Source organism: Camarhynchus parvulus, chromosome 2, assembly GCF_901933205.1.
Source record: "Camarhynchus parvulus chromosome 2, STF_HiC, whole genome shotgun sequence".
NCBI lineage: Eukaryota > Metazoa > Chordata > Aves > Passeriformes > Thraupidae > Camarhynchus > Camarhynchus parvulus.
In genome coordinates this window covers 10758406-10865178 of record NC_044572.1, presented here as the reverse complement: position 1 = coordinate 10865178, position 106773 = coordinate 10758406, and the positions used below count along the sequence as shown (strand labels likewise).

Below are 106773 nucleotides of genomic sequence, written 5' to 3'. Positions count from 1 at the left end.
AGAAAAGGGGATAAAAGAGGCTGGTAGAACACCATGGTCAGTACAAATATCTGATCATACCCTGCTCATCCTATCACTACAGCCTGCCCTTTTACTAAACTCCATTCCTGACCATTTTCCACATTGAGGGGGCTCTGTGTTCTGTTCCTATGAGTGAGAAGCCAAGCACCTGCCACAGGAAAAGAGCTCCATGGTGGCCATGTTTCTGGGGTGCCAGGAACTGGAGGGACCATGGTGCATGCACACTGTGTTTCAGTGTATGCGTACATGCATACTGTGAAAAATGTGTATTTTATGATTGACTTTTCACAAATATTAAAATGAATATTATATGTGTTGTGTTAGAAAGTTATGCTGTGTTAATTTCCTTAAGTAGTGTGTTAAATATGGTTCTAGGTTATAATATAACGTTAAAATAGAAACTATGCTATGTAGGATACTTTTTTTAAAGAAAGGACTTGCACCAAGATAGCAGCCACAGGACACCTAAATATTTCAGAGAAAAAGAATTTATTGCTCTCTTTTTGAATTCTTCCCACCTCGATCAGTAAAAGGAAGAAGTTGATACTGACCAGACAAAACCCTTTGTTTAAATGGAATTTATGCATCATGTATGAGGTGTATGAATATGCAACAGGTTATTGTTTTTAAGGGTTAATCCTCTGTTAACATGGGTCCTTTTTCGGGTTTACTTTGCCCAGAAAAAGGTACCTGGACCATCCATAACTCTTTGTTCTTATTGTCTCTTATTGTTCTAACTCCTAATTGTCCAAATTATTATTACTCTAATTGTATTACTGTTTTTATAACCATTTTATTACTATTAAACTTTTAAAATTTTAAAAATAAGTGATTAGCATTTTTCCCACATACACAGATGCTCAACAGGCTGAAAACTTGGGGCTGTTCAGAGAAGGTTGTGTGGAAATCTCACAGGAAATTTCCAGAGTCTAAAGGGGGCCTGCAGCGACGCCAGAGAGGGACTCCTTGTCAGTGAGCGATAGGACAAGAAGTAATGGGTACAAACTGAAAAAAGGGGACATTTTTAATATTAGGAAGAAATTCCTCACAGTGAGGCTGATAAGACCCAGAACAGGTTGTCTGGAGAAGCTGTGGCTATCCCATCCCTGGCAGTGTTCCAGGCTGGGTTGGATGGGGCTCTGAGCAACCTGGTCTATTGGAAGGTGTCTCTGCCCATGGCAGGGGGTTGGAAAGAGGTGATCTTTGAGGTCCCGTGTGTGTCTCAGTCTTTCAGCTGGGTCTGCAGTCATGGGGCTGCAGCAGCCTCCTCTCCATCAGGTTGATGAACTCACTCATCAGGTTGATGGACAAACACACTCTTACTTCCCTCTTTATTGTTTTTCCTTAATTTCTTTTTTTTTCATAGTAACTTTCAGTGTCTTGTCTCACACTTAATTGTAAATCCTTTCAGATAAAGACAAAGCATGAGTGAATTCTGGAGCAGTTTATGAACCTGACTGTACCTTGTGTTCTAGGGGTTTTTTGTGTATCTTCAGCAAACAAGAAATCCAGATATCTGAGATACCTGAATGTAGGCACATCCTGCAGTTTGCATGTCTATCCGTGTTTTCCCCTTGACAGTAAGCTGGCATGCACATCAGTTTTAAATAAATTACAAATTACTTGATACTCTTTGGGAGGCAAACTAGATTAAAAATTAGTATTTCCCTTGGCTTCCACTCTGGTTTGGGTTTTTTTCTCTCCACACAAAATGTGACATTTTTCACTTGAGAGAATTTAGTTATGTGTTAATCTATGGCTGCACATTTTTCTACAGTACTAGAAATTTAAATGCATAACTCCTTTTACATGAAGTATTTCCTTTATTTATGCATTTCCTTTATTTAACTGTGCTCCTGGTTTTGCTGAAATGCTCCAAACAGCTGTCCAGTGCAGTGGAAATTTGTAAGGTATTTGAAAAGTAAGAATTCATTTTATCAGCCAGATCGTAGTTAATCCTTTCCAGCAATTAACTTCAGTAATGACTGCATGAGCACTACTGGATCACAAACATGCTGTTAGTGCCATTCCTGTCTCAGGTCTCACAGTGGGGCTGCACCTGCCCCTTCTGAAGGGACATGCAGCTTCCTAAACACTTTGATATGACTACTTCAGTCTGCCTTCTTGAAGCGTTCTTGGCAGTGAGATTTGACTTCACACTTTATTTCTATTGCATTTTGCCTGCAAATACGTCATTTTATGGAATAGAAAGAGCTTTTCTCTAAGTATATCCCCAATTTTCCCCAGTTTCTGGAAAGATCCTACCATGAGGTAGAAGGGACACTCAGACTGGTCTGGGACACTCAGCCTGCCCAGCAGCTGGGACAGCAGACCCAGCCTTCCCCAGTCCATGGCACCTTAAGGTGTGAGCCCCCAAGGCCCAGGTGCCCATTGCAGGTACTCCAGACTCACATGCAGACATGCCCTGTGCACCCCCCATGAAACTGATCCTCAGCATTCAGATTATCCAGGAGCAGGCCCTGGCAGCCCTGCTCTCACACTGCCTCTACATTACTACTTCCTTGGGCAGTTTTCAAGAGAACAAGTTCCAAGACAAAATTTGGGTACTGTGTATACTAGGTATTGTGTCCTCTTGTTTCAGAAGTCAGACATAAGACCATGTCCAATAATGGTTTTCTGGACCAGAATATTCCTTATCCCAGCTGGTTTTCTACACTCACACATTCTCATTCATATTTATGATAAATTTCAGGCACATAACACTTATTCTCCATTTCATGTTTAAAACACCATTCTAGTAGACTGTAATTCATATAAATTTGAAATTGAATGGCACAAAATTATTCTTGTACGTTGTGCAAGGGTAACTAATGGCACCAGCAAGGCTCAGACCATGTGCTGTGCCAGTCAGTCAGAGAGGAGCTTGCAAAAACAGGCACAAGAATAGACAAGGCCCAGGGAGCCACGCAAGCATTCGTCTGTAAGAAATGCTTCTGCTGAATACATGCAGGAATTTTTATTATGACTAGATGTGGCATTACAGAATCACAGAATAAATTTTGTTGGAGAAGACCTCTGAGACCACTGAATCCAGCCTATGACCCAACATCACTGTGGGGGGATAGAATGTGAGAAAATAAAGATAGTGCAGAAGGTAATCTCACCCCTGAGGAGTTGTAGCTGTACTAATTACCAGAGATTAGGAACAAGCCTGCCCTTAATAGGCCACAGCTGTGTCCAATAAGGATGAGTGCTATAAAAGAGCGGCTTAGCTGGGTGAGGAGAGGGTTGTTGGAGTTTGTTGGCTGTGCTGTAAGGAGGAAGGAGTCAGTGCTGCACAGAGCTGCCCACAAGAAAGTATGAGAGGTTTGCATTAAGATGACATGTTGCCATGTCAACCACACCATGGCACTATGTGCCATGTCCAATCTTCCCTTAAACACCTCCAGGGACAGTGACTCCACCACCTCCCTGTGCAGCTCATTCCAATGTCTAATCACCCTTTCTGTGGAGAAATCCTCCTAATATCCAACCTAAAACTCAACTAGTACAGCTCGTGGCCATGGCCTCTCCTCCTGTTGCTGGCTGTCTGAGAAGAGACTGACCTGGCTGCAGCCTCCTTTCAGGCAGTTGTAGAGAGCAGTAAGGTCCCCCCTGAGCCTCTTTTTGTTCAGGCTAAACACCCTCAGTTCCCTCAGCTGTTCCTCATATGACTTGTGCTCCAGACCCTTCCCCAGCTTCCTTGCTCTCCTCCTGTCTCCATAACAGAAAAAATCTTTTCAGAGGGGTTGTTTGATAACCTGGTCTGGCAGCAATGTGCAGTCCACCTCAACTTTTGATTTCAGCAGCTTAAAAGCCAACTAACAGGCTAGTCAGAAAATGGTATTTCTGGAAGCAATTTTGCTTCAGTTTAATTTCTTGGTTTTGAAAATCTTCGTGTCAGTAGCCAAGTTGAAGAAAAATATTCAGTCCCACTCTGGTCCTCAAAATGAAAAGGCATGGCCCCAAACAGACCTGGCAGCTTCCCTAACTTTTTGCTCTATAAATTGGATGCAGGAGGTCAGAGCCAAGGGGCAGTGGTAGGTGCCAGGTACAAAAAATTACTGCTTCTTCTCTGGTACCTCCTCCAGGCTTCATCAGAGAGCATTGAGCTCTGAACTACCAACACAGATGTACCACATTAAATACAGAAAATAAAGCTATAAACAGGCAATGGTGCTTACACTTATCTGCAGTATCTGAAATATCAAGAGCGCAATTTTATTTTGAAATGGTGCCATTTCATATCAGCACACAAAAGACACATCACACGCAAAGGGCAAGTTCCAAAATTGAATTATTAAGTATCAGACTCTCTTACTAAATTATCATTACAAAGGGCATGGTGATGGATGAAAGAGCTTTGGAGAGTGACAATACTGCCCCGGAAGCGTAATGCCATCTAATGCATCTCAGGAGCGTGGCTGAGGCACACTCAGGAATACAGTATTAATAGCTGTAGTTACTGTGTAATCAGGAAAACTTTGAAGTTGTTTAAGTTGTTTAAGGAAGTCTATGATAAAGACACACCATGTTTTGTCTTCCCCAGCTGCTCCTCTTTGTGGTTATTGGGGGAGGAGACAGCTTTACCAGAATGGAGATGGGGGAGTATGTCCTTTTGTCCCATGATCTGCCATGGCAGTAGTACAGAGAATAGCAATGGTGAGTGGAGAATTTGCTCTGTGTCTGGCAGCTCCTGCTGGAGGCTACCAGGGGGGGCCTTGTGGAGGGAGCCCCTCATCCCCAGCATCAGGATAAGCGGGGGCTGTGGAGGGAGCCCCTCATCCCCAGCATCAGGATAAGCAGGGGGGGCTTGTGGAGGGAGCCCCTCATTCCCAGTGTCAGGATAAGCAGGGGGGGGCCCCCATCCCCAGCATTAGGATAAGCACAGGGGGCCTTGTGGAGGGAGCTCCTCATCCTCAGCATCAGGATAAGCAGGGGCACATGGAGCTGCTGGGGTAGGGCAGAGTCATGGGCAGGAAAGGGCTCAGGGAGAGCTGCCTTCTCCTGTGTCCTCTGCAGGCATTCAGCCAAGAACACAGGCTGGGAGAGCCTCTAAAAGCCTTAAAGAGCCCCAGGTGGAGCTTCTGAAGTGTCTTGTCTCACCCTACCTTTTCCGAGGAGTCGACAGCCAAACTGAAAGAGTGGAGACCCTCAGCAGATCATGCTGAAAGTTGCTACACTATACATTCCTAATGCTAAAAAAATCCCCTGGAACCATCTGAAGTTTGGTGATTCTTATGGTCAGGAAAGAGTTGCTTTGCTGATCTTTCTGAATATGGACACAGTCTTTGAGCTGGCAGGGTTTTGTCATGCTTTAAGGAATAGGTAATTCTTCTGCAAAAATAGTGCCTCATGTCAGCCTTGTCAGTGCTCTGGCCCCGACACAGTGGCACCAGTGGGTTACATTTTCAAAACCAGCCAGGTCCAGGCTTCCTTTACTGGAAGAAAGTGCTCACAGTGTGCAGTGCAACAGTGTGCCCTGGGCAGCTCTCCAAGACACCTGAGGGGAATGGTGGGCTATTGCCCATCTCTCAGGTGCAAGAGAGTTGAGTTATTTTTGTGTTCCACTAGCTCACTTTCTATTTTTTATTGCCACCCTCATTTTAAATTACTTTACATCCTAGGCTGCTGACCCAGTCATGACTGATGGTAGCTCCATGGAAAAAGGAGTGTTGGCAGAGACCTCACTGAGACTTCTTGTGAGCAGAGGCTCTTGACATAGAGGCCCAAGGTGTGGGATTCACTGGCACTAAGGGTTAAACTGCACTCACAAAAGGCTAACCACTTCTGTGAACCTTCCCTGAATAGTGACAGCAGGAATCAGCCAGGCAGCATTTACCATGAGAGAGACGAAAGGAATAAAAAAGAAGAAAAAAGAACAAACAATGACAGCAGTGTTGGAAAATAACACAGAGCAGGACTATATTAAGAATTTATTTTATTATTATTTATCTTGTTTAAGGCTTAAAAGATTTTAAGATCTAGAAATGTAAAAATCAGAAGGAGTCAAGATTACTGAGTGGATATTTCTCCAAGGGCAGAAGCAGGATGTGCTTTGTACTCACAATAGATATTCATGTCCTACATTTTTCAAACTTCACATGCTTGGAAATTATTTCAAGTGTTCTTAGATGTTTGCATCTACAACATCTTGACAACATTTGCAGGTGTCATTTTTGCTGGCACATATAATTGCAGGCACATTTTATTGTACTTAGATGCCTATTTTGTTTTGTCTGGCAAGTGAGCAAGTTTGACATCTAAATGTGCCTGCAATCAGCCATGACATAAACTCTATCTACAGATGTATTTTTGACATAAAATTGGAAATGAAGCTGATGTCCTTTCCAAAAGTAATGCCTTCATCCTCACTTTGCTACACTGAAGATAGCAGGTTTCAGGTTTTATAATAATACTAAATCTTTGTCAGCGTGTAGTTAAAATGTATTAGCAATGACATTTTAAAAATATCACCCTGATATTGCTAAAGCCATTGGAAAAGCCAAGGAGCTGTGAGTAGATAAAACAATATTTGATGGAGGTGGCAGCTGGGAAAACTCTGTACAGTGTGGGCTCAGCAGGTGGGGCTTTGGAGTCACAGCGTGGTCACACTGCCAAAATCAGCACTGCAGTCCTCTGGGCAGTTTCAGGGTAGTTTCAGAGAAGATTTATGGCATTCTGCTGGATCTATTGTTTCAGTGTAAGGCACAGTAACAATACTTTTGCCAAGTGCTGTATTTTGCCAAGAGCTACTGATATTGTTACAATTTCCCCTAGCGACACATTCTTCATGGACCTGACTTCAGTGGGTGGTCCAGGACCTCATGTGCTGTCACCTCATGTTTCTGGGTTGCAATTGCTGGTTACCCAAGTTCTGGAACACAAGTCAGTTGTGTTCCCTGGTGCAGATCCCACCAAAGGATTGCCAGTCTGCCACCATCCAGTGATGGTTTTGGCTCTGCAAGTCACTCTACCACGTCAGACCAGCAGTATCTGAAGATTCAGCTGCCCTAAGCTAGAGCATGTAAGGCTGGTTGCAGGCTGGTTTTAGCCAGCCAGCAATAGTTCTGCAGTCCCCTATTCTTGCAGCCACAGAGGTGAGAGAAAAGACAGAACATTTCTCATTACTCAAAACAGAGACTCCCTTGGATGGCAGGAGCTTCCCTCCTCTGAGCAAAGGGCCACCAAACAAGACTACATTCCACTATTTTAATTTTGTGTTTTCATTACCATCTAGTCACTGACCTCCCTGTCCCACAGCTCTTCAGCTGCCAGTCTCCGCACCCATCACAAACCCTTTCTTTTCACATCTTTCAGTCCTGCCATGCAGATCCATACGTCATTCACCCCAGCATTGTCCTTGTCAATCACATGAATGCTGCCTGGCATTCTTTCTGAAGAAAAACTAAAAATACCTGCTAATTACATGGCTGTAGAACTGCTCATTATTTTCAGAATGAATTTCTTTTTTGGTTTTTTTTAAACCTTCCATTGATTCTTGCTCAATGAGAATGTCCTTGCAGTATTTTTTCTTAGCCATTAAATCAGCAAAACTCCCTGAGATATAAATGTGACTTGGTACTGAGCATTTTGGGCTTTCCTGAGCATTTTGGGCTTTCCTTTGCTGTCACTTCTCCTGTATTTGCATATGGCACACAACCACATTGCACTGTGAAAAGATCCATTTGTATCACAGTGTGACAGAGGAAATGAAAACCCTTTCCTCACCAGTTTCTGACTGGATCTTTATAAGGTCACCTTGTCACTGTGATGATAGAGACCCTTTCAGCAGCACCTGTATGTCTTCACAGTGCTTGAAATAATACTGAGCTAAATCCAGGAGAGCCTTTGATAGCAAACTATGATGGTAACTGATTTAATGTGCCTAATTTACTGTATAATCTTGTAATTGCTATGAATCATTGATACTAAGGCAGTATCAGAAACACAGACATTGTGAACTTAAAGGGACCTGCGTGTTATTTCTCAGGGGTATATTATCACAGCATCATCTGTGAATAATTACCATTTATCATATAATAATTTATCATATTTCCCCTATGCATGCATACATATGTACACACACACATGTATACCTGTTTGTAATATACACATATGTGATAATGTATATATCTTATATGTTATATAACAAATGGCATATTAAAATATACATAGTTTTATAATGACAAAGCATTCCTAGGCTTTAGAATTTATTTCTCACATGTTTTGAGAATTATCATGTGATACATGGTCTACTGAACTAGTACTGGTAATTGACACTTGTGTGGTACAAAGATAGGAAGTTAAAGCTGCAAAGAAATACCTGGGAAAAACCTGATGCTGTGAACCATTGTTCTGTAATACTTAGGAATAATTACACAGCCCTTTTTATTTTCCCACCTTTAAAAAAACCTAATTAATTAACCTTTGCGACATAGTAAGTGCTCAAATAATTCTCAAATAATAGCACATATCTAGGCAGCCCAACAGAAGATACAACAGAGGGCTCCAGAGACAAGGGGATTGTGGATGGAGCTGTAGGGGATGTAGTGCTCCTGTTTGCCTGTGGTCTGACCCGGAGCATGAGCTCCCACAGACAGCAGTGTGCAGACAGAACAGTGGCTGGTGTTCAGTCACTCCTGTTTTCACTGTATTAACACCAAGGATCACAAAGGATCCTGTGCATGTGATGCAGAGAGCTGATGCTGACACATCCAGTCACTGGCATTTTGTTGGAAGTGAGACAAACGGTGCGCAAGTTACTGATAGAGAGGAGCTCTTCCATGTAGTCTGGAGGTGAGTCCCACATCTACTATGCCACTGTCTGCATGCTTCACACCCAGAGCTACACTGCAAAAAGCCACATCTGGCTGGCTAGGAAGCAGCTGTGCCCGTGGTCCACATCTGCAAGGACCGTGTTTGTACCCACACTTCTTCTTTGGGAAGATTTGCCAGCAGCAATATGAAGAAATACCAGACACTTAAAATACAGAGAGCTTTTTACAGCTGAGCAGTGCTGTTTTGCATTAAAGGTATTGGAAGCTGTATGCAGACATGGAAATTCAGACACCAGTCCTTGGCTGCAGCCAGAAATGCCAGCTTTTGTGACAAACTGCACATAGCACTTGGGAGACCTTGTTGGTGCCTCACACAGTCTGCAACCTTTTGCAGTTAGGGCTGCATGCCAGCCCTTCACTAGTGACAGACATCTGCCCTTTCAGACTCTTCACTCACTATGGCAGCTGGAGAGACAGAGAGGGGGGTGAGGAAAGAGGACCAGGCAGGTCCTATCCTCCTCCTCTTCCCCACATCCTTGGAAGCAGACTTGGAAATATTGGCTAAGAGCACAAGTCCAGCTCATGGGGCAGAAGCCCTGGGGTTGGGAGAGGACTGTCTGGCATGTCTAAAGCCCTGCTTTGGGCCATCCATCAGAAATTATGTAGGTGCAACCCCTGGGTACATTCCCTGGCACTGCTCAGTGTACCAGCTCAGATGTGCCCCACATGTGTCACTCACAGGCCTCAGGAGCTCAGGGCCACAGCCACACCTGGTCCAGCACATGGTCTGGGCACTGCAGGGATTCCTCCTGTCAATATGGGCACAGCTATGGGATTCCTCCTGGCAGCCCAGGCCTGGGGTAAGTGCACAGGTGGAAATCAGGACACTGATTTGAACCCACAAAACCCTAATGGCTTTGGATGTGGTTGCCTGTGACACACCTTCCTTTGTGTGAGTGGAACTACTGTGTAAGGAAGGCACTGCTGATGGGCTGTGCTGTCCTAGGGGCTGGGACACAATGGCACACTGTACCCATCCCCTCGGAGTTACCAGAGTCCAACTGTGCCGTTCCAGATGCTTCAGTGTTTCTTCCTTTACCCCTTCAAGCTAGAAAGTGGCTTCTTTGTGGCAGCCAGCACAGAAAATGCTGAGAAAACGATGCTGTCTTGCTAGCACCAGAGTCCATTTATTTGTCTGCACTCTTCCCTCCTGGGAAGCCGCTGGGTAGGAGGTGTTTCTGTGCCAGCTGCTCCCGAGCTCAGCTTGGCCTGGCCTTTACCAGCAGGTAAACACAGCTGGGAGAAGAGCTCCTGGCTGTACCCAGGGTTAGGTACCAGCTGCAGTGTCTGGGGACATAAATATAACAACTCTACCTTAGGAAATTGCCATCTACCCCCTTGAGTTCATGATGGATCAGAGTGCGTTCCCAAGGCCTGCAGGGATCCATCCATCACAGCAGCAGCAGCAGCCGCCCCCAGGGCAGCCTCTCATGGCCCTGTCCCCCAGGGATGATGGGTTGTTGCGTGACATGTAAGATGGGCTTTGGAGAAATGCTCTAGCAAACTGTGTGCAGTTTTATTTTCTGCTCAATGAAGGCCCTTCAGAATTGTGGAAGTGCAGAGGAAACATCTGATGTTAATTCTTTCTTTGTATCATCAAAATTGAGAAAGGAAATTAAGCTTTGCTTGCAAATAACTGAAATACAGTCAAGATTATTGTATGTCAAATTACGACTTGCAGCAATCCTTCATCTCCACATTATGAATTCATAAAAGGAACTGCAGCATGGTTTTAATTATTAACTACCACATAATGGAGTGGGCAATACAATATGCTAGAGGTTTTCTTTTTTTTTTTTCCATATGGGAGATCTCAATTTAAATTCTGGATATGACTACAAGTTAAAGCAAATTCTCAAATTTCAGTGTCACTTTTCACTATTCTCACAACAAAAGCCCAATTAAAATGAGTTCCTCCAGGAACAATCATGACAGTACTGATATTATCCATTTTCAAATGCAGATCAACATATCCCTATGAAAGGATCTTGCACAATGGGTGCATATTAATGTCACGAATACCACATCCTTCATCCAGAAAAAAAGAAAAGGAATTCTGATGACATCATTCATCTTCATCATTCATCTTCCCTGCAATGACATCATGAATGATGACATCATTCATCTTCTCTACAATGTCTAAATAAATGGATATTTCATAATATGTATTTGTAATTAGAAACAGCTGGAGGATGAGTATAATATTTTCCAGTCAACAAGACTAGATTCTAGATGCTTTTTACTTTAAATTCTGTATATGTTGAATACATCCCCTGCTCAATTACCTCTAAGTGAGATGGATGTTGGATGAGTGGGAGTATCAGTTAAGCTAAAGTGCTTTTTGTGACTTCATTTTTCTGAAGGAATCTGGAAGTGAATGGAAATGATGCTCTGCTCCAAGGAGAAGTTCCTGGGCTATAGACGTGTACAGATAGGATGAGATCAGCTGTATGGACCATGACATCTTGGGTGGAATTCTCTGAACACATACAGCCTGTTCCAGAAGATTGTCTTCAACAGAAATGAAACAGTGACAAAACAACCATGCTGATGACTACATGAATGTTCAGAAATATCATATCAGTGCTCCCACAGCAGCCTGACAGACCCTAGAGGTTAATTAGCACCATTTGCTTTGTTTTTGCACACCAGAAATAGGTTTTAGTAGGACATTGCCTGGAGCTTCTCTACACCATGGCCCTGACAAAACCAGCATGGTTAGGTGCTAAATTCTTAAGATTTAGGTAAAACATACACCAAGAGGAACTCAGAAAGCAGTACAAGTTAAAGAGAAATCCTGGTTTTACTCTGATTTCTCTTTGCTATTTCTGAGGAAGGTGTCTGCATACACTAAACTCTGTATTGGGTTTTCAGAGAACTGACATATCTCAAGGGCACAGGTTTGAATCCCTCCAGTCGTTTTCACTGTAATTTACCAAGAAAGAATTTTCCTTAACGAATTTTTGCTTGTAAACTTGTTCTGCTCTGATATAGTTAGGCAATTATTATCCCTCTTAATGCTAATTCCTGAGGTTAAGTTTTAAGTAATTAGAGATTATGCCCAGGATCAATTTTTTGAAAGGTGCTTTGGTATTACAGTGTACATTTTCTTGTACATACTATGTTTTGGATGATTTCTGAAGCACTGGGACATGTTGTACAGTTTTAAACCCGCCCAAAGGTGTGCTCTAGTGCATAGGCAAGCCATTGGGGCTTTTTATACAGAAAATGTATTTGTTACCTAAATAGCTGAGATCTTACCCTGTGCTTTAGAATTTGGCTAGATGGGAAGAGAAATCTCTCTATACTCAAACCCGAGCTCCTCAGATCTTCCAATACCATGATAATACCAATAATATGGTATTATCATGCTGCAAAGAGGGACCTAAGGCTGTGTACAATGGAAGATGTGGGATTACAGACTTCTTTCCCCTCCATGTGTGGTGAAATCCACCCAGCACACTGTTAGTTCAAACCAGAAACACATCCCAGTCCTTTCAGTACGATGAATGTCTTGTATTCCCCTCGAAGGGAGCAGTAGGGTCTGCAGCTCCCATCACCAGGGCAGAGGTTAAAGGAGGAATGAGCTTCCTTTAAAATACAGTGCTGTCAAAACTCAGAACTGAATGGTAGAACCTAACACTGGGATAAGAGAAAAAGTGGCATTGTGGCACTCCTGTGCTCACTCAGAACCATCTGCTGGGAAGGGCAAAGGGAAAGGGAAGCTCTTCAGTGGCACTTTTGCTTGGCAGGAAAGCAGGAACCAGTGTCTGCATCTCCCTTTGTCCTTTTTCTATGTCACGTGCTGCTTCCTTTGATGCCACAGAAGAAGAGCAGAAACATTTCAGTACACCTCCACTTCTGTCAGAGAAAAGCCCATCCAGCCGGGCAGCTGGGAGCAATTTCTGTAGGAAATACAAATTGGTGCTTTCCTGATCGAAAACATTCAAAGAAAGGAAGATATGCAGAGTGCAGGGCTTATCAGCGAAGGCTGCTGTGCTTCACAGCACCAGCCACTGCTGCCAAGCTCAGAGAGGAGCAGAATTAATCATAAAGAGTCTTCAGAGAGGTGAGATCCTTGGTAAAAAGAGAGCTTCTCCTCTTCAACCCGAATGAATCAGCTGGGAGGTGCTTCTCACTGGGAGGAGACAGGAGATTCCCCCTGGCAGCGCTGACACCTCTCCTGCCTCGGGGGAAGCTGGGCTCGCCAGGACGACAGCTCCCTGCACAGGGAAAGGACTGGGAAAGAACTTCCTTTGTGGGCTTTCACTTTTCCACTTCACTGGGAAGTGAGAGAGGCATTCCATGTTCCCTGAGGTGGTGAAAACTAGAGATCAGAACAATCGGAGTTCCTTTTCTTTTAAATTAAGCATTGTTTTAACGTTAGAGGGAGCGAGAGGCTGTGCCGCATTGCTGCAGGGAGGGGAGGATCTCTGAGCACACGGAGCAGTGGAGCTCGGTTTGATCTTGCCGGGTGCCTGGACTTTTTGTTAACTGCTTTGATCTTCCTGTGATGGAAGAGGGTGTTTCTCCTGACGCTGCTTTACAACCTCTCGTCTCTACTTTTGTTTGTTCCACATCCCCCTCGCTGCAACCCCTTCAGGAAGGACATGCTGAGAGCTTGCCCAGCCAGATGAGTGCAACAAGGAGTAGCTGCTACAAGGGGTTTACACAGAGAGAAGCCGTGGTAACTTCACCAGCTGAACAGTGCAATGGTGCTTACATGGACTGCTGCTGGCAGCCTGTGCCATACACCACAGACCCTGGCACAAAACCTAAATATCTTCACTCTGAGCCCAGTCTGACGAAGTTGATAAAACTTTCCACTTTAGTACAAAATTCAACTTACTTTGCCTTGGCTCCTGGTTTGTCTTGTAGGATGATACAAAGAGTAGACAGAGTAGCTGTACTTCACCAGAGGAGCACCATGGCTGAGCTCAGCTGTGCAAGAGTGTGCACAGCCTCAGTGATGTGATGTTACACAAGCCACATCAGCAGCTGCATCCCTGTGTGCCTCCAAGGAATGTCACCTCCCTCATGCCTCAGCAGTGGGCTTCTCCCTGCCCTCTGCGGGCACTGCCATCAGAAGGGAGCTGTTAAAACTCACGAGGTTGGTCAGCAGGAAGACTCAAAAAGCAAGGCCAGGAGCTTTCCTCTGCCAGGCAATGTGAAGTGAAACTTCTGCCCATCAACAGTTTGGGCAGCTGGATTCCCACAGTGGCTCTGAGTGTTGGAATCTGCAAAGCACTGCAGATGGGCAAGTCTGTCTCAGTTTACACCCTCATTTCTTTCAGTCAGTGCCTAGACACAACTGTGACAAAAAAGGAAAAGATCTTCAGCATGAACCAAAAGTTAGGAGTGAGGAGTAATTACCCCATGGCAGACAGGAGCATCCCTCTCTAAGGCTGATCTGCCTCCATTGACACTGTTAAATAAATCACTGCCTCAATTTCTCTCAGCTGTCCTTACCCTGTGGCACTTGGGGTTATGGCCAGAACTTCACCAAGATGAAATGCCCCCCTAGTTTGAGGGGTTTTGTATTTAAAAGCTGTTTTTTCCGTCTCAGTTTGGCACCCAGCAGTGATAAATTCAGAAACGCTTCTGGGAAGGCAGCCAGTGCTGTCGAAACCCAAGAAAAATCAATCTTCAACAAAGAAATAAATTAAACTCTATCACTATCTATCAATATTTGCCTCTGACTCCACACAACAATTATATGAAAAAGGACCATTTGCTTTAAATATGGAGAAAAAGGGAAGTACACACAGATATGTTTTGGAGAAAAAGATCTTTTACAGCACAGAGCTATTCCCAACATACTATATGATCTCCTCATAATGGGCACTGCAGGAACAAACACAAAGTCAGTCTTAAAGAAATATAGTACTGTCACCTTCAGTCTTTCCACCTGTAGAAATAATCTTCTCTTTTCTATCTGTGCTGCATTTTATACAAATTTCACACTGACTTTATAGCCTAGATAAAGGGAAAATATAGCACATGCCACTTATCTAGGACAGCATCACCAGTAGGGCCCTTCTTAGTGAGCTGGCGCAGCTGCACACCCATGAACAGTGTGGATTCAATTCATGTTTTAGGAGAACAGACTCAGCCAAATGTCCATGAGCAACTGCTTGACATAAAGACACTGCCTCTGGCTCAGGAAGTCTCTGAGCTGCACATTGCTGGGGCTGGGCCACAGCACATTCAATTCAGGAAGGCAAAGCTGGACATTATGTTGTTCTCACAAGCTCTGCTGGAAATCTGCTATGAAACAATAAAAGAGGCAGCATACAAGGCTGGACAGAGCTTTAGTCCAACCCAGGCTGCCCACACTCAAGTTCCTCACAGAGATATTGCACCTGATGGGGTGTTTGCTCCTGTGCCATCCATGGGGTACTGTGCTTTACAGAGGCACCCAGCTTCTGAGGGCAACCCACTGGCTGTTCATATTTGCATGTTTAAATTACATTTACCCCATTAAAATATATATCCAAAGTATTTAAAACCTTCTTTCTTTTATTCATTTTTGTTTCATCCCTCATCTGTTCACCAAACTGAGAAAAATACAGGAGATGTCACCACATCTATACATTTTTTTTTTTTTTTTTTTTTTGCTTCAGCTGGACATTTTACTCATTCTTGACGGAAGAGGGGAGTCTTGTCTGGGGTTTTTGTTGCAGTTGTGTAGTTGTTTGGTTTTTTTTCTTGTTGAAAACTCTGATGTCCTCTGGCTTCTCTTGTGTCACCGTGCTCCTCAGCTGTGTCTGTCCAAGGAAATGATGAAGTGCTGGAGGTCAAAGGTGCCCATGAATGGATGTTTATTTGTTTACTGGGGCTTAACAGAAGAGGGTTTGTTGGACTATACCCTTTTCTGACTCAGAGATGGGGCTCATATGTGAGCTGTACATAAGATCTGCCTCTGTAGCCCTTATACTGGTGCTACAGATGAACATACAGAGGAAATTGGGAGCACAGATCCTCTGGTTCAACTATAAACCAAATAATTATCCTATTCCTGGAACAAATATAAATGTACCTCTGGTCTTTTATATTATTTCTCCCTAGGAAGCAGATATTCTCTTGATACCATTCAACACTTCAGCTGTCAGGAAAGAGAGGGATGAAGAGGGAACTGGTAGAAGTCTCATATCTCACACCTGTAAAAGGTTCTGGCTTCTGTGAATTTCTTCCATACAGAATATCTGGCAATACACAGCCTGAGGTAATCCTCATCCCCTTTCTGCATTTTGTGGCACAGCATTTTCAGTATGATGGATTTCTGTAACGCTAGTCAGCATTACATCCAGGGCTGCTCCCTGTTGAGTTGTACAGTCAGGGTGAGAGTGCAGGTATATTACTCCTGTTCCTCCCAGCCTCCTGTTTACTGTATTATCATGGTTAAGTGGGAAGTCTGTATATAAAAATAAATAATTCCTCACTGTCCAAAAATAGGTCAAGAAAACCTCTGGGCGTGCATAAGAGGGAGGCAGCTTTAAAGCACTGACTAAAAGTGATGAGGCTCCAAACTCATGTGGTTGTAATTCTTGATGCTAGTAATGGTGACAGCAATTATAACCACAGTCCTTCAAAGGCAGCCAGGTCTCCAGGCTAGCCTGCCAGCGTGCTCAGTCACTGGGCCTGTTTCCATGCAGAATATTTATTCAAATTTCACCATGAAAGTGCACAGTGTCCTCTGACCTGCCCACACCCCCTCCTGCGGCGAGCCTCCCGGGGAGGACGCTGGTTCCTCTATGCTGAGAGGGGAATTGTTCCGTTCCAAAAATGAGCACTGGGTAGGCTTAGGGAACACAAACTGACTCAATTCCTAATCCAGCTGCTTTCCTTTATTATTGAACTGTAGTGTTACCCCCTGCACCAGCAAGCTTTTCAGCTGTGTTACTCCAGCTCTCCTTTTGGAGCTGGATGTGCAGGGCCGAGTCCCAGCAGCGCACACCAGGAATGGCCCCTTAAAAAGCAGCAGCACCACACAGCCCCAGCACGCAGAGCCCACCGCATCCTCCTGCTGAAATAAATACGGCAGGAGATCTTTCTCCTTTTTAATGCTTTTATTAAAAATTAGCTTGGGTGGGAAGAACTGACAGGTTGTGTTCACACCACCGCTGCTTCCAGAAGTAGCACAAAGGAGGAGGAAAAGTGCAGCTTTATCTAGTGGTCTGCAGGCAGAGTTAGGACTTCCATCCTCACGAGAGCATCAAAAGATTCCCAGTTTTCCACTTGGACATTCGATGTCCTCTGTCCAGCCGACATCTTAGGTTAGGGTGAGGGGTAAAAAGGGTTTTAGCAGACACTGGATTCTGTTCCTCACGTCTAGACATCACTTCAACCCCTCAATTCCGTGTTGGCTCGTTGTTTTCAGGGCTTTTTGCTAGGTTTGGTGAGGGGCTTCTTCATTTGCGTGCCAACTCCGATGTCCCCTCCTCTTCACCGTCTCAGGTGCCATCCTCCAGGAAGCAGCAGGGTGCCACTCGGCAAAAGGGTGAATTCTTAACCATCAACAACAGGTAGTTAACGAAAACGACAGGTGATCACAACAACAAACAGTTAGAACTCCCCCCTGGCAGCAACTAGCTCAACCTGTGAACTCTGCAACCTTTTTAAAAAATGGGCAACTTTTCTACTCATAACCCTGCGGTGCTCAGGGACACTGCCGCCACCACCACCAGCACCAGAACCCTGCCGAGGACAGGGGCAGAGCGGGGGCCGTGGGTGGCCGGACACAGCAGGGCCTGAGGGGGATTGCTCCGCGGTTCCGGCCCCGCTGCAGATCGCACAAAAAGAGCCCCCAAAGAGCCCCCAAAGAGCCCGGCCGCTGGTCCGGGAGGAGCCGAGCGCGCACCCCTGTACCCACAGCCTGCCTGGGGAGCTCGGCCGGATCAGCCACCAGGCGGAGCCAGCGTAATTTGTTTCCGGGCTAATTAAGGCACGAGCTTTCAGGTCACATAATTAGCGTGAAGGGGGTGGAGCAGGGGGAGACGCTATCATCTGATTTCTGCTTCCTTTTCTCCGCGAGTAGCTTGCAGACAGGTTTTGGTTTAGAACCTGTGTTCTCTGAGGGCAGCGCTTCCCAAAGCAGGGATGTCTCAGTGCTTGGGGACAGACCTTGCTCGGGGGTGTTTGTCACACGCCGTGATGACCATGCACAGCCAGTTCAGAGCATGGGGATGAATCAAAGCCACCTAAATGAGGGTGTCTAATGAGCCTTTTCCTTTTTGTAGTCAAAGAAAAATCGCCTGCCTAAATCCAGGGCTTGGCTTAACCTCTTTTCCTTCATACACTCCCAAGTAAAATTAATATGAAATTGTAGTATATAAGAACAGGATACTGTTATTTTTCACAGCTTGAACATTTTGGTGATGATTTTGTCATTTTCGGGGCTACCAGAAACCACCTGAGCAGCAGAATGTGAACAACAGGGGTTTACCTATTTGTAGATCAGTCAACAGAGTATTTGGGGTCTGTCATTGCTCTGTGTCTCCTTTAAACTGTTGGTTGAAGAACGAAAGAATCCGTAAATTTCCCTGCCCCCTGCTCGTTGCCAGCTCGAGTCAGTTTTCTTGGCTGCAGGAGCATTGTTACATCAGGGATGGCTCTGGGCCCCCAGCTGCACTCCTGGCGTTTGCTCTGAGCCCTGTGCTGATCCCTCTGTGAGCACACCTGGGACTTCCACCACAGATCTCACCTTTGGAGAATAATCAGGTTTTTAGCAGTTTAATTGTTTTCAGGTTTTGAGCTCATGTGGGAAAACAACTGTGAGTAAGAGCTTGATGCAGGCAGAGTTGCACACAAGCTGGTGGGGTGCCCACAGCTCTGGCCGTGTGTGGCCTCAGGCACCAAGGAGTGGCCAGGACTTCCTCATCCTCATCCAGAGCCTTCAGCACTTTCTGAAACAACACAACTTAGATAGGTGCTTTACAGAGTGAGAGATTCTGTTTATTTTTAGGTATTTCGCTCTAGGAAATTTTTGGATATTTTTCATTCTCAAAATGTGTTTTATGACACTGTGGAGTCAGCTGCAGTGATTCAAATGCTGAGAAACAAGAGAATGTATGACTCCATGGGATTATTTTTAGATGCTGTGTTGCATTAATTTTTTTAAGACAAATATGCCACTTGTGGTTTAAGGAGGCCTACACTTCTGACAGCTTAAAGCTGGGATACTGTGTGGAAATGATGCTGTTGGGAAGCTCTTTCATATGTCTGTTACTGGAAAGCTCTCTTCTGTATCTCTGCTATTGGCCACTCTTAGGAAGGATTCCAAAGAGCCACTAGTGATTATTTGCATGCATTTGTGTATCAAGAAAATAATCCTATAAGGAACCTCCTGAATGACTGGACAGGCTGGTCCCCTAAAGCCTATTTTTATTGCGCTCTAATTCTCTCTAATGAGAGTTCTGCATTGGGAAATCACCCAGAACCTAAATTCAAAACAGAAGTGACTAGTGACTGATCTCAAATGAGGCAGCTTCCAGTAGCTGGGAAGCTTCACCTGGAATGGTCATGGCCATGCTCACCATAGGGGGTGGAGGGCTTGCAGAGCAGGGAAGCCTCTGACCAGAAATCTGCCTAAATCCAGCACTGAATCTTATGCTGTTTTCCTGGGTCTTGATTTGTGAGGAGGTGGAAAAAGAAGTTCTCTGATTGAATGCAAGCAGAAGACAGATTTTGCAGGAATTGCACATTCAGCTCTTGGCTGTGTGTGGTGCCTCAGGTCTCTGGGAGGAAGCAGGAGTGGGAGGGGAACAGCCCCAGCCCTGGGCACTGGACACCTCCTTGGGGATGGGCTCAGACTGAGGCCAGAGCAGGACATCAGCCCTAACACCTGCAGGCCCTCACTGCTGCTCCTGTGGCATCCCCCATCTTTTCATAGCTGCCAGGATTTTATTAATGAAGTTGGTACACCACCTCTATTTCACAGTGGCAACTAACATTAAAATATATACATGTATATAATTATTTAAATTATAATTATATAAATGCAATTAGATACCTTCTAAATCACAGCAGAGGTGATCTGAGTTATCAATATCATATCCTTTAAAAACACTACTCTGAGGACATGTAGGTAAACAGCTGGGGTCATTCTGTGCCGTGCAAGGCTTATCCCCAAAGCATCACCTTGCAGAGTGCCCAAGAGCAGGGAAACCAGGTGCTCCATCCTGGCCCAGCCAAGGAGAACCACCACTGCTGTCTTTGAAGGAAAGAATGAGATTCCCTCAACTCTCAGCTGAGAGAAACCCCTGCCCTGCCCTAACCATGCTGTCTTAATCATATTGCCCTCTTCACCTTCTCCAGTGCTGCAGAGGTTTTAATGAACTAAAGTGGTGTCAAGTGAATAGTAAATTAAATGTTTAGCTTGCTCAGGTTTAAAATATGTTAGTGCTTATTATTTGAAAGCTTTGTGCAGGAGTAATCATTAAATGAAACATAGTGTGGTTTTGGTCTATTGTGCTGTGTTGCAAAAGTAGGTTTGTCCCTCTGCAAACAGCGTGTCACTCACTCAGGGCACTTCCCTGTATTAAAGACACCCTTATGGTGCACCTGTAGGATAAGAGAAATCCTCCTGGCTTTGCAGTGAATGGGAAGAGGATTCTATTAGACTGAGTCATCTTTACAAGCCCTGCTGATGGCCCTGATAGGAATCTCTGCAGAGAAGCAGGACAAAGAGGTACAAAGTGACACCATTTGCTCCAGCCCAGGAGTACTCCTGTGTGGCTGTGGCTACACTGCTGAGACTCACAATTTGAAAGTCCTGTTGCAGGCCAGTTCTGACACATTTCCCCTGGGAATGCAGGGTGCTCCAGCCCAGCTGGCAGCTGGATGCCAGTTTTGGATATTCCTGGCAAACATTCTGGGCCTGGTGGTGGCCCCTGGCCCAAAGCAGCTGCCAGGATCAGTGCTGGGCTCCACACACTGCCCCAGCAGAGATTTCCATCATCTGCTGGTTCCTGTGTGAATGCCATCATGTCCAGTCCTTGGCTGGGCTTGCTCATGCAGGTGTGCAGTGCTTGGCTGAGTTGTGCTTTGCTAAGAACCATTCTCTGTTTGCTCTTAGACCACAACTTTAAAACAAAGGCCCTTGTTTGGACAATACTTGTGACCCAAGAGGTTTTGGTGATGGAGTATTATTGTAAAAGCAAGGCAACCTCGACGAAGGGAGGAATGATGCATCTGACTCCATTGATATCAGAAGGCTAATTAATTACTTTATTATACTTTATTATTCTATACTATATTGCTCTGCATCTAAACTGAATCTGCACAAGCACTCAACTGCACTGAATCTCATGACTGTCAGCCCAGTCCTGACACACACACACCTGGATTCAATTGGTCAATGAATCAAAACTCTCACACCAGAATCCCATTACCAATTCAGGTAGACAATCTTCCACAATGCATTCCACTTGTGCACAAGAGGAGCTGAAAATGAGATAAGAATTGTTTTTCCTTTCTTTGAGGTTCCTTGCTGCAATTCCCAGAAAATATCCTTGGGAAGTTGTGCCTTGCTTTTCTCTGTGAAGAGAAGTGTGGCCACAGAGTGTGACCATCAGGGTCTTCCTGATCCCAGCACAGAGGGGACACGGTATGGGACTGCTGTGTCTTTGACACAAACACCTTCTTCTGTGCTCGTCCATCACTCAGGTTCCCTCAGACTTCTCATATTTATGGATATTTTCACCATTCATCTACCAGCTAATAGAGAAGCCTGGTCTCAACACCCACTGCCTTTAAGAAAGTGATACACAGCTCTGCTGCAGATGTTCTGACATTCCTAAAAATGGAATAAAGATGATATAATAATTAAAATACAGTAATTTTAAATGGTCCTTTTCAACAAATTAACATTCTTTTGTCAATGGAAGATAGTTATCTTAAGTAATTACCCTGTTATCCTCGTGACAGATTGTTGGTGACCTTTATACTGCAAGTGAATTATGCAAATTGCTATTTTCATTAAACATTAAATAACTCCCTTGGGAGGAAAAAAATGTTAGTTACTGTGTATTGGCTATTAAAGTCTAATGATATGATTTACCACAACTTTGTTTTCTACCTCCAAGGGCTCCAGAGGAGAAGGGATTAAGTCGTGATTAAATTTTGAAATTTGAGTCTTAGACATGTGTGGACAGGACAAATGAAGTAAAAACACAAAAGCAAAACAAATGCCAGTTACTTCATCCTGTGCTCCAAGTTTATGTTCTCTCTAGCAGAGCATCAGTATGACAGCAAAGTAAATGCCTCCAATCCCACACTTTGCAGCTCCCTGTGCACCTTGGAACCACCAGGCAGCCTTCCCATTATCACAGCCTCCTTCTCATCAACCTGTGCTCCAAACCAACTCATCAGCATCCCTCAAACTCAAACCTTGCCTTGTTGTACTTTCACATGGACCAGACATGCTCCCAAATCCATCCTTGAGCCACTTGGGCTGCATCAGGCCCAGGGACAACAAAATGTGGGTGAGTAAAGCCTACAGGAAAATCAAATTCACCTGATGCACAGGGGTGGTGGGAATGCTGGAGAGCACAGTTCCTGCACAGTGGAAGTGGCAAAAGTTTATTGCATTGCCAAAGTCATTGGGAATGAGGCCAGCAAGACAAGCTTTATGAATAAGAATTACTCTGTTTATTTTCAGTAATACAAAATGGCCCTTGGTAACAGCACAAGTTGTGTAGAAAGTGAAGCACTTTGTTAGTGGCACAGTAGAAAGGTTTAGTCCTTAAGCATTGCTACTCCCACAGATTTCTACAGCTTAGATGTCTTTTTGGAAACTTCCACCATTTCATTAAAAGTGATCTCAGTAGGAGTGCACTTTATTAAAGACAACTCAACATCCATTCTAAGAAAAGCAAGAATGTGCAGGCTTCTGGGGTGCACCATGAACTACACACAGCAAGGGAGGTACATCCTGCAAGAGCTGGCCTACTCCTCTCAGCACCAATCTTGGAATGAGTGGGACTGTACTGCAGTGCTTCATGTGAAAAATCAAAATATTAGCTCCTTATTGTTTGGTGTTTTGTGCTGAAGATAAACCAGTGAATACATTTCTCTGAAATGTCTCTGTTTATACAGTCATGCCCTCATCCAAAATGAGCAAACTGGGGAGCCCATGTATGTGTGCAATGTGCATTAACACTAGGGAGCTAATTTAATTTGCTTTTCAAAATATTAAAGTATTAACAGTCTGAACAACAGATGCCAGTGCAACAGCTTTAGAAAGCACGTTCAACAGTTATGTACTTTTATTTTGAAACAGCAAAGTTTTCTGGTCCATAAACTACCATTAATATGTCCTTTATAAATAAATAAACAAACACACCACACATTATTTTAACGACTTAACACCTCTCTAGTGGGCTGTAGGAAAATGTAACTTTTAAAAATTCTGTGACAGTTACAACAACCCACCAATAACAAAGTTTATTTTAAATGTACCAGGCTGCCAGTCCAGAGGTGCTGTTATGTGCAGCCCCTCTGGAAGACTGAGCAAAGCTGAATTCAAGGGAGAAATACTGAAGCCTTGGTCACAAGAAAAGTGTTTATATCACAGCAGGATCCAGTCTCCTCAATTTAGGGAAACTCTTGTCGACCCTACATCTCTGGATAATCATTAGCCATTTAACTTAATCTACATTATCACTTGTTTTCCTTTTAGAGCAAATGGAAAGGGATAATTGCTCAACAGTGATTAGGGAATTGTGTTAGGAGAGAGGAAAATTTAATGTCCTGGTCTTTTCCCCCAGGGCAGGTTTCCTCAGGTCTCCCTCAGTCTCACAGAGTGGTCCAGGGACAAGGCTATTGCAGAAGAGCTCACCATCACCTTGACATTCAAGTGCCTGTTTGAAGACAAAACCAGTGGAGAAGATACCATTTTCATTGGGTGATCTGTTGTGATCTCATCTGCACGTGTTGTTAAAATAGTGTTCATTGCTAATAAAAATGTCAGTCTTAATTTTTGTCTGTGTTGTTGTCGTCTCTGTTAGATTAAACAGCTCTTAGTTTACAGTGTTTTGTTCCTCTGATAATGCTTATATGGTATAATCAAACTGACTCTCAAATCAAGGATAAACTAAACAGACCCCTGTAAATCTCAGTCTATTGTAGTTTGTAAGACAGGATTGAATGATTCATCAGAAACTCATGTATGTGTCATTAAAAAAAAAGACAAAATGTAAAACTGAGTTTTTCCACATTTTTTCAGAATTAAGTTTGGTTTAATTACTACCTCTAGTACTGTTGTTGTTTTTCTTGTTAAACATACACAATCAGTTTCTTGATTGAGTCTATCGCTGAAAGCTGCAAAAGCTCTTTCTAGAATAAATATATTCTAGAAAATATTATTCAGTCTGGAAATGCTAAAAAGTAGTTGTGAAATACAAAAAAAAAGCATTTTCCAGATAAATGTTAATTCATTATATCTTCATATAATGAAATAATATTTCAAAGAAATAAGACTGCTTTTTCCTAAATAATCTCATTTAAATTCTGCTTTCAAGCAAAGCTATATTAATCCTGTGTTGTTATTATGTGTCCAAAATTCTTACTAGAGACAGAAGGTTCCCATCAGTGCTTGGCACTTTGTCACAACACAGAGTTGGTGTAAATTTAAATATGCAGAGAGGACCTTGGCAGTGGCTGCAGTGTTCTGATAGCACAGCCAAGTTTCAGGTGGTTTGATTTCCAGGGAAACAGGCTGGCTCTACTACAGTATTCCCTCCATCTCCAGTGTGTGAAGCACATCTCTATCCTTCCACATCATGTTGTGGGAAGCTCTCTTTGGAACTTTTATTCCAAGATCAGTGCAATCAATTGCTCAGATTCAAAACAGAGAATTAATTTTAAATTTAAGTAATATTGACTTAAATTTCTACAGTTCAAGCATTTTTCTGGAAACTTCTGACATTGCATTCATTAAAAGGAATGTCAATAGGAATGTATTTTATTTAAGATACTCCACTGTCTGTACTGAGAAAAGCAAGGGTATTCAGGCTTCTGGGAAATACCACAAGGAAGCTGCAGCAATTGCACTTGAGTAACAATTGATTTAAGTAATTTTAACTTTAGAGACCACCTTACTTTCCCAGGGCTCATCCTTCTCTGCTTGGCCTTGTGACAGATGCTTCTCAGCACTGAGGGTCCCTCTGGTGTCTGTGCAAAACATCAGTGGAAGTGAGATCCAGGCTGTGTCACCCCCTGTCCTGCCACCGTGGGAACTGCTAAAGGGTGGCTGTTCCCCAAAAAGCCAGCAGGACCAGTGCCTGCACCCAGCTCCACTTTGAGTGACAGCAGAAAGAACGAGGCAGAACCCAAACAATGTGTAAATGAGCCACCATGCACATGAGCCTGACCTGTGGCCCTGGTTAGGCAACTGCAGTTGTTGAACAAATGTAATCTGACAGCAGGGCTTTATCCCAGATCATCATTTGTGCTCTGCAGGGCTTGGATATTTGTTTGACCTGGTGCTGGGATTCTGCAAGATAAAGCTACCAACCACAGCCTTGCAAAGAATGATGATTTAAGGTGAACAGGCCACTGAGGATATCCTGACACCACCTGTGCTGCAGATGAAAAAGCAAAATTGCTTCTGTTCACCCCAGGAGACATCCAGGGCTTGATTCAGTTTCCTAAAGACAAGCGTGTCCTGTCATTGGAGATATCTCTGGACACATGAGATACTCATAGAATCACAGAATGATAAGGGTTTGAAATGGACCTTAAAGACCATCCAGTCCCAAGCCCCCCTGCCATGGGCAGGACACCCTCCACTAGACCTGATTGCTCAAAGCTTTGTCCAACCCTGCCTTGAACACTGGGGTTGGGACATCCACAACCTCCCTGGGCAAACCATTCATTCCATTGTCTAACCACATTTAATATCTAACCTAAATTTCTCCTCTTTCAATTTGTACCCATTTCTCCTTGTCCTATGGCTGCAGTTCCTGATCAAGAGTCCCTCTCCAGCTTCCCACTATATCCCCTTTAGATACTGGAAGGTTGCTCTGAGGTGTTCACACAACCTTCTCCTCTCCAGGCTGAACAGCCCCACCTTTGTCGGCCTGCCTTCACAGGGGAGGTGCTCCAGTTCTCTTATCAACTCCATGGCCCTCCTCTGGATTTATTCCAACAGTTCCACATCCTTCTGTTGTTGGGGACATCAGAACTGCTCACAATACTCCAGGTGGGATCTCACAAGAGCAGAGCAGAAGGGGCAGAATCACCCCCTCCAAAACAGCACAGAATCATAATAGACACAGGTCCTTCTGAAGTGACATCTGAAGGGCAGGTCAGATGTGCCAGGCTATCCCAAAGGGTGTGGATTATATCCACCTGCTTGGCTGGTGAAGTGTCAAACAGCCAGTTCAGCTGCACCCCTCCCATTGAATTCTGCTGCTGAGGGGCCACGATGCAGCTGCCATTACATAAATGTGTGAAGCCATCTGAGCTACCTTGAGTTACTGATTCAGGTAAGTGTAGGCCTTCTATGGACTCCAGAAGTGTTGATTAGAAGGGATCACAAGAGGTCACACAGTCCAGTGTGAGGATCCCAAGCCACAGCTCAAGGCCACAGTCTCCTGTTCCATGAGCTGATGCCAGTGAAGCTGAGAGGAAGAGCAATGAATCTTCTCCAACACCTCTTTTCCCTGGAGCAATGGCAGGACAGCACAACCTCCAGCAGACAGACTGTGGAGTGCTACCTCCCTCTTTTATAACAGAGAACATTATATGTTGTCTAAACTTTTTTTTTGATGTGGTAAAAGACAGTTAGCTGAGGCATAACACACACAACTATTTAAGCTATGCTTAAAAACTGCACCTACAGTAACCATAAACCTCACAAAATGCTGCCCTCCCTTCAACTTTGCCAGAAACATTAAGGATTTATTCTTTGATATTTTACTTCTGTACCTATCACAACCCCCTGGAGACCAATGACATGAACTCCCCATGCTGCTGGAAATCACCTAGACTGTCACAAAGAGTCAGTGCTGCACAGGCCTAAGAACATAAAACTGGCCACAGAGACCAGGTCAAGATCCATCTGGTGCAGTATTTCACCTCTGATATGTGGCCAAAAGTGGATGCCTAGGGAAAAATTTGCTGAATGCAGAATAATAAATAGCAGTACTTTCTCAGAATAAACACTCAGTCTGCCATCACTCGTGACCCAGGAACTCCCTGAGCCAGAGGAGATAATTTTGGATTTAACACCAGCACGTTTTTCTCTCTGGACAGTGTACACTTAAATCCATGCACGTGTAAACACCTTTGATGCAGGCTGGTCTGAGCTGAAAAGTGTGATCTTGCAAGTCCCTGCCAAACCACTCTGAGTAATCTCTCAATCATTCCAGATGAACACTGAACCAGGAAGCACACACAGATGTTACAGTTCAAAGCTCTAGGAAAAATGCAACCAGTAGCATGTTCTTTGAACCCTGCTCATATCTTCTCAATGTACATCTGTAGATATCAAGGCCAGAATGAATCTGTAGATCTAACTTGCACTGTAACAGATAGCTGTATCCAGTTGTTGCCCCAATTATTTGGAGTGTGGAGTCAGCTTGCAGATTAGAACCCTCTAACACGGGTTTTTTACCTGAGCTCAGTACCTAAATGTGTGCCCTAGTCATTTCCAGTGTCACCAGTGCACGCTGCCAGGAGTGTGGCAGCTCTTCTGGCTCACTTTGATGCAGAGACCGACCTCTGCATGGATGACACTGCCACTGCCACTGCCACTGCCACTGCCACTGCCACTGCCACTGCCAGGAACAGGAACCTGGAAAACCAGCCCAGCTTTTGGGGTCTTGACTGTGGGGTGAGCTCTGTGTGGCTGATACAATCAGCTCCCAGAATGACATCTGAAACTGCCTCAAGTTCACACTTCACTGCCAGTGTTTTTATGACTGCGTATTACGTCAGCCTGAAGTTTCAAACTCCACGGTTATTAACTTTTGAAAGACTGCTTTCCAAAGGGTTAATGAGTCATATCACTAGCTGATAGAAATGCCAATTAACAGGGATCAGCTGTAGAATAATTAGATGCAGAATGTGAGCATTAGGTATGCACAGAAGTTACAAAACCCAAGAGGATAGTGCAAAATCGCAGTTTCTAGGGAGCTGAATCTCTAGAAACCCTTAGTCAAATTTCCCAAATTTGGATCCCTTTCCTCCACTTACACAACAAATGACAGTTTTCAATATAATTCAGATCACATTATATATTTAAAAATGTTTAGGTCCTTATATATTTAAAAATGTTTAGGTCCTTAACAAGGCGTTCAATTTCATTGTACCACAGAATCACTCAACAGAAAATGATTTAATGAATACATCTGGAAAATGCATGTATTTTAGTGGCTGATAACATCTACAGTCACCTAGCAACATATTTGTGACAGTGACCTGGCAAATTGTTGAATGACATTTTAACTGCTTAGCCACTGTGCTGAATAGGTTTTTCTAATTTCTGTCAGATTTGGTATTAGATTGCACGTATGAGAAAAAAAAGAATTGTGTATATAAATGTATTGAGAGTGAATATTAGAAAAGGCATTGATTTTGGAAAAGTATTCTTGTCCTTTCAACGGAGCAATGCTGAGAAGTTTTTCACACTTTGCCTTGGTGGCTTAAACTGTGTCAGGTATGTAGATTATCTAACTTTAAGTCTATCAGGGACACAAGAAATCTATTAAAGCGTAGACTGGTTTTGAATGTATTTCCTGTGCTTTAGAGAACAGTATTTATTGCTTGTATTTTTGCTAAATAATGTTAGCATCAAGCATATTTGCATGTAACATGATCTATTAATAGATAACTATTAATATATCTGGATAGAGAGTGTGGCTTTTTGCATGCCTTGATGCTGCATCTCTTTAACCTCTTCATATCACATATAAGTGATGCACTAATCCTGGAACTAGGCATATGAAAAATTCACAAGTTACCATTCCTTCCAAGAATTAGCTATAGCAGGTCTGTGACTTTCATCTCAAATACAAGCAAGTGACCTTTCATTTACACACAATACAATTTTCAGCTTTTTATGGCCTGTGAGTTTGTTTTTTCATAGCCTCTCTACAGTGACCTCAGCATCAGCAGAGATAAAACTTCCATAAGCACATTGTTCCTCTTTCCTGCTGACAGCACACAACATCTAATGCACAGTTTCAGTTCAGCTCACAGGCAGCTGCATCACTGAATGTGTATGTCCACCAGTATTGTATTTGCAGGGACACCCCTGGCAGAGAGGAATGATGAGGAGGTCTCCATCTTATCAGAAGGCTAAGTAATTACTTTATTATACTATATTATTCTATACTATGTTACATTATATTACATTACATCTAAACTGAATCTGCCAAGCACTCAACTGCACAGAATCTTGTGACTGTCAGCCAGCAGTCCTGACACACACACACACACACACACACACACACACACACACACACACACAGACTTGGCCCTGGCAGGCCAAGGAAACAAAACACCATCACTCTGGGTAAACAATCTCCATATTGCATTCTACTTTTGCACAAACACAGGCACAGCAAATGAGATAAGAACTGTTTTTTCTTTCTCTGAGGTTCAGAGAATGTGAAACCCAGAAATATTCTTGGGAAGATTTGTGCCTTGCTTTTCTCTGAGAAATGGGGCTACACAGCAGCTCACTGGGGAGGGGGGATTCAGCTCCCCCAGAGCAGACACCAGCACTGGTCAGCCTGCACGTGCTTTAGGTCTGCTGCCAGTAGTGATTGAACTTCCATTGACTAGAGTGAGCTTAGATACTCACGCAGTCTTCAGGGGAAAGAATAATGAGTGCTGAATAATGCATGAATAATGAATTCACATCCCTCCCTCGGTCTCTTTTAAGTTTTACACAACACACAAGAAGGCAAATGTCCCTTCCTGGTTAATGTCTTAAGGGATTATTAAACCACAAGTTCCAGGTTGGCTCAACGCACGTTTCAACCTACTGCCATTTGTGCATGAACATTCCTTCCTTATTGGAAAAAACCTCACCCTTGGAAAATTATGTATGAACATGAAGAGACTGCAAAGGGAAAAACTGCTCACAGGACCTACTTGCTGTTTAGTGGCAGTGATTGCAAAGCAGAGGTGAGTAGTTGGATGTTCTAAAACCATTGTGGGAAATTCGGATGGACTCCTGCCAGATGGATTTGGATTTTAAAAAAGTTGCTTGTGAATAGCAGGTAATTCCAATGGTTAGAATCCTCCTCTAGCATTATAATTGATTCTGTGCCTGTATTTTCTGGACTTAGAAAGACCAAGTTTTGGTTCACATTTGTACTGCATGTAGTAAAGGTATAAATGGGGATAATTATAGTGAATGTGTGCACAGGAATCAGGGCCTTACTAAGGCACTAGGTGGGCATTAGATGGGAGATTGCAGCACTCCATAAACAGGCAGCACACATTTCAGGTATATCCCAATTAACTGCTGTTACTCTACACTTTATTTCATAAATCTGCATTCATGAGTGGAAAAAGCCTGTCCTGAAAGTAGTCACTGCTTAATACCTCTATCATTTCTCTTTACAACCATGCAGCTGCTGTAATGCCCGTAAAATGACCTGACAATGGTTAGGCAGCTGGTGTCATCTGATTGATCCTCATTAGACAAATTATAAGTGTCTCACTAGTGCCTTCTACTTCTCTGTCGTCAGCTGGGCCAGAGTCTTCTTTTGTCTCTGGAACTTCTTCAGGGCAGGAACTAACTTCTGGGAAAAATATCCTGCCTTGCACAACAGGACCTTGACCTTTGACTTAAATCTCTGGATATTGCAGCTTATTGTCTGAGAACACAAACGGCCTGGGTATGCCTGGACAAAAGCTTCTGGTAAGAGAAAAGAACACAGAAGAGTGGTCCTTCCTATGTGTCTGAAACCAGCCATGGTAAAAACAAACTGTAAAGGATCTGTGAACATGCAAGACTGTGCTGCTGCTGTTAACTGACATTTTTTGGCTGAATTTATCAGAAAGACAGGAAATCTTTACCCAATAAAGTTAAAATGCACCTAGAAGATAGACTTATTGTCCTTATACAAAATGAAGAAATTGATGAGGAGGGTATTCCAGACAACTCTCAAATTTTGGTATTTTCCACAGACATATCTTGACCTCTCTAGCAACACCCTTGCCCATTTCCCCTCCATGCCACCCTCTCCCCCTCCAGCACTGCTCATACACTTTCAGGTGTGCATTGGCCATGGCAGCTTTCACCCCTGCATGTATGGAAATCCCAGAAGGATTCCTTGGCATCCTCTTGCAACAACTCAATGGCTTCCAGCATTCCATCCCCCATGGGAGGCTGGGTACAGCTCCTCAGGAATATTCCAGAATGATCCTGAAAAGGATGCTGTGGTGTGCTGCCATGAGCCAGGCAGTGTGGAGAGCAGGCAGCTGCACACCCTGCCTGCGCATCGAGGCTTAGCAGCAGTGACAGGTGACGTCCTGCAGGGCTGTGACTGGAAGAACACGGCCCCAAACAACACCACAGCTAATAGGCACTAATGGTACCGGCAGCACCAGTGGAATTTCCTGTAATTCCAGTCCCAGCCAGCACGCTGAGTGTGGCTGTGCTCTGAGCCAGGGAGGACAGGGTTCCTCCCTCCCGCGCCCCGCTTGGGGAGCACCCCCTGCCCTTCCCTCCAACCCTTCCTGCTTCCTTACCAGCAGCATCCCTCCCTTTCTTTATCACACAGGAGCAATCAGAGGAGCCCAAAATGGTCCTGGTCAGGATGACTGATGGGTTTGGGTCCCCACATGAGGAAGTGGAGGGGGGACAGATGGTGACAGGTTCCTCCTGTCCCCATGGCATCCTGTAGTGTGGCTTCCCATGGTGAAGCCTCTAAGAAATAAACTGTGTGTCCCAGCAAGATGAGATTAGCTGATGGGTGTAGGGTTTGGTGAGGAGAGAGCTTTCCATCTCTGCCCTCAGCCCCAAAAGCTTACCAGCCTTCACTGTGATTAGTACCCCTGTAGTTACAGAGGCATGAATGTACACCTGCAGTGCTAGCAGCACCTGTGTGGTGCTGCCACATTCAACAAAAAGCAGGATGAGCACAGGCACAGTGACAATGGAACAATGTCCTGGCTCTTCAGAGCTGGTGCATGACAACACAAAATTCATGTGCCCCAAATCTGCTCTTGGTTCTATTCTGCAGAGGATTTTACACACCTGTCTAGGTCTGGAGCACAACCTGAGACAGAAAAACCCAAAGAACTAAACATTACCAAACTCTGAGAGATCCAGATGAATTTGCCCAGCCCAGAAAAACCCAGATCCAATCTTTTGTGAATTTTGGGTCTGGAGATCAAGTTAGAGCTGTATTTCATGGCTTGGTCCCACCTTTAATATAGAGAAAAATATTTCAGCCCTTTAAGCAATTCTTTTTTTTTGTCTTGCATGACTGCCTTTCTGATTTCAGGATTTCAGTGATGACTAAAGACATGGTTGTTACTGACTTGACCTCTCCCAGCGGAGGCATCTTCTTACCTATGTGTTTCTTTGGGAGGCAATTATTTTCTTCCTGCTTCTGAGGTTTGCAATTTTGGAGTTAGTGCTTTCTTTCAAGCTCCCACAACCCTCTCAGGAACCTCTCCAGGTAAAAGCAAATGTTATCTCAAAGGGGTACTGAGGCTTTTATTACATCCTGACTTCACTTCTGTAATTCGTTATTTGCTGATCTACCTGCAATTTCCCTGAGGCATTTGCAGCTCACGTTGAACTTCACTGTTGAAACCTGGATTTCTGAGCATTTTGTTTATTTCCTGAGAGAACTTCTCTGATTTCATCCTGATAAAGTGGCAGTTTCATGGTGAAATTAATTTTCTACTTGCCAGCTTTCAGAGGTGTTTTCCTCTTCTCATAATGTTATTTTCCTATTACTTCCTTTGCAGCTTTGTCCCTCTGAGTTGCTTTTCATCTCCTTCTGTTAGAGTCAGTTTCACTGGCAAACCTCCAGAAAACTGCCAAAGCCCCACACTCTGTGCAGGCCTCAGAGTGAGAGGTGCCCTCACCTGCCAGTTCAAGTCACCCAAAATGGGACTTTGTAAAGGGGGACTGACCAGGACTGGCTCCAGTTTCCCCTTCAATTCTTCTGACAGGTTCTCCTTGCCTTTTTCCTCTTTTCCCTTTTTGTCTGTGATGGAGACCTGTAGAAAAGACAAGCACAGGGTTTACTTGCCACGTGGCTAGCAAGATAGACAAATTCACCCTCAGTTGTTTCCAAAGACAAAGATACACATAATATACCACGAAAGATATAAATGCTAGGTCCACCTAGCATTTATGTCTAGCTGGAGAACCTAAGAAGGCTCACTAGAGAAGACAGTATTTGCCTAAGGACAGCTCTGTGGTCACACACTGAGGTTTGCTACAAGCTAATGAGCAGAGTTTAAAAATCCCTTCAGCACTGGAGGTTTCTGTGTAAGCTATATGCATAATAAGGTCAAACCCTGCTTTCAATTCCACCACCTCTGTACAGGTCCTCTCAAACTGCAAAGGGAAAACAACATTTATTTTGGCTTCTCTAGAGGAAGAGTCAGGTGCCACAAAAGTTGTGTTGCCTGTCTCAGCCCTCAGCCATGCTGGGAAGGTGGATGCTTTTGGTGGTGACCCTTGGCTGGGACATCCTCTCAGTCAGTGACCAAGGCTGCTCTGAAATATCTACTCTGCTACTGTCAGTGAATGGTGATGCAAAGTCAGCTGTGCCCTACTTTTGGTGCTGGCTGAGTTCACTTCAGCAGTGCTCAGGGATGATTTATCTTCTGGAAGGCATTCAAACAGTCCAGCCATGTCTGCTCTCACACGTCTCCACCTGAGGAGCAGAGCAGCTCCTCTGGCTTGGAGCCACACCCACCCTGCCCCTGCTGAACAGCCTGGGCCATGCGGGATTGCCAGTGCAGCTCAGGGGGGCAGTGCCCACACTGTGGCACCAGCACTGTGTTCCAGAGTGCTGAGCATGCCACAAAACCTAGACAGGGACAGTGGAAGGGAGCAGGAAATCTCTGGATGCCATTCCTAAAGCAGCCATACCCACACCATCCTTCCAAGAGGCTGGAAGGGTTTGCAGCCACTGCCCAGGAATGGGGCCTGGGGTAGCCAGACCTGCCATCTGCTCCAACCTGCTAAAATGCTACATATGAGCATTTGGAAACCACAAGAGTTTGCTTCTGACTCCACAGGATCTGCTTCCCTGGCACAGATCAAACGCAGCAGGCACTGCCTGTGCCTCCCCAGTGCAGACCCATCCATGACCTGGCTCACCTGGCTCTGCTGTCACACCCATGAACTCAGTCCCTCAAGACTGCTCCAGCATTCACCTCTGCCACCATCTCCTGATAAACCTTGCCTGCCATCTCCTGATAAACCTTGCCCACCTCCCCCTTGAAGAACCCCAGACATCTGATTTTGCTCCTCCTGTCTAGTCCCTGTTGCCAGCGCTGCTGAGTTCTGCCTTTTCCCATTCTTGCTACACAAATAAAAGGGCAGCCTGTCCATGGAGACCGCACTGAGCACAGACCTAAAGAACAGTGAGGACCATGGCACACCACAAACACGTACCCTGGCATGCCCTGACACACAAGGGAGAAGCTATGCAAGATAATCCTGCTGCACCAGCAGGATTCCTTAGCTGCTTTTCCAGATTTTGGAACATTTGGTTAGTTTAGGGTAGACAGTGAAAGCCTGATTTCAAAAGCTGGCTGGATTTCACAGGAAAGCCCTTTCAAAATCAGGTCTTTTGAACTGTGCTTTCACATTTCAACGGCTGCTGTATCGGTAGCAGCTGGAGGTAGCACCTAACTCTTGACTTGGTTTGAATAACCAAATGCTTACTGATGAGTCTGCTTCCAGGCTTGACATGGAAGCAAAATACAACAATGAATGGCAAAAGGTACATACAAAACCTTTGGGGGCTTTGCCTGGATGACAGCAAAGAGAGATTCCATTTTTATTAATATTTTCCATTTCTAGCACTTAGGCATAACCTTTTAAAAATGTATAGGTCAGATCTGTGTCTCAGTTAGTCAGAACACCTTTTCTACTGCTTTTGATGGAATTCAAGTTCAATGCATTAACACTGGTGTATCAATATCTTACAATTTGTATCAGCATTAGCATTGCTAATAATTTTACAGTGAATGTCATGATCTATAAGAGGATTTTGCATTCAACTTCCTAGCAGAATATAACACTTTTAAATGATACATGACACTTTCTAGCTGATAAGATCTGAAAAGTGTGAACCCTCAGTATTTTAATGCAGAATACAAATAACAGCTCAAGAGTAATATTTTTGCATTTAACTCCTTAACCCAATTTTGGCTTATTTTGTAGTTAAAAGGTACTATTTTTTGAAGTTTGTATTTGGCAAGACAGCTGATCTTCGTTGTCATCAACTGTAATAATTATTCCAGCACCAGGAAGTCATCATAGATGACTTAGTCTAATTAGCTCAGACTTCTTTAGCTGATTTTTACTTTTATTTCACAGATCCCTCATATAAATAGCATTGATGCCATACCAGTAGTATCCTGAATTTTAGGCAGGTCTGCCATTCTCCCTAGAGAAGAAGTGGTTCAAGAAGTCCAGCAATCTTGTTCTCAGCTCCTCTTTTCCTTTTGCTGCTAGAGACCACTTGCACAGCAGATATCTGCATTGGTTCCTACAGCACCAAGTCATCCTTGTGTGCTCTGAGTTGGGCAAGACGCTGGAGGGGTCTGGTCCAGGCTTGGCTATCACAGAGCAGATTAATAATCTCTACTTCCAACGCTGAAAGAAGAAAGCAAACAAGAAACGCAGCCTGGCACCGAAGCCCCTTGTGATGCTGCAGTTTTTACACCTATTTATGTACCATCTGTTGGTCAGGGCTGTGTCTGCAAGCACAGAATACATTGAATTGAATGGGCCTGGAAAAGCAGTGTGAAGGGACAGTACAGCAGTGGTGGAGAGCACAGGCATCGTGTTTTGTAGCGTGATGCACCAGAAACTTGATATCTTGTTGCATTTCTTCATTCATTCATTGCAAGGGGGATGTCTCAGATGCCTTTTCCTCCCTGCCTGCAGCGTGAAGCACAGCACTGCTCCACAGCCATCTACTGAGAGTGAGGCAGATCTCACCATGGAGACCCATTTAAATAGAGAAGTCACAGGACAGTTGCTATTTGTGTGCCTGAATGGAACTCCATTGTGCTATTTTTTTTGCTCCAGTGAAGCAGAACAAACCCTTCTTTTTCTTTGTTTATATGAGGTGAAAAAACATACTGGTACTGACTTTCAGATAAAAACCCTCTTAGTTGTAGTCAGTTCCTTCTCTCTTTAAGAACATCTGGGGATACAGAGACAGTCCATCTGTCCTGCTCCAACACTGGGACAAAATACCTGTGATCTTAAATCCCCTTCTCATTTCCTGCCTGATTTCGCCTCATGCTGTAGTCCTTTGTGGTCAAGGACTGTTTCTTTTTTCCATATGCCCATATCTAGAAACACCAACAACTTTCAAATACAAGTTTTGGATATCATGCATGGAATTTTTTTTTTTTGTTGAGGTATTGAGTCAAACCTCAGAAGACCTGAGACTCGTCTCAGAGGGCCATTGTCATCCTTGGTGTAATAACCTCTCTCTCTGCACTCTGGTTTTCTGTCTCTATTTTTAATTTGTTTTGCCACAGCGTCCTTGTCAGACACTAGGGGCTCCTTGTGCTTCTCTTGTACAAACATGTAAGCAAACACTAGTTATTGCTGCAGTAAATTCACATACTCAGAAGGAAATTATTCCTAAGGAAAAAAAAATAAGGCAAAGGAAAGGAAAAAAAAAAGATGTGTAATGCATTTTCAGTAACATCTGAGATGTGCTCTCTGCACAGCCTTGTCCATAAGCCAGAGAAGGATGCCAGGCCAGTGGCTGTCCCTGTGAGCTCCCTCTGCCCAGCCCTTCAGAGCCACCACTCCTGCTCAGAGCAGGGCTGAAGTCACATTCTCACATGCAACTCCAGCTCCACTTTGAGACCCCTCATTTTTAAAAAGAGGTTGAAGAACTTTCACAATGTCAGCATCAAGCAATTTTTAATGTATTATATTAAAGGACACTATACAAAGTCTTGTCTTGGGGCACATCTTAAAGGATAATGATATTCCCCTTGCAGGTTAGGGGACCTAGGAGGTGTCCACATGTGGATTGGATGTCCAGGCTTCTGTGGAGTCCAGAGACCTGCCCACTTTACCCCACAGCAGACATCCTGGCACAACAACTAGCTGGCTGAACTCAGATGTCTAGTGCCAGCTTTCCTCTGGTATCCAAGATATTTACACAGAATTGCCAAATATTAACATGACCTTTCTCCCTCCCAAGTGGCAGCTGGAAGTTGGGGCCTATTACAGGATATCTCAAATGGCTCTAAATAAATAAATAAATGTGGACAAGTGAAGCAGTCAGCAGGACAGCTCTTCAGGTTTCCTGCTATGATGGGAGTTTGGATCTCTCATACAGAGATGTTCCATCCTTCCTGAATGTCATGAAAGAAGAAAACTGTCAATTTTTCCTTCCCAAAGGATGGAAAGCTTGGCTCCAAGTTCCAAATCAGCTCTTCCCCAGAGCACCTTTTCTCCCAGAGGACATCATGGGGCTCACCCAGCTCTTCATGACTTTCCATACCTCCAAGCAGTATCCAGCCTGCCTTTAGCCAATGCACTGGCATGGTTTTGTGCACTGTTTGAATAAATTCCACTATAATGTAAGCTGCTGAAAAACAATGGTGGTTATCCAGGACTCAGCACCTCTCAGACTTTCTCATTACTTACATAGTGTTTATATTGCTCAGTGGTGCCAATCAGGGTAAGGATTTATTGCTGCAGGCTGTTTACCGCTCCATATCTGAATATAGCTGCTGCCCTGAAGAACTCAAAATTTAATTATAAAACAAAATGCCAGGAGTTTAAAACAAGAGAGAAAACTGATGAACAGAAGAGGTAAGAGGGACAAAGTCAAGAGAAGTAAAATATTTTTTATTCTACTCTGTTTCTTTTTTACAATTATGTGGTTTTCAATTAACGCATTTTTTTTTCAATCAAAAAACCACCCAAACAACAAACCAAACCACACATGCTTCATTTCTTTTTTCCCCCTTCCCGTTTCTCACTGCAATTTGTATTTCTCAGTAGAAAGACTGGACTTTAAAATTTGATGTTTCCATTTAATCCTATTTAAGATTCTCTTTCATGCTTATAACTTCCATCTGCTTATATACCTTTGGTTCAGGTGTCTCTCCCAAGCTCAGTGCTGGATTATCAGCAGAGACATACAAGGCCTTTTTTTCCCTAGTGGTCTGTGGAGCAAGGCAGGTCACAGTCATCCATTTTGCCTCCATTCCTCTTGGCTGGTTTGCCTCCAGGCTGGACCATATGCCAGCAGGTTTCTCAGCAGGATCTACCTCCTCTGGATTTCCTGGGACCATTAGTCCTGCTCTGATTCTTAGGACATCATCCACCATAATTCTATTCCAATGAATTCCAGCTCACCTCTGTCTGCCATCCAACTCACTTCACAGAATCCATGGACACACTTTCTCAAGAAAAATACTAGATCACTTCTAGCATTCATTTTAAAAGATAATTTGTGTTATCTCTGCAGGATACCCCCACTTATAACTCAATTTGATAAAAATCAGAAACATATGACTGCGAGTAAAACTCATATTATAGCAGACACCAAAAGGTGCTGCTGCTGTGCCACATGCAGGAGAAGAGGCACTGGAAGTGCAAAAGGCATCACAGGCAGCATGAAGCTTTTTTAAAAAAATCATTGTGTATTGAAAATCAGAGTTTTGTATTGAAAATCAGTACACACATTTGCACTGTTATCTCCTATTCAGATTCCCCAGTTGTACTCTCAGAGCTCTCCTCTCTCCAAACACAGAAGAGACGCAGGAGGCTGGAGGAAAACACTCATCTTTTGTACCAGAAAGTGGTTGTTAAGAAAACATCTCCTGGATGCATAGGCCACACTGCATTTGTCTCATCTGAGCTCATCTTTGTGTCACCAGGCACTGGCCTGTCCCAGGCAGTCTGGCTGTGGTGCAGAGAACTTCCTGATGTATTTATCCAGTGAACACTGAGCCACCTGCCCATGTGACAGAAGCCACCAGACATGCTCCCAGTCCCAGCTCAGAACTGACCTCACCAGACTGAGGACAGAAAAACAGTATGAACATGTTTCAGTATTTTTCAGTACAGGGTAGTTCTCATGGTGATTTTATCCTTCTGTAGTAATACCAGAAGGATGAGTATGAAGTTTGTGTCCACAGCCTGTGTTAGCTGACCATGCCAGTAACAACAACCATGGCTGCCTGCCACCAGGAGAGAAAGCTCTGCTGTTTCCCTGACACTGAACTTTCCATGTTGCACTTAGCTTAGTGAATCAGTCAGCTGGAGCTTGCTATTCAGACTTCCTATAGTACAAACTGCTTCTTTCTTTCCCCATTAAAACAGATTTCTATTTTCTCTCTTACACCCAAGGGGAAGTCAGAACTGAGATTGCACAAAAAACTCTGCATAAATGATACAATTTTTATGTGTACCTCGAAGTGCACAGGGATTTCCCCATAAGTATGCTCAGTTTAGGTGTCTAATATATGTGTCAGTAGGTCACAATGAGACATCTCCAGCCACCATTCATGTGGGTTCCCTCCACTCCCTTTACAGGCCATTCCACTCCCAAAATCTGGCCCACATTATCCACTCACAGCTCTCAGTCTGGTACACTCAGCTGTGCTTTCATCTCATCCTTGTTTCATGGGCAGCAACCACTGCTGGGGCAGCCTGGGTGCTCTGGAGCTTCAGCTCGACTTAATCCATCACCACCAAGTGCCTGACCTTGCCCAACCTGTGGATGGCTTAAAAACCTGCATTTCTCCTTCTGGGTGATTCTATTAATTGGGCAGGAGCTACACGTACCAATCAAACAGCAAACATCTGTTTGGAGCCATGTGTACAGACAGCAGGGAGAAGTAAGGCATGGACTAAAGATAAGACCCATCAATATGATGGAAAAAACACACCACATCCTAAGAAGGGGAAAACTTCACTGGAAGAAAGATAGCAAGTTTTCAAGCAAACCAGCTGCCTGAAATTAAGTGTTACCATCATAATTTGGAAGAGGAGAGAGTTGGTGTGGATGTCAGCATCACAGGTGAGTCAAGGAAGCACTGGGAAGAGAGCAGGAATAAATTCTGAACCCCTGCCTCCTCAGAGATAGTTGCTTCAGCAGGAGCTCTCTTTGTGTCTTGAAGCAAGCAGCAGCCTTCACAGAGGCTCTGTGGTAGATGAGGAAACAGATCAATCAGAAATTTTCATGAGAGCAACAGTAGTTTATATAGGAAAATGCTTCCCCTGAAAAACATCCGGAGGATCAAGGCCCTCTGGTATGGAATATGTTTGAGATGCCAAGAGCACTACTTGAAGCATGAAATGAGAAGAAAGCATTGTGTCTCCTCAAAGAGGATCTAACTGCATTATCCTTCTGAGCATTAGAAAATAACAGGTGTGAAGACTGTCCCTCTCACTGGAATCCTTCTGCTGGCTGCAAACCAGAAATGAATCCTCATGCCATGGAAAAGGGCTCTGCCAGAGGGAAGAGGATTCATGGGGCTGTATTGAATAGATCATCTTGACAATTTCCAGGATACAGCAACATGGAGTAATTTTTTTTACAGGCCTCCAAAGACTAGTTGTCTTCTTTGACTGAGGGGAAGAGGTGCAAAGAACAATCAGATGAGATTTTACAGAATATCAGCACCTGATGGTCTTTTCTCTTTGAAATCTTGCTTTGTTCCCTGAGGGCCTGCCAGCTCTTGCAGAGCACAAGAGAGAGATCAAAAAACCCGATGAGGGTGGGTATGTGCTACACTGTATCTGTAAATTACGGGCATAAAATAACTGGAGACAGGACAGGAGAGTTTCTTTAGCACAGATAAACCCCCAGCAGCTGTGATGTACAGCCATTCCCGAGTATTTACAAGCCCAGCTTGCCAAGTGCAAGACTCAAGGCCACTCTGTCCCTCTGCCACAGGTGACAAGGGTAGGGCTCTTCTTAAAGCAGCTCAACCAGCTCTTCTCTGTCCCCTTTTTGCTCCTTTCCTTAGAATTACAGGGAACTTGGTGTCAGTTTATCAGAGAGCAGACAGAGGCTAGTGGGCATCTCTGAAATGCACCCAAAAAATCTATCTTGAAATTTATGTGCAAGTATAGGTAAAAATCATCATAAAATTATTTAATTATTTTAAAGTATTCAAGAATTATCTGAGATTCTCAGGACTGGGTGTTATCAATTCTCAGTGATTATAGACCCTATTTTCATGTGATTCTTATTTGTACACAAGCTGTTAGTTTTTTCATTTATATAGCAGAGTAGAGGAGATCTGCAAGAGAATTATCCCATAAACACTGCAGCATGGGAAGAATAACACCTTTTTTTTTCTTATCTAATAATCACCTTCAGCCCTGCAGCTTCAGAAGCAGAAAGCCCATAATTCAAAAGGACATGTGAAAAGAAACAAACCAAGAAGTCCTTCAGTCCTTACTGATGAATACAAGAGCCAGAGCTTTCCTGCCACCTTCTCTGCTATCCTCCCTGATCACACCTTCTAGCAAAAGTACTTTTTGCATCACTGAGAAAGATGTAACCTCCTAATCCAGCCACAAGGTGTAAAACTCTCAAAAGATCCCTTTTGTTGGGTTTGTTTCATTATAAGCAGTAGGTTAGCCCAGTTCTCAAAGCTGTGTTAAAAAAAAAACCAATCAAGGCCAGGAACAATCATCTTGGGGGCCAGGGAAATGAAGTGTCAGGGACTGTACAGCCAGTACTTGGTAGGAGGACACATGGTCTCCTTGCCTGCACTGAGCACTTTCAGTGCATCTCAAGAAGTGCTGCTGCTACCAGAGACAATTTGCAGCTGCTCTGTCCTTGGCATGGCCTGGGAAGTCCTTTCCCAGCTACACCAGCTGCTGGTGGTCCCAAAGGACTAGAGAGCACCAGGGAATCATTGCAAGGGTTTTTGGATAGACTTCTTTCTATCCTGAGCCACAGTGATCCTAAAAACCAGCAAGTGTTGCAACTCTGCCCTTAGGAAGTCCTGGCAAAAAGGACCATCCAGCATTTGGACAGAAAGGCATCTCTCAGACCCTACAACTAGACCACAGTAGTTCAAACTATTTTTTAAAATAAATAATAGTCACTGGTTTATGGCATTAAATTTCATCTATTTACCAGTCTCCATCAAATTCTTTATTATAAACTTGAAACTTTAGGCCCTTCCCTCTACCTGTCTTGTATCCAATACACAGATGAAATAGCAGCCTGAAGAGTTTTTTTTTGTGGTGTCAGGATAAATTTCAGCCCTTGGCATGCCACTGTTGTACATATTTTACAGTGAAACAGGAAGGAGAACCTGAGGCTTCCCAGTTGAAGCAACATCACTTGGACCATACAGGCTACATAAGAAGTTTGGAGAGTATTTCTGTATCACAGTGAGATATCTGATGCAGAGTTGAAGTGGAAAACCGCATTTCTGCAAGTAAATAAAAAATTTAGGAGAGTTCTGTGATTTATATTGTGTTCTATGTTAATGCTATTATATTTAGTGATATGACTGATAATAGATTTAGGGAAAAGTGTTGCTTTAGAAACAATTCTTTGTAATTAATATTTCACTTGGCTCAAATATTAATTTCAAAAAAGAGACACTTCTTGAATTCTATTTGGTCTCTTGTACATAATATTCTGCTATGATGGGAGGGTCATATTAAACAGTCTATCTGACGCCAAATTAACTAATGGCCAAACAAAATGTTAATTTCAAGCAAGGAGCGCGTTTTTCCTGAAAACTGGAAACAAAGATGCCACAAATATCTTTCTATAGAGGGTACATGCTTATTTTTCAAATCTTAAGTATTTAAGTTACTACCTTATCCCAGCTCACTATGATGCCTTATCCAATATATTCCTTCTATAACTAGAAACATTTGATATTCATAGCTTTGCAATTCATTCATTAGGGGCATGACAATTTCATGTAATTTTCCTCACAGAGAAACATAATTGAGAATAAGAGAATTAAAATTGCATCCAAACACACACACAGTCAGGATATAGAAACAGAAAATCTTAAAATCTTTGAAAACACGAGCAGGAAGATGCTCAGGTTTGAAATTGGAAGTTTGGGGAATAAAAATTTATGTATATATGATCCCACAGAATCTTAGTATAGTGCTTAAGAGGACAGAGATACAAAATTATGATAATTTTTCAGAGCATATACAACTTTGTGTGGGACCTGTTACAACACAGAGCTCAAAAACCTTCATGCCTTAGTTTGCCAGCTGTTGATAGGGGATAAATACACTCATACTTCACACAGGAACTATAATGATATTTAAAGACTGTTGTAAAGTGCTCAGAAACAGTAGTGATAGAATGATGAAAATAGGTACAAAGGCAAAAAATTGCTAACATCCTTAGTGCTAAGAAAATATGAGATTCCAGACCCCTTAAAAATTTTTACTCAGCCAGAAAATGAATAAATTATACAATTTTTCATTAAGGTTTAATTAGCTTTTAAAAATGGGCCCAAGCTAAAGAAATAAATATGTCACAGATTAACATAACCAAATAAAAGTCAGAATATTGCTCAAACCCAGAATATGCAAGATCTGGTTTCAAGTCCTGTCTCTGCTGCAGACCTGCTATCTACAGACAGGGTAAGGCCTGTGCCTGCTTTATGGTAGTGCAAGGTCCATGAAAAAGAGTGGCAACTTTCAGATTTGTGATTATGCTCAATTATCAGTAATTATCACTGTTAAACCACCTCCTGAAAGTTTGCAATCAGCTGCTGTAAACAAGTTTTAGTATTTATGGAACCATCTACAGCTTAGACATTTTTTACAGGGTGTTCACAAAACCCCAGGTTTAACAACAGCTTGCACCCACCCTACAGCCTGATTTTAAAGTGCTCTCTGTGTCTTAAAATCAGACTCACCTGCTGCAGGGATAAGGCCAGAGGGAAAATCTGCTGAGAGTGGGGCTGTTTGAACTGGTTCTACAGCAGCACTTTAGAAGGCTTGATATCAAACAGCAGCTGATCCAAGAAAGACACAAAGTGCACGTGTTCATGTTGTCAACCATGTGTGGGCACTCAGCACTGCTGCCTGAGCACCAGGATTCCACTGCAGCCCAGCTGCATTTTGGCACTGCCTGTAGTTAAGGAATTGTCTCTTGATAGCCTCTCAACAGTGTTATAAATGACTGTTAACTAGAACAGAACCAGATCTCCATTATCACCTGCTTTTATCAAGACTGAATACTCTGTGCTACACATCTGCACTTAGGTGAGAAAGTGAAGAGTATGACATTAAACATCAAACAAGAAAAGTTACACTGGAACATATCCCTGTCCACCTCATCTGAACCTGGATCATCCCTTCAGTTAGAGATGCATGGGGTAACAGGGATCATAAATCTATCTGATCAATAATGGCCTTTCACCAGTTTACCTGATAATTTATTTTCACTTAGCAACAAAGGAAGCCTGAACATTTCATTAAACTACAGGATACCCCTTGGAGCTGAAACTTAGATGTGCCTATCTTCTATAATCTTTCATCAGGTCACTTAATTACTCTTAGTTTCCCCTCCCTTTGGAAGGATTATTTAGCTTCTCATCTCCTCCACGTTGGCTGTTGAGATGGTTCTACTTGGAACAAGGACTGTCTTTGGCACAATCATATATTTACTTGTGGCTTATGAAAGATACTGACACAGAAATAATATATACTTAAAATGTCACTCATCAAATCCATGCAATAGAGACTGGTTACAGGACTCTATTAAAGTTTTATGACAGGAATAGCCCATTGTGTACCATCATTTAGTATCTTAGGTTTCAAAATACCTCTCTTCCTGCAAAGCTGGGTAATAGCTTCAGGAATTGTAAAATACTACTTGACTCACAAGATGTCATAAAATTGCAGAGTATTAAGTGGTCTGTGACTTTTGGCAAATGTTCTAGGTCAGCAATTTCTAAATACTAGTGGTTCATGAAGCCTTATCCCATAGATCTGAAGGGTAAAATATTTTATGAGAGTGTGTTTCAACAAAAACACAAACAAACAACTAAAAAAAAAAAAAAGAGGTAGTCCAAACCAGGAACTTTCTTACAAAGCAGAAATCTAGTTCTGTGTTAGTGGAAGTTTTTATCATACCAGCCAAGTGCCTCACAAACTCCAATGAATTAATCCTCTGTGCTCTTGTGATGAAGGAATTGTCCTTTTTAATATATTGAGAGGAAATCATAAAGACTGTAAAGCCCAGGTGTTTCAGTACATCCAGTGACTTTTGAGGGCTTGATTTTCTGACTGCTAATTGCTCAGTTCTAGGTTTAGCTTCCAGGAACACTGCATTATTTGCAGTTCCTCCTTGTACAGTGTTATCCTCTTAAGCATACCAAAGACCTTTTTTTCCCCTCTGAACTATGAATCCTCATTTAAAAACTTACAGAATCACAGAATGAAAGAGGTTGGAAGAGATCTTCAAGATCATCTAGACCAGCCATCAACTCAGCACTTCCACAACCATCCCTAAACCATATCCCCAAGTGCCACATCCAAGCACCTCTTGAACACTTCCAATGACTCCACTGCCTCTCTAAGCAGCTCATTCCAGCGCCTGACCACTCTTCCAGTGAACTTTTTTTTAATATCTAAGCTGAACTTCCCCTGGCACAACTAAAGGCCATTCCTTCTCATCCTTTCATTTGAGTTTTGACAGAAGAGACTGCCTCTGACCTGGCTACAAGCTCCTGTCAGGGGGTTTTAGACAGCAATGAGGCTCCCCCTGAGACTCCTCCAGACCAAAATGTAATTTTAAGAACGTATCACTGATATACAGAGAAATAACTGACATGGTCCTTTTTATATCTGATTGACCACAGATCAAGGAAAAAAAAATTAGTTAGTCTAATCTTGCTTGATTTTTGTGGACTAAGGGTCCAATTACTCATGGACATTGCTCCTTCAGAGGTGCACTCTCTCTCCTGACTGCTGAGTATGAGAGGTAGAAGAAATAGGAGTAGTTTCTACTACCACACATAGCACCCATGAAATCTGTAATATTTCACTCCCATCTGGGTACACACTCCTCAACTACCAGGGTACCAAGGAAAACATCAAACCTCTTTGATCTCAGCAGTTTGCCAATAAAAAATGGAAGCATTTTTCAAGATTAAGTTCTACATCCCCCACAGTGAGAATCAGAAGGGGCCCAGGCAGGTAGAAAACTCCTGTAACTTTCCAGAAAAAGTGTTTCACCAAGTGTTGCATGGGAATACAGCTTGGGAAGATGTGAAGACTGCATGCCTAAAGGGGTAAGGAATTTTGAGGCCCCTCGAGAACAAGGATATAATGGGGCTTATCATGTTTGAGAGTTTAAAATGAGACCTTTCTTTTTTTTTTCTTTTCTTGACAAGTACTGCAGTCTGCTAAAAATGGTCTGGCATTAAAGAGAAAAATCATATTCAACTCCTTTATAAAATAATTTTTTAATAAATATTAGGTAGACTTTTAAGCAATCAATTGTTTATACAGTGGCTATGTGGTGATCACCTTGTGACACTCCCAGCACTGCTTGAGGTACTGCCTGTCCTTCTGAACACCCATTCTCAAAGCTGGTTTATTCCTTTTCCTGATCAAGCTCTATCCTATCCGTCTTTCTCTGCTCAGGGCTTTTTCTCATGACAATTCTGCAAAAGTTAAACAACTTTCTATGGAAAACATCCCCTTGTTTGCCCAAGAGTGAGCACTGAGATGCACTTCCCTCAATGTACAGCAAAGCTCTGTGTCCAGTGGGCTCTGAGTTCATTCCTTGCACTGGGATGTTCCTTATTGCCCCTACTAGCAAGGGATTTTTAAGAATACAGTAACATCAAGAACATTAAAAGTATCACAAAAATAATTCCAAAAGGCTGCTTGGGTGTCCTTAAAATAGGTCTTCTAATTGCTGTATTGTCTCTATGGGAATTTCTGGCAGATAACTGAAAGGCAGGTATATCAATCTTATCAGTAAGGATTAAAAACTGGATTATCCTATCTGGATTAATTTCTGAGATGCAGATAGGCAGCAACACATGGTACAACTATTGACAATGGTTGTAAGGTGATGTAGTTTTGCCACACATGAAGTAGAAGACAAGCTGAGGACTGGGAGCAGCCCTGGAAGATGATCCTTTCTAGACTTTTTTTCCCCCCCAAAGTCCCAAGAGGAAACTACAGGTTTTCCTTTTGCCCAATTAACTGTAGTTAAAAATAGATGATGATCTCTACTAAGTAACTAGAACGACTTGACAAAACTTGTTTGTTCCTTGGTCAAACAAAAGAACTCTTGAATCTTGTGGGGCTCACTGCAGTTTTATAATACTGAAGCTTTACTCTATTCCCCAGCTTAGGCAGAGCGAGAGAGCTTGAGGCTGAGAAGTTGGGAGAGTCCTACAGAGAGTCTGGCAAAAGTCCTCATGTTGCAACCAGAATGTCCTGTGCCTGCCTCTGTCTGCATTCCTTTTTCTTCCCATGCAGGATGCTCAATCCAGCCTGGCATTCTCCAGCCTAGGAGGAAGCAAGCACCTAAAACCAAAATGCATTTGTACTTCCCAGCAGTTTCTCTGCTTGTCAAGCCCTGGCAGTGGCAGAGAGGAGCCATTCTGTGGGGACTGGAACTCGCTGTTGGAGGGAAGCACTGTGTGGATCCTGCTTCACAAAACAACCCTGCCTTCCTGCTGCAGCCCTTGTCTTCCCAGGATTGTTCCTCAGCCCTTGGCCTCCTCTGCCTCCTCTTCCTCCGTGCAGTGAATAGTGTGAGGCTGGTGAGACACTGTGTGAAAAATGTGTATTTTATGATTGGCTTTTTGCAAATATTAAAATTAATATTATAGGTTGTGTTAGAAAGTAATGCTGTATTAACTCCCTTAAGTAGTGTGTTAAATACAGTTCTGGGTTATAAAAAAAATGTTAAAATAGAAATGATGCTATGTAGGATACTTTTTTTAAAGAAAGGACTCACAGTGAGATAGCAGCCACAGGACACCTAAATCTTTCAGAGAAAGAGGATTTATTGCTCCTTTGTCAGAAGAAATTAACTTCTTCCTGCCTCGAAGGTGCTGTCAGGATTCAGAGGAAGAAGTTGACGATGACCAGACAGAATCCTGTGTTTGAATGGAGTTTATGCATCATGTATGAGGTGTATGAATATGCAACAGGTAATTGTTTTTAAGGGTTAATCCTTTGTTAAAAAAGGGTGTCCTCTTTCGGGCTTATGCTGCCCAGCAAAAAGTACCCAGACATCCATAACTCTTTGTCTCTATTGTCTCATATTGTCCTAATTCAAATTGGCCAAATTATTATTACTCTAATTGTATTACTATTTTTATAGCCATTTTATTACTATTAAACTTTAAAAACAAGTGATTGGCGTTTTTCACACACTGGAACACATTTCCCAGAGAAGCTGAGGATGGTCCATCTCTGGCAGCGTTACAGGCCAGGCTGACGGGGCTCGGAGCAGCCCGGACCAGGGGAAGGTGGCCCTGCCCATGGCAGGGGGCTGGAACTCTTGAATGATCTTTGAGGTGCCTTCCAAGCCAAACCATTCTGTGATTCTACGAGCCAAGCCTCTCCAGGCTTTCACTATCCACATGAAACGCAAGGCTCCGTCATTAAATACTCTTCTCCTAAAATTCTATTTATCACTTCCCTTTGAGCCACAGCTGCTCACTCACACAGGAGCTGCTATAGCAGGAGCTGGGACACTGCGGTAACTCCGGACAGGCTCGGGCCCCTCCGGCTGCTGCCATGGAAGGGTTCCAGAAGGCGACAACGTGCCCGGTGTCAGCACAGCACGGACCTGGGCGTGCGCCACACCCGCAGCCCTCGCTGAGGCGCCGCGGCCTCGGGCGCTGCCCCGGCCCGCTCCGTCCCTCGGGCCTGAGACACCGCCCGGGGCCGGCTGGACACTGCCGGAGACACAGGCGGAGACAGCGGGACAGGAGGCGCCGCTCCCGCGACATCACCCGTAACCCGCCCTTCCCTTCCCTTCCCTTCCCTTCCCTTCCCTTCCCTTCCCTTCCCTTCCCTTCCCTTCCCTTCCCTTCCCTTCCCTTCCCTTCCCTTCCCTTCCCTTCCCTTCCCTTCCCTTCCCTTCCCCGCGCCCTCCCCGTTCCTTCCTCTTCCCTTCCCCGTTCCCTCTTCCCTTCCCTTTCCCGGCTCTTTTCCCGCCACTTCCCGGCGGGGCTACGGCGCCTGCGAAGGGACAAAACGCCTCCGGCGGAGTGAGCGGGAGGGCGGGCGGCGCCGGCCCCGCCCCCGCGCGCCGCTCCGCGGCGGGTGACGTCAGGCGCCTCACGCGCCGCTCCGCGCGTCACACGCCGCGCGCGCGCCGGGGGCCCCTCCCCTTGCCCGCTCCGCCAATCCGCGCGCGGCGGCGCCCGGCCGAGCGGCGCCGGCCAATCCCCTTCCGCCGGCGGGGGCGGGACTTCCGCCGGGAGCCGGAAGCGGGTCTCTCATGCGAGCGGGTGGTTGAGTCTCGGCTCGGAGACGTTTCGGGCCCGGAGCCGCCGCCGCCCCCCGCGCCCCCCCCGCCCCGCCCGCCCCCGGCGCTGCCGCCGCCTGCGCCCCCTCGGCCCCGCCTCGCGCTCCGCTCTCCTCCTCACGGCATCCGGCGGCGAGGCCCCGGCGGCGGCGGCGGCGCGGCGAGAGGCCCCGGCGCCCGCGGGAACCCGACAGGAGCGAAAGGCCCCGCGCCGGCGGGAGCCCCCGTCCCCGTGCCCGCCCGCGTCCCCGTGCCGAGCCCCGGCCCGAGGGCGGCGGCGGCTGTTGGTGACAGGTGAGTGCGAGGGGCCGCCCGGCCCGCGCCCTCCGGGCGGCGGCGCCCGCCGGGGCCGTTCCGCAGCCGCGTCTCCCGGTGCGGGGGAATGGCGGGGCCGAAGGGGAGCGACACCCCCCGCTCCGTCGCCCCCTCGCACCGGGGAGGCGGCCGGAGCCGCCATCTTCCCACCCGAGGCGGTTCCCGGGGGAGAGACGGGAGGGAGGAGGAGGATCCCGGCTCGGGGCCGCGGTGCCGGCGGGGGTAGGGCGGGCGAGCCGCCGGGGCCGCTCCCGCACTGCGGCCTCGCCGCCCCGGGCACAGCGGGTGAGCTTTGCCCCCGCGCCGACGGGGCCTTGCGGGAGAGCCGCGTGTGCCGCGGGCCGAGCGGGAACGGGGCGAGCGCCGGGGGGACCCGCCTGGACCCCGCCCGGCCGGGCCGCATGGGCGGCCGGGACCCTCCGGAGCAGCGGGCGGTGCCGGGCCCTGGCCCGTGGCTCCGGGCACGGCGCTGACTCTCCACGGCGGCCGTGTCCCGAGCAGGTGAATTGCCGGCGGGCCGGGACCTGCGGGAGCGCTCGGGCCCTGCGCTGCTCCCCGGGATTTCGTTGTTGTTGGGCCTTCGGAGTTGTTTTCACTCTCGGTTTCAGTTTGTCCAGGTGCTCAAAATTACTACGTAGCTTTGGCCGCAGTTTAAACAGATGTGCACTTGCCAAACAGTGTTTGTTGTGTGAGATTCCTGTGTGGCAGATAAGTATAATTATTTTTATTCTGCAGGTAAGCGAATTGAGGCAAAGTGGTTAAGACTTGCCTGTGGCCACAGAGAGAGAGAGCTGGTTTCAAAACCACTGTTTAAACTTGAGTCACTCTTGGGGTAAAACCATGGGAATTCTGGCTTCCGATTCTGCCTCTTGTCTCTGGCCTAGTTTTGTTGGCCTCTGAATCCTTAAGAAAATTTGGAGAAGGAATCTTTCTTAAGTACTGCCTCAAGGATTGCTATTGTAAGGTCTGTCTTGTGGTTGAAGTTTCGTGTCAGACTTATCTGTTTTTTACAGATTGGATAAATTCTCAAAGGTCAAAGCGTGTTGTATTTTTTTTTTCAACTTGCTGGTATTTCACAACTCTTGGGTTTTGATTCTGGTCTGGTAACTTTTTATCAGTTGAACTTTTGCTTCTCCCTGCTGATTTGTAAGCATTTCTTCAAGTCAGTTCTCAAGATATAAAGCTAATCAGCTTACTCACTCTGGCTATTAGAACAACATTGATGTTTCTATATTTTTAATTTTTTTTGTAGGAAGTGAAAGGGAGGTGAAAACTATGCTGAGGCCTGATAATGCACATACAAAAAGCAGTGTATATTTTATGTATACTGTCTACAGGAAATTTTATTCTTCTAGATGTGTTGTCATTCATGTGGGTATGCTCTGTATATGGAAGCCACAATTACTTCCATGTTTAATTGGTCTTACATTTTGGGGGGAAAATAATCTTTATTCAAATGGAGGTAAGAGTTTTGCTAAATGAATTACAAACATTGAATTTACAAGCAGAAAATCGAAAGCGTTTGATCTCTTGGCCGTTCCTTAATAAACAATTGTATGTAATCGGGTCCTTAAGCGCACACGATGTTCTGGGTTAGGTTGAACTGTTTACCTTGTCATTTTTTCTAGGTTTTTTTTACCCATTTATACACAAACACTGTGAAGGACTAAAGGTGTAAGCACACACAAGCATGTGCTGCCTCGGTTGCTTTTTATGGCTGGCTGTAGTGCCAATATACACACAGAAAGTACAAATGGCTGATACGTATTTATTATATATACTGCTTAGATATGGGCTGTATCTTAAACGTTTCATTACAGAGCAAAACAGAAGGACTGGAGCTGGAGGCAGTTATGGGAGCTTGGGGATTTTGTTTGGGGGATTTTGTTTCTTTGAGACGTACAGATACTATGTAGGCAGTTTCTGATGGTGGTGCTTTATTTCGATTAGAATGAAGTTCAGTCCTTGGTTTATTTGCTGAAATGCAAAGTCAATAGAGGCAGGTTTGTCTAATCTACATGTTCTGTACCGATCTGTTGCTGCGTCCCTTATTAAGTCTCATCTCTCGCATCGGCTTTGGCTTTAAATCAGTTGAGAGCTTAATTGGCATGGTAATATAAACTCTTTGTTAAATATTTATTACATTACCTCACAGAATGCACATGCTAGACACGGAAAAGGCATGTTTGTGACCATAGTGCATGACAAATCTAAAGTGACAGCTTAAAGGTAGCGAAAAAGGAGTTACAAAAAACAAAGTAATTAGGTGTAGATGTATTCCATCAGTTTGATTTTTTTTAAAACTAGGTGGCTTTTAGGACCTTCAGCACTATTAATGTTTAATTCCATGGTGTCTATATATATTCATCAGGCATTCACATCTCGTAAATTAACAGGTAAGGCACACAAATAAGGATGTAAAGCACTTGACTTGACTTTTCTTGTGCCTGTGCTGGAAGGAGCAGGTTTTGCAAAGGCCGCAGCCTTATCGATCTTGACGAAGAGCACTCTTGCCTTGGAGGTGCGAAGGTGGCTGTGGAGGTAGCTCACAAATGCAGTGTCAAGAGGGCTGTTGCTGGCAGAAAGAGATGAAGCAAGCAAAGAGATGTATTCTGGAGTCTGGAGAATATTAAGCTTTGGGAGTGTGATTTGTGTGTGTGTGTGTGCATGTATGCACACATGTGCGAAACTGTTACATGCCATAAGGCCTAATAAGTGGTTTGCAAAGTTCTCTGTTCCTCTAAGCATTTACTAGGAAAATGACATTTTTGGACGACAGGTTTGTCTAAGTCTTAGACAAAACTGTACAAAATAATCTCAGGCTAGACTGCATTTTTTTTCCTGCATATGATCAGTGATACTCAGCCACCAGGTGTATTGGAAGTCTTGTGCATTTGCATTTAGAATGGGCACACAGGTATGAGCAGGAAGGACAGGATGTTACAAAACAGGACGTTGTAAGGAAGAAAATTAACCCTCTCCCTGCAGTTTTGAAATAGGCAATGATGTGTGGAGAGCTGTGTAGAAGATGAGAATGAAAGCTATTCCTGTAGTAAAGGCCCTGGAAGGGTGTTTGAGCAATGTTGTTCTGAAAGCAAGGCATGCACGTGCTGAAATTAATACTCTGAATTTAGTCCATATACAAGATCTAGACAGGTGGATTTCACCACTGAAGCCACTAATTGAATTAGGATGGGGAAAGTGATGTAAAACTTAAAACTAGCACTATTTCAAAGTTTGTAATCCCTCAAAAAAGAGAAGACACACACGCACAGCCTCTTCCCCTGAACTGATAATGTGCTTTGTCAAAGGCACCAGTTATGACTGTATTTGCATTTTCAAGCTGATGCTTTGGGGAAGCTCTGTTTTCTTTTCCTATGCATTAACTCCTCTGTGCAAAACTCAAGGCAAGCTAGTGTATCAATAATAGTTAAACACAAAAATAGCATTCTAAAGCAACTTCACTGAATATAAAACTGAGTGATATTTCACCTGGTCAAAAAACCTTTTTGTACTGTAAATACCAGATAATTGACGAAAACCCATTGCTATTCCAACAACCCGTTTCTTTTCTCTTTAAGCATATAATGACTTTGACTGTCTAATGATAAAAATGTGTCTACAACCAACAAGTTTGAGGCACTTGTTAGAAACCAGCAGTCAATTTCTGTTCCACCTATTCATCTACTTAAGTTCCATAAAAGTATTATAAGATAGAAACAATTTCTGTTAGTTGGTTCCCAGCTGGTGGTACTTAAATTTTAGCGATATGATGGAGCTAAGGATTTATGAGATCATGGGTCTTTCACAATCTGTGTGTGTAGCTGTTCCATACTTTTTCTAAAGGAGAGTGCCCCCCATTCAGAAGCAGGCGCTACAGAGCAATACTCACAGACAACAAAGGCACTTTGGAGTGCTCAAATTAGATGTGACTGTAATACAGCATAAATGTGTGATTAGGATAGCCATGGCAGTGTTCATTCTGTGATGTGTGCTGCTGCAGGTATTTTGTGTCTGGGTATGTGTTTCAGGAACAACAATTAGCTCCAAAATTGGAAGTCTGTCAGAGGTTACTAATATGTGGCTAGCTGCTTGGCCTAGAACATTGCTGGGAATTGGGGAAGTGCTGTTTTGACACCCTGATGAATCACCAATTTCTTTGAGTCTTAATCTTTTCGAATGCTCTCGTTTACCACGGAGGGCTGGGCTATGCATATTCTGGATCCTGTCAGTCCAGCTCCTTAATGGGTAGTTGAATGATGTAATACAAAAGGAATCAGTTGTTCATAAGCTGAATGGATTGCCACCTCTGCACTTCCAGCAGCTCTGTTGTTATTCTCATAAGGCTGTTGGCATGTAAGAAGCTGGTGTTCCAGAGAGCATATCCTACAGTAAAGGTTTATTCTGGATTGCCTCTATGGCCATGTAGAGTTCACAGATATATCAAGTTCAGAGTACATGTCTCTAAGGTAGTGGCAGGTATACCCAGCTTTGAGTTCTGGACTACTGCACGTATAGATAGATATATAGGTGCCTATAGAAGTGTACAGACATCTGTCTGCCATGGTAGCCTGTGATGAATTGGACACAATTGCTTTATCTGTTAGGGATTCTTTTCTAAAATGCCAGTATCACTTTCATTATTGAAAACAGGAAACGCTGGCAACACAGACTTCGGAAATTACACCTTCAGATGCTATCAGAATTTCACATGGGATATGTTCAGGAATGCACTGAGTTTTCAGTGTGAAGAACATAGAGTTATTTTGTCTAAAGCTGGTGCTGGGGTTTTTGGAAGGCTAAATACTGTATCACCTTATTTGGCTTTTAGATTTCTTGTGGTTTTTTGCACAAGTATCAGTATTTTCCCTTTGGATGGGTTAATTCTCTCTTATTGGTCCTTCCCTCCTGACTTCTGGAAGTGAGCAACAATGGTGAATACTTTATTGGTACTATTCATAAGGCAGACTTCCATCTATCTGTTAGTGGAATTGCAAACTTGCTTAAAACACTGTAGATTTCTGTTTCTCTGTTAAAAGTGTTTATCAGTGTTTCTCGGCCCATCTAATGTTCTACAGTCTGTTTTAAATAAAGTATTTTATAATTACAGGATGCCAGTGATCCAACAGGGAAACCCAAGAAACAAAATATTAGTTAAATAGTAACTATGTTGAGAAAAAAATAATTTCATAAATCTCATTTGGCAGAAACTTAATGAAAGGTTTGAAAGCTTTACAGTGATGTCTCTTGGCAGTTTTATGGTTTTGTTTTCGGTCACTGTTGGTATCCATATGCGTATTTTCACAGGTTGTGATGCTGTCACAGGTTGCCCCACAACAGAGTCTGACTCTGACTGTTGTTCAAACAAGGAACTGATGAATCAACAGGCCAATGTCCAAAGTAGCTTGCTTTTCCATACCCCATTGCTGAGGGTTTGTGCTCAAATGTTTGGATGTATCCTCCTGGCTTCTGATTTTTGTTCTAGGAATTAAAAAGTAGAGCATAAGTGAAGAATGCACTGGGGCATGGTTACTTTAAGTGCTGAGCTACCTGTATGTGCAGAATTTGCAGTCTTATCTCAGAGTTTCATTCCCATTCAATGTTGTTGCTGCCTGACAGATAGGGACAGAAAATGGTCACCATGTTGCTGTTTAAAGCAGCAAGGCAAACAATTTGATCAGAATATCATTGTCTACATTGGCATCTCTCCAGGATCTTGGGTTTGTGTCCCTGCTCAAATTTAAAGCTTCTTGTCCAATTCTTCATAATAAATGTCAAAAAAGTTTATGCTATCAAGAAGGGAAGGGACTCTTTTTAATGAACATATGTTACAACTTAGTTTACAGTCTATATTTTATGATTATAATTTTCTTAGTTAACAGTGTGTATTCTAACTGGATTCAAGGAATAAGTGAAATTTTTAGGAGGGTCTGTGCCCAGTTATTTTGACTTGCAAGAAAAAATTATTGTCATTAAATCCAAGGTAAAATATTGGCAGTCCATCCTTTAACTGTGAGTCAAAACCTGAATTACCAGTAGTTTTGATTACAGTGATACTCTAGGAAGGTGGGGTACTCTAACTGTGAACAAATGTGCACCCAATAGTCTTTCATACAGTGATTTAAAACTAAGCAAGAGCTGCTTCTGGTTTCGGTGAAGCTTGTAATGGAGGATAGTAGCCTTTATTAAAAGAGGAAGTAATGCTAAAATGACTGGATTATTGGAGTTAAATTCTATTTTTGGCGAAGAGGTTAATGAAATAATCATTGGCAAAAAACATTAGTTTCCTTTTCTCTGACAATATTTTAAAGTTAAATCATGCTTCTTCTGTAAGTAGTTAAATTTCAATTTAGATTTGGTCCTTAAGATGTTTCAAAACTTAAACTAACATTTAGGTCAATGACTGCTTTTCAAGTCATCAGAAAAAAAACCAAAACGAAACTCCAGAGATTGAGGGGAGTTCATCCTAGGCTGTTTGTTTTTCAGAATGACTGTTTATTGAAATAGTCTTTGCATTGTCAAGGATTGCTGTATACATTTGCGTTGGGACAAAAACTGACACTGTACCTTTTTGCTTATCACTGGTATTATAAACGTCATACATGGCTATATATGCCTCTCACTTGGACTTTATGTCAGTATAGATCCTCTTTTCCCCTATTTTCTCAGGCCTGTTGTGAGGGAAGATATATTCCAGCAGGACTCTAATGGTTGTCCCTTTGGCTTGCATCAAATCTTTTCCAGAATTCTAGTTCTGTGTGCATTTGAGATCCGTGGTGTTAGATTTCTGCTTCCCTGAGTTAGGGGTTTATTGTATGGTCTCAGAATGCCATGATAAAGAACTTGGCAAATTGGCTTTGAAGCTGTATATGTGTCTTAAATAATAATTCAAAGTACTAAAAATATGAAGGATCCTGGAAATTCCATATGCAGCTTTTGACCTCCTCTTGCTTAAGTGCAGCGCTGATTGCAGACTTGAAACGTGGAATCCAAGTAATAGCAATATTCTAAGATAAGACTATTAAGATCTGTTAAAGAAGGTCAGCCTTCTAACTTCACCCTTGGAACTGCACTAAACATTAACACTATAACTTCAAGTGGTGTTTTTAGTCTTGTCTTTCATCACAAAATGCTGCATCTGCTTCTGCCAACTTTGGAATTTTTCTGAGGAAGATGTTTTTCATAAAATCCTGCCCAGTAAAGCTGGATTACTTGTTTCCTTCACCTTTGCCAAGTGTCCTGCCTGGAGTCACAGGCAGGCTGTGAGTGCTTCAGCCACTCTCTGGCTCGCAGTGTAGTGAAGAATGCGGAAAACTTCGAGCTGGTATTGGTAAATCGTGAGGAGGAACATTCAGTAATTGAAACAAGGAAGTTCGTTGTTCCCAGCATTGCCAAACTCACCCTCTTCATGCACAACATTTAACTTGTTCCCTCTAAGCAAGTGCTGAACCTCCTGGAACCTCATCATGTGTTACAGCATTTGAAGATTTAGTGTTTCTTTGAAGAACTGGGAAAAGACCATCAGTTGCTGCCTCTTAGCTCTAAAAACTTCAAGCAACTAGTAAAATACTGTAAACTGGCAGTTGTTTTGTTAAACAAACAGAATTTATGAAATGACAGGTCCACTTACAGTGAGCCTGGTGTGCTGAGGTGCTGCAAGTATGTTATCCAGCAAAGTTCAGAATCTTTCTAGTTTTTACTCCAAGTCAGGAATCTTAGACTGAAACTGTCTCTCACAGTGAAAGTGAAACAGTCTCCTTAAACTTCACTGCTCTGTGTGAATTCTTAGCTTGCTTAGTTGTTGCTTCTTTCAGCACAGGAATAGGAAAAATAATTCTTATACTTCCCCTTCAATAGCCACTTTAGAGAAAAGCAAACACCAAAACCCCCCCCACCTCATTGGTTAAGGGAGAGCAGGCCAGTTATGTGGGGAAGGAAGGGAAACAAAATACATTATTATGCAAGATATTATCTTTGCATAATAATTTGTCATATGTGCATGAATTCAGAGAAGGTATGGTAGGATGGGACAGACTTGGTGTCCAGAGTGCCAGAGTAAACTTACCTGCTGGAGATAAGATATCTGTCAAAATAGAGAGTAGTTTGAATGAAATGATTATAGATCTATTTTCTGATACCTTGTTAATCTCCTCATGAAGTCTTGGTTGGCTATGGGAAAGAGCAATATAGGCCTATTTTAAGAGTTCAAGAGTTTAAGCTACCATGTAGTGTTCTGTAAATGACTATTTAAAAATAGTACAGGAATGAGCAAGTTTTTGGGAAACTCAGTCATTACCAGCTAACAGGTATTTGCTCCTGCTCTGTCTACTCCAGGGCAGGTTTGAATTTTCTCACCAATTCAATTTGCTGTTTCTAATCAATTGCTCTTCTGCTTTCTGTGTGTATAGAAGTGTTGTGCAGTTTTTGACTTGTCATATTAGTGAAAACAGGCAACATGGATGATGATTGATTTAGGTGAGATTTTGTATTTGATGGTGCTAAAATTTAGAGACATACTTTTGTGATGCTTTCCATCACTTTTTTTCCCCATCATTTAACATTTGCATGAAATGGCAATTTCTGGATCAGTGAGCAGTATTTGATATTAAATATTGGTATTACATTAAAAGCCTGGAACAGTCTCCCAGCTAATTTGTTAGCATAAAGACCTCTGAAGTTATTGAAAAGCTTTGGCTTTCAGAGAAAATCCAATTAGCCTATCAAAGACCACCCTAAAAGATCTAGAATTAATATTTGTGTAGAAAGTAAATGTTTTGAGCTGGTAAATTTATACATATTAGTAAAAATACCAAGACTTTTCTTTGTATTGCCTCAGCTGTGAGTTGTGTTTGCAGATGGGAATCCTACTGCACTGGACACTGCAAGCACAGGCTGTTGCCTTGCAGGTGGATGAGAATGTTACAAGAAATCAATGTGAATAGTGCATTAGTATAATATATGATGCCTATGCTCTGATGAGATTATTAAAATATATTAATTAAAGAAAAAATCCTGCTGAAGGAAGGAGCTTCCATCACATCCTGCAGTTTCTCTTAACCCATGTTAGGCATAAATATAAGGGGGTTTATATACTTAGTCATTATTAGGCTGGCTGGTTTTAGAAGATTATATGAAGAATTAGTCTGCCTCTATGGTTAGGCTTATTTAACAAATGTATTCCAAATGTAGTTTGGAAGCAGAGGTAGATATGAAGTGCTGTGCAGAGTGTGGGGTCCAACTCCAAGCTTGTCATTCAGTAGCTACTTTAAAGCACTGTTTGCCCTGTATTTAGGGTTAATTAGTTTTCTGATTATTTCTGTGCAGAAGAGGCAGTGTCTTGCACTGGCCTGTCCTTTCACTCTTTAATTCACTACAGACAATGTTCAATCTGCTGGGGTTTCTGTTGCGAAGGTCCCGCAGATATGTTACTGTAGCCTTTACTTTCCTTTTTTGGTTTTGGGTTGTTTTGGGCTTTTTTTACGGGTGATGCTTTGTAGCAGCAGCAGAGTGATGTGGACCTCAGCTGTTGAGTTCCGCTGAGAACTGAAGTTCTGCTCTCTGCTCCTCTGGTTTCCTAGAGCAGGACAGAAGGGTTAATGCCACCAGGCATTCAGCTTGAGTCCTCTCTGCTCCACTGCTGTTTTGGTGGCCACAGAAGTGAAGTGCATGGGCAGGCAACTACTGTGTAGTTCTCTGTTTAACTAGAGAAGGGGGTGTTCAAATTTATTCAAATTCTGTTCTTGCTGGTGATGTTTTCTGTCCTGGCAAAGTAAAAAGTTGTGCCAGAGCTGGGAGGTAGGCAGGAAGTCAAATGCTTACAAATGTAAGGGAGGGCAAGTGATGGAGTGTTTTAGTGGAAAATCATTATACTTCAAGGTATTTACCTAATCTGCTTGGGTAGCAAATTCCTGATCTCTTTCCTGAGAAAGTTAAAAGACCTTTTTCATTCAATGTGAGATGTTTTCTGCTCTTTGTAGGCCTTGGTAATGAATGTAGAATGTGTAATTCTATATTCAGCTTATCAAGAGAGAACAGGTTGTGGAGAACTGTGATCATAGTTAATCTATATTAAGTTGGCATTCCACTTTTCTGAATTCTCATTATTTGGTTGACCTGCTAACAATTTAACTCTGCCATTTGAGGGGTTTCTTAGAAAATGCACAAATCAGAGTCGAGAGATGAATTTTAATAAAGTGTGGTACTTTTGAAATCATCATCTGATAAATATCTTATCTGACACGATAGTTATAATAGAAATTAAATATATATCTTTATGAATAACCTGCAGGGTGTGTGCTGTTAGTCCACTTACAGTGAGGAAAACAAGCTTGTGGCTTTGTGATGGATGTGCAACATGAAGCAACTCCTGCTAATTAATGAGTTGAGTTTCTTAATGTAATGTGCTTCAGCCTGCAGTCAGGAGAGTGCTGCTTCAGACTTGAAAACTGAGAACAAGCCATAAGCAAACTGAAAACTGCTCATGACACAATCACTCTTGTCTTCAAGGCACATGACACTCTTATAAGGCATAAAAATTTCTTCCTAGTGGCTTATTCCTGCTTGGTAGGCACTGCTAGTGTTCTTAAATGGTAAGATTTTTGTTAGGTTATATACCATTAAACTTCTGGTTTCTTGCATTACTGAGGAGGACGTGATCCAGTGGCTTCTTGGTCCATCTCTGGAGTGATGTTTGAGTGCACATCAGATAATAACTGCATGTGTAGTTTCTTGGTGTGCAGGAGGGCTGCAGAAATTCTGTGAGAGACCATTGAGCGTAGTGAAATTATTTCATTTTCATTACACACGTATATTTCAAATGCAGTGCATAAAAGGCTAGATACAAAAAATATAATCACGATACAAAAATATATACAAAAATTATAATCATATTTTTTTTATTGGTGGAGGTCATCCTGTTATCTTCTGTGTACTGTTGACATCATCTTCTTGTTTGAGATGCTGAGTAAGACTGTAACTTTACCCTCTTCCCGTTTTTCTTGCTCTTCACTGAAAGAGTTTTTCGTATGGCTCTGTACAGAGTCCTCATCATTTACCAGTATCAGGTTTCTTTGGTATTTTATCACCTTTGTTTAGTAACTTGCTGCTTGGCATCTTTTGGACAGCTAATTACTGTAATGATCTGGATTTCCAGACTTGCAGAGTAATCAGTTCTGATGTGCTCTTCATAGCACAGGTTTCTGTGTGAGTGGGAATGTTCAGTAAATGATGAGAGTTGTGAATTGCTTGGGAGGCCTCACACAGAAATGCTTTATAGATCTTTAAATTAAAAAAAATACAGCATTCCTTTTAAACAGCAAGATTTACTATTTCAGCCTTTTTTAAAGGAGAGACTACATTTCAAGGGATAATTAATAGAATTGCAGAACAATTTTGGAGGCTGTTAACCTTGTAAACAACAGAAGGGATTAAAAAAACCCCAAAGTTGTGAAGTAGGTGCAGCAGCAGTTCTAAATTATTTGTGTTGTCTGTTGAAAGATGTTAGAAAAGGTACAGCATTGAGATGTAATTGTCCTTCTGACACTGCAGTTCTTGCTAATGCCTGGTTGCCTTGTGCATTTTGAAGTGCCTTGAGTTTTCCAAGCGTTCTGTTGCAGGTTTGCCCCCAGTGCTTAGGTCTGTGTTCCTCTTCAGGAACCCAGAAGTTGCATTATTCTGGGGAGTGCTGGGGCATAAGTAATTTCTTGGCAGGAAGGAAAACTGAAACAAATCCAGTGGTACTTTTCTCGGGTTTTTTGAAATCTAACTTTGCAGCCCCCATGCTGGCACGTACACTGGATGCTTGTATGTTTTGAAACCTTCATCTGACAGACTTGCATAAATCACTGGGTCTAAACACTAAACTCCAGAGGTGAATTTTCAACTTTTCCCCCAACTGTTGAGCTAATCAGCAGTTAAACAAATTGAGGATCTTGTGATGATTTTTAATAGTAGTGCATTCAAGACTTCTGTAGACACATGCTGCGACTAAATATTTATGTCATGTCAGCTTTTTAATTGCTGTTGTGTAATAGAGATTTTACAACTGATGTAGGCACAGTGATGATTGCAGAGATGGCCACAAACAGATATGCTTTTGGTGCTGTTAGATTTCTTATTCACAGCTATATTATCTGCTGTGGTAATGGAACTTATTCACAGTATATTTTATTTTAAATAATGCCATCCTTTGAAAGCTGGATTGCTTGTCACATCTGTTCTGTAAAGAAACTGATTTCCTACTTTGAAGGGAAAGATGGAAACTCCTGAGTTCTGTCACAAGTTTTCTCTGTGGGCATGATACAGCTTGGATGATGTTACTCATCTGCAGAATGGGAGCATGTGGCCCGTGCAGCAGGATGACGGGTCAGCTCTAACAGCTGAGATGTTTTTTTGAAAGTATCCTCAAACAACCACCTGATGAAAATTGCAAGTTTGTATCAGTGCTTATAGCGCTAAGAGGGAAACTCTTGTCCTTTCAGGATTGGGGTTTTTCCAGTTTTTCTTGATGATGCTGTATAAGCTTAACCAAATATCCTGTATCTGAGTTGGCACTGGGACTGAGAACATGATTAACTCTTGATATATTACATATGCTTTGGCTATTCACAAAGGTGGTGAAACTAATAAAGAAAAGTTAAACTTCATTTAAAGAGGAGGTAATGTATTAAAATTGTAGCATATTTTTGGGAAAGGCATCTCTTATTTCTCATATACATGTCTATATGATGTCTTCAGCAGGTGCCGAAACTTTTCGGGGCTGAGGTCAGTGGTAGCTCTGATTACCTCTGCTGCAGTGTCGTGATCCTCATGGGTACACAAGTGTGTGGTACATGGTGAGAAAGAATGTTCTCTCTCACAGTAGAAAGAGGATTTCTGGCTTGCAGCTGGAAGTTTGTTATGAGGCTCAAGTTAAGCAATGCACCTCTGTTTGGAAAACATTTTAAGCTTTCTCATGTTGCTGAAGTGTGTTTCTGTATTAGCCTTGTGAAAACTTAATCTGTGTTTAAAGTTTCTAAAATGTTTGCTAGGAAGAATTTTGCACAAAGCCAAACTCAAATCTATTTTTGTTTGTACTTGCTGGAAGAGCAGTGAAAATTTCTTTTATTCTAGTGAGCTTTTTTTGTTCTATGCTGTTGCTGTTTGCAGGGTGAAAGTTAGTTGTCAGCGCTTGCATTTGTAAATCTCTTTTAAGGGCTGATTACCCTGGCCTGAAAGTTGGCAGGCAAGATCTCGGCCCTAGAGCATTGTTTGGGGTTTTGCATGTTTTTAAATAACAGATCTATGGGACTGATTTGATTGAGAGAACACATGCTGCTACTCAGACTGTAGTAATTCTAGACAGTGAAACAGAGTGCAGAAAAGCACACTTTGAATATGAATGAGAAAAATTAGAGATGTCTATAGTGAAAGCAGGAGGATTGGGGGCTACACTTCAGGGAGGTTTTTAGGGAGGTTAGCAAGAGCAGTAGGGGTTTTGTTTGCTGTGTAACAATCGGGGAGATAGATGTCTTTTCCAAACTATTTGCAAGGTTGTGGTGCATGTGGATGCAGTGTGTTTATAAATACCTTCAGACAGTTGCACATTAACCCTGCCCATAGTGAGATACCCAAACCTGCACTAAATGCAGTGTAAAGGTTAGTTGGGTGTTGACACCACACTTACACACACGTGTGGCTTCTGGATGAGAGCTGTCCCAGCTCTGCTTGGCTTGGCACCCAGGCAAGAGTGATCATGTGGTTGTGTGCACTTATCTGTGTAGTCGTTCTGTGGGCCATTGCTGGTTTGTATCTTCTGAAATTATGGAATTCTTATGACTAGATGGCTTTGAAAATACTCAACAGTGAAGAACCATGCTCTCAGCTTTAAAAAAACCAAAACGCTACAACTGCCCAAAAAATCTCACAAAAACATCAAACAAACAAAAAATTAAAAATCGACCTCTCCCCCCCCAAACAAACCCCATATCTTTCTATTTGTGAAGGTGGTTGTGGATGTTGCTGAGTGAAACCAGTAGGCTGAAATACCCGTGTTGCTTGACCAGATGGTCTCAGTCCCTTCTGAAAATATTCTTGTAACTCCTCAAGTTAACCACTCACCAGGTGTCCACAGGGACAGATCTGAACAAGTGAAGGGTGACTAATGAGAAAAGGACTAATAAAGCACTCTTGCCCTTGCTGTTGCAATTACTAGTTTTGCAGATGGACCAGTGTATTACAGTTTTGGGGAAGACAAACATGGTTGAATATTGTGCTGTTTCTAAAGAAAAATGTTTTTCCTGTATTTTAAACTTCTCTGTCTCAGCTATTTACAAATCAAGTTTGGACTACTTTTGGTAAGTCTCAATAAAATCTAGGCAGTTTCTCTTGGGATAGGTAGTTGTAGAAATAAGTGCTTGAATGTCTGTAGTAGAGTCAAGAACAGAGTTATTCTCACGTTGCTGAACTTGACTTATTACTGCATGATGGCCAAATGGCAAGCCAGAAGGGTACAATGGTTTACTATATGCATTTGCAGAATTGAAATTAATGGTTGCTTCTAAATCAGTGAAACACTGGCACAGGTTGCCCAGAGAGGTGGTGGATGCACCATTCATGGAAGCATTCAAGGTCAGGTTGGACAGGACTGAGCAATCTGATCTAGTTGAAGATGTCCTTGCTTCTTGCAGAGGTGTTGGACTAAATGACCTTCAAAAGGTCCCTTTCAACTCAAAAACTGCTGTATGATTCTGTGATGAAAAAAATGTCATTTGATTGTGATAGCTCAATGTTCTGCTGTAGGTAGTGCTATCTCTATCCCAAAAGGGTTTGCCAACTTGCATTTTTCTCTTGAGTGTCTCCTGCTTATTGCTGCAACATTTATTTATGCAAAGATACGTTGAACTGCTGACTGGTAAACCATATCTTTTAAAGTCATGGACAAGTTAACTCTTCAGTTGGATGATAATTTTATTGCTGCATTAAAATGCTCCGTTTAACTTGTCACTAATTCAGCTGATAAACTCTTTCAAACAGTGAATATGTACCTGTGGTTTCTAGAATGGCCAGTTATTGATTGTGGTTTGTATAAATAAGCTTTTATATGAAGAGATATATCAATACTAATGAAAAACATGCTACAACATATCATATGGAGAGCTTTTAACCTTCCATGGTTTTTATTGGTTTTTCTCTTTCCTGAAGTATCACTGCCTTTTTCTACAGCCCTTGTATTTATTCTCTGACATGATAGTCATGGGAGTCTGCTGTCATGTGAGTTTTGTTCTCTAGGAGTCCAATAAGTGGCAGCTCTGCAGTAGGAAAGGTGGCATTAACTTTCCAGAGCAGCCCTGCATGTGGAGTTGTTTTGAAGTATCCCACAACCGCTGGGATTTTGCAGCTGAGCACTTGACATCCTGCAGACTTGTAGCAGTGGGGTGTATTAAGTGAAAAAAAATTGCATCAGAAGCTCCCTCCTTCTGTGTTTGGGATCTCTCTGTATGGCTTGCTCATTTGCAGAAAGCCAAAGGCTGAGCATTGTTAAAATCACGGGATTCGGAAAGCAGGTTTTATCCTCTTCAAACAAATTACTTTATTGCTGTTGTTTGGAGTGCCATTTTGATCCTTAGTGATCAAAATTCAACTTAAATATATGGGTTTGACATTGTAATTACTAAAAATAATTTGTTTACAAGGTGAGTGGTATTAGTATGGTGTGTATCACAACAAATCCGTGTGTCTAATGAGAATATGATTATTAGTCTGAGTAAGCAAAGTTACCTATGGCTTCAATCTAGACTTGGCCTGGGATAAGCATCTTGCATAATCTCATCTAAGGGACTTCTGAAAAGCAGTAGAGTGATATGCTGCTCTAATTGCTGGCGGCTTACCTGAGGAATTTGAAGTTGCAGTGTGCACACTGCAGTTGTGTGATGTCAGGTTAGCTGACAACCTGTCTATCCTCAGCTGCAATTAATGATTTAGCTGGGTATTTTGTGTTTGATGGCCAGTCAGCAAATGCTTTAAAGCACATATATGTAGTGGAACTTCACTTTTTGTTTGACAGATTCATATGATTGCAGCTGTTTCCCTTCCCTTCCTTTATCCATAGACTGACAAAGTTCTGGTGTTAACACTGTATACAGAGGATGGAAGAGATTGCAGCATGGCTCTGGACAGCCTGATCCTAGAAGGGAATGGGAAAATGTGAGATAAATAGGTGACAGAAGGATATAAAGAGGTACCTTAACATGGATATGGGGATCAAAATGCTGAGTAGATACCACCATTGCTGACTGAAACATGCTTGTCTTTCTCTAAAGTAGCCTTTAGCTTATGAATCTGGACTAAAGCTATGCCCAAGGGTAGTATGAACAACAGTGGAGGTTACATACAGTGAGTGTGAAATGGGTAAGGAGTCTTGGGCTCTTTTTAGAAAGAAAAATTAATCCAAAATTTGGAAAAGCTAAACACAATTTCTTTAAAAAACATGAACAGAAGTGTTCTTCAAGAGGCTCAGACACTTCATGCAGTGCTAAAGTGTCTACCTCTTCCCGTGCATGGCTTTGAGCAACACAGAGTCTGGCTATTTAATACTGCTTTTGAAAAACTGCTTTGATCCTGAGGATGGTTTTTGGTTATTTTATAAAATATAAACATCCTGAATGAATTCCAGACTTTATTACATAACCTGTGAGTATATTTGTGTGTAACACTGTGAGGGATAGTGTAATTTTTTAGTTCCATTTTAATGTGGTTTTTTGTCTGGGCCATTTCTTCCTTAAGTAGTTTCTATTCCAGGGTGAGAGACATAGTGTTAAGAAAAGAAACTTTTGAGAATATAACAGTGACTTGTGTTTCTTTTGAAAACATACTTTTTGTGCTAACTTCACATCAATAGCACAAGGTAATAAGCAACCGTTCATGTTAGCTGAAGTGTTCATCTTCTTGGGGATGTCAGTATGTTTGTTTCCTCAGCTATATGTACAAAATACCTTTTGCATAATCCTGTAATACAGGTGCTCAAATCAGTTTATAGCTGAACATTGTAATTTTCTTTGAAAATGTTGGAATATATTCAGTTAGTTGCATTTGATATTTGCTTTTGTCCATTCCAAAATACAGTGTAAAGGAGACTCATGGAAAGCCGTAATGCTCTAGACTGAAAGTCTTCTTAACTCTAGTCTTGGAGTTAAGGTAGCCCAAAAGGAGCTTATGTTCCTAAAGAATGGAACATTACCATTAACTTACATATGCTACAAATCTTCACATTTTCATTTTAGGGAGATTGCATGTTTGGTGTCACCAGCTTGAAGGCAATAAATCTTTCTCATGCATTGTTACAGATATAGTACTGGAATTTCCTGTGAATAAAAAACTAAAAGAACATTTTACATCTTTTTAGAAAAGAAAAAATTAAAAAGCCTGTCTTTCACATCTCAATATTTACTTTGAGACTTCATGCTTTAAATTAGCTTTTATTGGTTTTTTGGCAAGTTTTAAAAATAACAGCATTAAATAATAGCATCAAATTTCAAAGCAATGTCAGTGTCAGACTTTCAACTCTACTGAGTTTGTTACTTGTTGAATCAAATAAAATAAGATTTTGGGATGATAGAGCAGAAGAACTGGTTGAGCATTACTAGTCTAGTAGAACTGTTGTAACATGTTTCCTAAATCTTGCAAAGATAAAATGACCATGAAAGTAGTTGTAGAAGAAGGGTTGGTTTGTGACTAAATGCTTCTTAGTGAGTGGAGTCTGCAGGTGGTATGAAGAAGTCATGGTTTGAAATGCCGTCTGAATAAGTAAGGTGAGAATCAAGAGAAACTTTCCCAGTGGAATTTCCCTGCCCAGTGCTGTGGCAAGTGTTCATCTGTAATCCCAAGGCAGCCAGTGACTGGGAGCTGAGTGTATCTGTAAGGTGGCTTTATCCTCATTTTATGTTTTCTCTGGATGCATAATCCCAACTGAATTGTGTGGAAGTTCTTTGGGCCTTTGCTCTGAGTCAGGGTGGCGTGTCTGGAGTTGCTGTGGTTCTCAGGAATTTCAACAACCACTTACAGAATCTTTTGTCTTCTTATTTCTGCAGCTTACGAAGGTGACCAGTAAAGTTCTCTCTGAGCAGCCAAAAAGCAGACAGCTCATGACTTCTGATCAGGACACTAAAGTTGTGGCTGAACCGCAGGTGCAGCAAGTACAAGAAGTTAAGGACGGTTCTCATCTAGTAAGTATTCTAATTGCATGTTCCCCTGCTGTGCTGTAGGAAACATTGTGTTTTCATTATGTCTTAATCAAAATTGCAGGTCAGAACATTTTAGAAGAGTGTTGGTTGACAGAAAGCATTGAAACATTAACCAGCCAGGACAGAGCTGTTGGAGGTGGTTAATTCTCCATACTGATTAGGAACCTCAACTTAGCTTGGCTTTAGCCCTTTGGGGGGATTTACATAATGCAAGATATGACAGTTTGCAGTCATTTAAGGTGCAGGGGGTTTTAGGCTATGCAGGAATTGTATCACTAATTTTGAATTAGGTTCTTGGTCACACCTTGCCATGTGAGGAAAATGCAGGGAATGCGTTAGGGTTTATATGTATGTGTAATTGAAAAAAGCACAAACCCATACAAGCGGGAGTTAGCAGTCTGTAACAGGAATTTTGCTCAGTCAGTTGTGTCAAGTGGCACGTGCTGCTGTTGCTGTGCTGCTGTGCAGGATCCAGTGAATGGCTGTATGGGATGCTTTTGGCAGATCATACAGTAGATTGTACTGTGTGCATATATGTTGTAGTAAATGCTGCATATGTCTTCAAGAAGATTGAAGGCTTGATTTTTATTCAAGTATGTTCAAAGTTGTGTCTTTGTTAACTATATATTGTGAGGAATGTTTCCTCTTGGGACATCTTGAAGGGTTTGGTTTCATTTTATGTTCTGCCAGGAGTTTCACTAGTGCTATGCTAAGGAGCAGATGCTGCCTGCTTTCAACTCAGCTTGGAGCAAGCACTAGGGAGCATTCTGAAAAACTCATGCTTTGCTTTTCTAAGAAAGCTGGTGCACTTTTTGTTTGTTCCTCTTCCCCCTTTTTTTCTGAGTTCTCTGTTTTACTTTTCTTAGATGTGAATTTTTACTTATTTGACAGTAGAGGAAAAAATTCAACCTAGTTTTCTGCCATACTTCTGGAAGTTGAACTTTTGAGATGCGCTGGGGGTTTTTTTGGTGGTTTTCTTGTTTTGGGGTGTTTGTTTGTTTGTTTTTCTGTACTCAGGGCATTATTGCCAATAAACTTGAGTAAGAGTGGCTTGCAGATTTTCTTCAAGAGCTTGAAGCTGTCTGTGCATTTCAACAGGTGCATTAGCATTAAAGGCAATTTATTAGTCTTCATATGGATGCTAGTTCTTTTGACATACAAGAATTTTTATTTTAAAAAAAGGTATTTAAATCTTAATTCCTGTTCTTCCCTACTTATTTGGAGAAAAAGAGCATAACCATTTATTTATATTTCAGGAGACCTTACTGTTCTTTTCATGAGAAGAGAAAGCTGATATCAGTTTAGGTATCTTGGAATGTACCCATAGTGCTATAATGGTACATTTCAAATAACTTGTTCTGTTGTGATTAAAGCTTTTCTTTGGCTGAATATTTTATCTGAGAAAGATGGGACCTGTAGCTTATTAGGCTTCAAGTTATACTGATATGATACTCTTATGTGCACAACATCAGAAAAGTCATTCTGGTATGAGCATAATTACCAATATATTCTGTTAACAGTGGTGTTTTCAAAATGGTCCCTTCTGTAATGCCATGCTTACATGTTGATTTTTGTCAGTGCTTCAGGACTTCACTTGCAAGTTCTGTGAACAAGATTATAGTTGGAGAAAAACTTCTGAGTGCAGGAAAGAGTTAGCAAACTAAGATCATTAAGACACTTCCATCTTTCCATGAATGTAGTAGGAAGGAAAAAAAACTTCTGGAATCCTGACTCTGTTGCCTTTTAGCAAGTCCATACTTCAGGTCAGGTGAAAACCACCTGCTGTTTCTTGTGTTTTAATTATTTTGAGTTCAGAAGGCTTGACTGCAAAAAGACATAGGTGCGTGTTTGTGCTGGTCATTATTTCAGCGTGCATGTGATAGGGGCCATACTGCCCTGGCACCTACTGAGCTTTCTAGGAGTTTGGTTTTGATAGACTTACAAGAAATGTGCTGAATTGTGTTCCCAGCTGTTTTGGCTGTGCTGTTCCACTGGGATAGCTTGATACACCTTGTCCAAATGCTTTTGTTTAGGAAGAAAGTTAATTCAGTGGGAAATCTTGATACACTTCTGTAGGTCCTGTAAAAATAGGTATTAGGCTAGTTCTTCATTGGAAGTGGTTATATAAAGTACTTTTTGTTTTCTCTTTGAACAATAACCACATTTTTCTAATTATGAACTTAGTCATTCTGTTATTAGGCAAGAGCAAAACTGAAGACATTCTACTGTGAGTAATGTTGAATAGGTAATCAATAGTGACTAAATTAAAATGAAGATTTTGATGTTTGGAAGGAATCCTTCAGAAATCACTTTTCAGGGTTGCTGGTTAAAGATACACACGTTTTCACTAACATGTTTCAAAGTCTTAACCTCAGAGTGAGTGAGACAGTCTTTTCTTCTGCATTGAAGCAGCTATGAAACTATGCTATTTCAAGCATAATCTAGATCAATCACAAGTCTAGTATGCTTCATTTCCAGCACAACCAGTCAGTTTGGCTGATTCTAGTGGTATTTAACAACAGAATTTTGCACTCAAGTTGTTTGAAAGGAAATTGGCATCTTGAGGATCTTCATGGATTTTTTGTCAATAGTAGCTTAGACTTACATGCTGGAGGTACATAGCTTAGAGGATACTAGCAGATTCTTAACTTTGATGGTTTTCTTAGCTTTGGGAGTTAAATGTGCTTTTTTTTCAACTTCTTTAACCTAGAGGTAGGTTTTGTCACTTCAAGTGACATCTGCCAATAGACTATTTGTATCTTGATTTGACAATTAGTCTTTCTGAGAGAGCCCTTGTTAGGCTGGACCCAGGAGAGTCAGCATTTAAAAAGCAGTTCACTCCATTTTAACTCACTTCTGTGCTTCCTTTTCAATAGTAACTCTTTGCTACTAGAAATTAGGTTACTCTGAGGGAAGAGGCCAAGGTGCCAATCCCATGGTGAAGGTAGTTTGTATGTCCTGTCTCTGCCAAATTAAGATTTAACTGACTTTTAGTGCTAAAAGTATGCACAAGTCTTTTTCCTTGCTTGTTGAACCTAAACTCTTCCTCTGCCATGCTAACATTTGAATGTGTGGCCTCTCAGAGCACTTTCCAAGGACCAAAGAATTTTCTTTCCTTGATTAGTCAAATTGAAGACCTGATCTGGAAATTTGAAAATGGCTTTAGAAGGGATTCCTGTGACCAAGTGACAACAAGTTCTGCAAATGTGTGTTCCAGTGCAGGATATTACAGTGGGGCCATTTAAACTTGCCATCTGATTGCAATATTAGCATCACCCATTCTTTCCCTAGCTGAATAATTACCAGGTGCTGCCATGGGTTTCTGTTAATGGGAATTCTAATCTGTGTGGTACACTGATTTTTGTCAGTCCTTATAGTACTGTAAACAAAAGTTCAATCCTGCTGTTGTTCAAACCAGGGGAAAATATCTAGAGCTTCCTGAAAGATGGGACTTAATTGTACTTTTAAGTATGTTAAAAAAAATGCTTTTCTTAGGAAATACTATAAAAGGATGTCTTAGGCTTATTGCTGTTGGATTATGTTGTTCAAAAATCCTTTTGCAGCCTATTCAAGAATAAGCCTCAAAATGAAAAGGAACTGAGGAAATCAAGTTTACTAGTTTAATACAGGACCATGTGCTCAGTGAAAATTCAGTATACCATATAATCCTCAGATCATTGGACAGTACACAGTATTACATGCAGTATGTGCCAATTTAATGTTAAGCAGCAGTTTGTATAATGAGTAGGTGGTATTCAAGAGATCATGACTAGCTTTAAACAAGAAGTGGGAGAGTTAGACTTTAAACTGGACATGTGCAGTATCAGCATCATGAAGGATCAATACTGGTTGGTGTTTGCTCTTTCTGTCATGATATTCTAGATTTAGGCCATAAGAAAAGTGAATAAGGCCATAAGAATCATTTTATACACGTAGATGACATCTAATGCTCATGTTTGATTATTTCAGAGTGTAGAATATATACGTAAACTCTTAGCAGCCCATTAACCATGATCTGTTGGAGGGAAAGTCAGGCAATTTGATCAGCTGTTTCAGAAGCCTGCAGTGGTGTCGCTGCAACATCTGTTGTGAGGCTGCTCTTCTCTGTTCCCTTCACTGGTGATGGGCATGGCATCAGGTGTGGCCTGGGAGTGCAGCATAATCACTGTTTCTTCAGAACTTGTTACAGTTGCATGACTTTGTTACAGAGAAAGAATAAAGGAAGTTAGATTTTGGTAGGTTATAAGGACTGTTTTGGCTTGTGTTATTCTAACTTTGAATCTAGATTATGTTTTTAAATTTAGGCCTATAAGGCTATATCTGGGATAAACCCTTACTCCTTGGCAAAGAATAAGTATGTTGAGAAATGAAAGATGGGTAAGTAGTTAATAAGCATGTTGACTTCTTGCCTTCTGTGTAGGTGTGTACAGGACATAGGACAAAATACCTATTAAAAAAAAGTAATTGTTCAGGTTATGAAAGTGCTGCTTCAGAGCACTTTTGTTTCATGCAGTCAGAAAACCTGTTTAGGCTTTGAGTAGATGAGCAATATACCAGAGTTAAAATATGCATGAATAAAGGGAAAAAAACCAAAACAAAATAACAAAATTTACTCCCCAGACGAGCTGGGCTCTGAAGTAGCAGAGCATGAACTCTGTTAAGTGCTTTTCAAGTTGGTGGCAGTGTTAAGCTTAGCCAGAAGGTGCCTCGAGTGATGTAGCGTAACAGGAGTGGCATTTTCTGCTTAAATTCATGTTGCCTTTTTTTTTAAAGTTGTAATCCCACACTAAATAGTATTGAGAAATTTGACTTAATGAATGTGCACTGTAGCTGCTTTAAAATAGAAATTATCCCTGGAACCCTAAGATAAAAACAAAGGAACAAGTACAAAATGTGCTCTTACACATGAGAAGGGTATGGGAAAACTGGAATAAGCTTCTGCTTGCCTGAACTGCTTCACCCCTTTTCTTCCCATTAGTTGATAGGAGAAGTGGTTGTTAAGGCACTGGAAAAGTGGACTTTGCCCTGCTCTGTCTCTTAAAGACACTTAGCTCCTCTCTAGAAAGCACGAGTTAGTAATGGCTAAATCACAAAGGGGAAAATCTTGCTATTTGTTTATCTGATAAGAGAGTTTTCTGAATAGTTGTGAATTTTTTAAGTATTACTGTGACTTTAAGCTGACATTAAAAACAGTTAAATTGTTTGCTCATGGCATTTCTTCAAAAAAACTATTATAAGTAACTCCCTCCCCCTTTGCCTGTTCTCAGTTCCAGGGAATGCTAAAGAGAGGAGTGACTTGGCATAGTTTTCAGTCTGGATACAAGCATGTTGAATAACTTTGTCCCAGGGGAGAATTGAAAAAAATGCAGCAGATGGCAGCAATGATGCATCAGACTTCCTATCCTTAGGAGCAGTGTAGCTGCAGGCACTTGGAGTCTTCCAGGGTCAGATAGGGGGTGGGGGAGGGTAGTTTTCCTCTGATCTTACTTTACAGTTTCATCCTTGAAGAGGGGATGTACCTTTTTATCAATTCAGCAATCTTTTATGGTGAGAGTTAGTGGTATATTACTTGCCATAAAGTGCACAACCAGTGGAAAAATAGCACTGAGCTAAGTGTTCGTCTGAAAGAACATTTGAAATAGAGTTTAAGGGTCTGTCTTGTCTTACTGTCTTACATATTTTCAGTATCTTTTAAGTAACAGAGTAGGGTGGTGCTGTAGTTGTGCACTCTGTAAGCTCTCTGAAGTATCGGGTCCAAATCTGAAATAATAGCAATGCATTTGAGAGAAGGTCTAAGTGATGTGAGGTAATGGAAAGGCAAAGAAGAACAAATCTGTTTAGGGCAGAAAAAGATTGCTGGGTATTTTCAGCTTTTTTATTGGGCTTTTATATTTGAAGAAACAGAACCACTTTTTATTAGCAACTACAAGAACTTAATAGAAGTATTTCAGTATGTAAATACATGTGTATAAAAGAGGTTTAGTTGTTATGAGGTCAGGAGGAGTCTGTGTATGTACAACAGTGAAAGCTACACTGACGACAGACTTTTGGAAGGAATTCAGTCAAATTACTTTTTTATATTTCTGAGTTTTTAGTAAAAGGATACACAGTTTTTTTCTGAGCTTAAGTATAATGAATCCTGTTGCAGTACCATGAGGTGGGTAAATGATCTTCAGGCCCCCTTCAGTGCTATAAGTCACTGAGGAATTGTGTTTCTTTTTTTTTTCATGCAGATAACAAATTAAAAAAAAAGGCTTGGAACAGAATTAGCTTCTGATAATGTACAATGACTGCTCAATGGAATACATGAGGTCTTATCTATCTTTAGCCTGTTTTTCCTAAAGAAGTAATTGTGGTGTAGGTTCAGCGCTGGGGGAAGGGAGGAGGAGAAAATGGTCCAGAAAATGTTTGATCTACATGTCAGATTTAAACATGTCAAGCCAGAATGCATTTCTCCATGTATAGAAGATGGGAGTTGTAGTAAATATGAAAAGAAGTAGTTTCTGGCACATATGGGCATTGTGAAAGATGTCTTTTAAATATTTTAACTATTTGGATGAACAAAACTTTTTAGGAAACAATAGAAGTTCATAAGACTCAGTAATACTCCTAAACAGACTGTAATCTCATCAGGAGGAGTATTTGGCTTGAATATTACAGTGTATATGATGAAATACTGAAACATTGCTCAGCAACTGGGATTTGGACTTTGAGTGGCAATGACATATGAACCCCTGCATGGTTTTAGAGTGTGCTATTTTTGGCAGTTGGGTGTTGGCTTGTCTCCTCAGTAGCCATAGAAAGTTTGTGTAAAGAGGAAGGTGATTTGCAATGAGAAGACCCTCTGACACTACTTATTAAACATGGGCTGCTGCTTCAGTAAAGAATTGAGTAACAGCACGAGTGAGGAGAAAACCAGCTTGTTACAAAAATCTGTGGAAGAGGAAGCACCAAAGTCAAGGATAAGTAAAACTTTATCTTCAATTTTTGGAACTGTGGAAAGCCAGGATCTGCATACAGTGGGAAGGACAGTTAACGGGGCAGCTGTGACAGTCGGCATTGAACGTGTTTGTGGTGATGATTGCGCAGTGTCAGATTCTAATTCTGGTTTTTGGGGTAGAAAAGGAAAATATTCGTCATATAACAGCATGGGGAATACTCCCCATGCCAACCCTAGGAGGACATATGGCAGACCTTTTAGCTTCTTTAATTCCTTTAGTCACCTCTTGAAAGTCTCTGGTACATATGGAAATCTGCAGAGAAGTGAAGAAAAGAAAGATAAGATTATTAAAAAAAGAGCACCTAAAAAACTTAATAGTAATGGTCAGCATGTGAACAATGTAGAAAATAATAATAGCAATATTAATAATGAAAAAGCAGCTTCACAAGAGCATTGCTTGTTTGATCATATTTCTAATTCACATGTTGCAGATATCGTAGACAAAGGCTTACAGAGTGAAATTTCCTTAAATAGAAATTCTCTGGAGGATTATGCAGTTACATGTGACCATTCAAGGCAAAATGAAACAAGAGTAAATGTTGAAGACAGCAAGAGTGACAGCTTACAGAAAGTTTTGAGTTCATATAGAGAGATGTCTCCAACATTTTCCTGTCTTGATGCAGACAACAGTCAAAATGTGAAAGACAAGGAGTTTTACAGCATTTGTGTTGTAGATGCCGAAGATCTGAAAGGGGATGAAGAGGTGCCAGCTACTGTGCATGAAGAGACTGCAGCAGACATAGATAACTCAGCTGTTACTGATGAAGGAATGTGCACCATGGCACGACCTCTAGACAGAGGGAAGGAATTTCCAATGCAACAATTGGCACAAGTGGAAGCTAAGTTTAATTCACAGAAAGAACTGTTTCTGTATAAAAAAGAGGATAGATCAAACATGGAGAAAAAGGATATAAAGGAATATTGTAGCCTAGACATCCAGTGTTCTTTTGATCACTTACTGACTGACAGGTGTCAGGTGCAGAGGTTAAATACTGACAGTACAGTAACAGATGTCTTAAAAGCAAAAGTGCCTGGTGAAATCATCCCTGAGAATCAGCAAGAGGAGGTATATACCATGGGTAGTGCTGCCAGTTGGAATGAATCACTGCATACAGTTTGTGATTCTGTAAAGCCTGTGGATGCTGCTGGAGAGGACCAATACAGCCCTAACTCAGAAAAGGTGAAAAACAGTGATAGTATTTCCAATGTATTATTAAACACTGGAGTATCTAATTCAGGAAAAACTGAGGGAAGTAATCATTCTGATGTTGTATCACTTGTTGTGCCACTAACTAGGCATCCCTCAAGTGTTGTAGAGCAAATAAATACTGAACAGGTGGTAGACAACATAGGGGGTAACTTTAAATTATCATTAGAGTTACATGAAATGGACAATGTAGAAAAACTTGATGAAGAAATCTGCTTTCTAGAGCCAGAAAGTGAAGTAAACTCAAATGTGGAAAAGAAAACACTTGAAAGAACATTCCGTGATAGCCAAACATTTTCACCAGACTCTAGTGAACATCATAGCAGTTTTGGAGAATCCTTGAAAGAGGGAGAGAAATGCACTGGTACAGTTTTGCATAGCTGTGAAGCTTTGAACATGGCTGAAACGCAACCAAACTTGGAGGAAGGTTCTGATTTTCAAACTGACATTAAAGGTTGCACTGAAATCAGGGCATCATCTGAAGCTGCAATCCACAGTGGCATGGAGGAGGAGATCTGTGCGAGTGGCACTGAACTAAAAGGTGACTTTCTTGAGGAAGCTGGTAAATTGAGCAGAACTAGATCAGGGATAAGTGATGGCACTGTGACATCTCGTGCACATAATCCAAGCACAGATGAAATGTTGCTAAAGGAAAACAGCCTAGAGTGTCAGGTTTCACAAGAGTTAGTAGAGAATAAAGGTAAAGTATGCAAATATTCAAATTCAGATAACAAAACCAGTGTCTTTTCTGTGTCTGTGGAATGTGAGCATAAGAATAAAATAGATATGAACAGCAGACAAGATGAACAACAGGATGTGTGTTCCTTCCACGCAGTGGAAAATCAATGGAGTGCAGAGACTGAGTCAGCCAAAATAGCTGGGCATGTAGTAGAATCTGTCAAACAGATAAAATTTGAAGGTCAACTAAATGAGTCCATTGATAACAAGGCAGAAAATGTAAAACAGAGTCTGGATGGTAACATTGCTGATTATGATAAAGGCATCTTCAGTTGCAGTGAAGGCTTGGCTGGCAGTCAGAATGCTCCCTCTGACTCCACTGCACCTGCAGTCACAGACAGTTGTATACACAGGAGTGTAAAATTAAAAGATGCTGCTAAAAATCTGGAAGATGCCACTAAACTCTTAAATAAAGACCATAACTTTTTACCTGTATTGTGTCAAAATGCATGTTCTCATGAACATGACAAACCAGCAGAAGAGCCTGAGTTGTGTCACTGTGCCAGATCAGAGACAGAAGTTGGAAACACTCAAGTCTCTGTTGGGCCTTTTACTGAGGAAAGATCAGAAACTCGTGAAAAAAGTGTGTGTGATGTAAATGAATGTAATTTCCAGGATGGTGAAGTAAACCAGTATGTCAGCATCCACGCAAAGGCGAACCTCTCTGGTTTTAGTTTATCAGCTGAGAATCTAGAACCTTTTACCAGGGGGAATTTGAAGCAGTTGCAAGCCAAGACTACTGAACTGAAAAACACCAGTTACATATTAAATTCTCAGATGAATGACTTGACCACAAGCTGGGAACAGATGCAGCCAGATCACAAGATTTTCTCAAACAAAGAGCTTGGAGTTTGTGTTGACCCAAAGCAGGTAGACAAATATGCTGCTACTCCTTCCTATGAAATACCCAGTGCCTCTCCTGGTGCAGCAGGATTTCAGCAAGGCAGAGAGCAGTGTGTGTTAGGTCCGATGGAAGATGGATCAAGTGACCAGAAGCAGTCCTGTGGCCTGGACAGACAAAATCCCCATGTTGAAATGTGGTCACATTTCATCAATCTTCAGACTGGCAATGCTGATTGGGGAAATCAGCTGCTTTCTGACACAGTTCCTTCTGGTAATGGTGAATATCTAGTGGGCTTTTTGTGGAATAATGCAGCTTCTAATGATACCATGGAGAATGACAGACTGTGTATAGTAAATGAAAACTTCCAGAATGAACCTGAAAATTTACCAAGTGCTTCATATGCAGTGGAAACATACCCATATCAGCTGCTAGCACCGGGATATGCTGGTACGTGGGGATGGCACAGTAAAGATGAACTTGTAAGTATTCTGCAGAAGTGGTTTGCTATTACAACTTAAAGCTGAAGCTAGAAGTTTGACTAAGCCAAGTCAAACTGTGATTTCATTAGTTAAGTAGATGTTGTTTTGTCCTCAACCTGATGACTCCCTTTCCTTTGAAAAACTGAATGCTGTACAGAATGCAGAAGTAAAAAATTTTGCTGAATATTGATTTTTTTCTGTTTACTTTGTGTGAAAGTTCAGTCATTGGCAAAGTAATTTGATTGCAGATTCTCAGTTTCAACTGAACGTAAACAGTGTGCAGAAAGGAAGCTTGTTATAAACAATTCTTAATGCTCTTTAGCTTTGTATAGGAAGAAATTTTTGTGGATTTCCTGCAGTTCTTGTTTGGTAGCAATTAGGAAATCTTTTCCTCACTTCTGGAGGTGAGTAGTGCTGTAGAGAGGAGTGGCTGGAGGAGAAGTAAGAGGAAAGAGCTAGGCTGGATCTTGGCTAGCTGGGCTAAGAAACAAGTGAAGCTGTCTGGACACAATCCTGAGCTGCTCTGTGGACCCTGCTCAGGCAGGGAGGTTGGGCTGGATGACCTCCATGGTCCACTCCAGCCTTACCCACTCTGCAGAAGTCAGCCTGTAGCAGCTGCTGCTCCTTTTCCTTCCCTGCTGAGCTTCCCTGAAATTGTCCCCCTCGCTGGCTGTTGTTGGAACAGCTGCTCTGACCTTGCCCAGCACTTGCAGTGTGGGCAGTGGATTGTGCTCAAGGCTGTTTGCTCTCTCCTGGGGGAACTTCTTATATTAAAAATGGAAACTGATAGATCTTGCTGTCATCTTTGAATCTTAGTATGCAAGTAGTTATGTCAAACACTTCCACTTTTTGTAAGTTTTCTCTGTCATCCAGTAGATGTGTTTAAGTAAAATTTTTCAAGTTTTTATTTTCTGGGTATATTCTCTATGCACTGTGATAAGTATTTAAATGTGTGTGTTTAAGAAGATTTAAAGCTTTGTGGGGTTTTGGAGTGCCTGTCTTTAAACACTGCAATGCTCCTAGCATCTGTAAATTTAGAAAGCAAATTTTTAATAAGCTTTTTTAGTGTGTCTTATCATGAGCAATATTCTTTCCCAGTGTAATTACATTAAAACACTCGACATATATTTTTTGTGTGGAATAATTCAATGCATTTTGCTCAAACATAAGCAAAACAAGTCTGATGTTACTCTAAAGTATTGTAGTAGATTTTGCACTGCAGAGAGCCATCTCTCTTAAGCACAGATGTGACCGTTTATATGATGGTTGCATATAACCATATGTAATCATTAAATGTGTCCATTTCCCAGGTTAAAAGAAATTATCTTGACATGATTTAACTGGATGTGGTTATTCATTCTTTTTGTCCTAATGCTCTGTTCCTCCTCTAAATGTAGTAACAGAAGTTGTCATGCACATCTTATTGCTTTCAGTTTTCCATAGTGTTTCATTAAAACTGTTACATACTTCTATAATTTCAGAAAAATCCCTGTACTTTTGTGTTTTCTTGATTTTTTTTAAGTATTATTTTGCTGATACAATAGATACAGATCTAACATCTGTTAGGTTGATCTGCAGATAAAGGTGTAACATATGATTAGCAATATAATCAACATGAAGAAGACATGTATATTAGGGAACTGCCTGAAGTCTAGGTCAAGTACAGGCTGAGTTAGTCTGTCAAAAACAAAGAATGAAATGTTTGTTGTCATTTGCTCTGCTTGGATAACCTTTTCTGGTGGTTTTAATCAGGGAAATGAATGCTGTGCGCTACAGTTCAGTTGTGTTTGTACCTGAAATGATTATGGGAACTCAGTTAATATATTCAGGTGTGAAAAAACATGACAGTAAAATCTTGAGTTGTATATCTGATACTGTTGTTTGAAACTGAATGTATCTGTGCACCAGATGCCTGCTGTGCATCCCTGAAATGCATAATCAATTTCTTTTTGCAGGAGTCAACCAAGGTTTCTGAGTTAAACCCCAATGCAAAGGTGTGGGGAAATCATATGTTACACTTGGAAGCAAGTGGTGCCACTGATGGTAGCGTGAGCAAAACGTGGGAAGAAATACCTGACCAGCCTCCAGATTCCTGTAAAGAAGGTATGGACAAGAGCTTCTGGCTGTTGCTCAAGCAGAAGTTAAAATTTGGTGCAGCACTGTCTCAATTTTAATTTTCTGCTAAAAAACATAAAGCAAGTATGTAAGCACCTTTATTTCGGATGTAGTTTTAACTGTGGCGTGACTGTGATTAGAAGGAGCACTTGTGAGTGTGTTTGTGGTGTGTGCTGCAGGACTGGATGCCGATGGCGATGGCGACAAGAAGCATCAGAGTGCGGTGCTGACGGAGCTGCCGGAGCCGAGCGCGGACGTGCCGGGCTCAGAGCAGGCGGACATGAACCCTTTGGCTCTCGATCATTCCGAGTATGAGTCTATGCACGAGACCACCCAGACAGGTAAGACAAAGCTAAGGTGTGCTTGGACTTAGCTTAAAAACAAACTAAACATATATTTTGAGTTAAACAGTGAGCACCTGAAAAACAAAAAAGCCCTCCGAACTATACCAGTTTTCTTGTTCAATGTATGCATTCTTTAAACAGACCCTAGGAATTCCTGTCTGTTTTGCAGTCAAACTTGGACATGTTTAGAGACCAGTTTCCTCCTGGTTTAAATCTTAAAAAGTTCTGCCCAGCATCAAACAAATGTGTATTTCTAGTTGGGTCAGGTCCTGAGGTGAGGTTGACATACAGTTTGTGTCTAAAGTTATTTAGACACATTAGTTGTGTCTAATGTTAATGTGGGGAAAGACCTGTTTTGTACTTAATATAGAAGCAACATTTTAGTATTAACTTCTTCACATTCTTGGTTAATCAACTTCCAGAATTTCTCTTATGTGCGTTAAGAAGCTGTAGTCTATACCAGATGGTATGTTTTAAGAAGCTTCTGGAAACTAGCATAGAGATTCACCATGCTTATATTTCATTGAATGGGACAGAAGGTCTGCAAGATGCATGTAGGATTACTACTTGAACTGAGATGAGGGATGGGAAGTGGAGGAAAATGTGCTGGGTGTTTCTTCAGATTCACAACAGGTCTGTTCATTATGCTTAGCTGATTTAGTATTTAAAATTACCAGTATAGCGTCTATAATAGCTGCAAATTAAGGCAACTGAAATCAGAAAATCAGACATCATTGTGGTATCATCTTTGCTTATATTTGAAAACTGAAAGTTCTCATTGACTCTTGTACTGAAGGGTAATATTGGGGAATATTAAATAGTAACTAGCTGGCAAATAGGAAATGGTATTAATGGTGCCTCACACTCTAGAAGGGAACAGCATTCTTCAGATTAATGCTGTAACTTATCAGTATGTCCTTTATGTACCCAGAGTAGTTAACTTTTAACATGAGTTCGATGGTGTTGTAAAGAACTGAACAGCAGGTCGAGTCTGTTCCATTTGATAAATAGTGACACATGGTCCCAAGTCTGAAATATGATCTTTCATTTTTTAGTAATTATTTTTTAAAATGCATATGAAAGGAAATATGGTTAGAATGTGATACATGTATTTCTCAGGTGTTGGTGTTCTCTTCATCAGAGAAGAACATGTGGAGGACAGCATGGTGGGAGAAAATTAGAAGTTGCTTTAGGAAGAAGAAAGACTAAGGAGAGTTGAATAAAGGGATGAAAGTTAGTGAAGGGAAGTGTATAGAGGACAGTAGTGAAATACTTCTAAAAAACTAATTTACAATTACATACATACATATTAACATGAATAATGTTCTACTAAATGTTTTACAAATCTCTAAAGGCCACACAAAACTTCTCTTTAAACACTGCTCCCACTGACACAATGAGTTTACTCTACTGACATGGGTATATTGTGTATAAACTGAAAGGAACATGACGTTCATGTTTTCCATGTGATAATTTTTAAGCTTCCATATGTAAGAAAGAAATTAATTTTGCCTTCTTAACCAAAATATTGTAAGTTGATTGCATATTTGTTGTTAGTAGATTGGATATCTGCTGATATTCCATAACTATATTTTTGAAAACCTTCTCTAAATTAATGTGTTGGTAATTTAGAGTGAGACCAGAAGTATGGAGTGCCTCCATTGCATTGTTCCCTTGCACTGCATTAGTCAAGGTTTCATCAGCTAGAAATTTCATCAGCTAGAAATTGACAGTGTTTACTTTGAAATGTGCTTGTAGCTGTTCTAAAAGTGCTTCAGATTTTTATGTATTTGGAGAACAGAGGTTAACAAGTAAAGTCAGACATAGTTTCTCTTTTCTGTCTTAAATAAAAAGTTGCCGTGCAATTTCAGGGGTTAGTAACTAATACATAATGAACATCTATTGAATTTGAAAATTCATTACTAGTTGCGTAGTCAGTAGTAGACATGATGGCTTGTTTAAAATAGATATTGTGTAATACAGCAGAGCTACTTTTTAATTTGAAGTATTTTAATTATTAGGTGGAAACGAACAATTGCAGCCAGAAGGTCAGGAAGATTTACGAGAATTACTGAAAAAGACACTGGAATTCTGTTTATCTAGGTAGGTATTTACCTAAATGTACCAAACTGGAGGATGACTAACAGCTTGGGATGTATGTTAATACATTTCTTAGTTACTTAAAACTGAGTGAAAATTTGGAAAAAGTAACACACAAATTTCAGAGTGTTGTGTTGATCTACCTCTTAAAGCTTACCTGAAACCTCTGCGCCTAATGCATAAACTAGCAAATATATGGGTTTGAAATGAGAGTAGTTACAAGCAATTACAGATCAGGTGAATTTTTGTCATCTTTACTGGTCATAATTAAACTGAGTAATTTAAGCCATTTAGCAAGCTTTAAGCCAGTGATTTCCATTAGTTAGCGAAAATCTGAAGGAATCTGCCTTCTACTATGTGATGAATTTTTGTCTTAAGTTTATTGGACAAAACTAATCTGTGACATTTCCCTTTTTTTTTCTTTCTCCCAACAGAGAAAATCTTGCCAGTGACATGTACCTTATATCACAGATGGACAGTGATCAGTATGTGCCAATAATGACAGTAGCAAATCTTGATCATGTCAAGAAACTCAGTACTGATATGGATTTGATTGTTGAAGTGCTGAGATGTAAGTAGAAGTTCCTCAGTGCTAGAAAGCATTTTGGTTATTGGTGTGGAACTAGTAATCTGAATTTTTCATCTCTTCTTTCTTATTGTATTGCAGTAAAATGCCATTGTTTTTCTGTACAGCATTAAGTAGCCCAAGTAGCTTAGATCATCACAGTTACAGGACTGTGGTTTTATCAAAGCTACTCTATTGAATAATGATCTATGCACATAAAAATTCATTATTTTAAATTGTGGGATGTGGTGGAACAACTCACATGATTGGGGGTTCGCGGTGGATATCTTTAACTGTTCTGTAAAGACAGGTGGGGAAAAAGGGATGGAGGAGTCTCACTCTGTTAAGGAGAGCCTTGAATGGATAGAAATCAGCTGCATCAGTCATGGAAGCTCTATGGTGTACCCGTGGGCCAAGACCCTGGGGGCCTTTCCAAGGGGGATATTACAGCTGGCATCTGCTACTGACCTGAAGCAGGACAATAAGGCCAACAGAGCAATATTTGTGTCACTTAAGTGAGCTTTGGGTCAGCCAAACCTGGTTCTTACAGTAGGTTTCAATGGCTTAGATATTTGTTGGAAGAACAATGCAGCAGCTCCTGTCATCCATCAAGTTTCTGGAACATGCAGAGGACTGTGTCCCCATACAGGTGTTAGATGTGCCAACCAGCAATGAGGCACTGCTGGACTCACTGCTCAGAAACTGAGAAAACCTGCTCTGTATGTCTCAGTCAGGGGGAGCCTTGGCTGCACCAATCATAGAACTGTAGTGTTTGGGGTCATGCTGAGCACACTGAGCGTTTCTAAGGTCTTACATTTTGCAAGAGCAAACTTCAGCTTGCTCAGAGCACAGCTGGGAAGAATTCTGTGGGAAGCTTCCATGGAAGATAAAGGCACTAACTATACTAGTGCTGGGAGTTGTCTCCTGGAAGCACAAAAACATTTCATCCCCTGTAAAGGTAAGGGAAGTAGGTGGATCAAGAGATCCTTTTGGCTTAACTCTGTGCTTCTGAGTCTGCTCAAGACAAGAGAGAGGCATACCAGAGATGGAAAAGTGCATGAATACCTGGTGAGAGCTACAAAGGTATTGTCAGGGTGTGCAGAAATGCAGTTATAAATGGAAAACCTCAGCTCAGAGTGTATTTGGTCAGAGCTACAAGTTTTGTAAAAAACTAGAAAGGGTTCTTCAGGCATGTAAATGATGAACAGAAACATTGTCTGCTTGTTTCTTAATGTTCAAAAATATTGGAGGCTCTGCATTGTATGTCTATGTTCACAGCATCTTTTGGAGTGCAAAGCTCCCAGGTTTGTTGACAGCTGAAATACATTCTTGTCTTTTCTCTCTTAGCGTTGCCTTTAGTTCAAGTGGATGAAAAGGGGGAAAAAGTTCGGCCAAATCAGAATCGCTGTATTGTGATTTTACGTGAAGTACCTGAATCTACTCCCATTGAAGTAAGTGTTCCCTTGTTCAGTGAAGAACACTTTTCCCTTAGGACTTGGAAGTTAGATTTCTTCTGGATTTCAATAAGCGCATCACATTTTTTACTACACTGTTAGTTTTGAACAGCACTTCTTAAATTTAGTTTATTGTCTTTGTTTGGATAAGAAGTATTTTTGGTAGACGCATGTTGCTCATAGCAAGGCTGTGGTAGAACCTGTAGTTCTGCAGAGCACTTAGAAACTGGTAGTGCTGTCTTTGGAAGAGATACATCCATTTCTTGGGCTTTGTCCAGCTTATATGCACTTGGTGCTCAGATCCTTGGATAAATAGACAAAGATGAAAGAAGATAAATCTTAGAGTAGAAAATGCCACTGTTGTCCCTTGAAGCTTGCTCAAGTAAAGTAGTTAAAGCTTTGTAAACGTTTCCATAATGCTGAGGGTGAGAGGTGTCAATAAGTCACTAAGGATCGCCCCTGGGTTGTGGAATGAGCGCAAGACTGGAGATCTTCATTGTTTGAAAGATACTTAATGCCACTCCAATGAGGCAGGGCCTGTGACTGGTGGAAATATTAGAAAAAATCATGAGGTTGTAATTAAACCATCTTGAATTTTCAAAAAGGAGAAGGTGCAGATTCTTGATGATGGGTATATATTTTAGTTTCTCTTCTATTTAATTTTACAAGAAAGACTAAAGATTCTGAAAGAGTTGCTCCTCTTAGTAACCATCATACAAAAATCAGAAGTACTGCAGTTTAGAAACTGGTAACAAAAAACTAAGTGGCCTTAATAAACAGGAACATGAAACAAAATGCTAAAAGGAATTGGAGGGAAGAAGTTGGATATGTGCTATGAACATAGCTTTAAAATAGTGGCTACTTCTAGCTTTCCAAATGAAATGTAGCCTTACAAAGACTACCTTACTTTTGCTATTGTAGATATTTTTTTTCTGTCATGAGTTTATCAGGTTGGATATATTAGCACTGGATGTTGACTCTTAAATATTTGACCACAACGAAGTTCTGAGGAGTCTTTATTTTCAGAAGAGTTGTTCTCCAGTGAAATGTTTTATACATTGTATTTAAATTTGTTGTCCTGGAAAAATCTAGATTTAACTAACCAGATTTAATAGCCTATGTTTTCTAGCACAGCAGAGTCAGGCTTTATTTAAGCAGCAAAATTCCAAGGTGCTGCAAGGCCTCCCAAATTGTGTTGCCTTTCGATGCTGCTCACCTCAAATCTGTGACAAAACAAAAAAGTATGCAAATGAATTAAAACAAAAAATCCAGGGTCTGTTTTTTCTGTAGAAACTAGCCAGTGATGTTTGAGGTAGCATAAGCCCTGTTTCAAATACATGAATCTGTAGACATTTGAGTTAAAGCTTACTTGCAGGTTTCTGCTGAAAAGGCAGGATTTTCCTGTCCCATGCCATATGCACAGGTTTTCATGTGGCTCCATGGTTTTGGGAACAGGGGAGAAATCTACATCTTTCTGCACTTGATAGCAAGTTTAAATGTGTTCTCTGGCCTAAATAGCTCCCAGCCAGACCTCTCTTGCAGTATGGCCTTATATAGTGCTAGTTTTAATTCTTTCCAGGGGGATGTTGGAGAGAGCTGACACTACTACAGGTGTTCTGAACTACTCAGTTGTGTTTTGTAAGCCCAACAGTTCTTTCTGTCTTTCTTTCTCAGTGTCAGAGTTTTGCATTTTGCACTGATGTTTTCTTCTCTCCATCCTTCCCCCCTCACCTCCCTGCCTCCTTATCAAACCACTTTCCTCAGGAGGTTGAAGCACTTTTCAAAGGAGACAATTTGCCTAAGTTCATCAACTGTGAGTTTGCCTATAATGACAATTGGTTCATCACATTTGAATCGGAAGCTGATGCACAGCAGGTAATGCTGTTTTTTGAAGCTTATTAGAATGTAAAAGTAAATAAGGATGATAGGAGGATATGAATTGACAAGTTGTAAACTGTATTACAAATGTCTTAACAACTTGAAAAGAAAAATACCCCACACTGCAAAAACAATAATGCTTCCCCTTAGGTAGTATCCAGTTTTCAGTAACTATTAAACATAGCACTTAAGAGGTTTTTTTACCTTGTTCACATATCCTGGCTTCCTGGCTAAAGCTATTATTTTTTTGTACAGGGAGTGTTGGCTTTTTTGGGTGACACATTGAAATGCTTCAATCATAACCATTAGAATCTTATTTTAATGCTACTGAAGCACTTAATAATAAGTTCAATGTTGCTAAATGCAGGTGATTTTGCTATACTGTAACATTAGCAGACACTCCAAGAATTATTGTTAATCTTAGCCTGTCAAAACTTAAGTTCCCTTTATTTAAATTACATTTGACAAATCTAACAATTTCTTTTTTATAAAGGCTTACAGGTACCTTAGAGAGGAAGTGAAGACTTTCCAAGGAAAACCAATTAAGGTAAATAGAGGTTTATGATGTTAGGGGTGGGGTGTGTGTGTATGTTCTGGGTTTTGTGGTGCTCACTGTGATTTCTAATATAAATTTAAGTAGTCCAATCTCAGCAGCTATTTGACCTGGAGGGGGTTTAGAAATGTAGCATATATGACTTCAGCTCTCCTCTTCCTCATTTCTGGCAGTGGTATATCCAGCCCAGCATCAGGCAGCAGGGGAGCATTCCTGCTGTCTCTGCAGTGACTGATAAGTGTCCAGTAAAAGTTTGAGAGCTGCTAATTTGAACCATCCTGATATAATTTGAAAGACTACTGTAATAAATAATCTAATCTCCTTTGCAGGCAAGGATAAAAGCAAAGGCAATAGCTATAAACACATTTTTGCCAAAGAATGGATATAGACCTCTGGATATGAACCTCTACACGCAGCAGCGCTACACAACATCCTTTTACATCCCTCCTGTATACAGTCCCCAGCAGCACTTCCCACTGTACAGCTTAATTGGCCCACAGACCTGGTCAGCCACACACAGCTACCTTGACCCTTCATTGGTAAGTCTCTTGATTCTGGAACAGTTGTGTTCTTTTCAAAGCTGATACTATATTCTTATTGTGGTGTAGGAAACATACCTATCCTGAGGAGGGGAGTTTAAGATTCTGGTTCTTCTTGAAAACCAGTCCTTCAGAATCCCTGTCATGGTGTACAAGATGGATTATTTGAAAATTGTGTCTGATCTCAGACTGGAGTGTGATTCTCTTCTTAAACCTTTTAGGTTTTAAGGCAGTTCCTTAGTAAAGACTTGTCAAGATACCAAGATCTTCTAACAGGAAGTTAGGTTGTAGGTTAACATGCTGAATTGCCCTGTTTGGCATGTTCTTAAAGCAGAATATTTTCTGTGCAATGTAACATCTCTTTTGGCAATGAAAAGTGAAATTGCTTTTGCTAATTGCAAAAATCACTTTTAAATTGCTTTTTAAATTATTTTCTTAAAGGGGCTGTTGGTAAGGCTTGAAGCTAGGGTGTTAGCAATAAATCCTTAAATACTCTGAAATACCTATTGTATCCTGCAATGCTGCTTCTGTCTTCTGCATTGTGACACTCATCAGAATTACCTTGGCCCCTTTTAGCTGGCCTTTGTTACCCTACAAATACGTAGAGTTTCCTGTAATGACTGGAAGGCTCAGGTTTCCTATCTGGAGCCTCTTTCTCCCCTCTGGAGATGCCTCTTGTGTCTCAAAGAAATGAGGGGAGCAATGCTCAAAATTAGAAGCTCTTTAGATGTTTTTTTTGGCAGAGGATTAAAGTGTCGTTGAACAAACTTGAGCAAACATCCTCTGTACTGAACCACAGCTAATTAAAAAGTTGGTGTGTTAAACACTTCACACACAGGGAAGGGAACCAGAAGCCTTGCAGGGAGAGGCATTCTGGGGGGATGAAGAATGTGGAAGAGACAAGGTAACACAGTGAGCAGTGTTATTCCAGGAAAAAGCTGTCTTGTTAAGCAGCAATGAATGTGAATCTGCCTGTAGATAAACTGATACTGACTGTTGCACAGTCTTGCTCTGGGATACTGAAGGAGCTGGGTGGGTATAGTATGGAAGACAATGGTTAATAAGCCACAGGTTCAAACACATTATACTGTGTATCTACCTTATGTTATCCTGTAACTTTCTGTATCCAAGAAAGTTTACTAGTCCTATCCTTTGGGGAAGACTTGATGAGTTTGCTAGCATTAAAGATCTCAAGCTTTTCTTAGTCAAAACAGGAAGTCAACTCTCTGTGCTTTGCTTTTCAGTGTTCTGCAGTGTATTGTCATTGGTTAGCTGCATTTTATGTACATGACTGTAACGTGATGTTTCTTGATTCTTTTGTAGGAAGAGCTATATTTGAATAGAAATCACTTGAGGAGAACAGGGACCATGAGGAACCATGACACAGCAATAATTTTCATGAGACAGGGTTGCAGTTTGCATGTAGAGACTTGTGTGAAAATACAGCAAAGTTTCTCTATTCTGCTTCAACATAAACTCTACTCTCTCTCATCTCTAATTTGAGATTGAATACTCTGGTCATGTGGGCAATACCATTTTAGTTCTGAAACTTGAATATGGCAACACATGTCCTCAGGATTTTAAAACTACTTCATTCTTCATCATGTACTTAAATTATATTTGAGGAAAAGATCTAGTTTTTCCTGTTTGGGAATAAAAAAAAAGAAATTGAAAAGAAAGTATATTTTAACCAGTTGACTTCTATGAATGCTTTTGGTATTATTGGAAAACAGGGAAAAAAAATTCCTCCAAAAGGTTCACACGTCATTATAAAGAAAGAAGAGTTGAATATTGCTAGGGTCCCTAATATGTTCAGTGTCTTCTCATTTTTTCAGGTTCAGTGGTTGCTTACTAGCTTTGATGGAATTTTTCAGGACTCATGTTGTAACTCTTAAACCAGAAATACTGCAAAGCATTATTTTGATGAAACTTTGTTCCTCAAGGAGCTTTTTTACAGGCCTTCTTTAATGGCCTTTTTGTGAAGCCTGAGGGAGCATTTGCTGTCATGCATGCTAGGTTAGGCTAGCAGTAGTTTGATATGACAGCTTTGGTGTTAAATTTTGTTTTCCATTGATTAATGATTTAACTTGCACAAGATTTATGATTTAACCTTTTTCAAGTTTAAATGTACCTTTATAGCAAATGGTCTTAAACATAGCTGTTTCTCAAAGCTTAATAGAATGCAGAAAGAATCTTTTTGTTCTGCATTGTAGTTATTTTCAGGGGAAAAATACAAGCAAGCATTTGCTGGTGCTAACAGTAACATTCCTTAAATGAAACTCACACATTTAAATAAAAAAGACAAAAGTGTGCTAGTGAGGTTGGAGAAATGACTTTGAACATGCTTCAGGTTTTGAGGCATCTGCAAGACGTTAGTATGCACCCACCCCAGAAAATGTTTTGCTAATGTTGTTTCTTCAGACAAGAAGACAGTTTTTCACATGTAGAATAAGGTGGTAAGATCTGAAAAGCATCACTTAACATCCACTTATTCTCTAGGCTTTATTTAGATGTCACATGGAAGTAGAATGAGGAACTAAAAGGAAGTTGTTGGGGTTTTTTAAGGGAGGAAATCATGTACAATTATAAGAGAAACAGTTACAGGCCATGTAGATTGGAGGCTCTGACAAAGAACTATCTTGGTACTCCAAAGCCATGTGTAGTATGGTGTGAAAGAGGAGGAGAGCTGTTTACCTTACAGCCAAGAATTTTGGCTTGATGTTTTTCAATCCTCTTGAACTGTCATAAGTTGAATATGTGTGGTGGCTGGCTTCTCAGAAAAACAGAAGCTTGGGGTTTTTCCAGAAATTTTGTAAGTCAGCTACAAGGCACTAGACAGATGCTCTATTGCTGTTTGAGACAATCTTTTGAGTGCTGTCCTGCACAGAATGACATAAAATATGGGGTTAAGAAAAGTAATACTCAGTTTGTTTATAATGCTGAACATGCAATACCTTTTTTTAGGTAACACCATTTCCAAATACTGGATTTATCAATGGGTTCACATCTCCAACCTTCAAGCCTGCTGCTTCTCCACTGACAACACTCCGACAATATCCTCCCAGGAACAGGCAAGTTCATCTATCTTTTAACAATACTCTTGTATTATCTGGCACATGGGGTTTTCATCTGCTTATTTTAATAACACTAGCTAACTTGAGAATACTTGTGAAACTAAACCTGGTGCCAAAGGAGGGGCCAAAGGGCAGATGGTACTCCTGATGTTAATGGATGTAGTGTTTCGAAATGTAAATGGACAGTCTGAAAGCTGAGAACTTGTCTGTTCTGTGATTTAGGGTATTCAGCTGAAATATTCTGGGAGATGACATGTTGTCAGCAGGATTATTCATATAGCAAAGCTCTAGTTGAAAACAGGGAAAAGTTCATTTTGATAATTCACATGACCTGTTACAACGAATGTTGATCATTCTTATAACTGAAATAAGTGATAAAGGAGTGAAGATCTTGCTGCTTCTGAATTCTGTGAACAGGCTTAGGCCTCAGAAGGTCTCTGCTAGTGCGCGTATGTTGAAATGACTTTTGAATTTATAGGAATCCTAGCAAGTCACATATACGCCATACAATACCCAGTGCAGAAAGGGGACCTGGGCTTCTAGACAGTCCTACAATATTCAACTTTTCTGCTGATCGTTTAATCAATGGCGTCAGGAGTCCACAGACGCGGCAGCCGGGCCAAAGCAGGACACGGGTGCAGAGTGCCACCACCAGCTACACCAAGAGGGAAGTGGGAACTGGGAGGATGGAACAGACCAGCCTTGACTCGTCCCCTGGATTAGGGAGGGGAAGGTGAGTGTGCTTCTTGGTTGTCCTCTGAACAGCCAAGTGCTGCTGCTTCTAAACTGCTCTGTTTAGTGGAAGTGTGGTATTGTTACTGTTCTCAATGCTGCTTTAAACTCAGACTCTCTCCTCAAACCTAAAATTTCGCAAAGTACGTCACAGATACACAACTAAGGCAAAGCAGACTTGCATGCTTCCCTACCAGATGAAAATCATTATTGGCAACCGATGAGCTATTTAGATCTATAAGATCTAATCTTCTGTCCTTTCTTCATCTGGTGCAAGAAAGTTTTTGTATATTATTTGTTTGACTTTATTGAAGAAGTTCTGCCCAATTCCATTGTTCAGCATTGCAGATTATACACCTGAATGCGTGTTAGCAGTGCTCATTCTTCACTTTTTCAGTTGAAGGATCAGAATTTTGACCAAACTGGGCATACATAACAGCAAAGATGATGGATTGGTATGGAGGGAGGAAAAACTGATACAGGCAACTAAGGAAACTATTGTTATGTTATTTTAAAAGCAACCTAACAAAAACCAGAACCAGCTACCTGGGGAGCTGAAAATTAGCATATTTATAAATACAGTTCTAATAAGTGCTTCATAAAAGTATTGTGCAGCTTTGATAATGGTTGTATTTATGACTCCAAGTAAATCACATTTTGAGTGACTTCCTAAATTGGAAGATAAGTGTTTTGCAGATGATCCTATTTCAGACTTGTATCATTGCAAAATTAAATGGGTATTTTGTGCAAGGGTTGTAATACTTTTCTAAATCTAATTTACCAAATTGTGTTATAACTAATGGATGAAAGTATGATTAACAACTCAGGAAACAAGATTGCTCAGACTATAGACTACAAAAATGTGCAGCAATAGTCACTACTTAAAATGATATTATTTTGATGTTTCAGTATTGAATACATTTAGAATAATAAAAGTCAAATTAACTTAGAAAATGTATTGAAACTGAATTAGAATGCACTTCAAATTTTACTGTGCTGCTTGGAAGGGCTTTACCTGAAGCAGGGCTGGGGTTAAAGTGCTAAAAATGTTTTGAAGGAGCCTTCCCTGGATTGAAAATAGTTAGCTGTATTTGAGAAGTTACATTGGTATACAAAAATTCTTGACCCTCCTTATTTATATACTGTAACATTTTGTCTAATCCTTATATATAATCTCTACTGAGATGCTTTTAAGACAGGAATTACTTGTAACCAGTTTATTCTTACCCCAACTTGCATACGATGTATCCCTTTATTTTAAGGATAGCTTGCTAGGAATTTTTCCCTAAAACATACCTGGATAACCTGTGTAGAATGAAGATGGATGAAATAGCAATTGGAATTAATTTCTCCTGTTTTCATTAACTGCTTTCCATCCATTTATAGGCAAGGTTCTCATATCTGCATTCTTTCCCTTAGGAAAAACTCATATGGCTACCGAAAGAAAAGGGAGGACAAGTTTACAGTGAGTGTTCCTGATCTTATTTGTCTCTAATAAAAGCAGGGTAACAAGGCAAGAGTGTGGATATTACATGGAGTAGCAGGGGATGTAAGTTACTGCAGAAGCAGTTGTATATCACAGTTGATTAAGGACAACAGCTCGTTAGTCTCATGAGTTTACTGCATTTGGGTATCAGAGATTTTCCATTAATGCAGAAGTCAGGGAAAAGTTAAAATTACTTTTACAGTAGCAAAAAATTTCCATCTCAGTTTTTGCCAACATGCCAGTGTTCACATTCAGGAATGGCTAGACAGCCAAAGTTCAAAACACTCAATACTTCATTATCAATCATGGTGACAGTGAAGAACATTATATAGATCCTTGTGGCATAATGTGTAGCAAAAATATTTGTTATGAAGTGGTCAGTTCATTTTCTTAAATGCCTCCTCAAGTGCCACCAGGTAAGGGTATGCTAACACTATTAAAATACTGTGGTTTTGGGAAACTGAAATTCAAGGTTAATACCAAAGTAGACTTGATACATGAAAAGGCTGCACTAAGTGTAGAAGAGAAAAATATGTTTTCGTAGGATTTAAGGTTTGGTGTGATAAAACCAGTAATTTCTTTGCAATTAATTTTTGCCACACGGGGCATATTCATGAAGTTGAACCAGGTTATTTCCTTATTCATGTTTCATTTGTAAAGTAACACTACTGCATAAGCCATAACACTTCCCTAAAGGTGAGGAATCACTGCATACAAGTGTTTGTGGCTCCTGCTGTTGATTGGCCTGAGTGAACTAGGGTAAAGGAGCAGGAAAGTTTAGTAAGTGATTCCTTCCTTTTGATTGCTTTTAGTTGTCATCAAACTTCCCAGAGGCAGTGAGTCTAGATTGCCTGTAGGATTCCCAGTACTTGTTCCTTTTGCCCTTTCAAAGCTGCTTGAATTTTTAGAGTGAAGTTTTCCTATTGACTTTTTTCTATATTTAAAAGAACAAGGAAGTGGTACAGGTTAGGTGTGAGTGACTGGAGTGAAAGGATTACCTTGGACATCTCCCGGAGCAGAGCAGCACTTCTGACAGAGCTGACTGCAAAGATTATTTGAACTTAGAATGTAAAAACTGGTAGATGTGAGTTCTTTGGAGACCCATGGTTCCCTTCTGTCAGCACCAGGCTGTAATTGTAGCCTGTGCAACCAGGTTCCTTCCAGTCTCTTCTGGGCCAAGAATCTTTAATCTGTATTGTCCAGTGCTGCACCTTCAGCAGAGGTGAGAGCTGCTGCACACCCAGGACTGTAAGGAAGTGTACTTGGAACTAAAAAATTAAAGTTTTCCCTTTAGACTGTGGAAATAATTGAATCCAGTATCCTATTTCTTGTGTAATGCTGTAGCAATTAGATAATGTACATAGGACACCACTAAAACTGGTATATTTGAATGGAGTAATGACTTCTTTAGAAGATTTTTCTTTTGAAAGGAAAAAAACAGAGAGTTGTATGCATGTTTGCATGAAAAGAGCATGAAACTTTTTGATCAGATTTTTTCTGAGGCTGTAGACATTAGCCAAGTACTGAAACTACAAGAGGTTAGCTTGAGAAATTTTATGCAGTTGGCTTAAAACTCATTGAAGTCCTCCCTTATCTAGCTAATTTTAGATGTTAATCCACTCTTAATATTTTGAAGGTTTTAGGATTCAACTGTGTAACTTAAAATGTAACATAAAAGCATTTGCTATTGCAGAACTGCAGTCCCCTTTAAGAAGAATAAGTGCTGTGATTTGAAGAATGACTTTAAAAAATTCAAGTTGTTCCTCTTGTAGTTTGAGCTGGATTAGTGTAGTCTCTTTCCCTGACCTTTGACTGGTCATCTGACTTCAATTTTTGAGATCTGCAGTCTCCATTGCTGTAGCATTCTTCCAGGGGGTAATGCTGGGTCAGGAGCAGTGATTGGAGTTGCAGTTGTTCTTGCTTCTGTATTTTTTCTTTCCCTTCTTCCCTTTTGGCACACAATTCTTTGGACATTGCATGTAGTTTGTGAAAAGACCTCAAAAGTAGTCTTATATCTTTGTTCTTTTTGTTCAGAAGCATTGTTCTCACATTCACACCATCTTGACTATATACTTGAGTTTTCCTTTTCAAAATAGGAGCAGTTTCAGAGATTGGTTTGCATTTGGTATTTTGCAGCAGAGATCATCTTAGCACAGGCCTCAGCACAGTCAAGAAACAGTTCTTTGAAGAAAAACTTCTTTGTTTACATGATGTAGGTGAAGTTAATTGGTAACTTCAGTTACAGTGTATTACAAAGGAGTTTTATTTTTCCTGTGTAAATATGAAATAACTTACAAATCCTTACCAGCAGTTCTCACAAGTGATCTTAAACCATGGTACTTTTAACTCCTGAACTGCTGTCTGTGGTGCAAAATAGTTGCATTTAACACACAGGTGGTTGTTTTGCTTGAGACATTGGTTTTCTTCGTAGATTTAGTTAAAGTCTCTGTTTCAAAAATAGTTTTGACTCTTACCTTTCTATTTTTACACAGTGACAATATAGATTAATACTAATTAGATATAAATTGTTATTGTCTGTACTACATACAAGGCATGCTGTCTTGCCCTTTCTTCATGTATCTGAAAATAAGATTCTTGTTGACTTCTGTCTTTTTATTTGGGATGTTACTGACTGTACATAAATGGGCATTATATTTTTACCATATCATGAGACATAAACCAGTCTGTTTTCCTTTCTGTGTGTCTGTCCTCAACAAAGAGTCAGTGAGAAAACTTCTTATTGTGTCAGTGTCCCTAAAGCTGATGCATATACCATGACATTTAAATAATAATTAAATATTTTAAGGGCAACAGTGGAAAATGAAAGCATCTATTCCTCGGTACTCTATGGGTTTTTTGGGAGATGAGATGGGGGAGCCTTCTCCAAGGGTTTGCTGATACAAATCAAGTGCAAAATACAGTTTAGAGCTGCATATCTTTTCTGTCATCTAGTGCAGTAACCCCAACATGGTGTTTCTGTTTCAGAGAGGCCAAACACAGTCTCCACCACCCCCAAAACCTCCATCTCCCAGCTTTGAATTGGGTTTATCTAGCTTTCCTCCATTACCTGGGGCTGCTGGCAATTTAAAGACTGAAGACCTGTTTGAAAACAGACTGTCCAGTGTGGTAATAGGAACATCAAAAGAAAGAGTGAGTAGTGGATGTTCATTTTGGTTGGGAAATCAAAGAATTGCATACCTCTTGTTTTCTGATTTGGTGGTCTATACATGGAAAAACTTATGGGTTTACATGGGTTGTAAGAAATGTTCTTTAAAAAGAGCTGTCAAATGATGTGCTGCTGCCTTCTTCACTTATATCTTAGAATTTGTTGGGTATTCTCTTTGAAATGGTGTGGAATATGGGCACCAGTTTAATAAGTAGATGTTAATAGCAGAGATAAGAAAATGTGCTCTTTGCTGTACATCACTGCCTCAGGCTTTTTGATAGACTCAGGTGAAAAATATGTGATACATTTTCCCTCCTGCTTGAAAGTAAGGCTTCTGAGTTTTATATAAAACACTTTCAAGTGACAAACTTCTAAGCACCAAAATAAAGAAGCTGCCTACATAATCTCAGTACACTAGGCATCATAGCTGGAACAAGAACTGCTACCAAAACCAGCTGGATCCCAGTGTTGTCTTGTCAAATTGCTCAGAAAGATAAAAAACCACCAGAATAACTTGGCAACCACTGCTGTATAGATGTAGTAGAGATGCAGTTGAAAATTAATGTTCAGTAGTTTTTCATAGATTTCATTCTTAGAACTGTCTCTGCCATGCCATCTGTGAGTGACAATATGTTCTTCTCCAGGAAAACTCAAATAACCCTCTGCAGTGTGGAATTCTCTGGGCTGTGAAAGTCTGTACTGTTTTTTTTTGATAGCTCAAATGTAACTTGTGTTTTTCTAGCTGTACCACAACTGAAGAAGTTAAGCCCTGGATTAGCAGTGCAAAGTGACATGGTGAACCACCACAATCTCTGGTGTCTTCTCCTGCAATAAGCTGGGTTTAGAATGCTTTCTTTGGTGCCCATGTGTCAGGGGTTGGTAAAGAAAGGGGGAAGAAGCAGGGCAGCCTGCCCCCGAGGCAGTGACTGTACAGAGAGCCCATCTACTCTGTGTGCTGTAAGTGATAGGAGGGGCTGCTGTGTTCCAGGATTGCATTTAGGGGGACTGTGCAGTTCAGAGCCATGGTAAAAACAGTGTTTAACTTACTGTCAGCCAGTACTACACATGGTAGACTGTTCTTGGCTAAGATCTATTAGTTGTGAAGTATTTTACCTCTGTTACTTATGAAGTGGTTTTTGACTGTGGTATTTCAGGTTTTAAATACAATTCCAGCACTTGCTTTTAGTGCTGCAGCTGAAAACCCTTTGTTCCCCCATTACCGATCTAGTACTTGCTTTGTACTTATGGTAAAGAACTTAGACTGCTCTCCTGTAGAGGCAGTCTTCATATCAGTCAGGCACTTAGGCTTTATGATACTTGCAGTGCGCTGTCACATTAAAAAGCATCCTTCAATTTACCAGTTTCATTTTGCAGCATACAGGAGTTACTCTGTACCATTGTATGGGAAAAAGGGATTATGCTGCCTTCCCTTGTTGGCATTTAAGTAAAGAGTAAGATAACAGCAGCTGGCTCCAAAAAACAATTGTGTTCTGCTACAAAGCTGTTTGAGCTAACATCAGTCTTGCCAATGTATACAGGCTGCTTTTCACCTTGATCTCAATGTTTTTTCATGTCACTTGATGTGGTGTTACAAAGCACTGAAGTAGAGTTACACAGTGCTTCCCTTGTTTCATATAGATGGGCGAGTCCGATGTATGGGAGCTGAGGGGACTAAAGGTCTGTAATTTCCAGCAGTTGTTATGCAACTGTATCTTGCATTGTATCTTTATGCTCTTTGCTTAGTGATGCTCTTCTAGAAGTAGCTCTGGGAAATGGCAGGTAATAATCATCCCACATTTTATAACTAAGAAGTGCAGCACTGTCAGATCAAGGCTGAGTGTTTTGGCAAGGAAAAGTTCTTGCATGTCTGCTTGACTTGAAGCTGTTCACACTTAACCATGTACCTACAAGTTCTGATGCACTTGGGTCCAGAATGCTCAGCAGCTTGCAATTTCAAGCCTTTGCACACACTATTACAGTGAATAAAACTATAAAAGCTGTTATTTCTAAACATCCACCTTTTGCAGTCTTTTACTTTGAATCAAACTAGGCTTATATCTACTGCTGCCTGATTTTAAAACAGTGCCATCAAATACCATTTTCTTTTATAACAGCAACCATAGGAGTCTTAGGGTTATGCCCTTTTAAATGGTGACTTGGCTGAGGGAAAAGGAGAGTTATCTTATTCTTTCTGAGCTTGTGTTCTCCCATTGCTTCCCCTTCTGCATACCAGAATCTCATTGGGGTTCAAAGTTTTTAGGATGAGACAGGTCAGAAGCAATACGAAGAGCATAGCACCCTTTAAAACAAACAAAATGGTTATAAATGAGAGATACATGTTTTTCAGGATACTAATTTGTCTTTTCTTATTTTGTGACCATTTAAAGTAATTATGCATCTTGAACCTATTTGGCATTTATCTGGAAGTACAGTATCACTTGGCACTAGCAGAATCTTTTGAGGGCTATAGAAAAAGCCTTTGCTTGGTAACACATCATTATATTGGGACAATACAGAATTAGAGCTTTGAAGAAGACAGTTCTTAGTGCTCAGCACTAGGAGACTTTTGTCTTCGTAGGCTGCATGTGGTTATGTCTACAGGTGCAAAGCCTGCTTTGTCACCAGCAGGTGCAGAATTTCCAGGTGGAAAGAAGTCCAGTCAATAGTGGTATTCCCCAGGGCTCAGTACTGGGACCAGTCTGGTTTAATAACCTCATTGGTCATCTGGACAGGGGATTGAGGGCACACTCAGTAAGTTCACAGACAGCACTAAGTTGGGCAGTAGTGCTGATGTTCTGGAGGGCAGGAAGGGAAGGGTCTGCAGAGGGGTCTGGACAGGCTGGATTGATGGGCTGAGGCCAGTTGTGTGACCTTCAATAAAGCCAAGTGCTGGGTCCTGCATTTGGGTCACAGCAACCCCAGGCAGTGCTACAGGCTGGGGACAGGGTGGCTGGAAAGTGGCCCTGTGGGGAAAGGACCTGGGGGTGCTGGGTGACAGCAGCTGAACATGAGCCAGGTGTGCCCAGGTGGCCAAGAAAGCCAAAGGCATCCTGGCCTGTATCAGAAATGGTGTGGCCAGCAGGACGAGGGCAGTGATTGTCCCTCTGTCCTGGGCACTGGTGAGGCTGCACCTGGAATCCTGTGTTCAGTTTTGGGCCCCCAATAAAAGAAGGACATTGAGGTGCTGGAGGGTGTCCAGAGAAGAGCAGCAAAGCTGGTGAAAGGTCTGGAGCACAAGTTATGAGGAACAGCTGAGGGAACTGGGGTTGTGTAACTTGGAGGAAAGGAGGCTCAAAGGAGACCTTATCACTCCTTACAACTGCCTGCACAGAGGCTGTAGCCAGGTGGGGCTTGGTCTCTTTTCCCAGGCAACCAGTGACAGAACAAGAGGAAATGGCCTCAAGCTGTGCCAGGGGAGGTTTAGGTTGAAAGTCAGGAAAATTTTTTTTACTGTAAGGCAAGTTAAGTGTTGGAACATGCCTCCCAGAGAAGTGATGGAGTCACCACCCTAGGAAGTGGTCAAGAAATGACCAGATGTGGCACTTAGTGCTGTGGTCTAGTTAACAAGGTGATGATTGATTAAAGGTCTTCTCTAACCTCAATGATTCAAAGTGATTTTGTCATTCAGATATGTCCCAAAGGGACCTGAAGCTTCTAACTTCTTTGGAAATAACCCCAGTGTGTTATCTGTCTGTTTCTAAATAAATGTAAAGGAAACAATAACATGTTCATTACAATATGTATATTGGCTCCTTCTGTACCTTCCTATAGTCAATTTACCAGTATAAATCAAACTATGAAGTGTTTCCTGGTTGTGCTAATTTTCGGGCAGACCATATTAATTGGATATTTTCATTGTCTTTCTGTGCCTTTTTTCCTCCTTCAGAACATTAATGTGGATGCAAGTACAAACACTATTCCATCAGGAATTCCTCGAGAGCCGTTACCAGTTTCTTCTACATTGCCCAGGACCTTAGAAAGGTCTCCTTCGCCTCCCCAGCCTACTGAGTAAGCACTTAATTACATGGGTATAATTAGTCTGCTCTGCATCACATTTGCATTTTCATCAGGCAGAACAATGTAAATAGCTATTAAAATTTTAATCAATGAAAGAAGTAATATTTTGTTGTACTTGTAGTAAAGGCAATACAGCTTAATTTCTGAACAATATCATAATAGTGATTCAATCATAGTAGTCATTTAGCAGAAGAAAATTTAGTGTTGTGGTTTAGTTTCTGTGAGTAGAAGTTTAATGAATACCTTGCTGTCTTGTATTTAGATAGCTTTGAAACACAGAGAGTAAACCCATGGCCCTGTGGGCAGTACTGATGTCCATACCATAAAAAAAGTTTTTTGGTAACACTTTATTTGGAACGTGCAAATCAAATAGCTGAATAACTAAATGCTATTAGAACATGACAAATTAGAGGTAGTGTCACATTGCACAGGAATATATTTTTCTATTTTTGATAGTGTTTTTTAATGCAATGCTAGTCATCATGTGCTAGGCAAATTATAGCTGTAACTACTTGCAGTCATAGTCAAACTTTTTAGAGCTATTATTAAACTGTTCATCTATCCTGAAGTTTCACTTTTCACGAGCCTTGCTTCCTGCTGGGTGATTACAGGGACCCCAAAGTTGTGGATAAACAGCAGAGAGAGACACAGAGTACAGAAAGACTTTCTTCTTCCACTCTGAGTACTGCATGTAAATCGGTACAAGTCAATGGGGCTGCCATAGTAAGTGACCTTATTATTCACTTTTTCTTAATGATCCAGTTTGCATTTAACAGAATATTTATTTCTACCCCATGTTGCCTAATCATGTGAGCCCAGCATCCTAGAATTAGTCCAGCAGCTTAAAATTTGCTTGTTTGGCTTAATGATTACTTGCATGATAGAATTATGCAATTAACAGTGCAAAAGAGATCTCCTTATCTGAATCTTTTTCTTGGGAAGTATCTTTGAGGTAGAAGTATTAATACATATGTTGATATTGAAACCAAAGTATTCATTGTGTTTCAGCTGGTTTAGAGTTTGAAGGGGAAGTATTTTGCCCTGTGCCAGTACCCCATTTTTCTGGCATGCTGTTTTACATTTTACCTGTTCTTCAGCTTTATTGTCTATGCAGCTTTTGTAAACTTCATACTCAGACCCTCATCTGCATATTTTAGTGTAGCAGTCTATTGGGACAGGACTTCACCCTTTTCTGTTCTTAAAAGTTTTGGGTTTTTTTTCTCCTCAAGATGCTTTAACTCTGTCCTGTTTGTTTCTGATTTCCCAGGAACTGCGAAAACCTAGTTATGCGGAAATTTGCCAGAGAACAACCAAGGATCCTCCTACATTGCAACCCCAGAAAGAACAGAAGCCAAACACTGTAGCATGTGGGAAAGAAGAAAAAAAGCCCACAGAAACAATAGAGAAAAACAGAGAACCTCCTCCTGCAAAGTCACATCCTGGACAACCCAAAGACCAGAGAAGACAGTCAGGACGCAGATCGTCCCCTCCAGCCGTTGGCAAACGCTTAAATAAAGAACAGAGTACCCCTCCAAAATCTCCTCAGTGAAAATAACACCTGGGAGGGATTTGAGAAGAGGTCTGTTTCCCACAAATTAAACCCATGTTCCCACTAAGATATCTGAGAATGAGTTGCTGGTTAGGAGCTTGCAGTGATACAAGGCATGTAACAATGCCTGCAAGTTATTTTTTTGTGAAATACTTTTTCCCCCTCTTGAACAAGCATTCTATTTTTCTGGGTATTTCTGGATAGTTGTTCTAAACCTTACATTTAGATTGGTGCTTAATTGGAGGTGAAGCTTAGTGTGATTTTTTTTTTTCTTTTTCCAAGGTGTAAAATATTTGTCTTTAAAAAAACAACTTTTTATTAAGCCTCTCTGTGGCTGTGTGAGTGCAAGCTCTGTATAGTGAGTTTTTTCTAAACTGTTAAGCAGAAACATGCTGCTGCAATATTTTTAATAAACTGGTCTGCAGGTACATATCTAAATTAGTGTCCAAAAGACTGATAACGGCAGCTAGTGTGTAGAGTGCAAGAAAGTAGATATATTTTAAAAATTAGTATGTGACCTTGAAGATTTTTTTTTTATTGGGCTGCTGTACTAAGTGTCAGCAAACAAACTTGCACTTTTAGGTTAAATGAGTAGCTGTTTCTAGCATTTTTAAAAACTTAATCTTTTTTTGATGTTTTGCACACACAAAATGAATTCTACAGGGCACCATATAGCAGTCTTTCTGAAATATTTCCTTTTTTGACTTACTGCAAGCAAGTAACCATCTTCTCACTCCAGAATAAAACTGATGTTATAATTTGCAAATACAAAGCACATTGTGAATAGAAAGAATCAAGTCTGTGAGCTTCTATGGTGGTGAAGCCTGTTAGTGGATGTTATCAGGAGAAAGCAGAGTAGCCTTCTTGTGATAACCTTAGCTTCCCTGTGCTTGTAAGGGAGTTAACTGAGTCAGCGCTGTATATTCTGGTTACCCCTGTGCTCTGTGTAGACTTTTTTTAAAACTCTGCCCCAAGTGCTCTTTGAAAGAGTTCATATCTTAGTCAGCCTTGTGTTGACATCTTCCTGTAACTACGAGCATTGGCATACGGATTTAAATTTTTCAAGCCGTGAGATAATGGTGTTTGTTTTGTGTGGTGGAGGAAGAGATCCCTGATATTTACCTCTGGGATGAGGTTTCTCACACTTATTTACTTTAGAAGTGATGCGCTTTCTGAAGGACAAGGATGCACTAAATTAGCAAGTTTCTAATAAAGTTGAATATAAATTATTTTTGTTTTAAAATGCCTAAAGCTTTTCTTTAAGTGTTTAAACTGCAGGAAGTTCAGACAAAACTCATTCCTGCTGACTATGACAGTACAGTTTATTCCACAAAAATGTTTATTTAAACAACTGATTTTTTTAAAGAATTATTTCCATCCAATATTTAAAGACTTGAATTTTATTTAAACTTGAAAATGACTTTGCCTTAACTTTTGTACAAGACAGTTTAGAGTTAATGAGGTCTGACCCCGTGGAGGGTTAGCATGAATGGCATACAGAATTACTCAGTTACAGTATGTATCTATTGTCACTGGTCTTACTGGGTAAACATACTGTAGTACAGGAACTAGCAGCAGTTTTTTGTAATATACCTTAAAGATCTTAAACAGTTGATCTTTTTCAGATTGTTGAAAAACCTGTAAATGCAAATAGTCAATACTGTATTAAATATGTGCACTTGGAAGTGTGTGCTTTGCTTGTACAGTTGTAAATAATCAGAACATATAAAAAGGTACCCTAAAGAAAAAAATCTGATAAAAATTATTGATATTATAAATGTTGCTGTTGAGCTGGATGTAGATAAACTAAATGTTGTGGTTTGAATATTACTTTAATTTGTTGTTTTTTCTTTTTCTTATTTTATTCTGGTGTGTTGAACTGACTCTGCCTCTTCACTGCAAAAGGGAAATGGAACGAAAGTCTTATTTGAAAGCCCTCAAATATTTTCCTAAAGTCCCTTTAAAACCAAACAATTTAACAATTCAAAAGTGTTCTGCAATGTAAATAATGAATTTCAGCAGTCAAACTGTAATTTTTAAGTCATTAATAAAAAATCAAGTCTAATTGGGGAAAAACTTGACTGCTGCAAAAATATACACTGAAGCTTACTTGTCTGCTTTCAAGAGTATCAATGCATGGTTCATAGAACTGTAAAGTAACTATAGAAGTTGACTCCTGATAAATTTCCGATTGCAAGCATCAATTGGTAACTAGTTGGCATTGTAAATCCAGCCTGTTGTATGCTGCAGAATTGGTCAAAAATAGGGCACGTGGAGTCTGTTGATTTTTCCTGTTTCAAAAGCGCACTTTGTGAATGCTGAGGGAGGAGATAGGACCCCAACACCATCACCAAAACTGCTCAACTCCTTCTGTCATTGGATTTTTATCCCCTTCTCCTTTCCCCAGCGGCAGTGAAAGCGGTAGCTAGATTTGTGTATGGTTTAGGCCAGCTGTATGACTCATTTTGTTTGTCTGCTGCAAGTGAAAGGCTTTACCAGCTGCAGACAGCGGCCAGCGGTCCCTTCCAGCGCCTGTGAGCGGCTCGTGCTGGTGCTCAGCCGGTGCCCCAGGTGATCTGTTGAGACCAGTGGGATGTGTTGTGCTGTTCTAATGTATTCTGCTGCCATTTGTGATAGGTCAATACACTGTAATTACTGCTTACCCAGCAACAGTCTGTTGCATCTAAAGTTTAAACCTTCCTCTGATGTGGTTTTATAGCTTTTTTTTTTAAAAAAAAAAAGTGACACGCCAAATCGCTGTGTAATATACAATACAACTTCTCCTTACTGTATTTTGCTTTGAGATTTATTTCTCCCCACCCCCACTCAGTGACAAAATGGAGTTTTCGGAGTAGAGTTGTGAAGTTGCATGCAGACTGTTGCTATGATACAGAGAGGGATTAAAACACAGCTTTTAAAATTAAAAATCTCCCAAAAGCAGTAGCTGAGCTCAAGGTTCAGGGATCCAGTAATTAAAATTGGCATTTTACCCTGTTAGAACTGCGTGGTGATGCTTTTCATTTTGAAAACAAGTCAAAATGGAATCTGAGGTTCTTCCAGGAATTTAAAAAAAAAGATTGCTTTCAAAACTGAGTGTCATTTCAGATCAGTCCTGCCCCGTGACACTGTCACTTAGAAACCTGTGAGCAGTGGCAAATTTTTCATGTTGCTGCCTTGTCCTTTAAAGCCTTGAGCCCTTGGCTTGGAAGGGCCCTTGGAGCATGGGGCAGTGTATCAGGAGCAACAGCTGACTGTAATGGTGCACACCTATCTCTGTATCTCCTTCAGCTACAGGTAGGGGTTTTGTGCTTTGGAACCTATTACACTAATAGCAGCAGACAATCCAAGATTTCTGAGGACACCTAACAGCTGCCAATTCACGAAATAGAAGTGTAATATGGGAGCCTTTTTGAGGGTTTTTGTTTTTGTTCTTCTTCCATTAAGACTGGAATCAAGCTTACATGTAAACTATCAGTAATTTAAGTTTCCTTTTGTGTCATAAAAATGTAAAACTGTCTAATTTGAAAAAAAATATGTAGGTTATGAAAAATAAAGATTTAGGCACTGTTGAATTCCTGATTTTTTTAATTAAACATTTCTTCAGCAGTATTTTTCATTACCTTTTGTCTTGTGCTCCCATTTTTGGAAATTGTATATTTCTAATTTTGGGAAAAAAACCCCTTTTGCTTTCCTGTTCAACACAGCTCCTGTAACCATCACCTAAGGCTCTATATCAGCAGCAAGAACCTCTGTGATATATCTCTGAAGGCTGCAGTATCTTTCTGTATTAGGTAACTGTGACTGGTTAACTTTTTAAAGCAAACACAAAAGCTGATGTGTTGTTTACTGAAGGTTCTATTCATTGATTTCATCAATTTATTAGATAAGGTATTGGTTTGGTCCTAAATATGGATTTTAATGTTTGGGTTGGTGCTTTGGTTGCATGGCATTTGAATCTGGAGATGTCTTGGGGTTATTTTTGGTTTTAGCTGATCTTAAAAGTTCTTCTCGAAGAAGGTCTTGCACCTAGGAAAGAAGAGCTTCTGGGATATTCTGTCTGCATAAAAGAATATTTTGGAAATAATTCAAACACCACCCCCCTTTTTTTGTTTTGTTTTGTTGAGGTTTTTCTCTTAGACAGCTATATCTGACCAATTATAACAATAGATGTAAGCATAGAAATATTAACAATTGCTGTGGTTTATATGCATCTTGGGAAGTACTGTGGTATTATTCCTCATGCTGATGGTTTTGTAAAGCTCCTGGACAGGTTAGACTGTTATTGCTTCTATTTCCTTACTACTGTCTGCTCAGCAAAGTAATCTGACACAGGAATACCAGCCTGCATTGGGCACTGTGAGCATCTCCAGGCTGGAAAATTTACTTAAACCATTGGGCTTTGGTGATGACCTGGGCTACAAGTAGTTGAAGGCAACCAGTTTTCACTTGAACATGGAGTGTCCTGTTCTGCCCTTGGGACAAAGTTTTCTACCACTTAATGTGTAAAAAAAGCGTGGAAATTTGTCAGCAATGTTGCCATGATTCTAATGTGGCTGTGGAGGACCACCCTGGCTCTGACAGAAATTGGGGATCTATTTGTTTGCACCACAAGACTGGGCAGTGTCCCCTTTGTGCTGATTTTCCTCAATAAAAGGTGATGTTCAGTGGTGACTGCAGCAATGTTCATGCTAAACACATGGTTTTGTGTCCTCTTGGGCTTGATGAGAAACAGTGAATGTAGAAAATTATGTGCAATTTGAGCATCCAGAGGTTACTTACTGTCACAGAAACGGATTCATTATGCTTTCATCCTAAGGCTTCTTTAGAAAATAAGATTTCATGAAGTTTGAAGGTTTCTAATATGCTTTT

At 41.3% G+C, this 106773-nt stretch overlaps 1 protein-coding gene across 3 annotated transcripts; it reads left to right on the top strand.

Moving 5' to 3' along the window:
• The first annotated feature begins 49697 nt into the window (after nucleotides 1-49697).
• On the top strand, nucleotides 49698-105727 carry LARP4B (La ribonucleoprotein 4B). Of its 3 annotated transcripts, XM_030969223.1 has the most exons (17): nucleotides 49698-49825; nucleotides 67912-68046; nucleotides 80288-80435; nucleotides 80627-80788; nucleotides 82813-82894; nucleotides 83326-83462; nucleotides 84804-84907; nucleotides 86675-86785; nucleotides 87282-87335; nucleotides 87671-87880; nucleotides 90845-90951; nucleotides 91433-91687; nucleotides 93106-93151; nucleotides 96158-96322; nucleotides 100225-100346; nucleotides 100967-101078; nucleotides 101623-105724. In XM_030969223.1, exons 2-17 carry the CDS (start codon nucleotides 67966-67968, stop codon nucleotides 101902-101904), a joined length of 2178 nt encoding a protein of 725 aa, XP_030825083.1. In that variant the 5' UTR covers nucleotides 49698-49825; nucleotides 67912-67965; the 3' UTR covers nucleotides 101905-105724. The 3 variants fall into 3 exon arrangements, with proteins under 3 accessions (XP_030825083.1, XP_030825076.1, XP_030825066.1); XM_030969216.1 differs by lacking the exons at nucleotides 49698-49825; nucleotides 67912-68046 and adding an exon at nucleotides 73581-78332 and having other exon boundaries at nucleotides 91550-91687; nucleotides 101623-105727; XM_030969206.1 differs by lacking the exons at nucleotides 49698-49825; nucleotides 67912-68046 and adding an exon at nucleotides 73581-78332 and having other exon boundaries at nucleotides 101623-105727.
• Nucleotides 105728-106773: the final 1046 nt, after the last annotated feature.

Bases quoted from the DNA above. Each gene is read 5' to 3' on its own strand.
- LARP4B (XM_030969206.1), top strand. From the start codon at position 74,928: ATGGGCTGCTGCTTCAGTAAAGAATTGAGTAACAGCACGAGTGAGGAG. The intron at 83,463-84,803 runs GTAAGTAGAAGT...TTTCTCTCTTAG, and splicing joins GATTGTTGAAGTGCTGAGAT to CGTTGCCTTTAGTTCAAGTG. The intron at 86,786-87,281 runs GTAATGCTGTTT...TTTTTTATAAAG, and splicing joins CGGAAGCTGATGCACAGCAG to GCTTACAGGTACCTTAGAGA.